The 144,179-nt window shown below is 42.4% G+C and overlaps 6 protein-coding genes across 8 annotated transcripts in view; 2 read left to right on the top strand and 4 right to left on the bottom strand.

Annotated features, from left to right (window-relative positions):
- Window positions 1-22,933: 22,933 nt before the first annotated feature.
- eif3hb (eukaryotic translation initiation factor 3, subunit H, b) lies at window positions 22,934-100,068 on the bottom strand. The gene is made up of 8 exons (XM_072674881.1): window positions 99,965-100,068; window positions 83,527-83,683; window positions 50,341-50,508; window positions 46,474-46,573; window positions 45,432-45,581; window positions 31,387-31,507; window positions 28,021-28,153; window positions 22,934-23,430 (listed from the first exon to the last, which is right to left on the bottom strand). The coding sequence occupies exons 1-8, from the start codon at window positions 100,037-100,039 to the stop codon at window positions 23,333-23,335; spliced, it is 1,002 nt and encodes a 333-aa protein (XP_072530982.1). The 5' UTR covers window positions 100,040-100,068; the 3' UTR covers window positions 22,934-23,332.
- A 242-nt stretch (window positions 100,069-100,310) lies between these two features.
- Window positions 100,311-102,550, top strand: utp23 (UTP23 small subunit processome component). The gene is made up of 3 exons (XM_072674882.1): window positions 100,311-100,748; window positions 101,259-101,433; window positions 101,989-102,550. Exons 1-3 carry the CDS (start codon window positions 100,561-100,563, stop codon window positions 102,388-102,390), a joined length of 765 nt encoding a protein of 254 aa, XP_072530983.1. The 5' UTR covers window positions 100,311-100,560; the 3' UTR covers window positions 102,391-102,550.
- Window positions 102,551-106,163: 3,613 nt separating this feature from the next.
- On the top strand, window positions 106,164-115,144 carry LOC140551452 (uncharacterized). The gene is made up of 2 exons (XM_072674883.1): window positions 106,164-106,580; window positions 112,992-115,144. Exons 1-2 carry the CDS (start codon window positions 106,392-106,394, stop codon window positions 113,280-113,282), a joined length of 480 nt encoding a protein of 159 aa, XP_072530984.1. The 5' UTR covers window positions 106,164-106,391; the 3' UTR covers window positions 113,283-115,144.
- A 4-nt stretch (window positions 115,145-115,148) lies between these two features.
- On the bottom strand, window positions 115,149-118,264 carry aard (alanine and arginine rich domain containing protein). Its single transcript, XM_072674884.1, has 2 exons — window positions 117,724-118,264; window positions 115,149-116,643 (listed from the first exon to the last, which is right to left on the bottom strand). Exons 1-2 carry the CDS (start codon window positions 117,937-117,939, stop codon window positions 116,518-116,520), a joined length of 342 nt encoding a protein of 113 aa, XP_072530985.1. The 5' UTR covers window positions 117,940-118,264; the 3' UTR covers window positions 115,149-116,517.
- Window positions 118,265-124,877: 6,613 nt separating this feature from the next.
- Window positions 124,878-137,471, bottom strand: krit1 (KRIT1 ankyrin repeat containing). Of its 2 annotated transcripts, none has more exons than XM_072676280.1 (17): window positions 137,368-137,471; window positions 136,591-136,737; window positions 133,995-134,142; window positions 133,756-133,848; window positions 132,263-132,392; window positions 131,321-131,564; window positions 130,967-131,082; window positions 130,214-130,357; window positions 129,846-130,002; window positions 129,518-129,625; window positions 128,643-128,799; window positions 128,240-128,391; window positions 127,982-128,148; window positions 127,807-127,894; window positions 127,480-127,686; window positions 125,347-125,463; window positions 124,878-125,259 (listed from the first exon to the last, which is right to left on the bottom strand). In XM_072676280.1, the coding sequence occupies exons 2-17, from the start codon at window positions 136,687-136,689 to the stop codon at window positions 125,170-125,172; spliced, it is 2,217 nt and encodes a 738-aa protein (XP_072532381.1). In that variant the 5' UTR covers window positions 136,690-136,737; window positions 137,368-137,471; the 3' UTR covers window positions 124,878-125,169. The 2 variants fall into 2 exon arrangements, with proteins under 2 accessions (XP_072532381.1, XP_072532380.1); XM_072676279.1 differs by having other exon boundaries at window positions 133,986-134,142.
- Window positions 137,472-141,492: 4,021 nt separating this feature from the next.
- Window positions 141,493-144,179, bottom strand: part of nup153 (nucleoporin 153) — a 17,558-nt gene continuing 14,871 nt past the window's right edge. For both annotated transcript variants that reach the window (XM_072676282.1, XM_072676281.1), the window contains exons 17-21: window positions 143,726-144,179; window positions 143,297-143,644; window positions 142,890-143,153; window positions 142,162-142,342; window positions 141,493-142,056 (exon numbers count right to left, since the gene is read on the bottom strand). The exon at window positions 143,726-144,179 is cut by the window's right edge and continues 476 nt beyond it. In XM_072676282.1, coding sequence (XP_072532383.1) covers window positions 141,966-142,056; window positions 142,162-142,342; window positions 142,890-143,153; window positions 143,297-143,644; window positions 143,726-144,179 — 1,338 coding nt within the window. In that variant the 3' untranslated portion in view covers window positions 141,493-141,965. The remainder of the gene's footprint in view (window positions 142,057-142,161; window positions 142,343-142,889; window positions 143,154-143,296; window positions 143,645-143,725) is intronic.

Here is a 144,179-nt window from a genome sequence, read left to right on the forward strand (position 1 = left end):
ATATGTTTGTGGACACCCATTCTAAAACTGCACCCATTGCTGACACAGATGTGCCAATGCACGCATACACAGCTTGTCTGTACTGGAAATAGAATAGGACTCCCTGGAGCAGATCAGAACATGAACCTATTGGAACCATGCTGCCCAATGCCAGGGTATAAAGCCCCCCAGCATTGAGCTGTGGAGCAGTGGAAGAACTGTGTTCTCTGGAATGATAGTTGGTGCTCCATCCAATATTTGTGGGATGGTTTGGGAAGTAGGGGATGAGATGGAGTGGTGAACATCCAACAGCCTTGAACTCACTACCTCTCTCATCACTGAATGTTAATGTCTCCTCACAAAAGCGTTATCCTGACTTAACCCCTTAACAAACTTAGGCATATTATTCAGTAATTATAGATGTACAGGTACAAACTGGAGGGGTTATTCTCTGGTAATAGAATTTTTTTATACTTTTCTGACTTGTTGGGGGTCCACAGGCTTTTTACGGGGTTAACATAACACAAAGACTCACTTAGGTTAAGTAGAACCATGTTAAGTACCCAAAAACTAAAGTTACCCTTATAAATCTAACCCGACCTGACCCCTTAACGCAGAAAGGCTTATTACTCACGAATGTCTATAACTCAGTAACTACAGGAGCTTCTGTACTAACTGGTGGGGCTGTTCTTTGCTAGTAAAAGTTGCTGTTTAAGGGGTTAAAAATGTGAAATAAGCCAAAATGAATCTTTCAAACAGTTTAAATGGGAAATATAGAAATTTCCTTTTTTCACCCATGTTACTTCAAACTAAAATTACTTCAAATTCAGGCCATAAATCAGCTCTAAACGTGGGTACCTGGCATGGCAAGACTTTCAAGGTCAACCTTCCACTGTGACTCTTTCTGAAGCCTCCAGGTGCAGCGAGTGCGGGGACGTCAGACTGTCTTCAGTAATCACTGTCAGGATCCTGATCAGGACGTGGGGAACATCCTCCGAGTCATCTCAGTCCTAACAGCATTTAAAAAGGCCAATGACAAAAAAAAAATTGACAGAAAAAATACATCAAGTTCTTTTTGATACCATACATAAGGGGCTGGTCAATAGAGGACCCTGAAGACTAAAGGACTATAACTTTTACAGAAACATTTTGTTAACTATCAAGCAAATGCAAAACGACCATTTCCAATTGTGTGGAGCTATGACTGCACTGCATTTACTATAGCAGTGGGGAGGTGTGAGACCCCGTCTCTGACTCCTAAGTTATTATTTTTTTTTATAATAATAATAAAACCTGTTTGCAGATGTACTGTGTATGCCTTTTGGTGGTGAATTCATATTTAAAATGAAATATTTAGTGTTGAAGTTTAAAAATAGTAATTACACTTACAAAACTTAATTTAATTTAGGAGCAGAATGTACTATAGTAATGTACGCAGTAACTCTGCACTATTAAATGTCCATAAATTTTTTTAAATAAGCTATGGCTGGCAAATACAGCTTTACCTCAACCACACTGGTTGCATAACTTCTATACTATAAACTATAAACTATAAACTATTACAAGCATCATTCGTTAAGTTTGCTCTCAAACAAAGCTGCTTGTCTTTGCTGGTTTTCTGTCCTTCCAGCTCATGGTTTATCACAGATGCACATGAGCAATCGACAAGCCCCACCCACAATTCTGTCTTACTCCTGTTTGTAAGTGCAGGCTACTTAAAACAAAGTTTTCTTACATTCATTGAGAAGCCCTGCTGTGTCCCAGTAAAAACGCATGTACAAAACCACTCAGAGACCCCACTGGAACCCACCTAGCCCATGTTCCACCCATGTGAGCCCCACATGAGCGTGCTGGCTGGGTAGAGGGCTTTATAATTAGCTGATGAGCACCAAGAACTTTCAAGAGTTCCTCAGCTCAGGAGTACTACTGCTCTAATAATGGCAAATCAAAAGTCATTTTAAAGTCATATTTGAAAGCAATATCCCACCCAGCTGTTATCTATCATATTCCGTATATCTGCAATGACCAGGTAAATAATGTAGACCAGTGATGTTGAACTGTGAAACCGTTTTTTTAATCATGCTTATCGTGTAAACAGCAGACCAATGAGGCAAACAGAAAAGCTGACATCAGCATAGTTCCAGGAATAAGCACCCCGATGATGGTCTATTGCTTTATTCGACCTTGGCAGGTCAGGCTGGAAAGTTTCTCACTGTTGGGGCAAACTTCTCTGATCCAGCCAGGTCTTTTCATGCTTATGCGTGGGTGTCTTTAAATGCTGCTTTTTAAAATGTTTTCCTGCTTTTCTTGCACTGAAGTCACAAACGTTCCCCAAATCATGGCTTTACTGAGCTGTAGTTTAAAAAAAAAAAATCAGTTAATTCTGATGGGTTTGTTGTACACACACTATATGGACAAAAGTATTGGGACGCCTCCCTCATTGTTTCTTCTGAAATCAAGGGCATTAAACATAATGAAATCAATTTTGTTTCTTTTTTTAGTGCCTTTTACAACTGGCACTGACACAGAATCAGTAATCATTTAGTTTATCCTGCTTTTGTTGGAGTAACCGTCTCTGCTGTCCTGGGTAGAACGCTTTCTGAAGAAGCATTGCTGTGACGAGAGCTTTAGTAAGGTCAGGATGTTGGATGATCACTTACCCACCTCATCCCCAACTCCTCAACTCATCCCAAAAGTATTGGATGGAGCACCATCTATCATTCCAGAGAACACAGTTCCACTGCTCCACAGCTCAATGCTGGGGGGCTTTGTACCCCTCTAGCCTACACTACACGGGTTCGAAGAACCTATAAATGCTTAACACAGAATATATTTATTATAAGCCCTTATGGAGCCCTTATGCTCCATGAATTTGAGTAGTACACTCTAAAGATTGCTAATCAGCAACTACATACAAAGCAATGCAAACTGACTGAGATGTTCCTAAGTTATAACAGTGGCACAAAGCAAGGAATAAGAGGGTCCTAATGAGGTTATAATGAGGTTTATTAATTCAGCAAACTGTTGTTGGACTTATTGCAAACAAATTGACCTCTTGGTCTGAGGTGCAGGTAGATTTGGCATGTTTGCTTTTACACTCCCACAAGCCATTTCCATTCTGTCATAACATAGTTCACATGCAAGCAGCAATCACTCACAGAGGAAATCAACAGAGTAAATGATGAAAAAGCCCAGTAGAAATCCATTTCAGATAAGAAGAAAAGGGCCACATGCCACAGAGCAAATGACCAATCATCTCAGACTGTCCAACGATTTGCCATTTGGTCACAAATCATTGACTACAAAGCAAAAACTGAAAGATAGTGCAGAAGCAAGCCAACACAGATTATTATATTGTAAATTAGCAAGTCATTTAAAAGCTTTAAACCAAATTTCCTCATTTCTGATTTAGTATTACATTATTTTTTTAGGCATGATCACTGCTTGATTCATGAAAGACAGAACAGTTTATTTAGAATGGTCCTTTGCATAGGAATAATAAACAGAGTATTAGTAACACATCAACAGCATATCAAGGCAGTAGATACCTTAAAGATGTGCTTTTGATGAAGTACTGTCATTAAGTAGATTTACTGTTGATCTACTACATCAAGTAGACTTAATCTATTGCTTCCATTAATCAAAACCTGATCCAGCCTTACCCAAACCTTAACCAGCACCCTGGCCTTAACCCTAACCATAACCTTAACCTCAACCCAAAACCTAATCCTAAATCCTAAGAATCACCCTGACCCTAATCCTAACTCTAACCTTAACCCAAATCCCAATCCCAAACATCATCCTGGTCCTAATCCTAACTCTAACCTCAACCCAAACCCCAATCCCAACCATCCTCCTGGCCCTAACCTCAACCCAAAACCTAATCTTAACCATCCTCCTGGCCCTAACCTCAACCCAAAACCTAATCTTAACCATCCTCCTGGCCCTAACCTCAACCCAAAACCTAATCTTAACCATCCTCCTGGTCCTAATCCTAACTCTAACCTCAACCCAACCCCCAATCCCAACCATCCTCCTGGCCCTAATCGGAACTCTAATCTCAACCCAATCTCCAATCCTAACCATCACCCTGGCCCTAATTCTAAATCTAACATTAACCATAACCCAAAACCTAATCTTAACCATCATCCTGGTCCTATTCTTAACTCTAACCTTAACCCAAAGTCTAATTCTAACCATCATTCTTAACTTCAATCCAAAACCTAATCCAAAACCTAATCCTAAACCTCATCATGACCCCTTATTCTCAACCTGTTAATCTCCAGTTCCAGACTGGTGTCAGCAGCAGGTCTATAGCAGCTGGTTGAGGATGTTGAGATGGTCTGTATCAGAGCTGTTAGATGATGTGATTTCTCAGGTGAACGTCTACAGATCTGAACTTGAACTCTCCCAATAAAGCAAAGAACAGCTGGCTTCAGTAAAACAAAATCAGTAAAAGTCTCTCGATAATCTACTGGCTGTTATTCATCTATTACTGAGAGTCTGGTGAGTGCTAGTTTTATCCACAAAAGGACCACTCTAAATACAGGGTCACCAAACATACTGCCCTCAGCAGGTGGTCACACTTCTAGTTCACGACAGTTCCACAGATTGTTTTACAAATGTTTCATTATAGGAACTCATCCTGTCGGTTCCTGTTCCCAAGCTGCTCTCACTCCGTTAGGTGGTTGTACACTGGATATCTCTCGGGGAGGGGGACCATTTTCCATTTGAAGGATTCGGCCACAGAGAATTAGATTAGCTCCAATACAGCTAACAGAGGCTTGTGCTGACCAACATCACACTAGGATTTGGGAGGGGACATCAGTGCCATCAGTCCACTCTTAAAAGAGCTCTCTCAATTGTGCTCTCTCAGATTCCAACTGCTGATGGCAGGCAGCATGACTCAGGATTTGAACCAGTGTTCCTAAGATCATAGTGGCAATGCCTTAGTCCGCTGGACCACTCAGAGCCTGTTGTTCCACGCCCAGAGTTGCAACAATGGTGGCTGTATTCTCTCTAGGATAATCAGTGAAGCTGGAGCTTGAAGCTGCTATTTTAAGCTAGAAATGGTACATAATGATGCTTTAAGACCATGTTAATTTATCCAATTAATTATGTTCCCCTTAAAGAGAAGGGCTATGAAATGGTCACTGTGCAACCACAGTCAGGGATTAGAGCTGTGATCCTTGTCACAGCCCCAAATGTCTAATTATCACATCATGATCACATCATGAGGCAACTTAGTCCTCCATTCTTCCAACTCTCCACAGCAAGGCTGACCTCTGAGCATTTGGCCAGATCACACACAACTAAAACATGCTGGGTTAAGAATGGTAAGCTGAGCAGTCCAAAAGCAAGTAACATTAGAGACAAATTAGCGATATGTTGGGTTCAGTAATAGTCTGTGGCACTGTGACTCTCCACAAAGGCAGGATGACATACAGTAAACCCGAGCACTCATTTTTGCCTGACTGGAAAAATGACAAGAAAGTAGCAGGCATTTAAAGCCTCGTTCCCCAGGGCTAGCATTTCCAGCAGCGCCTGTATCACACTGGATATTTGCACAGGGATAATTACGAGGTTCTGCATTGTCGACAAACACATGAAGGTTTGTTTGAGAGGAAGATTTCTGTATATAATCCCATCCAAGGTTATTAGTTGAGCTCACTCCGACGCAGCAGCTTGTGGGAGATAAAGGGGCAGGGCAGCGCGTGGTGAACCCATAAAGGCATCACCTAAAGGCAGACGGGAACCTACACTGAGAGATTTGCACATGTCTAGTAAGTTACATGAAGGTTATTGGAACTGGATGAACAGTAACATTCGCAGAATTATGGAGGGACGTAGAGTGAAGGAGAGCTGGAGTTCAACCAATTTCAGTAGCAGAGACTCTGAATTTATCCTAGAACTTATCCTGTCTAGCTGTCAAATGGGTTGTTAAAAAGTGGCGTGTTGATGAGGATATACTGTGCACTGGCCTTGGACGGGCCACAAGGAGAAGTAGAGGTGGCAGGTTGGGTCCCAGAACGGGTATATACTCTAGAGGATTCAGGATCACCAGCAAGACTGCACTCCAAGAGACAGCTGCATCCCTCCTCTGGCTGATTGCAGAAGGGGGGTGATTTATTCACACGGTACAATATGATGGTTTATCTATTTATGGGCAAGCTTCATACACAACCTGACTGCCTCATGAAATATGAACTATGTTCTGAGACAGAGGCATCATGTCGAGTTCCTCGCCATGACGTTAGAGGGACATGTTTCACCAGTGGTACAGACAAAGTGCCATTTCGAATTTGCTCAAAATGCACTGGTTAACAGAGCCGCACAGCTGTGCTGTCAACACGCAAGTCAGGAAACAACATAAGCGTTAACACTGTCCAGAAATGGCCCATCTCTGAGAGTGTCTCTTAGTGAAAACAGCCTTTCTCTGCCCTTAAAAAAACTCCCAGCCTGCCCAGGCTCATGGACCGGCGGCCATGCACAACCCTGTCTCTGCCATGCAAATGCAAAGAGGGTTTGCAATCGATCGGAATGGCTGATAAAATATTTTCCGCCGAGACTTGGCACGGGACGGGTCCATTTGGCAAGCCTGACCAGTGTGGAACAAATGTGTATGTATACTGTATGCATACGGATTACGGAGATAAAGACCAGATGTGGGGGGAAAAGTACGGACTGAATTTAGAGAGGCCATGATTGAGATAACGCTCCTCGGAAAGAGCAAGAGAGTGAAGGAGCTCAAAAACACGCTTTTAATGACCTGTTCTAGCTCTGCTCAGGAGGGCTGTGAAAGACCTTGCATCACCCGACCAATCAGACTCTGACATGCTTGACGGAGCTGCCAAAGTCCTTTTCGGCAGCTTCATACCCTGACTTAGATCTGAGACAAATATGCAGAGTACCTCGGCATGCCAGGTTTGGGAGATCTCATCATTCATTAGTGGCATAGTGCTACTCTTTGTGCACTCTTTTTGTGACCTCCTAGGCGCATCGAGTCAAACGCCCACGACCTCCCTGCGCGTGCTGCCATCCTCTGTGTTCCCTCACTGTGCCTCCCTTCCAACACATCAGACCACATGTCCTTTCTCTTCTCTTTCATGGAGGTGGAATCCAATTAGTCCAGATCGAGGAGATAGGAACGCCAGGCGACACCGGGATGTGAAAGCTTCAAAGCCAAAAGGGGGCAACAGAGGAGAGAGGATAATGAGGAGTGCCTCCCTCTCTCTTCCCATGTGACGTGTGGGTGGTTGGTGACAGCCGTGTTCTCAAAGCCACTCTCGCAGCTCTATGGGAGAGGACACACCTCCCTTATGTTCCCCACCTAAAGGCAGTCCTACACGAGCCACATGCACTTACCTTCTTTCTGAATGTGCTCGAGTTTGCATCATCACGCTGGCCTGGTGGGGTTCAGCCTGCTCTTATCACTCAACATTTGCTCCGCTATCTGATTGGCATACCAGGTCCTGGCGGGACGTGCAAGTGTTACAGCAGGGTTCTGTTAATTTGATGGCCTATCGAGTTCAATGAGGACATTTCTATTTTCGGCTCAGCTCCCTTCTGTTCGGCTCTAAGCGGTATCGATGGTCAGCATGCCAAGGATGCGGCAGGTGTTCTGCAAGTTCAAGTCGAACAGGGCCAAAGAGCACAGAAAGTGATGGGGTTTGGCCTCTGATGTGTCATTGCCAATATATCTGCCTTTGAGATTTTATCTCACAACACAGGCGAATATCTGATAACGCTAAGATGTAAGAGGAGGAACTGGTACTTTAACTGTCTGCTACATCAAGCAGAGCCTTTTATGGTCAATAGAAGTTCAAAAACTTGAGGGTGGTGTGAACTGAGGACCTGCACATCTCATTCTTCATGCTGCGATCCGGTGGGTGTTCACGGCCGATTTACATAGCACTCAACAGTAATCTCCTAATCTGTGGACAGTGCTTTAATGATCAGAGCAATTCCCTATGCATTTCGCCCTGGTGCTGGTGTGGTCTCTAACCTTGAGTACACACATTTAGCCTTAGCATGCACACGCACGCCTTTTCCCTCAGCCCATTAGATCATCGGCGGTTCTCCAGTCCAGCGATCAATAATTTGCAGGTTTGGGGATATTTACAGGGTGAGGTTTGAGGGTGCTGGTTTCACATCATTCAGTGCAGAGCCTTCAAAGCTATGAGTTTTTTCAGTTTCCATGGTAATGCAAGGAAGAGTGAGAGCAATAGAATGAAAGAGCTGTGTGGAAAGAGCTATGTTTGTGTGAGAGACAGAAAGAGAGAGCGAGAAAGAAGGTGAGAGAGAAATAAAGGAAAGCAAAGCAAGGAGAGGAGAAAAAAGCAGCTGAGTGTGCAGGTGGAAGTGAGGAGGTCATGTCAGACCCAGAGCGGCCTCATAGTATCACATCCAGTGAAAAGTCCCTCTCGCTTACCCTCTTCCTCAGACTGCAGTGGATCTCTGATATCTACTGCGGCCCCTCTGAGGGACATGTCTGAAGTTGCTGAGCTTCCACAATGCCATTGTTGGACGAGGAGTATTCATTTACATACAAATCTCATGGAAATGTTCACACGCCAACTCGCAGGAGATCCGTGCCATTGATTCCGACCTCCTCGTTCATCTCGTCCTATTACAACAAATGGCCCAGGCTTATTCCAACGTCCTGCACTCACAGCAGAATTAAGAACGTCTCTGGGTGTGTTCACACATAAGTAGGGTCTTGCGAGTGAGGGGTCAGCCAGGCCTTTTTCTTTGCCCCTGGCTCAGAATTTACGACCTGCTGGCTAATTCTGCATCAAGGTTATCAGGCCCTCGGTCTTAGGTGGAATTGATTTGAAGTAATGCTTCTTCACCTCGCCACATAAGTCTTCATTAGCCAATCCCCCTGACCTGCACTAAACCCCATGTCATTACCCCCCAAGCCATCATCAATATCCTGCCCTGTCCCCAAGGCAGGGTCCAGTTCTTCGCCTCTCAGCCTAGCCTTAATCTCGCCTCTGTCACAAGGCATAAACATGGGCCAAACTCAATGCCACTCAGCACACCGAATACTGCTCCTCCCTGATGGGCCCAAATGCAATCCATTAAAGAAGTGTCCAACTCAAAACACACAAAATGTAAAGGACAGGTTGAGAAGTAAACAAGGGAAAATAGGAAGAAGGTAAGAAATGAGGAAGGATGTAATGAAGGAAGTAATTAGGAAGGTAAGCAAAGAGATAAAAGGGAATGAAGGAGGTAAGAAAGGAAGGAAGTCATTAAGGAGGTAAAGCACAGAAAGGAAGAAGGGAGGAGGAAAGGGATTTAATTAAAAAGGTGAAGTAAATACAAAGAAGTTCAGAACCTTTCTTAACATTTCTGAAGGAGGCAAGGAAGAAGAAGGAAATGGAGGAGATAAAGTATGGAAGTGAGGAAGGAAGAAAAGAAATAAGGAGGTAAGGGAATGGTAAGGTATGGAAAGGAAGAAAGTAAAGAAAGAAATGAAAAGAAATAAAAAGAAGAAAATGCAAGAAACAAGAAAAGAAAAAAGATATAAAAATAAGGAGTAAGAAAGAAAACGAAAAAATAAAGAAGGAAAGAAATAAAAAGGAAAGACAGAAATAAAGAAAAAAAAAAGGGACAGAAAGAAAAATGTATATTTATTATTTTAAATTTTATTAAATGTTAATAGCGTCAGCCTAAAGAGCAAGCACACCAAATGACCACTCAAGTTCTCACATACATATTAAAGCAGAGAGGGGGAATAAATAAAGAAATAAAAATGATTTTTAAAAAAATAATAAAATTAATAATAATAATAATAATAATAATAAATACATACAGACAACCTCAACACAACAAAACCTCATCAACATAGGACTACCATAGGACTGTGAGGCCACCAAACCCAGGAACTGTCACGCCCGCGCTGCCGTTCCCGCCCCAGAGGACTCTTTTTTTATGTTGAAAAGGACTCTTGTGTTGACACCCATCGTCGACATCTTTGTTTTAGGTTGTGTTTGTCATGTGACTGTTCATTGTCTGGTTAATGTGTTACACCTGTGGGCTGGTGTATTTAAGTAGGGCTAGGGCCAGCTGCTGGTGGCCGAGGATTACCCTTAGTGCACCAAATGCATCCAGGTTATGGAGTTCACGGTAGAGACTCAGGATTCATCGGTCTAGTCTGTAGAGTCCATCCTTGTACAGAGGACTCTTTTAACCTAGCTAGCTTAGCAGGGAAAGCTAACTAGCTAGGCAGCTCTCGTCTCAGGGTCCATTAGGGAGCTAACTGCTGAAACGAGCTGGAGAGTCGCTCACTCCCGGAGCTCCTGGACCCAAGCTCGCTGAACCTATGAAGCTTGGCGAGAGATCGCCGCAGACCTGCAGTAGCTCCCAAATGGACCCTGAGACGAGAGCTGCCTAGCTAGTTAGCTTTCCCTGCTAAGCTAGCTAGGTTAAAAGAGTCCTCTGTACAAGGATGGACTCTACAGACTAGACCGATGAATCCTGAGTCTCTACCGTGAACTCCATAACCTGGATGCATGTGGTGCACTAAGGGTAATCCTCGGCCACCAGCAGCTGGCCCTAGCCCTACTTAAATACACCAGCCCACAGGTGTAACACATTAACCAGACAATGAACAGTCACATGACAAACACAACCTAAAACAAAGATGTCGACGATGGGTGTCAACACAAGAGTCCTTTTCAACATAAAAGTCCAGGACATAACTAAACATGACATGAACATGACAAGACTTTGAAGGGGGAGTTCTAGATTGCCTGTGAGCCGCGGCCCGAGACCGCTCCTGGGACGGGCACAGCGGCGCGGGCGTGACAGGAACATGGCTAAAACATCCACTGACCTGGCCTAACAAATGAACAAAGACAGAAAGAAGGAGGAAAGAAAAGAAGAGAGAGAGAAAAAAGAAAGTTTCGGGTGAAAAAAGAAAAAACAGAAGAAAGAAGAGAAGAAAGAAAGAGCAAAGAAAAATTGCAAAACGAGAAAGAAAGAAAGAAATGAAATGAAGAAAGAAGATTTATAAAAAGAAAGAACAAGAACAGAAAGAGGAACAAAGACACGTAAAGCTTGTAGTGGTGACATTTGAAATCGAGGTGGCTAAAACTGGTTGCGGACAAAGAGCAAGGAGATCTTTCTTGTATGCAAGTCTGTGCACATTAAAGGTGAGCGGTATTTTGGAATTGACATTTTCATCTAACAGTTGCACCAAACTACAGCTACAGAAGTGTGTAATGAACTTTCAAAGTTATGGAGAGGATCATAAAACTGACCCCAGGAGCACCACACTTATGTAAATCCTTCTAAACTTGCTTTCTTTCATCCTCCAATAGGAAACACTTCAGATATAGCTCTCCTAACTCACAATAGCACGTCAAAACAGCACGTCCAGGAGGGGTCACAAAGCATTTCTATTCGCCTGTGCTCAGAATTTACCACCAGCACTGCAAAGGTATCTAAGAATCATACCGGCTGCTGATAAAGTAACCACTAGATTCTCACAGTGGAGGTCAAAGCATTAAAAGATTTACAGCACAGCCCAGAGTTCGAGGCTGGCACAATATCCACAGGAAACATCAATAAAGGGCATAAACAGCTTTTAAATAAAAATAAAATCCAGCTGGAGCAACTCCATACATCATCACCTGTTCTCCTACATAGGTTCTGCAGATTCTTAACGGAAGTAGAGGAGTTGTTTACAGTTAGACATTCAGTATCCAAAACCATATAAAATTAGAGTAGTGTATTAATAGAATAAGAAAAGACTGGTGATCTTCTCTGTAGCTTGTTTTTATTATAGTGTGAGAGATATGCTTTCAGATTAGATCTAAATGTAGAGAAAGAATTAAACTGTTTGACCAGTGGTGGAAGATGGAGTTCCACAGCAGATCTAGAAAATACTTGGCCACCAAAGCCTTGGAGGTTAGATGGAGCTAGATGGAGTGAGTCCAGCTGAAGCAGACCCGAGAGAGCAAGAGGGTTTGAAGGGAGGAATAAGATCAGGCAGGTAAGATGGAGCTAGACTGTTAAGGGCTTTATAGGTAAGTAGAAGGATTTAGAATTGTATGTGATATTTAACCAGAAGCCAGCGAAGATGCTGGAGAACAGGTGTAATGTGGTGATGTAAGCAGATGTGGGGTGAGGAGACGGGCAGCCAACTGGACCAACTGGATTTTGTAAATGGAGGAAGAGCTGATGCCAGATAGACAGGAGTTACAATAGTCCAAATGTCTAGGAATTAAGGCATGGATACGTTTCAGCAGCAGACTGAGATAGGGATGGTCTGATTTTCGCGATGTTGCGCAGGTGAAAAAATGAAGGTTTAACTAGAGACTTGATATAGACACAGAATGAAAGAGTTGGCCTGAGGATGACACAGATTTTGGACCAATGGGGAAGGAGAGAGCTACGTCATCAGTGTTGGACTGTGTTGTCCAATTCAAACATCTATGGCTGAAAATAAAATTCAAAACATTTGCACATATATTCGAACATTTTATACATATTTTACAATTCACAAGGAGCTCCCGTTCACCCTAACACGCTGTTTTGCCAAATACACACAACCCAGCAAAGTGATGTACTTGAAGAAGAATGGAGAAAACATTGGCACCACAGCGTTCTGCTTTTAAAAAACAATTAATAAATGTAAGCTCTGTAGAAATGCTAGGTTAGGTTAGGTTAGGTAAGAAGTAGGGTTAGGCTAAGGGTTAGGTTAAGTTTAGTCAATGTTTAGGTTAGAATTAGGGTTAGGTGTAGTAGGTTTAGGTAATAAAATCTTACCTATCTTTAGTACACATTATACGAATCCTGAAATGGTCAGATTCCTGTTGATACCAGGCTGTTTAGGCAGTAAACAGCCTTGCAGCAAAACATTCACAAGTCAAACAAGGATTATTAGTGATTTTACTTTAGCTTTAATCGTTTCCATGAAATTTTGCACTTTGCAGGCTCTGTTAGCGATTCATAAACCACATACCCATGTAAAGAAATTCTGCATGGTAAACCTGGTGGTCCCAGGAATTTAGGCATTTGAACTGTCATGATTACCTTCATTATTCTTTCCATCACTACTATGATTATATTAGTTATATTATATTTTGAGCAGAAGAACAGTCTTACGTGGTGGAAGTAGCCCCCACCTTGTGAGGCTTAGTTCCTTCCATGGCTTCTTCCTCCAGCTCTGAGGGTGTTTTTCCTTGCCAGTGTTGCATTTGGCTTGCACATCAGGGGGTTTGTTGCTGCTTTGCGACATCACTTGTAAAAAGTGCTATAGAAATAAATCTGATCTGAAAAGGCCTCGTTCTTGTAAATAGTTAATACTTCCTATCAGCTCACTAGACTACCTGAGCGAAGAGGCAGGGTTCAAAATCAGAATCCGAGATGAAGCTTTTCCTAGCTGAAGTTTGCAGGAGAAACTTTGCCTCAAATAATGAAACGACCTGCATCAATAATGGAGACGGTGAAAGCTCATGTGGAAGCAGGCCTCCTTCCTCTCATCTGCTTGTAAACCAATGGATTGATCAGTTGTACGGATTGTCTCTACAAAAGTTCTTATTAGGCGTTTCGTACCACCCCATCCCAAACTCCAAAGTCTTAAGTCTTAATGCAGGTCTTCTAGTGAATAAGCAGCGAAATGCTTCTCGCTCGTAATAATGACTGAATAAGCATGAGTCATCATGCCTCATTGGATTTGAAGTGCACGGTCATGGTCAAGCTGTTAATGGAATAGTTTGATTTGGCAAATTGAAATTTATAGAGGCACTTCAATCTGGTTACTTTAACTCGGAAATTATTGGATGCTGGGGCCAGTGGACATGCTCAGCCTTTCCCACGAGACCTCTCAAACGGCAGGACAATTCTCAAGGTCTTCATAACATTAATCAGTCACTGTGACCGTCAGCGGGTTGCCTGGGCCGGCGGCTCGGCAGCAGACACGAACACACATTAATATGGTGCACATGGGTTTGAGCTTAGCCCACATGAGGAGCATTCAGCTCACACGCACTGACACTGCGGTGGCGTGAGGCTTACTGAGGAGCCAAGGCCAGACAGAGGGCAAGAAGACAGAGTGGAGAGATCAGTCAGTGGAACGAGAGCGAGAGAGAGTGAGAGAGAGCAGGAGAGGGAGAGAGAAAAATGAACACTGAACACTCCTGTCATTTGAAAAGGATAGCCATGTGGGAGAGAGAGGAGGTGGAGGCATCTCAGAAAGAACGCGGTTCAGTGGAAGACAAGTCGGCAAGGACAGCCATCAAACTGTATGACGGCAAACTTAGGACACATAACAGTGCAAATAAATGATAACACCCCTAGAAAAATGTCACTATGAGCTAAGGTTTCTATAGTGGTGTGTGATTCTTCCTTACCGTGGTACACAGTGGTTTTACCTTGTTTTTTCGGATAATGAACTTTTTACAGCTACAAAATTTATAGTTTAATAGAATTAACTGATTAAGAAATCGTTTTCCAGGATGTCTGGAACAATCTGCTTCAGGGAGATGAATCTTGAGTCTTGCCCTGATGTTTTTTTGACAGCAAGGCTTCCGTAATTTGACATTACCTGTGACAAAAAGCTACCTGTAGGGTCACTGATAACAGTTTTGTTTGATGGTCCTCATCTTGTGGTCCGCTCTTGGGCAGAACTTGCTAGGACATTTTAACCTGGTCATGTTGACCATTGTTTTCAATGTTCTCTACTTGTAGAGAACTGCAAACAGTGAAACAGTGGTTTCTGAGATTAATTAATCTGAGATCTTTTCAAACCCCTTTACAGACACTCTTTCTCAAAGCCTCAGAGAGCTCTTTGGATCTGGCCATAGTGATACCACTCAATTCAACGATCAAGCCCAACCCAAACTAAATGTCTCCTCCAGAATCCTCTCTAACCATGTTCTAATCTTCTGAAGATGATGTTCTGCACCTGATTCTAATTGAAGCCATTTTAAGTAGTGATAAGTTAGGGGTGTCCTAACTTTTTCATCACAAGCAAATTGCATTACTAATTACATTTTACAAATGATTTTAAGTCTATAGTTGTAAGTGTTTAGTTAAATATTAAAAATATAAATATAAAATATAAAACTTCGATCAACCCATCAGAATAAAAACTGATATGCAGTAAATGTCCAAAATATCATTTTCAGACACCCCACTTAAATGAATGCATTCAGCTACTTTCAGTTGCTCCCGTTGCTGACACAGATGTGCAAATGCACACACAGGGCTTTTATAGTTCCTGTAGAGAAGTGCAGGAAAGAAAATAGGAGCAGATAAACCTATTTATGAACCGATTGGCACCATGCCTATGAAGAGAGGGGTATGAAGCCCCCCAGCATTGAGCTGTGGAGCAGTGGAACTATTCTCTGGAATGATGGTGTAGATTACAGTGCAGATTGAGAAGAGAGTATTGTGCAAGGTTACTACTACATTTAATACCATGCTGATTTGGTTTAATGAATTTGTACCAAAAAGTACTTCTGCTTGCCTTATTACACACTGTGACTCTGATTCAGGGCAGCTCAAGTCTATTTTGACACTCAGGAAGGCTCTAGGCATTAACATGCATTAGCTGATTAACATGTCGATTCTGATTGACTGTTTTACTGAGGTGACACGTATAAATGCCTCAACATTAAAAGGGCAGCACTGTGCTGTGGTGTAGTGTAATTACCACCTTTCTGATTCTGGCCCAATGTCATTATACTGCTCAAGACCCCAGCATATCCAGAGTATTATCACAACAGCCTTGATCTAGTGTACTTGCCTTTTTTCCCCACTATGGGTAATCCCAAAAGTGGAGGATAATTCCAGCAGACTCATTTCATTTATATTAACAGAGCCTAGAACTAAGAAATTCTCATTGACTTTCCCAAAGAAATTCAAATGATTGTCAAACCTGCATTTGCACCTTTTTGAGAGTGCAGTCATTTCATGACAGTGTAAGAGTTTGCAATAACCTGCTCAGTGGTCACTGTAATTCTCACTGCTGCTGTGAATAATACTTTCACAGACAATTATGACAGGGCTTAGATCAGTGTGGAATTTACAATTCTGCTTGTTTGTACTGTTTCTTTCTCCAGGTTGTGAAGCTAAATTAATAAAATTGGGGAGTATGAAGGCATGGCCTCCACAAGATCTCTGAAGGCGTCCTGAGGTATCTGGCACTAAGACGTTAGCAGCAGATCCTTTTAGTCCTGTAAATTGTGAGATGGGGCCTCCTTGGATCACATCAATGAGCTTTAGGTGCCTATGATCCTGTTGTTTTTTGTACCACATTTGGTAGGTCCTGTCCACTGCATACCAGAAAACCCCCAACAAGACCTGAAGGATGTTTGGAGATGTTCTGACCCAGTCATTTGGGTCTTGGCAAAGTGGCTCAGATTTTTATACTTGTCCATTTTTCATCACCACTTTATTGCAGAATATATCCATCCCTTGGCCAATGCCCCAGTAGATAAAGATCTGTGTTTTTCACCTAGTACTAATGTTATGGCTGATTGCAACTGAAACTGAGTATTTTCCCTGTTTGAGTCACTCATATTGCCAAAAGTATTCACTCATCCGTCCGAATCATTGAATTCAGGTGTTCCAATGCACCTAGGGCATGCAAACTGCCTCTACAAACATTTGTGAAAGAATGGGTCGCTCTCAGGTGCTCAGTGAATTCCAGCGTGGTACCGTGATAGGATGCCACCTGTGCAACAGGTCCAGTCATGAAATTTCCTTACTACTAAATATTCCACAGTCAACTGTCAGTGGTATTATAACACAGTGGAAGTGATTGGGAACGACAGCAACTTAGCCATTAAGCTGTAGGCCACATATAATGACAGAGTGGGGTCAGTGGATGCTGAGGCGCATCATTGTCAGAGGTCGCCAAATTTCTGCAGTGCCAAAGTCAATGGCTACAGATCTCCAGACTTCATGTGGCCTTCAGACTAGCTCACGAGCAGTGTGTAGAGAGACTGCGAGCCAGGCCTTCTCGTCCAACATCAGCATCTGACCTCACAAATGAGCTTCTGGAAGAATGGTCAGAAACTCCCATGAACACACTCCAAAACCTTGTGGAAAGCCTTCCCAGAAGAGCTGAAGCTGTTATAGCTGCAAAGGGCATCACAATAAACCCTATAGATTAAGAATGGGATGTCACTCAATTTTATATACGTGCACAGTCAGGCGAGCGAATACGTTTGCCAATATAATGTCAGTTGAATCTTGCAGTTGTTCTTTGACAATTAACTTTCTTTTTTTTTTTCTTACAAAAGTAAGAAATCAGTAAATACGTATACCAATCCCAGGTGCAGAGTGCGAGCAGCATTTCTCCCAAATGAACCTGATTTGCCGATCACAGAGAGCGTCCACCATAGCTATCACCATAGCTTCTGTTTCTGAAACCTGACTGCATTGTGGAGTAATTTATATAGACAAGGTAAGAGTCTTTTTTTCCACTAGTATGGATATTTAAGGGGGGGGGTTCTTCACATTGTCTAGTTTTGCAGGACATCATGTTCTGAGGAAAACATTTTTCTCCCATGTCATCTCTGAGATTTTACGGTTGCAACCCCTCACTGTCCTGCAGTCACAATACTAACACTAGGTATTTTATTGCATTGTGTGGCACCTAGAGCACACGTTCCAGGACCTCTTCCCTCCCTGTCCACTTGCTGGATCTTCTCAGCTGTGATGTTTAACAAATTAAGCATCGGATGTGGCAACAAATTGTCATTATTTTAGCTAGATGTTAGCCTCAGAAATACCTCTGATAATCACAAGCTGATGTTTCATTATTCTATGTGTAGTATTTAAAAAAGAAAAGCTCTGAAATTTGCATTACCAGGCCTTTCCTAACGAGCCGTAGCCCTAATAAGCTAATTATGTCTAAGACCTTCTAAAATTCAGAGCTTTTAGCTCATATGTCTTAGGGTCTTTCACAACGAATGTTGTCATAAAGCAGCTTTACAGAAATCCAGGTCCGAGCCTCTTTTGCGTAGGTGGCAACAGTGACAAGGGGAAAAACTCCCTTACAGGTAACCGATAGAGGAACCCACCCTACTTATAGGTTATGTTGCAAATTCCCAGGACAGCAGGTAGAGAACTCCAAAGACCATGAATCCTTGTGAAAGGATAGGGTGGATATAAAGTTTAAAAGGCCACAGTCATTTTCTTAGGCTTTTCCATTGTGCCACAGACATGTGCCCTCAACAACCATACCTCCCTCGTCCATGTACCTTTGTCAAACACCCATCATCCCTAATTTTTCCAGTCTTCTAGCCTTGAATAAACATCAATTGCAAATCTGTTCATCCTCCTGAGTTTTAATGGACACACCATCACGATAGCCAACCTACCACTACCCCACATCTTTTTCATGTTATATGTGTATTTGTATTAAATCTGGAGAATAAAGTTCTATTATATATTGTCCCGTCAGCACCACTGTGTGTATTTTTGCACGCAACCCAAACCATCTAGTCACTTTCGGGAACTTCAGCATCAGCAGTTTTTCTGGATTTTCTGCCCACTGAATAACCCAGTTATATGCCACAGCTACTGCCAAACTAGCAAGCTAACAAGGAGGGACAGGATTACAGCATCAGTTTCTAGCATTTGCAACTGCATTTACATTATATTCCCAAAACCAGCATTTAAACTGAAAGAAAGGTTTAGCACATTTAGAAATGTGTGTAAAGGAACCCAGTGATAAAGAGAGTGTTCCTGACATGTCTATCCATGACCCAGTTAGCCTAAAAAAGGTGATGTGGAAAATTAAGGGAAAGTAATAGGAAAATATGGATGTCCTGTATAGATGATTCAAAGGAAGTGGTGGACAGCACTGGGGTCAGAATAACAGGATATCTAAATGTACAAATTCTCAAGGACCCACTTTATTCTTGGAAAGTATGGACTAACTGAGTGTGTACTGTGGTAACATGCGTCATCAACAGGAAGCAGAGTGGACGGAGTGGTTTCAGAAAAAAAAAAGGCTCATGCCATGAGACCTCTGCTTCCAAGACATTACTTATAATGATGTTGAGGACTGAAATTCAGCCAAAGTAAACGGAGTCCCTGTCCACTACAGCAATGGACAGAGAATTAACAACAGCAAACAGATGAATCTCTTTAGATAGTTTATGTGAGAGAGATGCTTCGGGTCCAGAAGGCAGGGCAGCTCAAAATAGATCTGGTGAAAAGTGACTAATTGCTTTTTAAAAAGACAAGAAACAACAGCCTTTTCTCTGCACTTTCATAAAAGTGCAATACTCTGCTAGAGCGGGAAAGAACTGGACCTTCATCAATAACAGAGGAAAAGCAGGGGCATGTTGATGCTGCCACGCCGAAACAAACACAACGGCCCGGCTCAAAGCGAGGCCTAATGAGTCCGACCTGATACCAGCACCTCTCCAATCAATGTTCTCAGAGTCTCTCTTGTATACGCTCAGATCAATGAGGCTTTGGGGAGAAATTCATTCCTGCATGCTTGTCGACAAAAGCACCAAATCAGAATATCAGCTGTGAGAGCTGCACTATAATGAAGGTCTAAATTAACAGCTGCAGAAGCACACAACTCACCTCTGAGCCATTTCTGCTAAAGGAGCGACAACAAATGATGAGTTTACTTCCTACTGTTGAGGATTTTATACCCAAAATACTCATAAAAGAGGAACAGTGTTTTGTGCCACACACCACAAAGGCCACATGCAAGCTCCTTTTAAAGCATCTCTGGAAGCGAGTCATATTTTTCGTATCATTTTATACTGAAGATTTAAATCTGAAGCAGTAGAGTCTATACGTAATTACACACTGTTTTAGTTCTACACTCCAGAATGAGGTTAATCATTCTCTGAAACGGGTGCCATTTGGGTCTGCAACATAACATGATATATTAGAATAGTATTTCCTAGCGTGAGAGATTTTTAGGGCTCAGAGTGACTCAGCAGTCGAACACGCTACCACTATGGACAGGCTATGCTATGGGGAGCTAAAAGTGGGTGGTTTAATTGGCAGTATCAAATTGGGAGAAAAGGGAAAAAATTTTACAAACAAATATATAAATATATTTTTAACCATTGTTTCATTCATTCATTCAAGTCTGTATGGACCAACATGACACTTACGTCTAAAATAAACACATTGAACTTTATTTTTTTTATTATTATTATTTACATGTTTATGATTGTGTCCCACAACATTAGCACCAAACACTGATTATCTGCATCTACAGTTTCTACAGCATCTAGATATATAAGGCAGCAAGTGAACGGTCAGTTCTTGAGGTGTTAAAAAGTAGGAAAATTAGAAGAGCATTAGAATCTAAACCGCTTTCACAAGAGCCAAATTGTGATGGCTTGACAATTGGGTCAGAACATCTCCCAAACATCAGGCAGGTCTTGTGGGGGTGTTCCCAGTACGCAGTGGTCAATTCAAGGAACTTAAACCATATGGAGAACTGCGGCCAGTTAGGGATTAGAATCAGAATCCCTTTATTTCGCCAAGTATGTTACACATAAAAAATCTTATATAGATCTCATCTTGTATTCAGGTTAGAGGCGGCCCAACACAGCACTAGAGCCTACTTTCGGTTGTACTACCACAGTTTTCCCCAATAAACTCATCCTTTCACTCTAATATTTTTTTCATAAAGTTTCATTAAATTCCAACAACTCCTTCTCTGTATTTATTTTTTTTTGTCAAGTGAGTCAAGCTGTACCAAGAGCACTTCAAGCTTCAAGTGCAGCTCAGCTTGACCCACCATCCTTTAAGATCCACGGAAGACGAGCATCCAGACTTTTTTCTGTCCTGAAACCTAAGAGGTGGTACGAACTTCCCCTGGGTCGCTTCCGGTCTTCAAACGCAGACTGCAGACCCTTCCCTCCCCTCTTTCAAGAGTACTTCGGTAAAGTGTTGTGTGTGATGAGCACTGTGGTGTCCGTCCTGGCATTTGTGCTTAGTAGTATCTAAGCTAAGAGGTATCTTTTGATACAAACAAGCTAAGGATATTTTCAGAGTAACCAGTGAAGCACATTTGAGTGATAGGAGCTTCTGTTAAATGCCTTAAAAAATTGTAAATTAATTTTTTGTAAATATGATGAGGCCACAGATATGTCCCATTTAAGATAAAACATACTTAAAAATTTACATACTTTGTAGTGATGGATTACAAAAATATTTGTTACACTACTGGTATAAATAAATAAACAAACTAGTATAAATAAAAACAATATATCTAGAGGTGCACCTCATTATATACACTTCATACTCCACCTGGTAATTACAGGCTTATGTTGATGGAAATCAGTGCACCAATTCATATTAACAGGTATGCTAATTCATTTGAAGGGATCCTTCAAATCTTCTATGTAAATAAAACAGGGAAAACAAACTTCTTCCACTGGTGGCTGAATTACAGGAATGAATTACTCTTGACCAATTACAGGAGTGTGTGTATATATCATATAAGATGGACCACTCTACAGTTTGGACGAACAAAATCTTGACTTCTTGACTAAATCAGTCATCCTGTAGACCAAATGTGCTTGTGCATGAATTGTCTATAACCCTATAAAGTCAAAAAGTAAAAGAAGAAATAAAAAGTGCACTTTTCCAAATTTCATACCATATTAGATGCTGCAGAACGGTACAAAAGGCAGGAGCAAGATTGTGAAATCTTATGACTTAGAAGTGAAGCACAGGTCTTTTAAAACAGCTCTTGAAGGCAGATAATTGTCCATTTATTTAAAAATTAACAACCCTAAAATGAGGTCGGGTGAACTAAGTTTTAGGGGATGATCAAAAGTTCACACACACACACACATGCTGCCTAAAACGGAGCAGAGGCCACTCAAAGTGAACACAACCATCACCATCACTAAATGCTTTCCTTTTCATCTTTAGAACCATAAAAGCCTCGCAATTTTCTTTCCATCACCACAGGATGTAATGTATAATTACAGGGTTACATGGTCCACACTGTGATTACTGTTCACCTGTGGAGAGTGACAAAGGATGTGACTCCTGGAAAAGGACATTGCCCTCTGGAAAGGTGGGTCTTTTTTTCTTTTTTTTAAGCACTTCATTTATAGGAGGGAGGGGAGTAAAGGCTCAGCACTTCAGGCAGTGTGAAATGCACCCTGCCGCCATCAGGATGGGGAAATGCTCTGAAATCATCTGTCGGGGTGATTAAAGGACGTAAACCATGACAATAAAGCCCTTCAACTTTAATCGATCCTAGTCAGACGGGAATAAATTAAAACCACATTGGAGCTGGGCAAATGGCGAAGGTGCTCGGCTTGTGGGTGGGAAAACCAGTACAAATTCGGTCTTTAACTCTTCTACAGGGAGTGGGCAGAAATGAATTCCCACCGCTACATGTTGGGCTTGACAGGACCAGGAGGGCTCTTTCACAGCAATATACCTTAATTACCAGCGCATCAGCTCTGATTCGAGTGAGTGCCCTTGGTAAACCCTACACAGCAAGCGCCGGAATGCTGTAAATGGCTCCTTTTCCATTTCATGCGATGAGAGTGGGACTTCCAACCAATCAAGGCCAAAGCAGGCGTCACAGATGGGCAAATGTATAACGTCCCTTTCTTCAGGCAGATGGGGTAATTGTAGCTGGCTTAAATCGACACTCGTGAATGAAACGGGATGAAAGTTAACGCCAAAGGGAAAAAAAAAAAAAATGAGAAAAAGGATCAGTAGAACAAGAGCTACAGGCTCACAGAAAAAAAAAAGTCGAAGTGGATTCGTCAAGTACGGCAGGGGTGCAAGTTAAGAAAACGAGTGGAAAATAGCTGCAGGTTAGAAAACAGAGATGCATCCGAGGTTTCTTCCAGACACCTCTTCCTTCTCTTCTCTCCTGCTTACGCTCCTGAGCTGAGGGATGAAGAGACGCACATCTAAACCTCACAGATTTGTCCTGTTCAGGTCAATCAGAAAAATCACACAGCACAACACTCAAGGGTGGGCAAAATCCATTTAATTATCAAATTTTTAACATCCCTTTTATAAAACCTGATAAGAGTAACAGCAGCTTCTCTGATTTCCTCTTAGATCAGCTGGTATGATATTGCTAATACATGTTACTGGTATAAATAAAAACAATATATCTGAATAAGAAGGTGCACCTCATTATATACTTTATACTCCACCTGGTAATTACAGGCTTATGTTGATAGAAATCAGTGCACCAATACATATTAACAGGTATGCTAATTCATTTGAAGGGATCCTTCAAATCTTCTATGTAAATAAAATGGGGAAAACAAACTTCTTCCACCGGTGGCTGGATTACAGGAATGGATTACTCTTGACCAATTACAGGAGTTGCCCCAGGAGAGCCAAGCACGTCTCCTGTCCTTTAGCTGCCGTGGCCTTGGAGAGCCTCTGCCATGAAGAGCTTACCCAGGTTCTGAGCAGTGAACTCTTTCACTGTCTGGCAGTATGTGTTAATTTGCCCTAAGGAAGAAAAAAAAACTCAGATTTAGGTTTTTCTCTAAAACAGAGAGCCATATTTAAAAGCCATTTCTAAAAGAGCCATATTTTGAGAAAGCAGGTAACACTCCACACCTCAATATTGCTACTACATATCCCACCATCGGTCTGATTCATTATTTATTGTAATACTTTATCTTATTTATGATTAAAATAGGTAAACATATATAATTTTTTGTCTCCTTTGTCAATACACTTAAATTATATTTTTTATTATTACTGTTAGACTCTACGGTCTCATTACTGTTTTTGTCATTGTTGTAGTGCTTTAGTAAAACTGTATTCTAGAGAAAGATAGCGAGTGAGTGTGAGCGAGACAGTCAGGTTACCACCTTAGGTATAGTAAGCAGAGACGTTCACTGTTTTAGAGAACAGTTAGAAACAGTAATCTGACCTTCCATCAGTTTGGTCAGTCCCCACAGTCCCCAAAAATGGAAGCCTGGTTTTATGGAAATACTGGAAATAACTGCCCGGCAGTGTTGCAAAGATAGCCAACAAGTGACATGCCTATAAGGGCTTTGTAATAAGTAACAAATGTACCCAACACACCCCTATAAAAAATGTTTGCCCCATCCACTCCCTATAAACCACTGTAAACAAGAATATTTAAAGTAATTATTAGAATAATTTATATCATTTTGATTAATTGCTTTTATTTATTATATACTATATCTCTATAATGTTTATTATTATTTTTGACATTCATCCTAGTTATTTCTTAAGTATTAATATTTGTGCTTTGGTGACACCATTTCAGCCAGTCATGCAAATAAAGCTAGCTTAAATTGTATAGAGAAAGAGCGAGAAAATGAGTAATCGAGGGCTACAGAGAGAGAGCGACAGAGAGAGAGGCAATAAAGGAGAAAGAGAGAAAGACAGACAAAGCCAGAAAGAAAGTGAAAAAGAGAAAAAGGAGACAGAGAGTGCATGACAGAGGGAGAGAGGGATATCGAGAGAGAGAGAAAGAGAGAGAGAGAGAGAGAGAGAGAGAGAGAGAGAGAGAGAAAGAGAAAGAGAGAGTGAGTGTGAGGTGTAGAGGTAGGAGTTATGACAGGGCTGCCTGGTGAAGCGGTTCGGTCTTAATGTCCTCCATTATGTTTTGAGGGCTAGCTGCAGCACTCCTAAGTGATTGGCTTTCTGCTTGGCAGGGCCGGAGGAGAGCACAGTTCTTGCCAGGCCAGGTCTGAGAGTTCTTCTAAAAGCCCTTAAGAGACTAAAGAATGAAGCAGAGAGGGTAAAGGGCCTTGCTCAAGCCCGGGAATCGAACCCACAACCCTGTTATCAATAGTCCGGCGCGCTAACCGCTGAGCGATTAGATGATTAGATGCATGCTCTTTCTACAAACCAATCAATGGCAAGTATAGGGAGATGCTGCACACATAGGTGATGTCGTCAGGATGCAGGTATAATCATGCAGAGCTCTTTAGTGCACTCTCTAAACAGCAGTGTAAAAAACATGAACCCTGGTTTGTACTTTCAGGTGGGAAAAAGGGGAAAAGCCCCCCAAAACTAGGAGAGGTGCCTTAGAAACTTAGAAGACCTTCAGTAGACTTTTCGCATCTGCTGCTGATCTGAAGCACCATGCAAGCTGATCAGGAATAGGCCAGCCCTAAATGAACACAACTGGAAGGCATATGAATATGAATGAATATAATTTATAGCATTTATCAAACTGTTCAAAGACATTTCTTTCTTTGTCATCTCTGTCCTTAAGACTATGATCAACGCAGCTGATGCTTGAGCAGCCCTTTTTAGCTCCGAATCCCCTGATAAACAAGGGCCATGGTTTTCATTATGAATGGAATGCTAACCATCAATAGCCCTGAAGCAGAGTAGAGATGTACACACTGACAGCTCCAAATCCAATTACTCACTACTCAATAACCAAGCTCACACAAAGCCCACGGGCGCTCGTATTCTACTGCAATGGAATTTACAGTAAACCATCAACCGCAGTAAGTCAAACTCCTGCAAACATGCATCACCACTGAAACACAATGGCGAACATGTGGAACTATGGGAGTGGGTGAGGGAGGGGTGAGGGAGGGGTGAGGGAGTGAGCGAAGTGAGGGAGAGGTGGGGGGCGGAGTGAGGGAGAAGTGGGGGGGTGAGGGAAGGAGTGAGGGAATAAGTGAAGGAGTGAGTGAGGCAGGGAGAGGAGTGAGTGTGTGAGTGCAGGGAGACTGAGTGAGTAATTCACAGAGTTTGATAGAGTGAGTATAAGTGAGAGTGGGAGGGAGGGAGTGAGTTTCAGGGTGAGAGAGAACATGTGAGAGTGAGGGATCGTGACAGAGAGAAGGAGTGAGTTTGAGAGTGAGAGAGAACATGTGAGACTGAGGGATTGTGACTGAGTGAGAGAAGGAGTGAGTTTGAGAGTGAGAGAGAACATGTGAGAGTAAAGGAATCGTGACTGAGTAAGGGAAGGCATGAGTTTCAGAGTGTGAGAGAAGGTGAGAGAGTGAGGGATCGTGACTGAGTGACTCAGAGAGTGAACGTGGGAGTGAAAGCAAATGTGAGTAAGAGAGAGTATAAACCGGAGCGGGTGGATGAGTAAGTGAGAGTGCGAGTAAATGTGAGAGTGTGAGAGTAAGTAAGAGTGCAAGTGTGAGAGTGAGCACGTGATCGAGCCTCTTCCACTAATTTGGGGTGGATTTAATTTTGGACAATCAAGATGTGGTGACTGCTAATGCCCCTGTGGTGCCAGCCCTGAGAAACAGTGATGGCTGACTTTGATCGAGTGTGTGTGAGCGTGTTTGTGTGAGTGTGTGTGATTAATCCTCACTGTCGCCACCACGTTGACAGGCAGATGGGGGCTATGAAGACTTTCCTACAGGATTGTAATCAACTCTGGAGCTTCAGCAAGGCCTCAAATGCTATTAGCTACAGCTGTCTCTCACACCTACTCATTAAAAACCACATCAGTCAATTTGCCGTGGAGCACGTCTCTTTTCTTTGGGTCCACATATCGTCAGAAACGTGTATTACCGGGATTAACCACTAGATAAACCCTACACTTTAAAGCAGTAATTCCTCAGATCATCTTGCGTGCTTCGTCCTTCATGGTCACAGCGTGGCAAGCCTGATTAGAAGGCCAAAGATGCTTCCCAGCAGCTGATCTGGAACACTGCGCTTAAATAATCAGCGGGAAAAACAAGGCTTCTAAATCTCTCGGTCTTTCTCGGGCAAGGTCTCCTAAATGTACAACTATAAATTGCTTCTCGTCGCGCCCTTCCCAACACCTCAGCGGGGGGAGAGGGGATCAGTCCAAATCTTTACAAACCCAGATTACTCAGACTAAATAAGGAAATGAATCATTAACACGGCTGAGTTCTCACAGCCTGCTCAACACATTTCGCTCACTGCCCTGAGGGGGGGCTCGTCGAGCATCTTTAACTCAATCAATGAAACCTCCAAGGCACCTTAATGACCATAATACTTAAATCCATTCTAATGTAGTTATATTATAGAAATGTAGGTGATGTAAAAAACAGTAATGGCACTGAACCTGAAACTGCATGACTGATGCAATACATGGCACACTGGTCTCTACGTTGGCTATTTCAGTCAAATTTCAATCCAAATTCCATCATTTCCCCCCCACACTGACCACAAACTCATTTTATTAAAGGAATAAATGGGAAAAACTTTTCTCCTTACCCAAAAGTAGGCAATCACTCAAGAGACATTTGGTGTATGGAATTTGCTTCCTTAGGTTCTCACAGGAGCTACACTATGTCAAATGTTTGTGGACACCCTGTCTAATGAATGCATTCAGCTATGTTGAGTTGCACCCATTGCTGACACTGTTGTGCAAATATACACACGCATGCTCCTTGCCTAGTACCTGTAGTGCTTTTCCATCACTGTGTTCACTAAAACATCTCCAAGTCTCTCTTCATGGGAGTCTAGTGTTACTTAGAGTTCTCCTCCAACACTTGGTTTGGTAAATCAGGGCTTAATGATGGTAAATCAGGTGAACTGCTGCTGCTGCTGCTAATAGAACTGAACACATCCACGCTGAGCTGGCTGGACTGGGGGGTGTCCAGCAGAAACCTGGAAGAACCGAGCTCTGTTCTTCAGACTAGCTCAGACAAGATCTCATCTACTTTCTTCAGAATGAGAAGCTCTTGTTACTTTTACTGGATTTATGTTTACCTGCATCTGTTCTAATGTGATCTGGAGTTTTTACTAAGTATTGCTGGTAGTTTTAAATAATGGGCTGAGGTGCCTAAAACCTGGGACAAATGTCCAGTCCTGTGCAGTCCTTTTGCCTCAAAACTGCATAAAACTGAAAATTGTCTAATATTTTTGTTACAGAACAACGTGCAGTGAGCAGTGGTCACCAACCCTTTCCTTGTAGGTTTAACCTCCAACCTAAATCTAAGCTAATCAAGGACTTTTGAAGGATTATAAATAAACAATTAGATGCATAAGGTGGGTCTGGTTGGGAACGGAGCTAAAGTCTGCAGGTAAGGAGATCTCTATGAGCAGGGTTGGAGGTCACTGCTGTAGATCTGGTCAATGTCAAGTGGCTAAGAAGTTGTCTTAACTGACCGGCGATGAGCAGGGTGTCCATGCGTGGGGGAGGCTGGGGAGGTTTAAAGAGTTTAGTCAGGTCTTCTTCAGGCAGCGGCGGCTCCCCTCGAGTCTGCCTCTGAGCATTCTCCTGCTGACGCCTCTGGGTGTACTGTAGGGACCAGACAAGCGGGCAGACATAGATAGATAGAGAAAGAGAGAGGGGGGGGGGGAGAGAGAGAGAGAGAGATGGGGGGGGGAGAGAATGCAAACAGTTAATGTGAACTTGATATCTACAGCTCCTGTCATTAACCTACGGGTAGCCTGAGCTGATTCAATTATCACCCACAGTGACAGAACCTTTAGGATGGACCTTTCATGCCACGAGGGGTGGAGGACAGAAGGGAGGGAGGGGACGCTCTGTCTGAAACGAAGAGGGGATGACAGGTGGAACAAAAGACTGTAGGTGGTAAGAAAAAGGGAGGGCGAGGTGTCTGACAAAAAAAAGTAAAGACTTAATTTCACTATTTTCAGTGAGAAAGTAACTCATGATATTTGGCATATAAGGGACGTTTTTATTTGATCAAGTACTACAGTAATTACAGTGTTTACACGCCTTTTGTTGTAAAAATGTCATTGTAAATATAAAAATAATAAATTCCCATCGAGCCCCTGCAATTATGTCAACTGAAGTCGTTCAACACCGTGCTACTCACCACCTTCTTCAGTTGGGAGAAACGTTAAGGCTGTGATATGGGGCTGGGGAGGCAGGGCTGTCTAGCCTATAAGCTGCTTCTGCCTGTCCTGACAGTGGCAGAGGCAACTCATTAAGTTTGAATGGTTGCTAAAAGTATTGCCTGCACTGATTAAAAGAGGAGTGAAATGTAAACACTGACACGCTTGGGAAGATATTAAATCACTAACATTAGCGGGTTCATTTCCACCACTCACAGACTACACCCACCTTTCTTCCTGAAACACTGGGTTACATACTGCAGATTTGCCTTTTCTCTACAATCTTTGTTTTCTTTCTTTGCGTTTCTGGTAACCATGTCTTTCTTTTAAACGCAACACGTGCCTCCCCCCCAACTCGCCATGCACTGCCGTTTTGAGGTGGACTGAACCATTGCATGCAAATAGAAGAGGGGAGGCTAAATCAGGCAATGCAGAAGCTCTAGATGTTTACTTTTTGTCAAACAAGAAAATAAATACATAAATAAATAAAATTATATTAAAAATATACATACGCATTCAAACATTTTAAATGAAACTGATTAAAGTGTAATATTTCAATTGGGGGCCCTTAGAATCATCCTAACATCCTGGTTCTTCTGAGGTGGACAACTCAAACCAGATGATTACTGGACAACCCAAACCAAATGATTACGAATGATGTGAGGAAGGACTAAATTGTCCCTGTGAAGAACTGGATCATTAGAGCCTGCAGCAGGTTGAATTTCTATAGCTGCCTCAGGAAGAAAATCCTCTCCTGGCTACATACGCAGTGTTCCCCTTCAACTCCAGGCCCATGGATTTGGTGGTGCCCAGGAACGTGGTTGACTCCACAATTGAAACCACAGAGCCATGGATGTTAAAGAGGGGGTAGAGAGCATGCAGCTGTTGCACAGCCATTTTTCTATTTCCCAGCTATCCACCCAGATGTACCACAAACCCATAACATTAACCACACTGGCAGGTTATGTAAAACCTGCAGTGGCATCTGTCAAGGCTTTGAGTGGGGTTTTTCCTAGTATGCAGCTACCCAAAAGTAAACTGTGAACTGGCGACAGGGTCATGGGCACCTAAGGCTCCTTGATCTGATCCATGAAGGACCTCAAAGATTGCACAGGACGCTTTTAGAGGTTTTGTGCAGTCCATGTTTCAAATGGTCAGATCTGTTGTAGCAGCACAATTAGACAGGTGGTGCTAATGAAAAGACTGGTGGTCTTATCAATTCTGCACTCAACTGGTATTTTCTGCACAAGGCCAGGGGCACCTCTAAAGGAGGAGACACCGCGGTAACTCTTCAATTAGCACATCTGAAAATGCAAACTAGCATCTCCCAACTCCATAGCTGTGAGTCACCTGCATAACGTGGGCCAACATCAAAGAGCTGGGGAGAAAAAGGTGCTACTTCTTATCAGCCACGCAGCCGTGAGAGCACAGAAACACCAGCCACAGCCAGGAAGCGGATGCCTAATTGAATTAGCACTGAGATAAAGTGTGCAAGCTTTTTGAAACGGGTCCACTGATTCATGCCGCGCCTTTAAAAACAAATACTCCAGCCCAGCTAACCTCACCACCCACCCTGCACTCCATCGCGGCAGCTGGGAGAGAGCACCTGAGTGATAATTATTGATTTTCAATCAAACCAGCATGGTGGAGCTCCAGCAAAGAACAGCATTTGAACGTTCAAGAGAAGATTCATTTTTCAGCCAGAACATTGAATTCGTCAGGCGGTGTTCGAGCGAGCAGAAGCTGGAGGGCAGCGCGCCAGGCCGACTCCGACAACAAGAAAAGTCACGAAGAAAGAAAAAAAAAAAAAAAGGACAGTCAGGTGGAACAGCAGGTGGTTAGGTTAGGCTCTGGACTCCAACATGGAAGAGAGAAGATAGGAAGACCTTCATTCTGACCCAGTGATTGGGTTTGGAAACTCTGCGACTTGCCATTCTGCACAGGCTGGGGCGAGCACAGCGAAGGGACCGAGCTCAGGAAGACTTAACTATTAGGATTACAGCATAAGAGGTCAAAAATGGAGAGGAGTAATTCTAAGGGCCACTCACACTCCATTAGCAGTGCTCTCTCATACGGAGCCGAGGTCAGACACAGCAAACAGAATCTGATAAATATTCATTATGCGGTTCATGCTGGATAAATGATGTGGGCCGTTTTTGGCCAACTTTAATAGTACAGACCAAACAAATTAATGGACAAATAGCAGAACACCTACCTCAGCAGTTTTTAGGGTCTTTTATCCCCTATCCCACACAAATAGCACAATAAAATGCCTGGTAAAATGGCCAACCTCCAACAGCACTTCTCTCCTTTTTATGATAACCCTTATAAACATGAGAGCACTTCATTTTTACTTCTCATCCCGTAAAATGTTACAATTACTAAACTGTTAGACAAACACGAACAGGGCAAACTGAGGTTTAAACTAAAGACCCAACATATTCGAGCTACCCTGTTCGAGGTTCAAAGGAAATAGCTAGGTTCAGAAAGACTTGTAGCATGAAATAAGGACTCAAAGAAAGTCTCAATTATCGCCTAAGTGGAGGCAAATGAATCCTACAAATGAGCTTTTAATGCAACTCAAAACGAAAGAGGAATTCCAAAGGAAACGTCTTTCAGCAGCGGTGCATTTCTATAAGCTGCTCCAGTGAGCCGCAGGGGTGGAAGTACCTGGTGTTTTTGCTGCTGCTGCTTGCTCAGGCTGCGACTGTAGTTGTTGTATTTGACGATGTCCTGGCTCATGTCGTCCACTCGGTCCATCAACATCTGCAAGCTCTTCTCCAGATGAGAACTGTGGGGGGGGAAAAGTGGACAGATAGAGCACAGTGCCTTGATTTATGCAGTAATTAGCTCAAAAAATCAATTATTACTGCAGATTTCTCATCATACTCATTAACCACTACAAATGGCTACCATCACTGCGAAGTGAAGAAACTGATCGGGCACGTCCGAATGTCTAAGAGTTCCCTCAAACTTCCAGGGAATTGTAACAATTAGGGCAAATTCACAAATATGGTAACTCCAGCAGCTGCTGCTCGTTTTTATGCAAATATCAGTCAATGCAAACGAAGGAACACACAACATGTAAAAACTACTACTAAATGCATGTAGATTAAATGCATGTAAATTCTGAATTTATCTTAAATAAATATAGGCTATCGGTTTAATATTTCTAGATAAGGGTATGTGTGTTTAACTACAAAATCTGCTGTAGTAAAAATGAAAAAAAGGGGTGTTTATAAAGTCGCTGTCAGGCAAAATCTTTTTAATGTTCAAAATGGCAACTTTAAAGGAACAAAAAAAAATAAGTATGGAGCATTTCTATTGGTCCATTTATCATGAAATGTTGACAATGCAAACTGCCAAATTCACACAGCAATTTTAAAATAAAAATTAATGCAGAAATGGAGATACAAGATTTTCATAGATATACTGCACAATAATGTTATGCGCATTTTAAATAGCTTGTTATTGGAATACCATATGATCAAAGCATCTCAATTACCCAGAAGCTATGATTCGCCCACATAAAGCTTCATAAATAGCTGCCAGCAGGAATATACTGGTAGGAGGAGTTTCATTAGGAATCAAATAAATGATTCATCATATCCAGAATACATCACAAGAAAATCAGCATATTTCATACAATATGCAAATTTTAATTGCAAGCTGCCATTCATAATGGTGGACAGCAAAGTCAAGGACTGAAGTGGTTACAGGGGAATTTCTTCACCGGCGTTTTACAAGTTCCTCCGAAACCCCATGCATGGCCTTTTTATTTCCCCGCACAGCATTAATCTACATTAGCAGACAATTAGCCACAATAGCAAGTTCCATTAATCTTCCAAGAAAATTCCCAAAGTCCGTTGGGAAGACAGATGAGACATGATCTGGGGGTAAGGACAAAATTCGCACACCGATATACACATGCTTGAAGGTTCCTGTTAATAGTGCTGTTCTAAGGCCCTTCTACACAGACAGCAAGGAGAGTCAACACCGCTCAGACAGCAAGGAGACGTCACATGCAGAACAGGCCCCCAATTTATTCTGCTTAAATAAATATAACTGCATCAACCCACAGACACACACAATATATGGACAAAAGTATTGGGGCACCTGCTCATTCATTGAGTATTTATAAAAAAAAATAAAAAGTAACTGAGACAGTGGAGTAACTGTCTCCACTGTCCAGGGAAAGCTTTCTACTGGTACCCTAGTCTACTATTTTGGCGAGCACTGCTGTGAGAATTTGACTGCATTCAGCAACTAGAGCGTTAGTGAGGTCAAGACACTGGATGATCACCTCCCCACCTCATTCCCAACTCCCCAACTTATCCAAGAAGTACTGGATGGAGCACCAACCATCATTCCAGAGAACACAGTTCTTCCACTGCTCCACAGCTAAATACTGGGGGGATATAATAATAATTTATATCCCTCCAGCCCATGCCTGGCATCAGGCATGGTGCCAATAGTTTCATGTTTATCCGCTCCAGAAGGTCCTATTCTATTGGTAATTCCTTTCTACAAAGACAAGCTGAGTGAGCGCACATTTCAACATCAGTCTCAACAATGGGAGCAACTCAAAGTAGCTGAATGCATTCATTTGCCCAGGTGGAACAAGCAGTAATTATGCTTTTTTGCACTGTACAAAAAAGCTCGGGTGAAACGACTGCTAGTGTGTGTCCATGTCTGCCTTGAACAGACTTTAACCAGTCCAAAATACAAAACCACCAGCCTGAACGCTCAAGGTATTTGAGCAAACGTGAGGAACTGCCGGAGATACCTGGTGAAATCCGGATGCTGTGCAGGAGGGAAAAGTATATAACTGATTTTTTTTTCTTTAACTACCCATACTGGGCAAATTACAGAGTTTGCTGGCTCTGCAGGTTTGGCAAAAAAGTAAGCAGGAGTGTGTGTGTGTGTGTGTCTGTGTGTGGCCCTGGAAGGAGTTTTTTAATGTTTCAGAAGAGGCTTTCTGTCGTGGCGCGCCAGCTCTGATGAATGAGGGCAGGGATCCCAATATGACCTCCATCTTTTACCATGCACCTCATTATTCAGCCTCCAATGAGCTTGCAGAACTTCGCTCTCCCACACTATCTGGATCACACACACACTCAACCCTATAGTACATACAGAACAAAATACAATGCACGCAGATTGACTCTGGGTATACACACACGAGAGCTCAGATCACACTGGTTGTTTGTTGCTATTATGCTTCATGTCTCTTCCACATGGTTATTAAAAACATGAATACCAAACATCCTCACTTCTGCTGGGGTTTATGCTCAAGTCACAAACGTGGCATCTATGGCCTGCAGTCCTTTGGGAAAGAGAGTAGTAAGTTTTCCACTATACTCTAAAATAGAGAGCCACAAAAAAGGGTTCTTTGGAGTGATGTAATAAGAGAGCCATTTTTGGTGCCTTAAATAAGCTTTCAATGGGTGGTTCTTTAAAGCCTTTGGGAACCTACATCTGAGTTTCCTTTCTAATGAAGTTAATCTGGCTCATCAGGGCCCCCAGTGTAAATGTACAAATCGTCCCATGAATATCTTCCCGAAGTCTAAGAAATGTCTGCTGTATTTCTCCAGTACTGCTCTCCTTTCAATGTGGAATGGGCAGTCCCAAAAGTGGGTCAGGTTCACATCAGCATACCCATGACCAATCACAAGGCTAACGTGGCTCTACTCAGAGTCTGAGGGACCAGAACAGCTAAAGCTAAACCACGACTGGGGGAGCGGCTGCTTCACGTGCTCGGCCAAAATCTGCAAGTAGATCTTTCCACTTCTAAATATCAGTCTTAAAACTTACAGCTAAACTAATTCCAACATTCAATGATGTTGAGTTCTGGACCCTGGAGTGCTGAGTCCACTGTTGTGACAGCAGCAGAATTCTTTGTTTGATTGGCAGATAGGTCTCCTGCTGTGTACTTAATAGCTGTTCTGACTGGAAACTAAATGAATTAAGGTCTCTGGACTTTTGGACACCCCATGGAAAAGGGCGTCAGTGTTTCACAGGGTACCACATACTACCATTCATTCACACTCTCTCACCCAGGGGCAATTAGCACTGGCAATACAACTACTCTGTGTGTTTTTGGGAGGCAGGAGGAAACTAGAGTACCCAGAAAAAACGTGTACACAGGAAAAACACACCAAACTCTTCCCAGACAGGGGGAGCTGTGCAAAACACACACACACACACACACACACACACACGACATGTGGTGTACTACTGTCTTAAGATCAACAGAAAAGGCTACAAGAATGCAGAAAATCTGTATGAGCTTGCAGTCTGTACATGTTAAATGTATGTCCATGTACTTTTATCAGGTGACTATCAGCAAGTAGATTTTTCCACTTCCAAATACCAGTCTTAAAACTTTTGAACAGTTGAACTAATCCCAACATTCAGTGATGCTAAGGTCTGAAGTGCTGAGTCTGTTCTGTTCTGACAGCAGCAGCATCATCTTTCTTTGACTGGCAGATATGTCTCCTAACTAATGGCTGGTCTGACTGGAAATGAAACAAATGAAGGTCTCTGGACTTTCAGACACCAGTTAAAAATTTCCATCCAAGAGCCATTTAGGAATTGTTGTTTTTAAGAGCATGTGAAGGGAGGACAGCAAGATCATCCAAAAAACAGTTTCTTCTGAAATGACTGAAAGGAAAGTGTGGGCATCATCCTTCTTCCATTTCCGTAACTGAAGCAATTCAATGACGCAGAAACATGGTGTCCCAATAAAACCTGCAGTACCAGAAAAAGGTGACTCATTAAAGACAGCGGTCTATTTTGGTGCTCGACTAATGGAAGGTTTAGGTCATCTTGGAGCACGACGACAGCCTTCACTGACATACACATACCCAGTCTAGCGCAACCAGCCTGCAACAAAGTCAGACATAACCCATGACATACAAGGCAGAAGGCTGGAGAGGCTCAGACGAGAGCTTGGACAAGATAAAGAGGGGGTGCTAGTTGTTGGGGGCAGCAATTATTCTGTAGTGACTGATTTCAGCATAGCCAGCTGAAAGAGGCAGACTGTGAGATAGGCTCCTGGTTCTGCTTTCTCTTCCCCAAACTCGCTCTGTAATGAGAAAAATACATGGTGCACATCTCAAAGTGCATAAGGGGAGAGAAACAGAATAGCATGTCAAGAGCTACAGGAAAACCTGCACTTTACAGGAGCAGCTGGATTAATTTACGCAAGGAAAATCATCGGAACCACCTGCTCAGCAAACAGATCCAGCATTCTACAACAGAAGGCAGCACCTTCGCTAAAGTCAAAGTTAGCCGTTCACTCCTCAGCTTGGAATTAGTCCCTCTGAATTAGAGGGCCAATGAGTCATTAGTGGTTTCAGAATAAGGATGGTAGTGGTAATTCAAATAATTCAGTATTCCAGTAAGACATGCTCTGAATATTCAGAGCCCATCATATATCATCCTGCCAGTTTGAAATAAATTAGAACTGAGAATCCTGCAGAATATTAAGGCATAAGCCGGGTGTTGGATTTCACAATACATGAAATGGGGACATACTGCGTAAGAACAGCTATATGGACATATCTCAAAACAAAAAGATACAGTTGTATTTTTGTAGCAAATGCTAATGCAATCTATCCAGCCTTCCTCACATCTCTTATTCGCTTCTTACTGGTCAGGGTCACGATGGGTCTGGAGCCCACCCAGGATTATTGGGCGCAAGTCTAGAATACCCCCTGGATAGGGAGCCAGACCTACCACGTGTGTTTGAGAGAGGCAGCCTGGAGGAAACCCTGCATACATGGGGAGAACACACCAAGCTCCTTCCAGACAGTGACCGGAGTGAGGATCGAACCAACAACCCTGGCCCCTGGAGCTGTGTGACAGACACAATCTGTGGCACCCTGTGTCTCCAACAGTGTCTCCCTCTTTTATAACAAAAAAGTGTGGCCAGAGTAAAGGTCTGGGCACCATGAGTAAAGGCCAAGATCTCAGCAACCATGGGCTCCTCTAAGCACCTGTCTACAGATCTATAGGAAAGGCTAAGAATGTTAATCAGGGGGGTGGATCCATCATGCTTTGGGGTTGTGTTACTGCCAGTGGAAATCTTGTTTAGCTGGGACGATGCATTTAGATGCATTCCTGGATGCAAATGGCAACATCTGGCTCATGCTGGAAAGAGGATGGTTCCTACAATAGGATAATGATCCAAAATATACATCAATATACAATATATACAACCCACTGTGTACCAGGCTGTTTTCAACACTTCTACACTCAAACACAAAAAATGATGTGTAGAATCAAATTAAATCAAACAAATGATCAGGTACTGACCACATCCTCCCGGCGGCTGCACACAATAAACCAGTATCGGTCATAAAAATATAACCAGAAATAATACAATACACAAATTCTTTTCTACCACACGGCTATAAAAAGTCTGCCAACCAGTACAGAAACGATCGTTTTAGCTTTAAAAACAGACGTTTTTCACCCAATATTCTTTTCCATTTCCAATTCCTACCCACTAGTCAGGACTCAAACTCTCTTGCCTTCTACTGCTTCACAGGAAGAAACACACTGCTAACAACATGATCTCACGCTGTGTGATTGTGTGGTGTTTCATGTTAGTTTTGTTGCAGGAATGGATTAGTACGTTTGCCTTCCCCTCTGATATCGAATACCTCTCTGTTCTGCTAATACGAGCCTGATACTGATATGCAGCAATACAGAAATTCCACCTCTGCTCAAAACATTATAGGAAAGCAATTAGCGGTATACCAATTAACAAGATTTTTCAATATAAAACTTAAAGAACACCCTGCCATGGCGGTGGCAATGATGCTCTAGGCCTGCTTTGTCTCCTCTGGCACTGGAAACCTGCAGCGTGTGGAGGGCAAGATTTACAGGATTTAATCAAGTGTCACAAAACCCTAAGAGAAAACCATCCAACCAGTAAGGCGAGCTAAAGCCTGAGTGTCACTGGACCTTTCAACAGGACAATGATCCCAAGCATACCTCAAAAAACCCCATAGGATTAATTTCATGAAAAGAACACCTTGCCAACTGTTAACCAAGGGGGTGGATCCATCATGCTTTGGTGTTACAACCAGTGGCATCTTATATAGCTGGGAATAAGAATGTATTTAATAAAATACCAGCAAATCCTAATCTAATACTTTGGTGTCTTTGCTTGGGATCACTGCCCTGTTGGAAGGTCCAATGACACTCAGGCTTCAGCTTCCTCACAGAGGGGATGATGTTTTCCCAAAGAATTTTTTGATACTTGATAAAATCAGTCTTCTGGAGTCGCTGTCACACTCCCCTGACTTGAACCCCACAGAAAATCCGGTGGGATTTAAAGGTGGTGGCTGCAGCAGCAAACCCAAGAATATTAGTGAAGTGGAGGCCACTGGCCATGAGAAATGGGCTAAAGTTCTTCAGGACTATATATATATATATATATATATATTTGGACATTTAAACCAAACAGGCCAAATGTGAAACTCATTTAGGCTGTGGTTCGCTCATGCTAGCTGAGGTGACTTCAGATGAGTCAAAGACTACTGTACCAGACTTTGGCAGACCCTACAGCTCCGTTACCAAGAAGACACAATGTATGTCTGTAAAGAAATGGTGAGATTCCCCAGAATTCTGTATTAGGAGCTGCACTGGCTATGGAGCACAAATGCACGAGAAGAAGGAAGACAGAAGGGGCCCAGAACACCAGAACATTACCGGGATGGAGGGAGGAGACGGGATAGAGAAGGAGAGTGGTGGGCCCCTCCAGAGAGGTGAGCTCATTTAAAATTGAGGCTACATTCAACACTACATTCTTTTTTTTGCCAGCCAAACCAGGCTTACAGATACTCCCAGCTCCACCCACTCAACAACCACCACCACCACCACCACCACCACCACCAACCCCCCACTTCAACCCTGTAAAACTCATAATTCTTTTTTCATTCAATGCTGGAAAAAAGGAATTCAATTTAGCCTCCAGATGAAGAGAGCTGATTCGATGTGAACCCTCTGGGAAGAAGGGAGAGAGGGAGGGGGAAGAGAAATAGGGAGGAGGGAGGTGAGAGAAAGACAGGGAGGTATTGTAGTTCGGCTGCAGTGGTCCAGTGTTTGCTTTGGTTTCTAGGGTAACAGCAGACTGCAAAGAGATAACTTAAACAGATGTGGAAAGAGGGGAGAGACGGAGGGAAAGGAACGCCAGAGCAAAGCCACTGATAAATCTGCCATGCATGTGCGCTTTTTTAGTATTCCAGTCATTAGAGATGGAGGCAGCACGGCCAAAGATAGACAGGCGGCGAGAGAGAACGTGTGAGGGAGAGAAAGAGAAAGAAAGAGCGAGTCCGGGGGCGGGCGACTCGTACACTGGCTGCAGAGACACTGTGTGCTTATGATCTTCTAATAAGAGAACTGTGCAGTACAGTACAAAAGTTAGAGGCCAACCTAACCCTTCCTTCACCCAATTTCCAGGCAAAACAGCCTCTATGTGCAGGTTCTTCATTCATAGAGGATGTTTCCAAGATTTTTTTATATATATATATATATATATATATATATATATATATACAAAATAGTCCAAAGACAGAGGGAAGGAAAGAACAGAAAATGGAAGTAGTAAGTTTCCCAAGTTCATAAAATGATTAAAAGCTACAGAAAAAAAAAAACGACCAAAATTTGACACAGAAATCTTGTCTGTAATCTTCCAGCATAGGGACTGCAGATGAAAATTAGCTTATTAGATATCTCTGGCACATTTAGGTAAATGTTGAAACTGAAAAGTTGATGAATCGCCCTTGGTAAATAAATAAATAAATAAAAAATCATAGATAGTCATAATGATAAATAATAATAAATCTCTCCATCTGCCCAACTGCTCACTTGGAGCTCATTTGGGCAGTTAATCGAGCATCCCTTCCCCTCATACTCAGTACGGCAAACCGATCGAGCAAATATCGAGAGATCCTAAAATTCAGTTGGCTATGACCAAATTGGGCTTAGAATTGCAGTGTATGCCTGGCTTAAGAAACATTTTATTAACCATTAGGGGTGCAGTATGAATGCAGTCTTGAAATGCTCGAATTAACTGCATATATATATATAAATACATTAAATACTTTGTCTACTTTTTCGTTCTGCCCCAAGAAAAAGCACCCAATAAAAAAAAGAGCCCAATATTGCAATGACATTAACATGTAAACTTTCACCCACAAGTGAATTAATGCATAGTTTACTCTGAATTGTTGAAAATTGACTATTTTTATCTCAAAAGCCCATAGTGCTCAATTAGGCCGTATGCATTAAAGACCACCCTATTCTCAACGAGTCCATCATTACCTTTTTTTAACAGAGCTGTGTTTCGTTTCCTTCTGAAAATAGAGGCTGTTAAAACCGAACAATGGCTCTGATTTTCAGCTTCATCAGAGTAAAACAACATGATCACAGCAAACTACATAACATCAGACAGGCTAGAACAGAAACGGCCTCACGAAAGAGAAAAATGAGGTTTTCGTGATGTTTCAGAACCATGCAGAGGTGAAGGAGCGTCAGACTCCGTTGTCGGAGTTTGGCACCAAAAACAAAATCTTGCAAAGAATCTTTTTTGTCTAAAATGATCAACAAAACTTTGTGTGAATCACATGAAAGCAAAAAGAGCAGACATTCGCACCATTATCCTGGGAAAGCACAGCCGCTGATCATGAAAAAGAGAAAGCTCTGCGAAGTGGAGAGACACTGCAAGCATGACAAACACAAAACGTCTGGCCATCAGGAGGCTCTATAGCGCACACTTTCATGCCATACAGACGTTTATATATACGTTTATTTTCAAACCTAATTAAACAAAAGACAGGAGACCTAGCTCGTAACATAGAAATGTACTGATATACAGGTAATGAATGAAGTTGACTACGAGGTCTGAGCCAGATCAGTCATCGGGAGGCTCAACCGGGCATAGGCCTTGTGTTTTCAAACCCAAATGCAATGACCGATTGAATGATAGGGGAGCGCTACAGCACAGCTGGCACATGCTTTAGGTCTTATTAGGTCTTTGGGCCTATTACGCTTGGACCTACAATTGCTGCTTGTGGCCATTTATACATATTTATTTATACATAAAACATCTCTAATAACGGTATAATTAATCATCACCCTCTACTAGTCCCTGTAGAGAAGTACTGCCAATAGAATAGGACTCTCTGGAGCATATAAACATGAACCTATTGGCACCAATCCCCCAATGTCAGGTATAAAGCCCCCCAGCATTTAGCTGTGCAGCAGTGGAACTGTGTTCGCTGGAATAACGGTGCTCCATCCAATACTATTGGGACAAGTTGGGGTGGTGATCATCCAGCACCCTGACCTCACTAATGCTCTTGTTGCTGAGTGCAAAAAATAAAATAAAATAAAATAATAATCCTCACAGCAATGCTGCACAATTTAGTAGAAAGCATTCCCTGAACAGTAACTCAACAAAAGCAGGGTATACTCTTTAATAATACAATATGTCCCAATACTTTTGTCCATATGTATACAATTGCATTATGTACGTATTTGGGACACCTGCTTATTCCTTGTTTCTTCTGAAATCAATAGCATAAAAAGTTTATGCAGCTTTTATTAAAGTCTATGTACTACGTAGTAAATGTCTCCACAGTCTAGGAAAGATCAATCTTTCCTGAGAATTTGTTTGCATTTGATTGCATTTAGCAAGTGTTGTCAAGATGTTGGACAATCACCACCCCACCTCATCCCAAACTTATCCCGAAAGACAGCACAGTTCCTCTGCTCCACAGCTCAATGCTGGGGGGTTTCTAAATACATATAGAAAACAGCAATGCCTACAATTTGTCTCACATTAAAAAGGGGTCTTCATCTGATGAGGGATAACTAGGTGTGTTCAACACAGACAATATGTGACCAAGCATTCTCACTTTTGTGATTAACAAGGCTTAAAAGCTTTCAAAGCTAGTAGAGGCCAAACATAACCGCGGTAATTAATTTAGGATCAATTGCATAAAAATGAAATGAATATTATCCAATTTGGCAGTTACAATCAAAATGACCATGGGGGTTGAGGTTGTGCGTGTGTGTTTAGTTGTGTGTGTCCTCACGCCTTTCCTTAGAGAAGGGCAAGTAATTGGCAATGTACTCTTTCAAGTGCTTAACAGTGCTGCCAAAGCGGTGCCTTTCATCCAGTGAAAAACATGTGACAGGTCTGAATTAAGAGAGACAAATTAAAAAGATAAAATTCCCTTTCTTGTCTGTCGGGAGAGACCTTCAAAACCACTTGGACCTTTGACAAAGGGGAGGAAAAAAATAAAATAAAAATAACAGCAAAAATTAATATTTCTGTCAAAAAGCATCACCTCAACCATGGCTGTTCTGAATGTAATTAAGAAAAATTAAAATGCTAATTGGAAACTCAAAAGGTCCCAAAAGAGCATTCCTAAATTCAAATAAAGGGAAAAAATAGATATGAGCAGATTTCTGAATTGATAGCTCTGGATTTAATGATTCACCTGCTCAACAAGATGATGAAGAACAAGAAATTTAGAGGACAATCCAACAGTTGACTGACTGTTTTTGGCAGAGGAAAGGGAAAGAGCAATCACAATGTACCAGAAAAATGGATTTAAATGGTTTGTGAAAAATTTAAAGAATTGAGTCCATTACAAGTAACAACAAACCTAATTTAAAGAGTACAGTAAGAAAAACTTGATTTTCTCAAAGCATCAAGATGTGGACAAAAATGAAAGAGGACAGCAGAGTGGACCACCAGGAGTCATTACTTAACTAGTATATTGTCGCTGTCCAATGAAAAACATGCATCTCCAAAATGGTGACTTTACAGAAAAAAGCAAAAATGGTCTTAACTTTGAATAAACTCGTATTTCTACATTGACTTCCATTCAGAGTCATTTAGACCATTTCCTAATGGTCCATTCATCCAGAATTATCCACACAGTCCACAGAGCAGCTACAGGGTTTAAACCACAGAGAAAACTAGAAATGGACCAAAATGGAGATACAAGGTTTTCACTGGACAGCTGCCACATGCTCTCTTCATCTCCTAGCTGATCCTCAATTCAACAGACCACTGAAGTCGCACATCATTCTGCACATCGTCTAACAGTAGTGTATATTTCAAGCAGCTGGGGTTATTTTAAACAGTAGAGCCCATAAGTATTTGGACTCTGTACCCCACCATAATGGTGTAGACTGTTCAGGAATTACAGCTATAATAGTTACATTAAAGCAGTCCGGTCTTTTATTTTTTATTTTTAACAGTTATAAATATAAGTATTTTTTAACACTTGGACGCAAATCCTTTCCAATCAATGATTGGCTGAAGTCTGAAACCCACAGACATCACCAGATGATTTTCCTCTTTACAAGATTCATTGCCAGACAGAGATTCATCGCCTTCAGCAGCTGCTGCTTGTTTGTGGGTCTTTCTACCTCAGCTTTGTCATCTGTAACTGAAAATCATGACCACGATCAGGACCGACTCAGAATTCACCCTGCTATTTCCATCAGCAGCCACATTATCAATGCACATCAGTGAGCCACTTCCATTAACAGTCATACATGCCCATGCAATAACACTGCCTTGGCCCTTGGGCCATTATTTCTTTCTCTCCATACTCATTTCTTCCCATCATTCTAGTGCAATGTAACCTAGGGTCTATCTGCCTATCTGACCTTACTGTAGAACTGGACTGTTTTTTTTAAAGGAGTTTTTCAAAGCTAATTTCAAAGCCAGGCTTTCTGTTACCAGTGGATTGCATCTGAAGGTAAACCTTGAAGGCATTGCTTGATTGTAGACTTTGACAATGATACGTCCGCATCCCCAGGTGTGTTCTTGACTTGACTGGATGTTGTGAACATTTTTTAATGGTTTTTTTTATTTATTTTTTTTATTCTGCAATCATCCACTTCAGTTGTCTTCAGTCATCTGCAGGCCTAAAGCTGACAAGCTTAAGCTTCAACAACAACTTTGTAGCCTTTTAAGATTCCCCCATGAACAACCAAATGCAAATTCAAGACTTAAAATCAGCTCCAGAACTTTTTATGACCTTAATTCTGAACAAAAGAATGATGTACTTGACTGCTTCTCAGTTTATAGTTCAATTACTTTGAGCCTGTGAAGATGAAGGTCAAATAATGGCTGCAATTCCTAAACAGGTAATGCAGCATTTATATGGCTGAAAGTCCACATATTGACGGCTTCACTGAGGTGAAGAAAAAAAAAAAAATCACTGTCCAAATAATTCTAGGTCCGAATGGAATAGTGTTGAAGTTTAACGTTAATTTAATTTTATGTATCTTCATTATAAAATGCAGGAATGTTAGCCTATTTCTAGGATGGAGCGACAACCTTGTAAGGATCTCATAAGGAACCTGGTACTTGTCAGGAGAAAAGTATACACAGGACAAAGCGTATTTGGTTAGGAACACTACAGGTAGATGGCATGATGCTCGTACAAACATGCAGCTTTAGTGGGATACTGCACAGCAGCAGCAGCAGTACTGTGCCACTAAGCAAATCTAAGTAATCATAATTTAAAGAGCACATCCTCATTTCCAGCTGCTCTCAGTGCTCTCAGCATATCTGAAAGATCCATGCTGGGAAGGTGGAGAACAGATGAGAGTAGGGAGGTTAGACAGGATATTCATCAGCCTTCTCGCTCCACTTTTTACACATACGACAAGGACACTGAGCTGACTTCTTTACGTCCACTGCTCTCCTAAAAAGGCCCGATATTAAATTTATGATATTTCATAATCATTATTACCATTTTATCTGGAATCTCTCACGCCTTAGAGGGGCTGACTGCATTTAGAAGCACACAGGCATTTCAGAAAATGACCTCCTGTGTAGCACACTCAGCAGGTTACTGGTAGAATGAGATAACTTCACACATTCATTTAGTAATATTTAGACTGCTTCAGCAGCTCTGCGCTGTAGCACTGAGAAGAAGCAGAGACAGTTTAGAGTACTGAGAGGGTGCTCATAAATTGTGGCCAGCAATGCTGGCTAATGTTGACAATGGAAGACAATTGTAATGCCACAGATGTGCAGACAGAGACCTTCTGACTGATCACATACAAAGGACAACACAGCTGCAGTCTGAGATCCGCTTTTTTCCCCTCCGTCGTTTTCTAAAAGTGCAGTCAACGCTGTCTGCTACGCGATACGGTTTTGAGACATAATTAACATGACATTAGCATTCTCTCTGTTTACTGACTTAAAGAAATGCCTGCAGTCCTAGGGTTAGCATTTTCTTAAAATGTTCACTAAAAATATATACACTACATTGACAAAAAAGTATTGGGACACAGTTTATCCTGCTTTTGTTGGATTAACTGTCAATACTGTCCAGGGAAGAGGGCTTTACGCTAGATTTTGGAGGAGCCTTGCTGTGAGGATCTGACTGCATTCAGCGATAAAAGCATTAACGAGGTCAGGATGCTGTAATGATCACCACCCCACCTCATCCCAAACTCATCCCAAAAGTATTGAACTGTGCACCGACTATCATTTTAGAGAACACCGTTCCACAGCTCCACAGCTAAATGCTGCCTTATACCTTAATAATAATAATATAACCTTTATAACTGTTAATGCCATTTCCTCCTGGTTGTGTCTACGGTCAGGATCTGCATTCTGCAGTGAGTAAGTGTGGGTGTGTTGTAAGTATATAGCAACTCACCCGCTGGAGAGGTTGAGCAGCTCATGTTTGTCTGCTACAGTAGACTTGTCCTCCAGCTCCCACAGCATCACGTTGATGAGGTGAGAGTTCTTGATGACAATGGGCACCTCCTCAAACATATTCTCATGCCCCACACTGGCCTTCTTCAACCTGAAGAAACACACGGAACAAGATGATGGACAAAGACGCACCCTTTTTTCAAAACTGTCCTCTACAAGGAAAATGCTCGACTCTAAACACTTAACTCCAGTTCAGATACAACTCACGTCTCACTTCCCCAAAGGCAATGGGGCGCGTTCAGTTATCTCTTCTGGCAATGAAGATTTTGTGTGCTCATTATTTGTGCAATATAACATTTTATCGATGATGTTTTTGGTAGATATTACATAAAAAAAAACTTATTCAAACTCTACCAAAACTGAATGAGTCACTGTAACAAGAAGCAACAACCATATTCAGGCCAGACACAGCAACTAAAAAAGGCCTTCAGAGAAGATGGGGTCTGTCTTGTTTTTACAAGGTTTTACACCCGTTCAAAACAAAACAATGTGATCGTATAATGAAGAGGTCAAGTTTGATAGATGGACTTTCAGATAATTTAAGTGCAAGTTGGATGGGTATTAACTTCCATCCATTAACTCTCTCCTCAGGTAAGTAAATCAGAGCATTCTCTTGATATGGAGAGCACAGAGTTACAGGAGGTCAGCACTCATCAAATGCTACGATGCTTTCACATTTCTGCCACCACTAATCTGTCCATTAGTAGGAGCGGTCAAGGTTAAAGTCAACACTTTCCCGGCACGAAATTGGCTGGTGACGCTCTCAGCCGCTCAGTAAAACAGCTTCAAAGCCCAGAGTGGTTTTGATCAGAATTAGTGGCACAAATTCAGAGAATACGGGCAGGACCTCAAACGACAGAGACTAGTAGGGGGCTCGGGAGCTTGGAAGCTGATGAGCTCGGAGTGTGGTATCTATGCATACATGTATGGCCTGTACAAGTCAGTATGTCTTGTTTGCAGTAGTGCAGTATGGTGTGACCTACCCTTCTGCTGAAAAGTCCTTCTCTTTGCAGATCTCCATGAGTTTGGGGGTCAGCCTGTAGGCTTTGAGTGACAGGGAACCCTGGGCTGTTTTGATGGGGTCTGTAGAGAGAGAAAAGGCAATGAAAAGGCATGTCTGTACTTGTTCATAGGTGTTACCATCTAATATCCTACAGGGCATTACTTCAAAATAGCACCATCACCACTTGTAATCCTTTCCACTGGATGGTCCTGACATTACTCAGTTTGACTCGACTCTGCTTTTCTATTGGGCAAATTTGGTACCTGGTTGCAGGTACTTTTTCAATACCTGCTTGGTTGTGGTTCCAAGCATGCAGAGTAGAGACTAAAACACAATATGTAACCCTTGCAGAGCGCCGGATTGGCCAGAGAGAATTGTCACTATAAACAGCGCAATACAGGCATTTCTCGCCGCTTTTTAGTCGGCTAGCTTTTTTCAGTGCTCGCTACTAACAACAAAACCTGTTAGCCTTAAATTTGTATAGAAGCTAGAGCTGGGCAATATGACGATATTTTATCATATCGTGGTGGTGTTATTGTGATGAACAATATGCTTTTCCAAGCATATCAAGGAGACTGTTAGTGCTTAATAAACACTGATCAGCTGCAGGTTTCATTACAGACAGTGTAATTGACTGGTTTAATTAGATGAAGAGCAGCAGATTTTAACTAATTTTTTTAATTCACTGTATTCAGTAGGGGAGAGTATCTGAATAGTAGTTTATAAGAATCTGTCGTTACTGATGTTTTTAGTCTATGATTACATGTACCGTGATAAATATCATGTATCGCGAAAAAAGTCTTAATCTTAATCTTAAAATATTGTGATAATATTTTTACCTAATAGAAGCATTTCTCTGATGCTGGTTTCATGCCTACAGATCAGCTACATTAGCTAGTGCTACTGTTGTGCTAGGACTAACAGACGCCCAACAGACGCCCAACAGACGCTCAATTAATTTTGTTTTTCTTTACAGTATATTTTCTTTATAACATGATATATTCCACTCTATCGGGTGGAGATAGCTGAGACATGGAATATATGTTTTTCTTTGTAATAACAGTGACTTAAAAATAGTAAATAGCACCAAGCCAACCTGGCTAGCTTGACGCTAACATAGCTACCTATTTACCACAAATTCTCCACTTCATTCTCTTTAAAGGTCTGTTTAACAAAACAAACATTTTAAATCTAGATACTGGCTCAAATATTGTCTGTTAGAATCTATAAACCGGAGTGATGGTGTTTTCCAACATCACCAGCTACATTTCCCAATCCAGGTACCAAAAAAGCAGGTAGAGTTGAGTAGTGTAGGCACTGTGCAGTGGAAACAGGTCATTAATCCCCATTAAAACAATACTGTCAGTGTACAGGACCCACAGAGAGGTCAAACTGTCAGACTGCCACCGCACTAAGCGGCTAAATGCGCAATGACAACAACAATAAAACACTACTTCTCTAAACCATGTCAGAGACACCACTGTGCGAAACTTCAATTCTGGGTTATGAGGCCTTCAAAGGTGCTGACTGATGCTAATGTTTGCAGGGAGGAGATTTATAAGCCAGTCGTAGTGGATTAATTCCACCGTCAGCAGGAGGACATCCCGCGTCAGAATGGCTTTATTAGTGTTCCGCTGAGGCTTGCTAAAAGCTGCCAGTCACCTGAACGTTTTGACAGCCAAAAAGAGGATTTGCAAATCTTCAGCACAATTCTGTCCACCTTTCCCTGCATTCTGTCATTCGAGAAAGCAGTCAATTACCTGACTTCTCAGAATGTGGTTCTATTTGGGGAAACCAGAAGACAAAAGTGGCGCACGACAGCAATACAGTAACGAACGAGGGAAAACTGAGGACCTATTCAGACACAAGTGACAAGTGATGTATAGCATGAAAATGAATTAAAGCAGGAGCGGACGAGACGAGACGGCCATCTCAGGAAATTCACAAACGCACGATGACACGTCTCTAGCGTGGAAGCAACATCAAAGTCAAGTTCAGCAGACGTGCAAGTTCATGTGACTATTAAAATACTGCTCTCTCACTACTCTTACCCAGCATCCATAACAACTGTGTCCAGTCATCCCTCTGCGCTCAACCAGAAAGACAGAGGGGAAGAGTCATGAGGTAAAAATAAACCTTCAACCCAGACCAAACAAAAAGTGAGGAGCCAAAGAACACAGCCGAGCAGAGGCCCAGCCTCCAGGTTTAATCCGTGTCCAGGTCTCTATTATTGATGGGGAGAATACAGAGCAATCAGATCCTCAGACAGGCCAGGGATGATCCATGGCTCCAGGGTCAGTGACTCAGAATGTCCCAAATCAACCTGCCAATCTCAACCTATATGACAGCTCGGATATAAGGACAGACACACCCTGCCCTGACCCTTAATAAACAGTGTCCAGGCAGAAAAGAGAGAGATACTGATGGTTAAGATGACCAGAATCTGAGCTTCAATTGAATTATATATAATGTAGCAATAAACTGAAGACACCATAGTGGATGACCCGGATAAAGAATACAACACGTCTGCCTGCCCTCTTATACCCCACTTGTTATTCATGGGATAAGCAGTGTTAATGACACCATAAGCTGCACAACTGGGAAATCAAGCATACAGACCCAAAACATATAAGATATGGGCCTTTAAAGACATATACTTAGTGGCTATAGTCCTCTCTCATGTCGGCAGCCTTCATGCCAGTCTGCACCTTAGGTGGGGCACCCTCAGCCACACTGAATGGCTCGATTGTTCATGTGGAGTGGGTTCAGGGCGGGGGTCCTGGCAGCTGCTAGGTGTCTAATCTAGAATAGTGTTGTGGACCTGCCTTTTGGAGAACGAGGCAGCATTCTGATAGGGAGCCACATCTGGCGTGAGGGAACGGCCGAGGAAACTTACTGACAGCAAGTGGACCGAGAGGGAGTGTGCTGAGAACACTTGGAGTTTTGTGCTCGACTCCCCTTTACCTCCCCCAAGCAACTGCACCCCCACCCTAACAGACCTCCCCGCCTGCAGCCGCTCCATTCAATCACTGCTGTAATCAGAGACCCAGGATGGCAGGGGCAGGCTCAGCTGAGTGAGAGTGTGTAGAGTGTTGGGTCTGTCATAAAAGCAGTTACACACACACACACACACACACACACACACGCACGCACGCACACACGCACGCACACACGCACCTCCCCACCCCCCCGAACCCTTTCCAGCCATCACCACATGGCCATCTGGTGCAGATCGGTGGTGTGCTGTACTGGATAGACTGGTACTGAAGAGGTGGGGCTGGGAGGGAGAAGGGGGGGTGTCCAGTGAGCCAAAGCCCTCCAGCATTCCTAAAGGTCCACATCAGCGCTCCGATAGCAGGCAAAACAAACACAGAGGAGGAAACCCTGTCTAGACGGAGCTGCTGTCGGCCCACTACGCACACCAAGCCACTATTTACACAAGGGGGGGCTGCTGTCCACAGCCAGAGGAGAGAGAGTGAGCGTATAAAAGAGTGAGATAGGAGAAGTTAAAGGGTGAAAAAAAGCATATGTGTGAGTGAATGAGCGACAAAGACACACAAGGAAAGACAGAGACAGATTGAGAGATAGACAGAGAGACACACAAGTGAGGAAGACCGAGGTAAGGCAAGGCCAAATGAGGGAGGTGTTAGCACAGAGAAAGCAAGAATACTCCTGGCCAGCTGGTGCATGGGGAATACAGACAGAGGCATAGAGAGGCAGAGAATATCAGCGTAGGAAGAGTGAGCAAACAGAGATGAGGACAAACCCAGACCTGAACGACTCTTATTAACTCTGGTGAAAAGAGTAGAGAGAGACAGTGAAAGGAACGGAAAGATGGGGATCTTACCATAGATGAGCACCACAGACTCCTCGATGGCGTGCTGGTAGCTGAACTGAGAGTCCAGCAGCGCTCGGCTCACGAAGGAGCCATAGAAGGTGGACTGATACCAGCCCACATGCAGATGATCGATGTTCACATGACGAAGACTCCTCATCATCTCCATCTGATACTGAACTGTGAGAAGAGAAAGAAGTTTCATTAAAACATTGACAAACACTCTAGGGGGGGGTACTAACATAATGTTGTGTCTTTGCAATACTGTATACATTTTTTGGGGGTAAAATCTTTCCCTTTTACTTCCAATCCGGTACAGCCAACTAACCCAGCCATATGTAGCTCCCTCTAGCACTAGCAATGCTCCCGACACAAGGAGGACTTTACACACGTCTCCTCCAAATCATGCAAAGCCAGCCACTGCCTCTTTTCAAACTGCTGTTGATGTAGCATCATCAGGCAGCCGTTATGCCTTGAGGAAAGCGCCGGGTCCTCGGCTCCACTACACATCAGCTAACAGATGCATGTGCCGGCCAACATCATTTTTAAGAATGATGAAGGGAGAGCCCTCTCGTGGACTCCGGCCACTGATCACAGTATTAATTTTTAAAAGGACAGGATACATGTAAAGACGGGTGGAGAACAGTGGTTCATTTTGTGTTGTGATTAAACCCCCGACCACTAGATAGCAGTGTTGTACTCTGTCTTCAGAACCCACTGCTCTGACTGCATTAAGTGTTTCTTAAGTTACGTAAATACTTTTCTTTAAATGAGATTTGATCTATATGATGGTCTTCCTGAAATTTGGTTGTCCCTGAAGGGGTGTATATTTCTGTATTGCTTTTGTGTTTAAATGGATCAAACTGATCAAGTTAGTTTGGCAGTTGCAGCCGAACACAGTCATGACAACAAACATGAGTTTCGTGTAATTAGCCGGCCTAAGAGGCTAGCTAACAGTATCAGCTGTTAAAACTGCTGCTGCTTGTGCCGGCATGTATTTTTCTTTGTTAGCCTGCTGTTGCTGTGGTCTATGTAGCTAAACCCTCTATTTCTTCTGTTGACGCTCCTGTGGTTGGTGTGGCGCAACAGATAACACCACGACTCGATTCCCAGCCTGGGTGCGCTATACCAATACGAGTCCTTGGGCAAGACTCCCAACACTACATTGGTCCATCTCTGTAATACGAGCAACCTTGTAAGTCACTCTGGATAAGAGCTTCAGCTAAATGCCATAAATGTAAATGTAATGTAAATGTGTGTTTGACACAGTGAGGGAAGCAAAGGATGAAAAGGTGTATAGCAGGTAGGAAAGATTCTCTGTGAAGTTGCAGAGCTTCTACTGAACAGGATGTCCAGAGAGTGAAGCATCAAGTAGAATACATGCAGCACAAATCTGGACAGGCTGTGGTCCATGTATGCTGATATCTGGGGGGGAAAAACAACCGGGAGGGCTTTACAGTCTAGAACTCGGAGTGTCTCAGAGACTTTCTCACAGTATTTTGTAAAAGGTAAAAAGCAGAGCAGAAGGCAATAAAGTAATGAGACAATCAAGAGTGGTTCTTTACAAATGAATAATGATAACAGTACTGGGTGACCATTTACAGGTGTGTATTTGCGACAAATTAAGAGGATTCTAATGCAAACGATTCAGAAGTTGTGTCCTAAAAGACCTCTGAATTTATGCATCATGCCCATACTAGGACCTCCAGGTCTACTGCAGATTTGTCGGTGGCAGAAACAAGCTGCAACTATTGCACCCTGTTTTTTCTACAACTACAAGCAAGGCAACACTTTAGGGGTAAATCCTCTATACAACTTTGAAACCAAAAAGAAAACACTATCACATGAAACCACCAGCTACCTAAAATCTACTACTGCCAAAGAAACACAACCAATCGTATTTAACAAAATGCACATGTTTTATTTTAGGGTATTTTAATGAGTTTGCCTTCTGTATATATGGCTGCTGCAGCATAGTGTGCAACAATGAAGTCGTCCCTGTGGTAAACTGTGGTTTAACTCCCCAGCTGACCAAACAAACCGCACTATACCAATAAGGGCATTTTCACACCTGCACTTTTCAGTCCTGTTAAATCTGAATTCTTTAGCTTGCTTTTGGTCTTCGTTTGGGCAGGTGTGAATACAGTAATCGTACATTCATGAGGACCAAAACAACTGCACCAAGACCCTTGAGAGGTGGTGGTCTCAGTCTGGTCCCAAATAAACTCTGAAGCGGTTTGTTTGTGGAGAGAATGTGATCTGACCTCGCCCCGATTATCAAGCGTACTCAGCATGTTTGAGCTAAATGACTCCCATAGCCAGGTGTTAACCTGGTACACTGCCCATCTCTGCTGCTGCTCCATGATAAACTGCAGAAATCGGCACTGGTCCAAAAACACTGGACCACCTCCTTGTATTTACTTTCTTGCTCCCAGCCCAGACAGGTCTGAGCAATAAGCAGAGAGAACGTTCACACGTGGTTTACTGTGACGCATTCGGGTGTGTTGGATTTGTCCCAGTGTGAAAACCAAGGTGGAAACCAAACAAAGGTGAAAATACTGATCGTTTTTGTTACTTTTTAACTGATTTGGACCAGAGCAAACAAACTATAGGTGTGAAAACACCTTGGGTAAAAGTCTCCTTATGCTACGATTGCCTAATTGAAAAATAACATGATTTAACCAAGTCAGTCTAGAGAACATCCAATGCTAATGTCTTATGGTGTCAGATCAGAGCACAGTCAGCTAAATTTCATACTTTGACTCATTTCTGAGCTTAAAAGTCAGAGGATCTAGTGACATTCGGGAGGAAAAACATACACAGGACTAAACATAAATGGTTTGGAACTGCAGGGCATAAATTACAGGTCTAATCTGGATTTCTGTATGAGTGAAATTAATGGGATTTTTCAAAACTGCTACAATGACGACAACTACAGATAGGATTTCAAATAGTCTACAGGCCAGAACACGTTGGCACAATAAAACCCAACTCGTGTTCTCCCTCCACTTTCCCTCCACCCTCACACCACTTTATTTGGCTCATCAGTCTCCTTTTTGAGTTCAAAACATTTGAAAACAGTGAAGATGTCTGTTTGTTGGGTAACTGGCCTTGAGCCAGAGAAGCAACCAGAGAGAGAGAGCGAGCGAGCGAGAGAGAGTGCAAGGGAGAGCAAGAGAAAGGCTTTTGAGGACAGCTTTGATTTGCTTTATCACCATTGCTGCCCCACAGCAGCTGAGCTTACCAGCAGATTAAGAGTCTGACAGAAGGGTGCAACGGCTAGCGTATGTGTGTACATGTGTGTGTGTGTGTGTGTCGTCATAGATGGTTAGTAAAAAAAACGCAGTAGGCAGTGCAGAAAGTCTCTTTTTCAGAGGGCAGGTGCAAAGTGGAAGCGTGAAAACTTGGCTTCCAGCTCAGTCCCTCTGTAAACAATTACCACCGAGCAGAGAGGAGCATGTGCTGAGGATAGGAGTGTGTGCGCGCGTTCGTGTGCATGTTCACGCATCAGAAAATCAAGTACCCAGTCTAAACAGTGTGTGCAAGACAATCCCATTGACTGCTGTTTAAGTGTGTGTCTGTACGTGCTAATGAGAGCATGTACATAATGGCTATTGTTTTTTTAGGTGTGTAGGGCAATCGGGCTGAGGCTACAGTGTGTGTGTGTGTGTGTGTGTGCGCTCAGAATAGGACAGTTATTTTGGGAGTGTGGTCTCATCCCACTTTCAGACGTTACGCTTTACCGTAGCGCTGACAACACTACCACAAATGTCCCTGCAGACAGCAACCACAACACACACACACACACACACACACACACACACACACACACACACACACACACCTCGCCACGCTGATGTCCAGTCCTGGAAACTCACAAGTCCCTGAATTTCCTCTCTCTGACAGCTCCGGCTCAGCAGGAATATGTGATGGGAGAGCAATATCAGAGCTGAAATTACAGTTTGCATGTCAAACTGAAGCCCTGCTAGAGGCCCTGCCTTCATTTCGGGAGCCAAGGCTGCTCTGTTTGCTCACCTAATTTCAATTTACTGGCGACAGCAAAACACCTCGTTTCAGAGAGTGCTGTTTTTAACGAAACCTGAGGAGCAAACAGCATCTTAAAGCAGACTCTTGCAGAGGGAGAAGGCCTCGGGCTTTCTTCAGAAACGACGGCAGATCGAATCTGGTAGGAAAGAACCGTGAAGCAGACCGCTCGCCCCTCCTCTGAGGCACCCTCGCAGCTCGTCGCAGCCTAATGCTCAACTTTAAGGGAAGTCTGTGCAGAGGCCGGGCCTGCAAAAGGCAAAACAATGTGGCTTTCAGAGAGAATACACGCCGACTTCAAAAGCAGCACTCTCCAAAACGCTGCACAGATTTTAACCGCAAGTCGGATTTGTCTCGGACGAACAGAACGTGCCCGGCTTAAACTGAAGAAATAAATAAATAAATAAATGAATAGGGTCGAGGACAGGGGGAAAAAAAAAAAAAAAAAAAAAAAAGAGAGAAAGAGCGAGAGAGAGAGAGAAAGAAAAAGAAAAGAAACAAACAACTCCAACCCCAAACCCACCAAAGCATTTGAAACAACAACACAAAAAACAAGATAATGAGAGTCTTACCGATGCTGTCCTGTAATTAACGGCCTTTTCGGCGGGCAGAAACACCACCCGGAGAAACATAAAAGCAGGGCCAAAGCCACCAGATCAGAGCATGAAAGAAAGCTGGCTTTTCTGTAGAAAATTACAAATACGATCTGAGGCCTCTCTTAACTTTTAAACTTGTAATGCGGACACTTAAAAATGTGACGGTTTAAGAGAAAGGAGAAAAAGAAAAAAAGAAAAAACCCTTAACAGGCAGAATCGCACCACAAACCCAGCCTGCATGCATTCAATCAGATCCGTCACACCGACAAGCGTCCGAAAACGACACAAATGTACTGTGCTCGCTTACAAATTTCAAATGAGCTCCTTGGTTATAGGGCGGTTTTACATAAAGTAATTGAAAGCCAGAATATACCGCTGTCCCCTTCCATCACAGCAGCAGGTCAGGCTGAACTGGGCTAAGTGGCTACAGCAGAATTTAAAAAGAGCAGTTTGGAAGTGTCTCAAGACCCGACAACAAGGTTGCGCTGTGTTCACAAGGCTGCTTACGGTGCAAGGCAGCAAGAAACCGAATTCTGTTTCATCACACACATCTTATATTTACTCATGTGCCCCAAGAAGCGTCAGAGCTGGCAAAGTTGACCAACCACATGATAAGCCAATCGGTCATGTCCACTGATAAATCTCCACAGCTGAAAGGCCAGGTTTACAGTTACCTGAAAAGTACTTGGACACATAAGATGAAGATTAACATGCATCAGGGAGACGGAATTTGGAAAGTATGGAGGGAAATAATGATGCTTGGCTTGACTTTATCTTTATTGCCCAGATCCAATCAAACGCCTCAAAATTGAGGACTTTATTATGCAGAAGAAGAGTGAATCCAAGCATGCAACTAAAGCAGAGGTTTCACCATGTGATTTTCACCCCGATTTTAGCCCTGGCTGAGTCTGTGCCGGTTGGCCCCAATTTGCAGATTTTTCATCAGTCGGAGTTAACAGTTGGAGAGAAAATTGAGTAGTGTGTGAGGGACGCAGACTCAGATTTCTGGCCTCCCAATCACATTTCAGTCCATTTGACCTGATATAATCTAGTAGTATATACACCGATCAGGGGTCAATTTCTTATTTTAATTTTATATTCCACCTTAAATGACGCAGCAGCTACATTCTGGGGTTAGAACATGTCCAATACCGCAGTTCTATTTCTCGTTCTGCAGCGCAGAATCCATGGCATGAATCCGCATCTCCTATGTTTTGAGACATGTTCAGTTCAGCAACAGGTTGAAGTCATGTAATCCATCACCTCTAGCCAACTAGCATTTTTCCAGTTGCCATAAAAATCAGTGTACGATGTCAAGGTTGGGAAGTGTGAGATACCAGGTTTTTATTATAACCTGCTTCAGATTAAGGCTCAGGGCAGAATGCTCTTTGCAAGGTCACTTGACCAAAACACCTCAATAATCAATAAGTAAAAATGCTGCATTATAAGCCTGGCAGAGCTTTACCATGGAAAACACACAGCTTCTACTGATCTCTGGGCTCACAGAATTTAAGTAAGCTAGGCTTGGGCACCTCCCTAAAGTATACGGACAACAATCTCATTTCCACTACATCCAGCTTGTCTTTCTAACCTTCTATTGTTACAAGTCTATGAAGGCACAGTGTTAATGACACGTTAGCAGTGTAATGATTCATAGTTGATCCGTAATCGGTACGGATCGACCCTCACGGCTCGGCACGCACGCAAACACACTACGGAATAATGGTCAGTGTTTAACCAGAATGGTGTTGAGTACAGTTTTATTGTACAGCTGTTACTTTTAAAGTAGTAACAGAGCTTTGCGGTGTGTAAACACCACAAAAAGTTGGTGAAACTGCACTCATTGAGAATATTCTTTAAGAATGTACTAATTTTAGTAAAAAAAAAAAAAAAAAAAAAAAAAAAGTTATAAATATAAAAAAAAAAAAATAACAAATATACTCAAACATATTGTAAAAAAATGATTTTGGACTGTAAAACTTGCTCTAGAGTTCCTCCAGAAAAACGTGACTTGAATTGTACATTGTTTAATTTATTTAGTTAGATTATTTGTGCTGTACTTTGTTTTACTTGAATTATTTTGTGTGGTTGAGATTTTATGTTTGACTGTAAAGCTGTTTTTATCTGTTAAGTTCAAGAAAAGACAATATATAATAAAATAAAAATGTAAATATTAAAGAATACAAAAAAATATTTTTCTTCATTATTTTGGATTATTTTCCTAACACACTCACATCAGAGTAAACTAAAAAATGTTGTTAGATTAATCAGCGAATCTGGAAAAAAGAAATTAAGATTAATCGATAAAAATGAATCGTTAAAAGGATAAAGGATAAAGGATGCACTTATTCGTCACTGTACAGTGTGGACTGTACAGCGAAATGTGTCCTCCGCATTTAACCCATCTGGTAGTGAACACACACTCACACACACACACGTGTTAGGGGCAGTGAGTACACACACACACCCAGAGCGGTGGGCAGCCAACTCCAGCGCCCGGGGAGCAGAGAGGGTAAAGGGCCTTGCTCAAGGGCCCAACAGTGGCAGCTTGCCGAGCCCGGGAATCGAACCCACAACCCTGTTATCGATATCTCGGCGCTCTAACCGCTGAGCTGAGGTGAAGTCCTACTCACTGACTCGATGGAAATACGAACCTCACGTCCAGCTGCGGAGACCTCACTGCAAAGCTAAGCTACGTGCCTCCCTTTTCTGCTGATCTGAAAAATTATGCAATCTGTGACTCAAAATCAATGATCCAATCTGAACTCATTAACAGAATGAACCAAGTATGAAAATGACTGATTACACTTCTGTTTACCTGGAATAAAAGGAAACGTTAAAGCTACAGCTGGAGTACAGAGCCAAAGCAAGACAACTTTGGGGCTCGTCAAGTCATCTACAAACTACAGCACTCTTCTTATTCTTTATATGCCTTCAATCCCTCTCTCGTCCGCTCACCTATTCTGCACGGAGACGTACGGTGAGGCTGCAGGACTGACATTTCACATCATAAACACAAAAAAAAAGAAAAGAAAAAAAGCTTAAAGGCTCAAACACACTCTCCTATTCACCGCCTGCCTTTGTCTTGGGTATGCTGACGTTTGTTGCTGAGAGATGGGCTTTGGTGTGTGATCATCCACTCTATGGTCTCTGACCACCCATCCCCCCGGAAGGAATAAAAGATGCAGATTCTCAAGTATTATGGAAAGCACCAACAGGAGAATACACTATAGTTAAGACATATCCCAGCAGAGGAGCCGGGAGGAGCGCACAATGGCGATTAGAAGGCAGAAAACGCTGCGCTCCAGCAGAATAGTCCTGGAGTTCATTACATCGCAAACACTGCCATTCACAGACAGAGAGACATCATTCCGCCGTGCTGTGCCATGCTCATGTAAATAGAAGAGTGTATATATTAAAAAAGGCTGGTATTTGGGCTTATCAGCTCATTGGAGCTGTGCCTGCTGCATTGTCAGGCCATTATTTAGAGCGAGGGCTTGGGGATTTACGCAGAAGGGGGATGGAGAAGCGGATTTGCACTCTAGCACATGCAGTTAGCAATAGATACCTCCACGAGGAAGAGCAGGGAGTTATCCTTCGCTCAGCCAAGGAAAAGGGGGAGAAATAAATAAATAAATAAATAACCAAAGAAGTCAAGTCAATGGCACCCAATTGTGTCAGCTTCTGTAGGTTGTGTTAGATGTTGAAAACAGCTTGCAGGAACCATTGTTTGGTGCAAGGCCGAGAAGTGAAGGTGAAGTGTCTTCTGACAATAACCATTGCGCCCCCATACCCCCCCCCCCTCCACACCTCCTCGACTTCCACCCTTCCATGTGCCATCTTTCTATGTGAAGCATAGGTAGAGGCAAGGCTAGCTAATGTCAATTGCTTCTTGCAGCTCTTAGGAGCTTGCTAAAACCTGGAGAGGCTGTGCCACATATAGGCGCCGAAAGAGGTAATAAGAACCTGTCTCACTTTCTCTGCCCATCTAGGCTTATTTTCTCTTTCTGAATCCCCTCCATATCTCTCCCTCTCGCTCTCTCTCTCAGAGCTCACAGTCCTACAGACTTGTTAAGAGACATATTTGGCCACTGACAGCTTGTTAGGTCCCTGGAATTGGGCACCTCTGCCCTGCCATGGATGTTGACACCCGCACTGCAAAAAGGATAGACATATACATTCATCCTTTTCTACTCCATTTCAGCTAAAATCAAAGCAGAATGTGCAACAGACCCAATTATCTCGGAGCTATGAGCCTCAGAAACTGATGTGCAGGATTAGAAGAGATATACTACATCATAAATAATTGATCAGACATGCATTTAATCATTGCAAATATGCTTGCTTCAATCTGCAGCACCATATCCCTGGAAGAAAATGAAGCTCGCAGACTAGCAGGTCTGCATTTTAGCACATTTTCATAACATTCGCCAAAGTCCACCGCTCACCGAGGGCCTTTATATGTGGGCATTAACCTGCTGCTGTTAAGTGTAAGACGGGTAAGAATACGGGTGAACAGAGCACTAACATGAGAGAAACAGGCAGGAATCTGAAATGTGCTACGCCATTTCAGGCTCTACTAATCAAGCACATCAATGCACGCATTCCCACGTCTGAACCCACCCCCACACAGGCAAAGAGAAAGAGAAAGAGGCTGAGGGTTAAAGCCCCTCTGCTCACTGTCATCTGCCTGTTCTAAATAAGTTCACCGACACCACAGAAGGAAGGAACCTGCTCCAGCCCACAGTCTGGCCGAACTGAAGAGTTACAGCTCCACCTAGTGAGCTTTTTTCTACTGCTTCTCAAGAAAGTCGAAGAAAATGGGCACAAACAACAACAGGCATGCAGCCTTACGCACCCTAATTCAAACTTCTCCGTTTCTGAAGACCTTTTCATCACAGGGACGTTTCCAAGGACTAAGGGTGCCTTCAAATTTGGCCTGCTCGGTGTGGAGCAACTGTTTCGGCCTGTTTGGGAAGGTGTAAAAGCTCCAACTGAACTGTGGTCCGGCAAAAAACGCAGGTCTAAGCGAATCCTTGGTTAGCTGAGCGCATGCAGGACTGAATTTTTATATGTTATGCCACATTAAACAAGGGAATTACATAAGAGAATGCTTTCCTCAGGACATGCCAGCACTGTCTGCGTAATCTGCCTGTTTGACATTTGACTTAACACACTCCTATAGGTTCAGCTACAGAAACTGCTACTGCCTATAATAGCAGCAAATCAGCAATAAAATAGTGTAAATGCACTTAACGTTCCTCATGTGGAGCACAGAACGGTTTAATTGGTTTGTTGATGATCAGAGTGAAGGAGAGATTAATTAAGGTTCATTTTATTTCCCTGACTGGGAAAGACATTATGCAGCTCTTTAGTTATGACTAAAGATCTTATCATGAATATAACCAACGCAGTCATGCCAAAACAATGCATTACCAAAATGGAAACTTTTAAAGGGAGCATTTTGGAGCGTTTCTATTGGTCCATTCGTTATAACATTTTGACACAATGTAAAGAGAAACTGTCTAATTCTTATTATGTCAAACAGTTATTTAAAAATGGGAGATGCAGGGTTTGTGCATAAATGGAAAGGTCTCTCACACCACAGCTTAGAATAAATACTGAAGTAACAGAGCGCATGCATCCCTTCGAAATCTCCAATCAATCACATTAGCAGACAACAGGTAGCCTCCTATGGGAGCAGGCAACTTGTAGCTGCAATTCAGCAACAAGCGGCAAGTGACTCAGTGACACGCTCCGAGCCAGAAGCCGAGGCAGAAACTCTCAATTTTATGCAAACAAATGATGATGCGATGAAGCAGCAAACTAAATGATCAGCTCCAACAAATTCCTTGGGCCAAGAGACGAAGGCACAGGAGAGACTGGAGTTCACGTTTGCCAGCATGCCTCTGTGCTAGCACCCGTTGGTCCCACCATAGCAACGGCAATCACATTACCTTATGCAGTTTTTTGTACACACACACACACACACACACACACACACAAACACACAAACACACACACACACACACACACACACACACACACACACACACACACACACACACAATATATGTATGTAAGCATTATAAGCATTTTATAAGTAGTGAGATAATAAGCTAAGGTCATGATTGACACAATGTGTTCTTTTACCCTCAAGTTCAGACTGGACACAGAGGACAGCAACACTATCCGCTATGACTCTGGAAAAATGTCTTGCTACTTGTGTCTAGGCCAGGCTATGCTATAAGGCTAAGGGTCGTCATGATTATGCAAACCAGCCAATAAAAGCAGAGCCCGGATAAGTCTTTGCAACAAAAAAAAAACAAAAAAAAAATCCACAAACGTCAGCATAGAGAACTCTTTCTGGAATCGTTACTTTTTATACTGCAGTACAGCACCTGTCAGACTCGGCGCTCAAGCACCAGCCAAAAAAAAAAAAAAAAAAAAAATGAGCCGACGTGCAAGAAGTTGTAGCTGTCGCTGAGGCCTCGTCTCTAGACGGAGCACAGCGGTCCCTCCGACTGCGATGAAACAGGGAGCCCAATCAGTATGTCTACACCTCTTAATAGCAGTTCGTCCTGAGGCACAAGGCTCAAGCCCTGCACCCTCGACTCTATGGTCGGCAGGCCGGGCTAAGCTGCTGGAACACGGAGGGCAGGGAGGGCTCTAAGCCAGGCATGTGCCAGGCCCCAGGGAGGGACGAGGGGCATTTCTTCCTAGCCTCCTCCATGCTCTCTGCCTCCTAATTACAACTGAGAAAATCATCTTCGGCACATCACAAACCCCTGCCCGCCTGTCAATCAGCTCTCTGCCAAGCAGCGGGCCATGTCTTCTGCCTCCAGGAGGAAACAAGAGGAGGAGGGGAGGATCCATACCTCCCCTGGTGGCGTCTGGGAGCTTGTTGGTAAAAAAAAGAAAAAGGTGTGTGTGTGTGTGTGTGTGGAAAGCACTGTAGTACTCCAGCACTTGCTATGCTGAGGCATCCGCTGCTGCGGAAACCCAGAAGTACCTTCATCCTTTTCTTTTCTTCTCTTTTTTCAGAGGCAAGAATCCTTGATGTTTCCATTGGATGCTGAATCACATTTGTTTTACTTGCTTAAATTTAACCCTAAGGTAACATGAATTTCTCATTTGAAGAAAGGAGTTGAGATCTTGAGCTAGTTTGAAGAGCAAGGACGTGGACGTGTTCCATTCCATCAACAGCTAACCTGATTTAACAGCATTAGAAACTGATTCACTAAACTAACTAAACTAAGGTGTGAGATGATGACTATAAATAACCCTAGACTCCATGAGAAAAACTGATGTTTTACTGAGGTAATGGATGAGTTTAGTATTTTTCCCATCCACTGTTTTTAAATAAGAAAACTAGTTACAAACAAAATGCTTGTTAATGAAATATGAGCAGAGAGCTAAACAGCTAACAGCTGACCAGCTCTGGAGTTAATTACACATCCATATATCTGTCTAACAGTAACCCCTTTACACCAATCAGACGCAACATGAGCGCCACTGGTGTGTGAAGTGAAAAACACTGATTATCTGCATCTACAGCGACATCCGTCAAGGGCTGGATAATATTAGGCAGCAAGTGAACAGTTGGTTCTTGAAGGCGAGCAAAAATGGGCAAGCATAAGAATCTGAGCCACTTTGACAAGGGTCAAATTGTGATGGCCAGACAAATGGGTCAGATCATCAGGCAGGTCTTGTGGGGGTTTACCTGGTATGCAGTGGTTAATGACTACCAAAAGTGCTTCATCAAAAACAAACAAAAAAAGCAACAGGGTCATGGACACCTGAGGCTCAGTGTTGCGATCCTTGGGAGGCCCCACTTCAGAACCTCCAGGACTTAAAGGATCTGCCTAGATGCCACAAGATGACTTCAAGATGAGGTCTTGTGAAGTCCATACTTGATCAGATCTGTTGTGGCGGCACAAGGGGGACCTATTTAATATTCGGCGGTCCCAAGGCACAAGCAGAAATACAGGATTTGTTTTTTAAAGCACTATTCGTTCTGTCATGAAGACAGAAAAGTCTGACAGGTACATTTTCACCCTAACCAAAAAAAAAAGTGTGAAGAAATATGTGATTGCTGTTGCTACAAGAGAACCGATTGATGCTAGCACAGGCAGGCTTCACTTGCCCAAAACATTCTTATTCATCACAGCAATTGAGCAATACTTATTGTTGGTCTCTGGAGAGCATCTACAGTGGACAGGTAGAAAACAAGTGAGAAAACCAGGAGTATGCTGCCTTTAGGGGATGGTTTAAAAAAGAACTGCACCAGGGAAAGAGAGAACAAAAAGGATAACAAAATCTAAAGTGAGAATTAGAGGGAACAAAAATGACCAAGATATATAAACGTCAGAGCCCCAGGGTTGGCGAGCTGACCTGAAGCTGCCATCTTGCCGAGTCTAACCCAAGCAGGCCTGAATAAACAGCTTATATCCGTCATCAAGCTCTGCTTTCTGTCAGGCTCAGAGAGCAACGCCCTATTTTATGACACACGGGGCCCCCTGAAAATAAAACACGCCACGATAATGTTCCAGCGCGCTCTGTTTGTGGTGAAGGAGGAGGAGGAGGAGGAGGCCAGGGAAGGGCTTGGTTGGCGATAAGCATGGTTTCTGGGAAGTCCATCCAGTCAGCCCTTTCAGAATGAGCGCCACAGTGGAGACTGGACCTGAAGTCTAAGAAAATACCACTCAAGTACTGAGCCAAGTTGGACACGGAAAGCGCCCCAGAAAGAGAGAGTGAGGGACCACAGAAAACCTAATAGTGATTTCTCATGAGAACAAGGCGTCCACAGACCAAGATCTGGGACGGCTGCGTGAGGATTACGTTTATATGCTTGAAGGTGGAGTCATTTCAGTAACATCAGCATTTGACAAGCCTTTCAGCTACTCAATTCTGAGCTACCAAGGAACTTTGAGACTCCTGAGACTCCAGAGGTGGAAACAACAAGGTCTTGAGGGTGGCCAAGATGGTTTAAGATCAAGAGCACACAGGGATGGAAGAACAAAATTCTGCACAGTCCCCGGCTCCAGTCGAGCATCTAGGTCCCTATACACCAAGCAGAGGCTGGGTTGGTCTTTGTTCTGGCTGCTTTAACACCAGTAAGTCTCCAATAGAAACATGGACCTATACAAGTAAATCCACATTCCATACAAACAAGCCCCAGGTGGCACATCACAGATCAACGGCTCTGTACCAATCACCACTTACGTTACGAATACGAAGCACATGGACATTGTGAATATGTTTATATGAGATTAAGATCTCTACTGGACCTTAAGGTTCCGGGTTTGCAGATTATCAATAGCTCATTAGCAGACCATTAGCTGGTAATTAGAGGGTAAAAAAAAAATGAAGGAAAACAGCATTCGCAAATCATCTCCGTTCTAGCTCACAGTGCAGTCATAAACACTACTGTAGTGTGAGCACTAATTTGATTCTCTGATAGTTCAGTTTTCACTACAAGAAAGGCTGCCTGACTGCTGCCACACCGGTCTCTGTATTTACTCATAACTCTACCAGCTCTAGGGACGAACACCCACTTTGGCAAGAATCACCGCTTGCGAACACAACTCCAAAGCATGATGGATCCATCCCCATGCTTCACAGTTGGCAGGTGTGGGGCCTGTACTGGTAGCCCAAATAGAAACCAATTTTGTCCACGGGTTCCATGTTGGCCCCACATATGGATGCACACCAGGGTCAGGGATTGGCCCAGAGGAGGGGTTAAGCATGGGCAATATTCGTCTTGTACACTTCACATTGGGGCCTAGATGAGACCTGAGTAAGATCTGTAATGGAAGGCTATAATGATGGGTCCCATTTAGAAAGCCCAACTGTGTCCTAGGACAACACATACAAACCCACTCAGAGCCCATGCCCACCAAGAACCCACATAGCCCATGTTAGCTCCACAGAGGTAAGCCCCACATGATCGTGTTTGCTGGGTTCTTATCTGCATACAAGCAATTCTCCTTGAGTTTTCTTGGTCTTCTATTGTCATAGCACATCTCGACCTCCACAGTTCTCTTAAACTACCATGTGTTAATAACATCCCGCACAGCAGTCAAGCAGTCAAGTTCTTTAAACCTTGGAAAGGTTCTTCACACTCACACATCTTTAACAACAGTGTTTCATCTATGGCAAAGCGCAAAAAACCCACTGTAGCACCTTAACTTTTTAATAAAGCAGAGGTGGTGGGGCACAGGTGGCAGCAGCCCGGAAAGCCTGTCATTAGCCGCATTAGCCTTTTCATCCTCTTTGTCATCGCTGTGCAAAACAAACCCTTTTAAGAGGCCTTCCACGCTGCCTCCTACCTCAGCGGCAGGCATTCCAGCACAGCGCTCAGCTGAGGAACCCGCCTGAGCGATGGGGACGGCTCGGTGCGTGCCGCACGCAGATAAGTTTATCGCCCGACACAGACACGCAAACACACTCAAAGGACTCGAGTCCAAAGCATGCCAAGCAACCTCGGCCTCTCGCAAGCCGCTCAGCCCCCGACTAAAACCCCTTCAAAGCGGAGAGGTGCCATGACAATTAAACAAGTGCATGAATGATGCATGAGAAAGATTCCAAATCTGGGCCAGGACACACACTGAGTGCTGAGAAGTCTTCCAACAATGCAAGAGCAGACAGAGCTGACACTAGGGATCTACTTCCGCAGATCTGATCTAAGCCTCGGGGCTCCCGAGGAAAGCACGAGTAATTTCTCTGATGGCATTCATCTATTCAAAATAAATCAGAGGAAATAAACACAGATCAATGAATAATTCCACCCTAATGCGAGGCTCCGATATGCAAGCGGAGGAGCTGAAGAGTGTCACAGTCTTTTGATTTAGCAACTGAATAAAATGGAAGTAGTGTAAAAAATAAATAAATAAGTAAAAATAAAAAAGAGCACACTATCATATTCAACCCCCAGCAACGCAATCATTAGTCATAGCTGGTAAGCAAGCACATACACCTTTGATATACAGCCACAGACAGTCCTGCACTTTTTCTTCCGGCCCTGGCCTTCTTCCGGCCCTGGCCTTCCAACCAGTGAGACGGCTCGGAAACATTGGCCTTCTGGGCACTCATTACCAACCCAGAACCACCCTCCAGGCTAGACAGCGCGCGAAAAAAGGCAAGGTAGCACAAGGAAGGAAAACAGCCTGGAGGTGGATGCGACAAGGGGAGGCGGAAAAAGTTGTTACGCCGCAGACAAGCAGGAGAGCAACACATTTCAAAGCTAATATTTCTGGGCTGTGGTCACAGAAGAAGCCGGAATGCTGAACGGCCCCAGGGGCCGGCGCTCGGCTGATCTGATCTAACCGGAGATTAAGTGTGGCTCTAATCCGCGCCGCGAGCCACAGCAGGAGGAGGACCACCGTTCAAAGGGCAAGCAAAAAAGCCACGTGCCAGCATTCTGTTGAGCAACAACTCATTAGCCATTCCTTCGCTTCACAACACCGCATTTCATTTCCTCAGGTCACTGCTTTACAAGACATTTACCCTTCCAGCCCTGGAATGCATGCGTTAGCTCGTCTCCATCGGAAATCCTATGGTGACCAGAATAGCTTCCAGATACGGTTTGCTCCTAAGAGGGTGGAGAGAGGATGAGGAGTGTGTTTGATGGAGAATCGGGCAAGGAATTTCTTAGAACCCACTTTTGACCTCTCAGAAGTGGTATGAGGTCCACAGTGGCACTGTGAAAGAGCCAGAAGGGTTAGAGAGAAACAGGAACACAGTACTGAAGGACTGCAGCAACACATCGCTTAAACCTGGCAGCTGTGTGCAAAAATGCAGGATGGACAACAAGGTTAAGAAGGGCTTTTGAAGATGTAAGGCTTCTACGCCAAAGTAACGATATAAGCCAGTGCTTCTATAATTAAAAAAAATAAAAGATAGTGGCACACAGAGTAGCACCAGAAGTCCCAACTCCACATACATATCCATTAAATTATGCTAGTGCAGACATGCACACAGCCCAACAACTCTGGTGAGTAGGGGTAAATAATGAGCTAAATGGGACAGAGCCAATATTAGTAACACTATACTATACTATACACTATTATGTCCAGTACGAGACTCTAAATATTTGCAAATGCACAGCTACTGAACAAAATACACAGACTGAAACAAAAAAGGAATTTTCTAAATCACAAGAAGCAAAAAGGGACCGGCAATTGCTGACCATGTGTTTCTACAAAAATAAGTAAGTAAGTAACACCCAACAAATGTTGTCATTTGAAACAAGAGCCAATAATAGATCACAAATGCATAAACAAGCACAGGCCTTAAACTAATATTTACCCCAATTTCAGCCCTGATTCTCATCCTGGCTGAGCCCGTGCTGGTTGGCTTTAATTTGCAGATTTTTCGCCAGTTGAAGTCGACAGTTGGAGAGAGAATCGAGCAATGTGTGAAGGGTGCTGATTTTTTTATAACCTGAATGGGAGTTTAGTCTAGTAGCGTATGCTAGTCCTTATCTAAATCTGAAACATGTCCCATCATTAGCCAATGAAAATTGAGCATGAAAAGTGCAGCTATTCAGCAGTTTTAATGATTATTTTTTTTTATTTATTTTAATTTTACATTCCAACTGTTGGTGCTATTAAATGCCCGATACTGTAGCATGGATGGAATTTTGTATAAGAAGCCAACATCTGCCTTGTACGTAGGGCAGCCTCTAATATGTGCTGTGCTACTCCAACTCCCTTTGCAGTCCGTACAGACCACGCCGACTCAGTCTTCCCACCCACGTCCTCACCCAAAGACGTGTAGTGTATGATCCCTAGCTGTTTAGTGTGCAACGGACATTTTATTCTCAATTTTTTCCAATCGCCATGAAAATCAGCAAAACCCAGTAGGGCAGTAAGAGATAAGCAGTAAGTTTTGATAATTTGCTACAACTTTCAAAGTTGTGTAGCGTACCCAGAGCGTTAGAAGCACCGGTTGGCCCAACAACATGAACTTATAACCAAAAACAATGAATTACACATTTGGGCAAGTTATGGACTAGTTGTACTGTTAATGTATTGTTCATGCTGGCACCATTTAATTCCCCCTGGTATAACTGGTACGAATACTACAGGTATGGTATTGAAGAGTACATGAACTTGGGGGGAGGGGGGGGGGGTAATATGTTAGCTTGTGACTAGCACATTACTGTAAGGCACCACAGCTTTATCATTAAAATCAATATAACTACAACTGAAGACATGAGCATAAGACAGGACTTCACACACTCCTCCATTTGATAAATTTTTTAAAAAGTAACAAGACACCACAATCATACCGAATCATGACTCGTTACACCCATTCAATGCTTGTTGTGGTGACACATAACCAGTACATGCCACTGAGCTACCGCACAATGGCTCCCAAACTGGGGTTTGATTCCCGGACAGGAACTGACTATGGGTGACTATGCTGCGCTACACCAATAAGAGTGCTTGGGCAAGACTGCATTGGCCCAGCTCTGTAATATAAGTAACCTTGTAAGTCGCTCTGGATAAGAGCATCAGCTAAATGCCAGAAATGTAAATTTAAATAAATATAGATCAATAAATCAAGGTCACCAGCACAACAGGAAGGCATGAACGCCTCAACATGCAAGATTTCTTTCATTTTTCCTAGACTGTGCTTCAAGGTGACCACACCTGCTGACCTTAATCAGATTACAAGCTCAAATTAGCCGTTTCATGAGTAATCACGGTAGAGCTGAACAAGGTTTGTAATGTGTTGGTGACATTACCTTTTGGAGCAGACTCACACAATCTATTCATATTCACAACTGCACAAGCAAAGATTACACTACTCCTAAAAATAAAAAAATAAAAATAAAATCCTTCACAACAACAATTTTACCACAAGGCAGATCCAGCCCCAATCAGGAGTACAGGCAAAGCAGTCCAAGGCCAGTTCTGATGCATGTGGGAGAGGCAAAATAAGAAATGGAAATGAAACTTCTATTTGGTATTTGGAGAAGGAACAGGGGAATAAAAAAAAAACTTCAGGACAGGTTGTTCAGATGTAGACAAGAGAGGCTTTAGCGGCTTGTGCCCGAGGCGGCGGCCGTTCTTCATTGTTTAACAGCAGGTGCTACACAGCACGTGTCCTTTGAGAATGGCCTGTTCCCACTTAAAACCATTTGTCTCTGCGGTTCAAGATGCATGGTGACCTGCCCGCCGTCAGGTCCCGCCAGGTCCCGCCAGGTCCCTGGGGGCCTGCCTCTCCTCAGACGAGCAGTCTCACTCGTTCCGGATTCTGACTACAGCTGATGGGAAATTGAGGGGCCGGGTTGGGCTGTTATGGGCTGGGCGAAGCTGAACGCGTAGCAGCCTTCACTACAAACAGACTGATCAATCACTGCATTTAAATAATCAATAAGACAAGAGGGAAGCCATGAGGCCTGAGGACAGAAAGACTCCTAAATCAGGAGGCAGCTCCTACCATCTGTCAAGTCCCCACCTGAGGCAAAGTTATGTCTATAATGGACGTGCTGTAGATCACAGACATGCCACTCGAGAAAGCGTGTCCATTTTCCCCCTCGTCATGACGCTGTTAACCAGCATGGCTTTTTTCTTCCCCCTCTCCCGGTCCCCAGCAAGAATGCGAAATCACCCAGCAAATCTATCACCCACGCGACAGCAGCGAAGACATAATGCTCTCCTTGTCAGCCCAACACAAACTAACAAACAGCTTAAATGAACAATCCATTCCCAGCACACCTTCAGCTGAGCCAGTGTTAATCATGGAGATCATTTACACAATGAATACTCAAATTTGATGCCAGGAAATATGGGCCTCGGCTCATTTCCGGCAGCAGGAAGCTGCGATCTTTAAATCAGACGCACTTGTATTTATGTGTTTATCAGAAAACCAGCACACCCGTCGTCACTTTCCGCTGTCCCCCTAGATGGGTATTAGATGATCTCCAGGATGCTCCCACACTGCCACCTGCTGGAGGACTGCAGGACTCTCCCGGCCTGCCAAATCAACTCGTAGCCCCAGCATCAGAGCAGACGCACACTTCAGCCGACTGAAGGCTTTCATTTTTTGCCTCAGTTATCGCTCAGTGCTCGCTTTCCCCGGCACTCCTTCTAAAGCAAGATCCCAGCAGTGAGGCAGCATCCGTTCTTACGCTCTCCTCTGATTACAGACATCCAAACAGGGCCTGGTGCATGCGACCGTGTTTGTCAATCACTGAAATTAATAACAGAGGCCTGACATCAACCCCCCCCTCCCACCCCACACCCCCAACATGACACAAACCTCATTCATGCAGCTGCCTCCCACCCTCTTTTTTGTAAGCACCAACAACAAACCTATTACAAAAGCTGCTAATTAAGTTCTCATGAGCGAACAGCATTAATGCGTGATCTTTTCCATCGAGCCTGCACTGAGAGCGTCTGGGGCTTAAGAGCGTACTATAATTACTACTGCCGATAAATCCAGCTAATGAAAAAGACCCGGGCCAGAAGCCCAGGGGAGAGGCAGCACAGTGGAGCTCTACAGCTGGCAGCGGCGGAGGGAGACGGGCCAGCTTCCAAGTGCTAGGACTGCTGTATCATGATGATGCAGTCAAGTAGCACAGGAGCAGGGATGTATGGAGGTTACCGTGACTTTAGTTCTTTCTCGCCCAGACATTAAAGGGCTCACATTTAATTCATCACTTTTTTATTTCTCAATTATTGTCCACTTATGTTTTTGTGGATGTATGAAAATGACCATTTTCCAGCCTCTATCTTCCTCTCGGTTTGCAAGCGAGCCTTTAGGACAGATCTCTGCTCAGACTGGCTGCCCTGTATTGTGCCACTGTATGGGAAATACTGTGTACATCGCTTAGGAGACGCCACTCCAGGATGCATCCACAGCAGGGCTGCCACAGTTGGTCAAAGCAATTAAGGACATTAAATGGGGTTGGGTGGCATCAACCTTTTCATACCGTTATACTGTCTCAATCATACCGCGGTATACAGTATTATTAGAGGACAGAAGGCATTAATACAGCATTAAGTTTGCTCGCAGGATGACCAATAAATGTTAAACCATCTGACCACTACAAATCTTAAACTGCTCTGAATCAGGAAAGAAGCTGGTTAGCATTAGCACAGTTAGTCGATAATGACTCGAGCAGCTGGTGAATAGTGATCAAGCTGCTGCTGTTGGAAGAACAGAAAAGCTTATTTTCCTCCTGTGGTTTTGGATCTGTAACTCGCTCTCTAAGCTGGCCTTTGCTTAGCTAGCTTGGCTACAGCTCCACCGAGTATCAGACAGCCCAGTTGAGCTGCTGTGGACTGACTGCTGAGCACCAACACGCAAGTGTTGACCATAAAAGCTCATGTCTGAGAAAGCGAAGCTCAGCGACTGGTGTTGGAAATTACAGTAATGAGAAACGAGAGGCCGGATTTGTGACATCCTATCCCCCAAGACACCGCCAATCCCCTCTGAGGTCATCTCACAGAAGGACCATTGAGGACCCAAAGCAACTGCTTACAGCACGGTCAAGAAAAGAACAGTAATACAAATATATATTTCCATTTATTTCATTTGCAAATGGGCAATCAATCACATGGACAATTTCGCCCAATGGAACAGTCAGGAGAGATGACGTGTCAGGGGGAGAGGATATACATAACTGTTGCTATAACACGTTAACGGAACTAGCTCGACAGCGGATAGCAAGTGTGCAATAGCTAGCTTTCCCTGTTGGTATCAGCGTCATATACCAGCTTAGCAACAACAATTTATCAAGCTAAAAACTTCAGTAAATATCTTTCGATTAATTTTAATCTGGCATAAGTTATGTCGGCCGCATGAAGATGAGCAATTAATCATGTGGACGATTTTAACCAATGGAACCGTCAGGGGGGATAGGATGTGTCAAGGCTTAGAAAGGTTAGCTAGCAGGCTATACACCACAGCACAGACTGTGTTCCAGCTAAGGGATCCCTGAATCACACACGTGAGAGGGTAATCATATCCGAGAGCACAGAGTGAACAGTCTTAGGAGTGGTTTTAGGCATGTTTAGTTGACTGGTTCATCCAAGTTTGCTTGCCTGGCCTTTCAGCCCTCACCACTGGCTCTCTTAAATGCAAAAGGGGGAGGATCTTATTTGGCCATGCACTAGACAAACACAGAACCAACATGTGACATCAGACACGTCACAATTTTAAAACGCAGTCCTCGTTTTAAGATGGTCAACATTTTAAAATACGGTTAGCCACGGTTGTCCCGCCCTGTAGAGAAGTACTGGCAAACAGAGTAGCCGCAGATAAACATAAACCTACTGGCATCATGCCTAATGCCAGGTGTGGGCTAGAGGGATATAAAGCCCCCCAGCATTGAGCTGTGGAGCAGTGGAACTGTGTTCTCTGGAATGATGGTTGGCGCTCCATCCAAGACTTTTGGGAGGAGTTTGGGATGAGGTGGGCTGGTAATCATCCAACATCTTGACTTCACTCATCTTCAACCAAAAGCAGAATAGTATCCTTGATTTCAGAAGAAACAAATAAGCAGGTGTCCCAATACTTATACAAGAGGGGAATAAACAAGACCCTGGATTAGAGTTGCACTACTGACTTTAATAAATGCCTTCTTTTAGTTATCATGCTGGACTTGCCAGTTTAAACCTACAATTTTACACTTTAATATGTGAACCTTTGTCAGAACACGTTTGCTGTTGTCAGATAAAAGGAAATTAATTTGCGCATAAATTAGCCATTTACTTTAATCAACTAATGAATAAAATACTCAACAGATAATCACTACCAAAAAAAAAGAACCTGTAGCAGCCCTAATCCATAGGAAGTACCCAATCCAAATGTGTCAGGAAAGTGCTCAATAAGCTACCATTAAGTGATGTTTCTGTGTTCAGGTCTAGATGGCTGTAGGACCGAGACAATCGGAGAGAGGGGTTAGAGGCCGAAGAAACCAAACTACTCTGTCCCATGCTGCTCACATCAGCCTAAAAAAACGGCAGCTGCTCAGGTGGACACCTGGGAGCTAGACAAGAGGCAGCAGGATTATGAAAATATTAGCCATCATATCTCCTACCTACCCTGAACAGCACCACCACAGGAGGGAGCGGAAGAGGGACACAAAAAGAGTGAGAGAGACAGACGGACAGCAAGAGAGAGAAACTGATGTGTGAAATAGTGGTGGGGGAGAAAGAAAGAAACGGAGAATGTGAGAGAGAGAGAGAGAGAGAGAGAGAGAGAGAGAGAGAGAGAGAGAGAGAGAGATGTAGACAGCTGGAAGCAGGTGCTGGCCAGGCTGGCCTGTGTAGGGATCCTGGCTGATGGCACGAGCCGTAATTAGACACAGCAGTGCAGTAAACAGCCAGCATCAGTGAGGCAGACGAGAGTGAAAATGGTCCAGACGGCCAAGCAGCAGCACAGCGTGCAGATTCTGCTGAAACGGTGGAATCCACCATTGAAAAAGCTCAATCGCAACACTGATTCATACGCCACCACCTTCTGTTCTCAGTGTCAAAATGCATATGTCCTTAAATGTGGGGTTTCGGTTGCTTTGGTTTACGTGCATTTCCATCAGACTCAAACTTTTGGTGAGCATTTTTTTTTTTTAAGTCAGAAATTGTCCAACATCGTCCGTGTTAATATTAAAAATAATAATACTTCTTTACATAAATTTGCTTTTAGCTTTCATTAAAATGAGACCTGAAGACACCCAGAGCACCATGTAAAGGTATGGGTCAACCTTGGAAAACCCACTCAATTTTAGAAATTCTCCATATTTCCTGTAAAAGCATCGCCTCACCCATGAGGAGGATTCGTTTCGGTGCTTGAAATGGGTTTACCAGAGTCTAAGTTTCACACAAAACATAGACGGACACTCAAATCCAACAATTACAGAAACTACAAATTTCACGCCTCCACGAAATGTGAGAGAACTGATATTTCTGGCTCTTGGGCTCCCCTAACTTTTAAACCACTGCCAAAAAAAAAAAAAACGATGTGTTCCCAGTCATAGACAGCTGTACACTGATGAATATTACATTGGTTAACGTGTGAAATCTGGTGTGATCTAATGGAGACTAGGTGTACCAGGAATGCAGACACTCTGGAGATAATAATAGCCTAGAGGTTAAAGGGTCAGAAGTTTCAGGGTCAGTCAGATATGGCCTGCTGGAACTGTCTAGATCGTAAAAGTCCTAAAGATTGACCGTCTGTTTAAACAATACACATTGATGCCCCTTCCCTAAAGCTGTGAACCAGCTATAAAGCTCTCCAGCCTCCAGCTCGGGTACACAACAGCACGTACATTTGTTGACAGGCAAAGAGATACAGAACAGCCATCTGAGGGTAAAGAAGCACATGAACTGAGGCGGTTTTACATGAATAGGAGTCCGGTTCTGCAGCGTTACGCAGCTCTGGAGAGAGGTCTTATGCAGTTCACCGAAGTTGCATAGTAACATTGTCTGCAGGCCTGGAGTGGGAATGACCGACATTATCATCCCCATTACAGTCAGCAGAGCATCAGCATGAGGTGAGGAAAAACTGCTACTATAAATATTGATTTCTTTTAACTGCATTTATTATTCATTAATTATTTCTTAAACAATGTCAAATCTATGGATCAAAACTGCAGCAACTTAGGTGCTGTTGCTCAGCACCTGCAGGCTGACTGCAATCCTTCTTTTAAGTCGCTTACCAGGCTCCACAGAACCCCAGTTAGTCTCTTCCCCGAAGCGCTGACGCCCCCACGGGTGAAACGCGGTCAGGAGAAGAAAGCTCGAAACGAAAACGTTTGTTGAGTGAAGAGACGGGGTGAAGGAGGAGACGCGACACGGTGTTAATAAACAGGCTTACTTTTAGGTAAATACGGCGATATAGCCTGGTGGGAGGGAAAAAGGCTTGTCTGCTCATTAGAGAGTGAATTTAGTACTTTTTGCAGCCCATATTGTTCAAGGCCTCTCTCGCTCTCTCACTCTGCGTATGAGAGCCGTTTAAGCAGTCATTAGGCTCCCATCATTTGTCCAGTTATAGCAAAGGTTTAGGAGGTGTAGACAGCCGGCCCTGAGAGCCCCCTCATTTTCATTAAACCATCATCATTAATTAACATTTCATTAACTCTCACAAGAAGTACCCACACCCACACCCGCACATACACACATCTTGCTGCAGAGCAGGCAGGTGTGCACACCATGGAGATACATGAAGCTGTTGCATAATCTAATGATGAGGCTGTGGCTGGGAGGCAAGGGGAGTGTGGTGCATAGGATGGTACTGGTTGCTGCTTGTTTGCAAATAAACAAATGGTGTTCAAACAATGCAACTGTATTAGAGATCACAATTAATAAAAGACACACGGTCACACTGTGGCATTGCAAGATCAAATTTTGATGCACCCTGGCCTTAATATGCATGCATTATATAACATTTACATTTACTGCATTAAGCAGACGCTCTTATCCAGAGCGACTTACAAAAGTGCTTTGCTATTTTCCCAAGAAAACCTTAGCTAGTTAGAACAGACTAATAACATGCATTGTATTACAAAAATAATATTACATTTCAAGCAGGGCAGACAATTAGTGTTAATATTAAAAAAAAGGCTGGGAGATGAATTATTTGGTTATAAATTTTTATAATTTTTTTTAAGAGCCACCTTTTAATAACTTCATTAACATTAGGTAAAAAGTGAATTAAACAGTCTGTTCTGTTCTGTACTGTGCTATAAATGGCTGTGTCTTAACGGATTTGGGTTGAGCTTCCCAAAAATGCTCACTTTCAATTAATATTCGTAATGTTTTTAGAATGTTTGTTTTTTTCATGTTAATTGGTTCAAAAAACAAAAGCAAAAAAGACAGTTCTGAGTTCTGAGCTTCAAAAGCTGAAATGTGAAAAATGAGCACCACTGACGACTCGTCCCACAAAACAGGGTGCACAGTTTACCCTCAAACTTCACTAACAAGACCATTGCAAATATTTATTTTCCACCCCCCCCCCCCCCCCAGTTTTAGCGGATAGTGCTGATATCCTGTCCTGCAACATGCAAGTACCTACCAAAAGAGACGGTAAATTCAAACGGTAAAGCCTAGTCTAGCACGGACACCATTTGCTACCGTGGCTTTTGCTTCCCTTACACCTCACTTTTGACTGCCCCTTCCCCGGATCAGGCCTGTAGCCTGTAGGCCTGGTTCATGTAGTAATTCTTTTCACAATATCTAACGAGAGTCTGGCAGTGATGTGCCACTCTCCAGTGTTCCTCCAGTGTTTAAATGACCAACAATGCCCCCTGAAATGGCCATTGCGCTTTACCATGTGGCAGCATTAACGAGAGCCTTAAAGAGAGCATTAGCCAGAGGACTGGGCGTATGTACATTTTTAAGGGTGTAAATATTAGAGTGTTAAACAGTGTTTGAGGTTCACAGTATGTCGCTTCCATGTACCAAAACTCTCATCATTCAGCAGGTTTTCCATTTACGGTTTACTATTCTAGGCAACCTTTCATTTCCATATATGAACTGAGGACTGAATGACATTCAATAATGAACTTCTGGACTCTTTGACCTAAAGTTCATCCTTTAATAAAAAGCAATCCAGTCATTCTGAAGCAATCCTGGACATCACATCCTGAGCACACGGGCATCAGCTTGGCAACTTTTACTCATCACCTTCTCTCCCTCTCTCCCTCTCTCTTTCGCTCGCCGCTCCTCTGTCCCTCAGCGGCAGCGTCTATTACATTTTCAATAATGCCTGGTCGCCTCGCTCTCTCCCACCTGATGCACTCCCTGTTTCCCTGGCTACACCTGCACACTCACAGACCATAAAATCCAAGCAAACAGCACACACTCGCGCTCCCCTCCTCTCGTAACAAGCCCGATCTCCCCCTCGCCTCTCTGTCGAGCGAGCTGATGAGGCGCTGCTCTCTGGAGGAACTCAATAAAAGCGCAGCTCCCGAACCCACACTCCAATACGGGGTTCGGCTGAATTACACCGCAATTTACCACGCCTTTTACAGGCCGGCCTTATTGACAATGACATTTTTCTCCTTTAGTGATCATTGAGGAGCTGGCAGGCGGTAAACTTGGGAATGGAAGACAACGTCGAGTGGGGTGGTAAAACACAAAGGACGCGCTTCTAGAGAGATTAATAAGACCGGCGGCGCACAAGCGGCCAAGGTTTCAACATTGCGCTAAACACAACTTCATGGTTCAAGTGCTCCAGGCAAGGGAAGAAAGTCTGAGCAAACTTCTTTGTACGGAGACTTGAGAGACATCTGGTCTCATGAAGGTCTGGGTAAACATACCTAGGCTTCTCAACCATAACAGCATGGCTAAGAGAAGAATAAGGGCCCAAATAATAAAGGTTGGCCAATATCAGCAGTCGATTCACGAGGACAGTTACATTAAACCAGGCCATAAACCCAATACTCTCCTGAACCTTGCTGAACTTGGACCCCAACATTAAGAATGAATTTTTATACAGCATTTTAGGTTGTTGGTAGATGCATTAACCATGAGCATGTGATTAGCTAGCTGAAGAGATTCGAGCCAGTCAGCTGGGTTACCTTTTAGCCTAGAACCTGCTCAGCCCCTCTCCCTTCTGCCATAGAGCTACCATTTGCTTTGAGCCTTTACAGCCTCTGCATTTCTGCATTTCCTCGGCTACCAATGACCCTACTCCATTCCAAGGTTGACCTAACATCAGCTTTTACCCGTCTATCTCCTGGGAGAGTGCTACAACATAACCCGCCTGGCTTTCCCATGTAAATAGCATTTGCACCAGTTAGCCCTTCTCAGGCTTTTCTTGTTTTAGCCTGTTTTAGCCTTGCTTCAGATTTCTCCTGAAGTAGATGTTGATTTTAACCTCAAAAAGCTTTTTCTAGAGGGCTGGGTGGAGGGCTGGCCAATGAATCAATTCTTGAATAAATGATTCAATAAATTATTTGAAACATATTCAGAACCAGTCAATCAACATATTTTTTTTTTTTTTTTTTTAATTTACTCTCTTAGGACTGGGTGTGTTCATGTACTGTTTCCTATCAAGCCAACTCAAGAAACTCAAGGTAAAATGTTCATTTTAATGTGAATTAATATCAATTATGGTGATACTGATTCGAGGTCATAACGTCTGGCTAGTGCAAATTTTGTGTACATTTTGGAGGCGTAAATAAAATGAGCAAAGACTGTTACCTCACAGTGTTGGGGTTTTGGAATTGGCTCAATTAACAGCTCATTGTTGCTAATGCTGGACTGCCTTTTCAGTGAAGAGACAAACATGTCACGTTCTGCCACTTTCCATGCTAGGGCACCTTTCAGATCATGTGCTGAGGTGTGTCCGAATACAGAAGACACAAAATATGCAGAATCACTGGTTTTATTTATATACACTGACTTGTTTGAAAAGCTGAATGGCATCCTAACTGTTAAACTGTTATACCTTAAAATAGTGAATATGTCTGATACTATTGAAATAAGGTATAAACAAAATGGAAATGCTTTGATTATTATAAGCAGACTATGCTGGACAGTCCCCCAAAAACAAGATAAGTAAAGCTTCTTCTGAGTGGCATCACCCTGTGGCTTACGCTGGAAAGGTCGTCCAGTAGACTAATTAGAGTTAATTTAGAAACCTAGCTCTCTGCTCCTCTTCCAGAACACAAGACAGCAACCATTTAATCCCACAAGAAGAACTGAAGTCTACTAGTACTAGAATTTTGTCTATTTTCAATACATTTATAGAACATATTTCAAATGTATTGGATATGTGCACCATACCGATGTTTAGGTGTTAACGGCCATTTTACCCTTTTCTATTCTTTTAACAACCTGCAGTGTATGGCCAAATCTATTGGAATCTGCATCAGTCATCAAAACATTCAGGTCCTTAAAACTGGCATCAGTCATGTGTCTTTACATCGACTGGGCCTTAATGAGATCTGCCCTTCTCCCTAGCCATGGCAAAACCTCACTCGTTGAGCTGGCAGAGACATTTCTGTCTCGGACTGTGACTCTGCAAACACGTCCAATGCACAAACTCACCGCTGCCAATTTAATTGAGAGCATATGCCAAGCTGTTATGACGGGTCAATACTCCAGTGTGCATGATCCTATCGAGTCTTTATGCCAAGAACAAAGGCAATTATCTTAACCTACCAACAGGAATTGAATAACAGCTCTCACACAGTTCTAAAAATTAAGCGTGAAGGATCTCTCGAACAGCTCTACCCCGCACAGTTTGGAGGTTTCCCTGCTGACAAGCTACTGCTTCAGATCATGGAGGGTTTGTTAATTAGACGAGTGGTTCGATCAGGTATGCAGCCGCAGAAAACGAACAGTGAACTCTGCAGTGCGGTGGGACCCCGGGAACTGATCCGAGAGGCTTCCTGATAAATAAAAGGGATACAACAATTTGCTGACGGCTGAAAACAGCATCAGCTTGCTCTGTACCTCCCTGCGGTCCACCTGATAGCAGCGTATCTCCTCTCTATTTAGAGAGGGCTCTTATTCCCCAGAGAAAGCTCAACACCTCGGACACACTCTCCCACTACAGTGCCGAAAACAAGGGTGTGCTCAGTCTTAGGGTTGGACTGCATTTGTCCTACAACACTGTCTCTCATCAGTTTCCTCAGGTACTGGGTTTCTGATCCTCTGTATGTTTCATCAAACAGCTTTTTTATTTGCTGGTTCAAATCCCAGGACATGCTGCTTGCAATCAGCAGCCACAGAGTCCAAGAGAGCACAATTAGCCTTGTTCCCTCAGGGGTGGGTTGATGGCACTTCTAGTGTGATGTTGGTAAGAACAGGTGTCTGTTAGCTGTTGTGTCGGAGCTGCCTAGCAATGCTGCATCGGGGCAGTGTGAAAGAGAGGGTGGCTGGCTAGTCTTCACCCTCCTAGTGCTGGGCCTTGCTAGTGTTCGGGGGTGTTCAAATGAACAGGGACTGGGTAACTGGCCTTCCAAACTGGGTAGGAAATGGGGAAATCAGAAAAAAAACTGCCTTTTTATATTAATATTTAAATATTGATATTATTGATACAGATTATTCCCATATGTTGTTTGAGGGGGCCTTTATTTACAGGGATGAACAGTCCTAGCGGATTTATGGTCAATTCCATATTCCTCACAGCCTAACCAACTAATGGACAATGTTAAGAAAATGTTAAGAAAAAGGATTTAAAGACTATAACTGTTAACTAAAGTTTCGTATTAAATTAATTTAAGCCTGAATGTATAAATAACATTAAAAACATACAGCATTTCAATGGAAATGCAAAGAAACACTGCCAGATTCACATTGTCAAAAAGTGAAGAAAAGCCAAAATGCAGATACAAGATTTTTGCATAACAGCGACGATCATACATACAATGTATGCAAAATTTGTATCCAAGCTATATTATTAAAAATAATTTACTGAAGGAACTCCAGATCCTTTTAAAACAGTGCAGGTAAACATAAATCCAGTAAAAAGGAGCAAGATCTTCTGATTCTGAAGAAAGTAGTGAGATCTTGTCGGTGAGCTAGTCTGAAGAACAGAGCTCGGTTCCTCCAGGTTTCTCCTGGACGCCCCCCTGTCCAGCCAGCACAGCGTGGAGGATGTGTTCAATTCCATCAGCAGCAGCAGCAGCAGCAGTTCACCTGATTTACCATCATTGAGCCCTGATTTACCACCAAACCAGGTGTTGATATGAGGAGAACTTGAGATGTTCTAATGAACACAGTGATGGAAAACCATGAAATATTAACGTTATTATTATTATTATATTTCATTCTAATATTAATGTTTTACTGAGGAAATAAACTCTTACTGCTTATATAAGGATATTTTCACCTCTAATGTTCACATGTGCTTAAACCTTTGGCACAGTACTGTATACTGTATAATACTTTTTTACATGTTATTTATTTTACTATTGTTCAGTGTCTTAAGGTGTTCACTTCCATTTTAATTTTATTAACTAGGGCTGCAATGACACACTCGACTCACAAATCGATTCCAGTAATGACTGTGTTTATGATTCAATACTCAAAACCTACTGAACCTTTTAATGAAGAAAAATGACGTATCCATACTGTTAACCAATCTACTAATGAGAATGGTGCTGGAGGGCAGGAGGAATGCTGGATTAGTGATCCAGCATATATGAAAAAATATATATACTGTTCCACTTCAGCTTCTAACTATTATCCACATTTTGCTAGAAATGAACACAGTGAGTTGGGTGACCGTTTGTCTGTGTGTGTGTGTGTGTGTGTGTGGTGTGTGTGTGTGTGGTGTATTGCTCTGCCAGAGAAACAGAAGCAAGTTTGAAGGTACAGTCCCTTCCTCCCCCTTTGCCAATGCCTCAGGGTTCCCGAGGGCTTTGAAGTCCTTTCAAAAGTAATCTATCACAAGGGCACCAAGGGATTTCATTTCTCACCCCGCTTGCGTGTGCACGTGTGTGAGTGAGTGTGTGTGTGTGTCCGTTTAGCAGGCCATTTCTCTCTTCTAGGAGGCTTCAGCTTCAGATTACAAGCAGTCTTAATCCCTCTCTCTCTCTCCTTCTCGCAGTCTCCCACTTCCTTTCTTTCCTGCTGTCTGTCTCTAATCAGTCAGCTGATGATGGGGTCCACCTTTTCCCTGCAGCTTAGGCAGCTCACGTGGTAGCTACCGCTTTTCCTGCGCGCGCACGTGATATTTCTTCCCCGCCATCTCACTGTGTGAGGTTTTTATGCTTTGGGTCTGTTATACTGCTTCTCTGCTCTCTTATTCTATTCCACTCATAAGTCACCTTATTTATGAGGTCTGTATTTTGTCAGTCTTGCATTCGCACCTGGTCTGTTTAGTATGTGACATTCATTGAATGGGTTACATATTTTGCAAATCCGGTGATTCGCTGGTTCTGCTTCAGCCCCTTGAAACCTAGACGTATTTCTGAGATTTAAGACCCATTTATTAATCATTATAATTTACTCCGGATCTGTTAGAAATCATTCAGTACCTACTATGAAGTATTCAGTATCTACTATGAATGCCACAATAGAAGTACTCAAGGCCCACTATCAAGAGTTCTTTATCTATTATGTATTATCAAGCAGTTCCTATGCTACTATAACACTACTACTACTATAATACCATCATTACCCACCATAAACTATTCAGTGTCCGCTATAAATTATACTGTATCTACTAGTAATTCATGTGTGTCCACTATGAATTTAAGATCTACTAAGATTAACCACTAATGAAATACTCCATTCATGTAGCTTGTGGATGAGGAGTTTAGGAAGGGAGCAACATACAGGTCTTCAGGTTTGAAGGGATTTAAAAAGAACCAAGCAACTTGAGAGGAAAAGGTGAGGGACAGTGAGAGAGAGACTAAAACCACAGACGTAGACTGATGTACATTCTGATTCCGCATACCAAGTCATCTGTTGTCTCCAAAACGCAGTAAAAATTTTACTAGCTGTCAAATCTGTGAAACACAAATTACTGTGTGTGGTATGAGAAGCAGACACTGGCCCTGTCAGTCATACTTAATTAGAGCTGAACACATCTTAGCGGACTTCTAAAAGTATTCCTTTCACAGCTGTACTCCACCAACGCAGCTATGCTTTATTATTGTACTGTTGCAATTCAAACTGAAAATATGAAATATAAAAATGTCTGAACCTTCTATGAAGCATCTGGGGACAGAATGAAGCCTTACTGCTCACTGCTGATGTTTGTTGGTGATCTCTTCTCTTAATGGGTGACATTTAAAGCAGCATTATGCAAAAACTGGTATTTTTGCACCTTGGCTCCCCCTACAGTTGGTAGGAGTAATTCAAATTCACACTCTTGCTGTAAATGCACACTGCGGTTTGAAGTGCCCCATCATGGGCAGTTGTACATGTGCATTTGCTGACAGGCTGAAGACATCTTTCTTTACCTACAGAAGCTGATCTTTATCTGGGGTCAATAGAGTAATGTTACAGGGTTTCACCCAAATAAGACCCAGTTTGGGCGATCTTGAGATCTTGTGCAGTTCCAACATTGTCCCATAGTGTAGTAGTAGTTTTTTCAGCCCCGGAGAGGCAATGCTAGAGACGCCATTCTCCCTGTAACAGTTACTGAAGCATCAACAGGATTCTGAAAGTGTTATTTTACTGTAAAATTGCTTCATAATGTTGCTTTAAGTCAGCAAAGAAGCCACATTTGACATTAGTCTGAACATACTTACGCCCTCAAAATACTGCATGCAGAACAACGACTGCCTCATTGATTCAAAACTTTGTATCTCCATTTCACATCTACCTAACTCGTAACCATCTTAATTCTGTTTATGATGAACAAGCCAGCAATAACTGTCCATAACTATTTGAAAATCTTCAAGTAATTATTAATTACTTGGATTCATAATTAAATATGGAAATTACTAAACATTCATTTCCATATTTCCATTTTTTTCTGACACTATTTTGAAGACATAATCTTTCCAGTTTTCCAGGACCTTTCCAGGGGGGGGGGGGTGCTTGAGTTCTCTGAAAAAACTGGGCCAGTGTGTTCCCCAGTTCTGTGAACATTGCCCAGTGCCATTCGGTACATGGCTTAGCTTCCCCTCACTCACCCTCATCAAAATCTGCATCGTCCTCAGTGTGCTGCGGGAACGGGAAGCAGTTGGTGATCTCCAGTCGGTCTTCCACCACCAGTCCCAGCAGGACACCCTGCACCACTTCACTGCCCTGGCCCTCCTCCTGGTAGTGTTTGATGATCTTCAACACCACCTGCAAGGTTGACCACAGCAAACCTTTACACAACTATAAAACACATTGTATTCTCCCCAAAAGCAGCAAACACACACAAACACACACACAGACAAATGTCATGCACAGGTTTTGGCACAAAAATATGCATATTTATAAAGGTAGTAATTAGCATAACCAACAGAACAATCAACACTTAACTTTAACTTCTCTTAAGAGCATCTGCTTTAATGGCAGGTGAAATCCAGGCTCAAAGATAGTCAAAACAGAGTTGAATTTTTTACCCTCAAGAATTTGGGGAGGATGCTGGCAGAGCACGATTCACGATTAAGCAGCTTAAAACCTGCTCGTCTTCTGCTTGTTGACAAGAGTGACGTAAAAAAAAGAAATTTCTGAAGATGATGTTAAATTTGCAGAAGACGACTGGCGTTAGGTCTGGAGCCAACAGGTTCATGTTTACCTGCTCCAGATAGTCCTATTCTATTAGCAGTACTTCTCTACAGGGACTAGACAAGCTGTATGTGCATTTGCACATCTGTGTCAGCAATGGGTGCCACTCGAAGTAACTGAATGCATTCATTAGAAGGGGGTGTCCACATACATTTGGACATATTATATAAAAGTAAAATCAGAGAAATCATAAATCATTCAGCTGCCTAATAATAATCATCATAATCCATCATCAGTTTTAAAATAAAGCAGGAACCACACTGTGAAAGGCAGCGACAGCGCTACACTAGACATCGAGTCCACTGCAATAAAGTCTACACCCACCACTAATAAACTCTGCACAGAAGAGCTTTGATTAAGACAAAATAATAAAATGACCCTTCTGTCAGAGAGAGACAGCTGTAATTAAAAGAGGGTAAGCAGAAAGGGACAGACACTGCATTTAAGAGGAAGGCTGCAACCCGTAGTACTCTACATAAGACTTTTAGTGATTGTAGAGGATTAAAGAGCCCAGCCTCACGGGTAGGTATCCCTCACTGTGGTGATAAGAATGGCGGCAGAGCAAGGCTTTGCTCTTTTTTTTTTTCTAGAAAAATCTAATTCATCTCCGGTAAACAGGAGCAGAGCCTCCATCCTGCCAACAAAGCACTATCGATCTCCTGTGTCCGGGAGGCCTGCACCCGCTGCCGTAATAGATTTTCAAATGCGACCACCACATACAACCTCATTTAAATCTTAATAAAAAATAGGCCCGAGGAATACATTTTCTGATGAGACAAAACAGGAGCCGGTGTGCAGAGATAGTGAGCAGCACCGTAGCTCACATTTACTAGACTACAGTCAGGTCAGAAGGGCCAGGAGCGTAAAAAACATGGTTTAAAAGATTCTGGTTCAAAGACCTTCGACATGGGCCCATGCCCACGGCTCCAAGAGGTTGACCAGGATTAGGGGCCCACCAGGGTTGGGAGGAATGAAGAAGCAGAAAAAAAGTTGGGGGTGGGAGGGGGGTGGGGGAATAGCAAAAAAAAAAAAAAAAAAAAAAAAAAAATCAATACCACACGTACAATACATTAATCTACCACCCTCCTCTTCACCTTGGGCCTGTACTTAGAGGCCATTTCTCAGAGTCCAATGGGTTCTCTCAGAAGTAGCATCAAGAGCAATCTACAATACAAGGCCAACACATCAGCAGCTCTTGGGCAGTATTTACCTTTGGACATGAAGCCTTGGTGGAAGTAACGAATTCTAGGTTTGACAACTCCAGATCTGCAGACTCCAGCGGTGGCTCGTCTCCAAAAGACGTTCAAAAAGCAAGTAAAGACCAAATCGGCGAATGTTATGGAAGGAATGAGAAACAGAATGAGCGTCTCTTCACAGGCAGGAGATAGGATTAAATCAGGATCCTCTGAGAATCATTTCACAAGTCATCCCAAACGCTGAACTGTAATAAGCCCCATTTTCAGGTTAGCTATATTGCAGCCATTATGGAGAATAATGAAGAGCCATGGGGTTGAAACAGGCCCAGACATAAATCCCTGCCCATAGGTAGTACTTCAGACTTTACCAAAATGAGGAAAGAAGCACAGCCACTAAGGAGGGCCAAGGATTTTAGATGAAATGTAGAAGAAGGCACAGCTAGTATTTCAGCTGACAAAGTCATAAACATACTATACTGTAAGGATCTATGTTTTTGCACTTTTGGTCAAACTAAAGTATAGCAAGCCTTCCATCAGGTGACTGGGAACCAGGTTAGCTTCCAGCTCAGAGCCAAGAGGTCCATACGGACAAATTAGACCTATTCATCCCTCCATGGAAAGCTTGGCAAGCCTCAATAAGCTGACAAATCCATCCTATTAACTCCCGAAAATACCATTTCATTTATTAATCAACGTGTTCAATGCCTCCTTATTTCCAACGTGTGGGACGTGTAGACAGTAAATAACGATCACAACCTCAGGGAGTCGAGCACAGGCCATTCATGCCCAGAAAGAGCGGCGAAGGCTCAACTTGACTCCAAGCTGGCAGCTGCTTCATTCTCTCAGCTCCGGGTGAACTGGACGCTTGCCATCTGATTATCAATAACACTGACAGGCCCTAAAAAAGAGGCACAGGGGCCATTAGGCAAGGCTCCATGAGACTGAAGGACTAGCACGAGCTACAGTCAAACACTAGGCCTCATGTGACCTTGTGGACCAAGGCTTCACCCAGCTATATACACACCATCGGCACCCACCGGCTAGAGCTCTGTACAGAGACAGCAATGTCCTCAGTCCTCATGGCAGAATCAATTACACAGAAATGTAACCCCACTTTTTCTACACGAGAAGAAAAATGTACTATACATCAAAAATAAAAAAAAACATGATGTAGGAGAGACCGAGGTGAGGTGCCATCCTCTAGGTCTCTTGCAGTTTATTCTGCAGCTCTTTCGTCATGGCCTCTTTCTGCACGCTTACTCACAGTGGAGAGAATCTGCTTTGAAAGCTTAGAGGGGAAAAAAACTAATAAAAAAAAAATGGGGTCACCTCCCTGATGCTGTGACGGGGCCCTACTGTGAGACATGGACGGGGAGCATGTTTGCAGTCCCCAGGAGGCCTGTTTACACAGGTAATTAGCAGCGAGGTGACACCACAGAATCTCAGAATTAATGCCACACAGCAGAGAGCCTAGAGTCTCCCTGCCCCAGGCCACGGAAGAGCCAACAGCTACAGCTACATACAAATACACATTCATATAAAGGTGAAAAATAACACTCTGCCAAGGCAGCTTGTAGCATGTGTAGTGTATTAGCAAACCAGTCAGGCCTGGCTAACTCTGGGTGCACCCAGTTAAACTAACGATTAAATGATTCTAGCTGCACAGACAACCATGAGCCTGTAATATAATGAAGCAAGCAAGGCACACAGCAACACAGAGGCGAAGTCAGACATCTCTGATGCTCTCCCAGTGATTAACATTAACACATAAGGTCCTAAATCCGGTTTGAACCAATGACTGATGATTGAAAACATGGACAGCGCAACGTCTCTCAAAAGTAAAGCAACCACAGGTCTAGCGCTTCCGCTGGCCGGTTGCAGTATGATGTGTAGTTCCACCCATCCTCATAGGTTTCGACGACAAAACAGCCCATTTTCCACTTCAATTATCTCCTCTACACCATCTTTCTATCTCCAGCGTTTTGTTCTCAGCGTGAAGAAAGCGGCTTGTGGTGAGCAAAAAGGTTGTAGTTAATGCAGCTTTAAGTGGGAACTGGTATTTTTGTCTTGCTCCTGGGCTCCCCCTACAGTTGCAGAGTGCAATTCACTTTTACACCACTGCTGTAAATACAAATCACGCTTTGAGCACCCCCTCACGGACAGCTGTACACAGATGTGCATTTGTGAACAAGCTAAGAGATACAGAATCTGAAGGATTTTACACTAATATGACTCTGGTTACAAAGTATTACCCAGTTCTGGAGAGAGGTCTCGTTCAGCTCCTCTATAGTGCAGTATAGTGGGAATGACGGAGACCCCTTTGCCCCTTTTACAGTCAGTGGAGCATCAACACGATTCTAGAGCTGCTATTTTAAGGTACAGCTCCTACATAACGTTGCTTTAATCTATTATGTCTCCCAAACTACCACGGGATTACTTTACTGATTCTCTAGAAAAAGTCCCACAACTCATTACTTAACTTCTGAATTACTTTCCAAAACCCACACAAATCTGAAAGCAAGCCAATCTCAGTAAACATCATTTAAAAGGCCCATCACTGTCTCTGCCCTTGCTCTGAACACACAGCCGGTTAAGCTAATTAAAAATGATAAAAGGCTAATTATATTTGAGCCAGAAGTTCAAAAACAGCTGCATCAAAATAAAACAGCTATGAATAAGAACGAAAACAGAGTCTGGCTTGTTGAAGTGAGGTCGAGGGTCTCTTTTTCAGCAGGGAATTTTATGCAGCAGTTAAGTTTGATACTAGCGTGATTAGAAGCTTGGGCAGATTGCTTGCATGGGAAAGATTTACTTACGGAAGCTCTGCACTGCTTATACTCACAATCAAAGCTGTGCAGTTAGCAGGTCTCACACACTTCCATTATGTACATACTCAGGTATAAATACATATAGACGCTTAAGTTTTAAATACGATGTGTACAACTTTACACAACAGCATACACCCAGACCCTGATGATGAGAAAAGAAGCCTTACTTGCATCTCAGGGCTACTTAAACTAAGTCAAGTCCTCAGTCAAATGAGACCATGGGGGCAATAAAAAGCAGCAGAGCTTGGATGAGGGGAAACAGAGGGCCAGGGTCCAGTACAGTTTGCTAATTTCCCAGCTCCAACACACCAAATAAAGCTGGCAAATAACAGGTGAGATGACCAGAGTCCTCCACAACTGTGATGGAGCCTGCTTCCAATCCAGTGTTAGCAATACGGAACATTTTTCAGAGCCCGTGTTAATTGGCTTTAGCACTTATGCAGATCATGGCAATGTGCCACAGGATAGTCCCAGAAGAGGACAGGAATAATACCCATTTTAGCCTTTAAAAAAAAAAACTGAACACTCCCTCGTCAATGTAATCGACATCATTAACGCCATCATTTAAGGAAACACAAGGATTTGCATAACGCTGCAGAACACACGCCCACTGAACACACAGATCTATACGGATTTCTCTGGATTTCTTTTTCTTCTGCAGCTAAAACTCCATCGCTATCTAAAATGTGGGAGGGTTTTGGACAGAGACCCAGCAGTGTGGTGCTCTGTAAGCTTTTTTAAAAAGAAGAATCTGCTATGAACGAGCACTTGAGGTGAAAGCAACTCGCTTTGTCAAAACCTCAGCATAACAGCACTGCGGGTGCTGTCTCTTGTTCGCCCCCAAATCAAAAGTAAAAGTAGTTATGCTAAAGTAACGCTGCAGTGTGCATTATCCAACACTGTAATTCAGCCGTTTTGGTTTGCTTAATGGCCGTGTACGAGCGAGAGAATAGCTTAAATTAGCATTACAGCTTGTTGCTACAGCCTGTAAATCCTTTTAATTATTTTTCTCGTGCTACATTGATACAAAAACACATTTGCCAGTGATCACCTCAATTATACATGAACCCAGTGATTAATTAATTCCAAGTTTTCCAAGTACACCATTTTTAATTTTAAGTGTAATGTAGTTTAAGTAACAGACACAGACACTCCATTTCAGGTAAAGGGTTGCTGTGCATAAAGCAGGTTTATTATTATATTTTTTGTTTTGTAAAATAACGCCCTGAAGTGTTATACTGTGTCTAAGGGAAGATGATTAAAGAAAATATTGAAATATAGAGAAATATTCTTTTTTCCATTATTATGGCTACAATTATCACACAAACACATAATAATAATCAATTATTGTTTTAGATTAACTGACTAATTAATTAATAAAATAATAATCGCTAGATGCAGACCCAACTAAAACATGCAGTGCTAGACACACTACTTCAGGTAGAAGATCTGTTGCAGCTGGCCAGAGAGCATGAGCTGTAGCAGCCATGCTGCCGCATCACTCATGACCTCTTCAAACAGGTCTCAGAGAGAACTAGCCCATATCCCTACCCATGTAGATTCCAATGTAAGCCAATATAAGCCTAAACCATTGGTTCCCAACCCTGATCCCAGAGGCCCGCCTACAACTCAGGAAGGACTTATTAATTAGCCGATTAGCTGGATCAGATGTGCAAGGAGACGGTTGAACACTAAATATGCAGGGCAGGAGATCTGCGAGGACCATGGCGGGGAACCAATGCCCCAAGCTGATTAACCTCTAAAGCAGTATGTATGTATTTATTTATGTATTTATTTATTTATTTATTTATTTATTTTTAATAACCCCCCCCCCACACCAATCAACATGTTTGGCGAGACAGGTGGTGTTGGACAGCTGTATCAGCCAGTTAGAATTTTAGATGGGTAACAGGCACATACGGTATGAGCATTACTGATCCGTACATCTGGTGGGCTTGCAAATGCAGCTGTTAACTTTAATCATGATGGGCTCCTTGTGTTCACAAGACAAACCTGTGCTGGCTTCAGACTTGACACACTCCACATGGGAGAGGTCTCTACTCAGGTACTCCCATTCAACAAAAGATGTGAGGAAACATGTCAACAACTCTCCGCTCCTGGAGACGCCCAGCCACGGATCAGACCTGCGAGCCAGTCCATCATCCTCCTGGGGCTGAGCCTCCACAAAGCCAAGGTCACAGGTAGGCAGTCAGCACAGATCCAGACCGAGAGTGGAGCGGAGTGCTGAGTGCAGATCCCACATGGCCCTCTGTCAGGCACACTAAGCTTCCGAGACCCACAAGGGAAGAGGTGTCTTAGCGCGGAGCTGAGCCCAGGAAACCTGACCTTACCAAGCTGTCCAATGACTGATGTAACCCAGTAGGTCTACAAATCACTGTATTGCTTTTGACAATTAGAACTAAATTGAGGAGTAATTAAAAGGATCAAATCTCTAATTAAAGGGCCATAGATTGTATCCTGAGTAATCCCTTATACCCTAAAGTAATGATTCAGTTATTAATCCTGAAGGAAAAACTACTGTACAGCCTTTTAGGTTACCTGATTTTGTGGAGTGCCACAGGGTTCTATGCCATACAGCATCTATGAAAGAGATGTAAATTATAATAGTAATAAATTGTGGGCCTACATTCAGGGTTTAAAGGGTGGCAGGGTTAAGAGTTTATTTTATATAAACACTTTCGCATCCACACTCCTTGTAGCACTTCTGCAGAACAAGTGATTTATCCAACAATAACCATATTATTCTGATTCATTATATTTTTGTGGCAACATCCTGGCTAGCGCTTCCCCAAGAGGTCAGGGATTCCAGTTATAAAGGGTCCACAACTCCACCTAAACTGATGATGAAATGGAGAGGATATTTCCCTCTATTCTGTAGCGGTGGGCAGCGATTAGCAGGTATGAGATTTTCTCTAATTTCCACTTCTGATTCTTTTTCTTCTTCTTCTTATTATTATTATTATTATTACACGTTAACCCTTAAACTAAAAAAAAAAAAATAATTAAATTAAAGCTACTTATAAGGTCAGGCTCTTTTTCCACTGAATAATTATTTTAATATGGATTAATCTGCTGATTATGTTCTCCATTAACCAATTGATCGATTGGTACCTGTCGATCGAGTCTTAAATTAGTAAGAAATTTGGTGGGACGCATTATTTTTCAGGAACAATATTAAGCAAATGTACATGTGTATGACAACCGTCAATTTTCATACCGTGGTTCACCTAATCTTACATACCCGCTGCAGCCCTAACCAAATGCTGACACTCCCGTTAGTCGCCACAGTGGCGCGATAAAGAAAAGCCTCCGACTGTCACCGCTTTTCCCTCCACTCTCTTCACTAAGCTCACCCTTCACATACTCCTTATCGACCCTCTACCATCCACCGTCCATCCTGCCTTTGTTGAAGTAAGTCTCTACAGTTCAGAGAAGGATTTCTACTTTATTGTGGAGCACTGCAGTGAGGATTTGATAGCATTCAGCAACAAGCGTATTAGTGGGGTCAAGATGTTGGATGAACACCACCCCAACTCATCCCCAACTCAACCCAAACGTAGTGGATGGAGCATCATCCATCATTCCAGACAACACAGTTCTACTGCTCCACAGCTCAGTTCGGGGGGCTTTATACCCCCCTAGCCCACGCCTGGCATTAGGCATCATGACGCCAGTAGGTTCAAGTTCATCTGCTCCAGAGAGTCTTATTCTATTGGCAGTACTTCTCCACTGGGACTAGACAAGCTGTGTGTGCGCATTTGTACATCTGTGTCAGTAACGGATGCAAGAAGGGGTGTCCACAAACATTTGGACATATTTTATGTTCCAGGAGAATTTGCTCCACTGTGAAAACAACAATAAAAGCCTCTTGGCTCAACGTATTATCTTGCAGTTTAAAGGTTTAAGCAGTTAAAATAATGAAGCTATTATGATGGTCTGTTGTCTACCACATTAAGCTTGATGATTTTGATTCTGACCCACCAGCCATAATTATACAACAGGGTTTTTTTTATGAGGCCTCTTACTCAGTGGCCTCTGTTGCTGGTTCTGGTCACTCCTCACATCCGTGGAGACGCCGTGGCAGGCAGCCATCTGAGCACGCTCAAGGACACTGAGCCTGGCTCCTGCTTTATTTCCTGCTCTCCTCTCCTCGCGCTCGCCTGCCTCTTTTTTTTTTTTGCACCCTTTGCCGCAACACAGCCATCAATCTCTTTTACTCCTGCTTCAGAAGTGCTGGGAGCTTACAGCGAATCAAGCCCTGCTCCGGCACTATTAATCCACGCTCCGGAGCAGAGCGCTGCTGTTCTCCCGCTCCCCAGGAAGCCATCAGGGCAATCTTTCAGCCACACTCGCACTCACCTCCTGCCACTTTTCCACATCTGCCGAAGAATTATTGCAACTTCTGAACATACCAAAGCATCCTGCACACATGGGCCGTGCTGGATGTCACTAATGGAGCTCGTATCGCCCATCTGGATAACAAAAATCATAAGCACATGCGCACAAACAAAAAAAGCTCTCTAGAGTAAGGCCTCAAACTTTAACCCCCTCCGCCCTTCAGCCGCTAACCCAGGCCAGTAACACAATGACTTTCGGATCTCTTCAGTTAGCTCCCATTGATCACTCTGCTAATGGACAGGGCACCAGTTTTAAAAGCAAGCAGATGCTCCTCCTGAACCACCTGTCACTCTTCATGAAGTCTGCCATCCGGTTCAATTAATACAGAGCAAAAAAAAAATATTTAAAACTGGCAAACTCTTGCGGGACGTTCATTAACGGCAGAATGGGAGTTAATCAAGGGGGGAATTCAACCGCACTATTTAGCATCCGATTGACCCAGAAGAGACAGAGCTCCTCCTCTCTGCTCATCGGTACAACCCCCCAGCAGCTCTGGTGCAGTCAACACGCTGCCTCTAGAGGTCTGGAGAAAAACACAAACAGCTGGCTCTGTAATGAGCTAAAGAGTGACCGCCCTCCACCTCTGTCGGCCTGCGCTGTGCTGTCTGTCGAATGGCTAATCCATTCCACTCCGAGACCTGCTCGGCTCATACTCCTCTCTGGCCACTCAGAGATCTGCCACAACCTCCCAGATGAAGGCCTTTTTCCTTCCATTAAAACGGCTACAGTGGAAGAAAACCAATTGCTAGTGGTGTCTCTAAAATAGCATTACAACAGCGCTCACAGTTCACCGTGTTTCAGGCAGTTTGACATCTAATCCTGCTGTTTGAAATGATAGGCTACAAGGTAATGTGTGGACAAATCTCAAACACTTCCAGGCTTTCGGTGGACCAACTCTGCCCCCAGCTGGCCATCTGCACCAACTGCAGAAGTTCAAGCCTACTGCTTTTAAATGAAATGCATTGAATGATGGGACTCAAATCCTGTGAGGAGAAACAAGAAACAAGGCAATCAGACTGGTAATTAGACTTCTTGCCCGCTAATGTGATGTGTGTAATGCATGTTCCCACACAAAACCCTCCAGACCTACCAAAAACACTGCCTGCTTTTGACACAAGAGCCTTCAAACCTCATTGACTTGGGATTGTCGCTGCTTACCCAAGAGGTCAAAAAGTGAAAAAGTTTCAGATAGCAAAAAGGTAAGGCAGAAGAGAGGCAAAACGTGTGCTAGCGAGGATTTGTAGGGCTCTCCATGTAAGCTGCTTACCTGCCACGATGCAGCTGTGGCTAATCCACCTGCATTATGTGTCGAGGCTATTTGTAGTCATCAAACAACTAGGGAGCATCTGCAAAGTGGAGCGGGGTCTTTAACAATGAGAAACACTGAGGAGCGAATGAGGGGAAATACTACAAAGCACAGGCCTCCATAAATCTCATTTCACTGTCTAGGTGGTTTTAGGAATTGTAAGCTATGGAAAATGGGTTCACAACTTAACGGCTAATACAGAACCAACACGAATCCCAATCTGAACCTGACTAGCCCCATCAAACCTCCCAAACAATACTGTTGTCAATCAAGAGCCTTGTACAGCCATTAGTACCTTTAGATTGGAGACAAGCACAGCTATAGACAGTGCTTTGTCTAGGGGTTAGCAGAGGGAGGGAGTCACTCCTCTCACTGGATGCCAGCACCCCTTAATAAAACAGGGCCCAATAGTTAACAGAGGCAGACACTTGAGGGAAGTGGGTGTTGAGGGAATACACAGCTGCTGAGCTCACAGCACCACAAACAGCATGGCTAACACTCACCAAAAGTAGAACCAACATATGGCAGTCACTGCTGATCATAAGAAGGCCTCAATGCTAATTATGAGGTTATAAAAGAGTCGCAGAAAAAACGACAAGCCAGGCTGCTCAGAAATCACGACAGTTATCTGACAAAGTAACAGAAGCTCAGCGCTATCATCCACTGGAAAAGAAAGACCAGGCCGGTTTAGTGTCGTTTAAGATTTACGGAAGAACTGAAGCAATGCTTTTCTCTACAAATCAGAGCAGTTTTGGTCTGTGCAGGACGTGCAGCCTCCGGTAACTTCTGCTTAGGCTCTGACTCAACTGAGCTTGAGTTAATTCCCAGTAATGCCGCCAGTAGCCATGGTCAATGGTACAGGTGGGGAGGGTAAAAAAAATAAAATTAAAATAAATAAATAAATAAATAAAAAAAGGCCTAATTTCTCCCTGCCTGCCAAGTATAGAGTGATGCCAGACCAAAACATGGATATGTGCCGGGCTGTAAAAAACAAAACAGAGACGTCAGCACCAGCAGCACAATGACTCATTAACAAAGAATCAATAACTGCTACTAAAAGAAGTGTTTATCAGATGGTTAAGTTAAGCAAACTTTAGAACATTAGACTGAGGCTCCGAAAAGTACAAGAGAATCGGACACCGTCTTTCTGGAGGACTCTAAATAGAAGGTCGGGGTTTGGTGCCTCAGGAGCGCTACAGCATTTCCTCCAAACCTGAACAGAAAGTAGACTCCTATTAAGTCACTAAACCAAACTGCACTTTTTCATCTTCACAATACTGTCCAACGTTAGCCCTTACATGGGGCAGTGGTGGCTCAGGGGTTAGAGAGCCGGGCTATTGATGACAGAGTTGTAGGTTCGGCAAGCTGCCACTGTTGGGCCCTTGAGCAAGGCCCTTCACCCTCTCTGCTCCCCAGGCGCTGGAGTTGGCTGCCCACCGCTCTGGCGTGTGTGTGTGTGTGCTCACTGCCCCCACAGACGGGTAAAATGTGGAGGACATATTTGGCTGTACATAGACAACATACAGTGACAAGTACTTGCACATTTTACTCACTACTAGTGATGCAAATCAGTTCATCAGAAACTCTGCAGCAGGAACGTTCACTTACACCCTAAAAACTGGACACTTCACTGTCGTTCTTAGTGAGCTGCACTGCTTACTAGTAACAACATGCATTTTTATCTGAATTAACAGCTTTAGTATCATTGTTATGCTCCACTGAGGACAGCACTGCCGTCCCTGCTACTCCAGGCTTGGCACGCTACTAACCGCAGTGAGTGACTTTGGAAAAGCAGGCAGGACAATGCATGTGAGATCGGCATAACCAGTCAGATCTGTGTAAAATCCTATACTATTAGTCTACCGCCTCAGTCCACATGCTTCTTTTACTTCTAAGGACTGCTCTGTGTCTCTCAGCTCAACGCCTTTTAGGAGGGGGTCAAAGCTTGAATTCCACCTCCCGACTGTAGGGGGGGGGCACTTTTCTATTGTGTTGCTATAAGTAGAATAGTCTGCATGGTCTGGCCCTTGTATGCCCTGAGGAACTCCTCGATCCCTACAGTCCCACTCATGCCCTCAGGTCATCAGCAGTCTACTCACCTTCTTCTACAGTACAGTCTCCTCCATGGGTGGCAGATTTTCAGTGCTGCAGTCATGCGGAATCCCTACTCCAAACTTTAAGACTAGACTTCTGTTGCTTCTATCAAGTCTTATCTGATTACTTTCATGTTTCTTCTGTCCTTCCTCTGCTGGTCTTTGTAGTATTATTATTATGAACCTTATTATTATGCTCGTTCAGTGGTTTGAGTTCATACAGCAGCCTTTAGACAGACAGCTCAGCTTGCAATACCAACCACTTCACCTCACAACAGAAAGACCGCAATTCTCTCCCTGCATTTTTGAGGACAACAAACTGGGCAGCTCCCATCACCAAACAATGAGATCAATACGGCGATCACACCAATGAAAAGCACAAACCATGATCACCAGCTGATATTCTGCACACCCCATACAGAAGCAAGGCATAAATCAGGATGTTTTATTATTGCTGAATACTGAGAGGGTGACATTAACAGCGATAAATTATGATTACAATATTGCATCTCTAACACTATTAATTAGTATAAAATAATACAGTAAATGAGTATAATGAGGTAATTTTATTTACCTATAGACAGAGGTCTACTTTTAGAGGTATACTTTTATTTTTATGTGGTCCTACAGCAATGAATACCTGAGGTGATTCAAGGTTTGTCGTGACAGTAATTTGGTGCAATCATGGTAGCCTTCAAGGTGACGGACGTTGGATACATGGAAGTGACAAACCACAAACACAGTTGTGTCTTCACTAAAACAAATCCAGCATAACCAAAACAATAATCCTAAAAACGTTGCTTTCTGCTCCCAGAAGGTATTTACACCCAGCTAGGACAGGCCAATATATCATAAATATCACAAAATTCATAACTGACCAATGACAACAATGCCGCCCCCACCACCACCAACCCCCTACCCCCCAGAGTCCACGATGCAAGTTGATAGTACGCATGTGATTTTGCTCAGATGCCTATTTCCATATCAAACACCTCAGAACATTCAATAAATGCATTCTTTGGCAACTTAAGGACACTTCATCATGGAAGTTAATCTTTACAATAAAAAAAATGTTTAAGTGTACCCAAGATTACAGCAGTAAAAAGGCCAAACAGACAGCAACCCTAAGCATCAACCAGTAAAACTGTTGGGAGTATAGAGGCAGGCTAACTAAGGCTGAACACGTGCCGTTTAAACCAGGGTGTGAACAGAAACGTGGTTAGAACCCACTCAAACACCTCCAGGCAGGGAGGCACACAGGGATTAGCCTCCTCGCTGAAGGCTGGAAACAGGCAGCCATTGGAAATCAATGAGCTCTGCAATGGCAACTTCACTTCACTCTTCTTAAGCAACAGCCTAAAACAAAATGTGCTACCTTGAGCATGAAAGTAAACAAACAGAAAGTGCCTGTGAGTCTAAAGCTTTGGCTGAGTGTTTCCTCAAAAGCCCAGACGGGTGCAGGAAAAAAACTGCGTATAAAGCTTCCAGTCCATAAATATAGATTAGGGGGGAAAAGGTCAGAATAAACCTTAAAAGTTGTGGCTCCACACTGATGTCCAGAATCTTGTTTTTCCATAGTGAAGAGCTCTTTGATGCAGCACTTCCAGTTCATCTGTTATTCTGCCAACAGGCTTTTTATGATCAAGCTTTCATAGGACTTACTGCCTTTTATTTTCTCCTCCTAAATCATATTCAATACGCAATAAGATCATGCTGAAGAACACACTGCCTTCAGGGGTCTGTACATTAGTCTATTACAGCTCATTTACAGCCACTGATCGCACCCGCACCAACTGAGAATTTGTTTACACCTGGCATTGGCATGTGCGTTCGGTGATCGGATCACATTCGGATTTCACTTGTCCGCATTCGGAGATAATCAGTCAGGCAAGCGGAAGTACATCTGACCGTTGCCCTGAACTGTTCACAGTCTCCCAGAGAAGGAGGGTTTGATAAGAAACCTTTGTTTACAGGAATTAAAACAAACGTGTTGGTGTGATTTTTACACAGGACAGTAAAATCGGGTATCATCTGGATACGCTGAGGATGCATTTTAGTGGAGTCTAATTAATAAATTATAAAAGATTTTCTGGCATATTGTGATAGACACACCCTAATATGTATTTTTACAGATGGATTTGATGGATACAAACTACATCCATAGTTTAATGCCCATCAAACAGCCATACAGATTGACTTTGGCACTGTAGCGCAGTTTTAGGATACCATTTAACATAGTATCCAGGCCCTGGCAGGTGAACAAAGCAATGTATGGAAATCTCTAGGTGCTTTTAATTGTTCTAAATAACACCATGTCCTGAAACTACAGCTTCTTATGGTGCACCCAAAGAGTGCATGTCCTACGTAGTGCACTACGTACGCACTACAGATGGAGTCCTTCACATACTAATAATGCTCTACTATTCAATACTAATGAATACACTTTTAACTGCGGTGGTGAGCAATTCTGACCTACTATTTTGCAGCAAACTCTCATTACTCAGCTATGCCGAGGTAAATTCAGTGACCCTAACGCTTCCTCTGGGAGAGAGGCTACACGGCACTAGGTGGACGCAGCTTCAGTCTTGGCTTAAGTCCTAAGCTTTATTTCTGTCTGTCTATCTATACATCCTCCATCCATCTGTCTGTCTGTCTGTCTGTCTGTCTGTCTGTCTGTCTGTGTATCTCTCCAGCCATCAGAATGTCTCTCTGTCTCAGTCTATTAGTCTATTTATCTCTCCCTCTCTCCATCCATCCATTTTTCTTCATCTATCCATTTGTCTGTCTTTCCATGTCTGTCTACCTATCAATCAGTGTGTCTCCCCCTCTCTCTCTAGCCTTTAGCCTGTATGTCTGCCTGTCTTTCTCTGTCTATTTGTCTCAGCCTCACTCTCTCTATCCACCAGCCTGTTTGTTTCTGTCTATTTGTCCTAGTCTCTGTCTGTCTGTCTCTCTCTCTCTCTCTGTTATGTCTCTCTTTATCTCTCCATCCTTTGGCCTGCCTGTCTCTCCTTCTCTATCTGCCCATGTCTCCTTTTCCTTCTCAGCCTGTGTTTCTCGTTCTCTGTCTGTCTATCCATCTTTCTTCATCTATCTGTCTCTGAATCTCTCCATCCTTTGGCCTGCCTGTCTCTGAGTCCCTGTCTCTTTATCCCTCCATCCTTTGGCCTGCCTGTCTCTGAGTCCCTGTCTCTTTATCTCTCCATCCTTTGGCCTGCCTGTCTCTGAGTCCCTGTCTCTGAGTCTCTCCATCCTTTGGCCTGCCTGTCTCTTTATCTCTCCATCCTTTGGCCTGCCTGTCTCTGAGTCTCTCCATCCTTTGGCCTGCCTGTCTCTGAGTCTCTCCATCCTTTGGCCTGCCTGTCTCTGAGTCCCTGTCTCTTTATCTCTCCATCCTTTGGCCTGCCTGTCTCTGAGTCCCTGTCTCTGAGTCTCTCCATCCTTTGGCCTGCCTGTCTCTGAGTCCCTGTCTCTTTATCTCTCCATCCTTTGGCCTGCCTGTCTCTGAGTCTCTCCATCCTTTGGCCTCCCTGCCTCTTTATCCCTCCATCCTTTGGCCTGCCTGTCTCTCTCTCTCTCAGCTCTCTCTCTCTCAGCTCTCTCTCTCTCTCTCTCTCTCTCTCAGCGCTCTCTCTCTCTCTCTCTCTCTCTCTCTCTCTCTCTCTCTCTCAGCTCTCTCTCAGCTCTCTCTCTCTCTCTCTCTCTCTCTCTCTCTCTCTCAGCTCTCTCTCAGCTCTCTCTCTCTCTCTCTCTCTCTCTCTCAGCGCTCTCTCTCTCTCTCTCTCTCTCTCTCTCTCTCTCTCTCTCTCAGCTCTCTCTCAGCTCTCTCTCTCTCTCTCTCTCTCTCTCTCTCTCTCTCAGCTCTCTCTCAGCTCTCTCTCTCTCTCTCTCTCTCTCTCTCTCTGCTCTCCGTTGCTCTTTCTGCTCTTTATCACGCTTCAAACGACCCAAAACACACTCGGCCCATCAGTGGACATTCCGCTAAAACCCAAAGAAGTGGAGGATCTTACCAAGCCTTCGATCTGGATCTGTTTAACAGGTGAATCCAGGCTGTTTTCAGACGCGGTGTCTCTGCGGAGCGCCATCTTTACAAGCACGCGGAGAGCAAGAGCGGGGCTCGGACCTTCCGGCTAAAAAGAGAACAAACAATCGGTCCTACCCTGAGTCGCCCCTACATACCCTGTGCAGGAGTTCCAACAGCAGAACCCAATGTTAAATAAACACACTTAATCATTTTTTATTATCGGGTAAACTGTCCTCCTAGACCCCTAGACTGTACTTACACGTTGGTGTGATGTTTATTACTTTACGAACGTTCCGTGTTTCTGCACGGTCGGATTTGACAGTAACTGCGGGAGTACCATGCTGGTTGTATTTTGAGGATCTCTCTCTCTCTCTCTCTCTCTGTCTCTCTCTCTCTCTCTGTCTCTCTCTCTCTCTGTGTCTCTCTCTCTCTCTGTGTCTCTCTCTCTCTCTCTCTCTCTGGTGACAGTTTATACTCTTTTATATCTAGTTGTACTCCACTGCAGTAATCGTACTGGTATACTGGTCGCTGGGGTCAGTAACAGTGTTATAGCTCCGGCAGCAGCAGAGCAGCTTCGGTACAATGAAGATAAAACGCCAAAAACAAGCCAAGAAAAACATCAGCTTTTATAAATACAACTTTGGTTTTCGGGAACCTTTTCAGATATTAATCGATGGCACATTCTGTCAAGCAGCGCTGAAGAATAAAATCCAAATCAGAGAGCAAATGCCAAAGTATTTCATGGGAGAAGTTCAACTCTGCACCACAAAGTGAGTCAACATAGATTTACTACTTTTACTATAATCTATATGATCAATTACCAGAATGTGTAACATGTCTGATCACTGAATACATCAGTATTGCGTTTAAACTGGGACTTAACTCTTAACTCTAATCACTTATTACAGCATTGATCATATCTGCCTTACATCAGCCAACATCCTCACGTATCCATCTACCTCTCTAACTGATTATTATTAGTTTTAGCTGTTATGCCCATGTAAATGTTGTTGTCACTTGTATTTTAACACATTTAGCTGCTCTGACCATTTAATTTCCCTCTGATAAATCTGACCACCCCTAGAGTCAGTTTAGGGATCCTTAAAATTCTCCACACTAGATATGTCAGAATAATACTGATGATTATAACAAAAATAATATTTACCCTTTGACTAAATATATGCCCAAGCATACATCTGTGATCTGTGTGTAAATATATATATATATATATATATATATATATATATATATTCATTATCAATTTTCTCTCTATTATACAGCTGTGCACTGAAGGAACTTGAGAGCCTTTCTGACGACCTGTACGGAGCTAAACTCATCTTGCAGAGATACCAGATTCGGAAATGTAAACACAGCAAGGAGCCTGTCCCTGCATCCCAGTGCCTGCTGTCAATGCTTGAGAAGACAAATCCACATCACTTCTTTGTAGCAACACAAGTAATGCCGGCTATTCAGACTATGGTGTTTGGAAATATTAACTAAATGGAGTATGAAATTAAATATAAATTCCCAGACTTTGTCATTTACAATGCTTATTATTAAATAATTACATGGGAAAAATGCAAACTGAGTAATATTGAGTTATTCTTAAGTTGTAGCAATTAGGACTAGAAGTTTGGAACCATGAGCAGGACCTGGTCAAAGTTTTATTAATAATAGGCCAAATCTTTCTTCTGCTCTAGACTAGCAAACAGTTGCTGTAACCATCATATGTCTCTTATTTCCAAACACTGGCAGTTCACATGTTTCAAATGTTTCAGATGTTTTCTATTTTCTTATGAAAGGCTACAGTACTTCTGCTGTGTTTGGTATTGCTTCCTGCATAATCTATAAAATGAGTTATTCTTAAGTGAGCTGTGGAGGCCTGGACCTGTTCTTTAATTAAAGCAGTCAAACTAGCACCTTGCATAATGCAGTAATCAGACTCACAGCGTTTAGCTCAATGTATATGAGAGAAATTCAATTTTTGCATTATGTGATCTTCATTTGTAGGACAGAGATTTGACCACAGGCGTGATGGGGATTCCTGGCGTGCCTCTGCTGTATATTATCCAAAACACCATGGTGTTGGACAAGCCCTCCGCCTGTTCACTGAAGCACGTGGAGGCGGCACAGCTGGGTGAGCTGGTGAGCCCGACCGAGCAGCAGAGCATCCAGAACCTAAAAGCTGAGCAGGGCCTCAGCAAAGATGGGGTGGAGCAGCAAGGCAAAAAACACAAGAGGAAATCTGGCAACCCCAACCCCCTGAGCTGTCTGAAAAAGAAGAAGAAGCCGATGCCACAACAACCTAAAAAGACGGACGGAGAGAAAAGAAAGAGGAGCAGGCACAGGAAACGGAAACCTGCTGATCTGACCAGCAGTGTCCACCCGAAGCCCTCCGGTGCTCAGTCCTGACCTGCATTCTGTATATCAGCCCTGTACAATTGCTGTGATGTGATGTGATGTGATAGACTGAAAGAAAAAGAAAATCTATGTTTTCTGTGATCACCAGCTTTTCTTTTAAACCGTTAACTGTTAAGGTCTGATGTCTAATAAACAGCCGTCTGTTGTAGAAGGTGGCTCATACTTTTTTTATGATCAGGAAAGCTGCTATATTTACTGGTTCAAGATTAAAAGTAGCTTTATTGGTATGACTTTAAAAAGCACAATATTAGCAAAGCATTAATAACTACACTAATGACAATAATAGCAACTATATATTTATTGTATTCCATTCAGTTTCTCTGAAGCAAACTTCAGCAGCAAACTGTTTTATATGGCAAAACTATGTTTTTTATATATATATATATATATATATATATATATATATATATATATATATTATGACCTGCTGCAAACAAGTCAGTTGTTTAAAATGTGTTTCTTTGGGACTCCTCATTTGGTGCATCCAGAAATGTAGGGCTCTTATGTATGTTTAACATCGGGGGAAACTCCTCTGCATGCACTGGTTTGGGATTTTAAAAAAATCACACTGTGTCCCTGTCATATTAACCAAATAAGCAAAAAAAAATGAATATTAATTTAATATAATGAATGTTAGGAGAATTTGTTTGGTAGTACATGTGAAATGTTGCCTTCAGCAGTAAGCTTTTGCTGTGGAGAGCTAAACTGTTGTGGTCCATGACCCTTTAAATGTCCTCCACTACCACAAGAGGGAGGTAAAGGGTTTTTTTCATGCTTTTTACAAGAAAGAGTTTTGTTATTATGTCATAGAACAGGACTGTCCTTTAATTTGATGCAGTAGTGACAGTTGAGTGACCATGTTTCAATAGATTAATTGTTTTAAACAATTATATAAATCCAACCGTACGACCACTCTGTTCAAGATATGTAAGCTAGACTGTATGTGGAACTGTTCTGTTGGAGTTGTCAATGCTCTTACCCAGTGGTCTGGGTATTCCTCATTAGAGGCGTAAATGCAGGATCAGTGGGATGGCTATTGGCTGAGAATCAGTAGACTCCCATAAATCAACCTTAAGAGTGTCTTGATGTCTGTGGCGTCAGAGAAGCTGAAAGCTCTTTGTTGGACTGATCTAAGTGGCTGAATCATTCAGGTTTAAATATAGCTCTGCTTGTGTTGTGGCTATTTTTGTCCCATGCTAGGTATTATTCATTTTGAATGGGTTGCTAGAAGCAACGCCAAGAGGATACAATGTCATGTAGTGGGTTGAGCCAGTCAGATAGGAATAAGCTCTAGATCGATTTTAAAACCAAGAAAATCATTCAAAACATTCTGATTATTGGTTTTTACACTAATCACAATACAAATACATTTCACATAGATATGAATAGCAATAGCATTGTCCCAGATTACCACTGTTCACGATAACAACACAATATGCTGTATTTTGTCCATCCAAAAACCATGGAAACATGTCCACAGGTAGAAGTTGGACAGTACAGCGTGTATGACCGATTTACTGAGACACAAATGGATAAAGTGTGAATAAGCTGTATAACACCACGCTGCTTTTATTACTGCTGATGCTTTTGTGTGGCCATCTTGGATTTGAACTCCAAGTTGGTGTTGGTGAGGCTCTCCGGACTTTCCTGAAAAGAAATCCATCTTGTGGGACGTTCTAGTTGAAATTTCCTATTTGGAACTAAGCAATTCCAACATGCCAGAAGAAACAGAAGGCAGCATTATCACACCATTTCCTCTTGTGGGAATACCACAGTGCAGTCCCATTTTTTTGTCAGCAGAAGGGAAGTTGACTGTATGCCCTTTTAACAGATGGTTAATATTTCTATACTATTTGATTTGATGTTAGCTTGCTGGGTAAGTGCAATAAGTTTGCATGGGTAGCTAATAAGCACACATTACGGCTAATGTAGCTGAGAGTGAAAGCATTCATGTTGAAAATGGCTATTTGAGTGGCATGTAAGATGAACTGCTGACCACACCAGTGACATATATATATTATTATTATTATTAACGTATCTTTTATGTCATTTTGTCAACGCAGTGGTTTGATTTGGGACAGCACATGTCAGATGCTATCTTCACATTGGGCTGTGTGGTTGGTGTGGCGCAACAGATAACACCACTGAGCTACCACACCATGTGGGAGACAGGAGTTCGATTCCTGGTCTGGGTGACTATGCTGTTGCCGCACCAATAATCCTTGGGTGCTTGGGTAAGACTCCTAACACTACACTGACCCACCTCTGTAAGTAACTCTGGATAAGGGTGTCTGCTAAATGCCGTAAATTTAAGTGCTGTCTTCTTACCTGTTTCGAGTCATTCTTACACTACATATCATTTTTATTTGTGGTTTACTTTATTATTTCTTTATAATTTTTACTTTTTACTTTGTTTGTTTTTTACAAATAGCATTTAAAACCATTTTTAGGTCATTTCTATGCCCGCCAGCTTCCTCTAATCGGCCCTTCTCTTTTCTCCAGTTGACCTCGTTGGCGTTTGGCATGTTAAGCCTTGCTTCCATATTCTCCTGAAGTAGCCCCAAAAGACTTTCATTAGTGGGCTGAGTGTGTGCTAATGTTGGGGGCGTAAATATAACAAATCAAGACTGTTACATAACAGTTGTGGGGTTTTGGAATTGGTTCGTTTTACAGCTCTACAGGAGGAACAGCAGGTTCACCTCCAAGCACCGAACTCTCATTCTTCAACCATGCTAAGATAAATGCAGTTTTCTATTCTAGACATATGTGCTGCAGATCAAAGATTCAGGTCCGGAAAGTAAAAATCGGCCCCAGGATTATGTTCCAACTGCCTGGGCAGCTCTGCTGCAGCTAAGCTAACATAGGCTCACCACCGTAACCGAAGACACAGGTAGACATGTACACTTTAACACAGCTCCTTCCAGCACTGTGCATAAACAGAGCTAGTCCAGCTAAGGCTTTTGCTATGCCTGATTAGGCTGTCTAATGTTGCTCTCTGAACTGATTAAAATGACTAAAGATTTGTGCAAAATGAATTACCAGGTAACAGAGAGCGGATAGTAACAGGTCAGAAGGTTGTTCGGAAAGGGTATATAGACATCATGCTACACTGTGCAAGTAGTGGGCCTTGGTCTCTTCTGAGAGTCTTGCATTTCTATTATTTCATGGAAATTACTGTCGATAATAAATGCTAAGAGGTCTGTGTGCATCCAGTCATAGTGAAGACGGTGAGGTGGGATGGGGGTGGGGCTTATGGGGCTATGCAAACCAAAAAATACTGAATAAAAAATCTAATCTTGACCTCAGAACTGAAATTCGTTATAGTGTATCGTTACACATCAATTCTGTTTTGTCTTCAGAGCAGGACTACCTTATCCAACTCCTGCATAGCTTGACCACAGAGCGGGTAGCCGGTCTTCTTTGTGCAAATTCCATGCAATGTGTGTTTGTGTGTGAACTCACACAGTCCTTAAACAAACATAAAAAAGAAGTCCCCCTCCATCTTAGCTCTTTTGTTGCTTACTGTGTCTTCAGCCTCTGCCAAGGACATTCCTCAGACTGCCCAGTTGTCCTGAGCGGCACTGCTCAGATAACCATGGCAACTCCATGTCCACATGTTCTCAGCAAGGGAGGAACCATATGTGTGTGTGTGTGTGTGTGTGTGTGTGTGTAAGACATGGTACATGGTAAACACAAACGTCACTGGGTCACACAATAGACAAGAGCTGACGTCCCTCTTTCTGCGTCACTCCCGCACACAAACACACGTTGCTACTCCCAATAAGTTGTAGAGGAGAAAGAGGGTCCGCCACACTTTCCTTTCCAGTGGAGACCAGCTCAGTTCTCTTAGCAAGAGTAGGCAGGTAGAGCTGTCAAAGTAACAAAAACTTCAAAGCTTGGAAGACAAAGCTGTCCTCATTACAGCTGAGAAAGCACTGCAGACAAAACAGCAATAATCGAGACATACGTCTTCAGAAGCCAGTCCTGACAGAATGGAAGTGGTCCTGACCAGACTCAGAGATTTCTCCTGTAAGGAGGCTACCTTTGATGACTGCAAAGCAGCAGTGATGTTCAGAGAGCGACCAGCAGCAGAGAACTTGTGCAGGACGGAGAGCATGGCCCGTGACCGCACTGGACGGCTGGACATCGAGAGTGCTCTGGCCTGGCTGAGACGAGAGCTGGTAAGACCTGATAAGCGGTTTTCTTAACTTCTCAATAGACTACATAGAGAGGTCCCTTGCATGTTGTTCTGTCTCTCTCAGTCCTGGATGAACATTGTGTTGAATATTCACTGGATAAATATTTTACTCATATAAAATCTATAACTCATTATGATATGATTGTAAGTTATTACTTTTATCCAGGGAATATTAAGCAGGTTTGTGTTTCTTTATTCTATTGATTATTGATCTATTGATCATTTTGCATCATTTTTTTATATAAAATAATGCCTAAAACAAGTGATATTATCTTCCATTACATCAAATTTTAATTGAAAAAGCTGCTTACGTGAGCAGTAAGTCTTTATTTCCTCAGTAAAATGCTAACATTAGAGTTCTCCTCATGGAGTCTAGTGTTATTTAGAGTTCTCCTCATATCAACACCTGGTTTGAGGGTAAATCAGTGTTTAATGATGGTAAATTAGGTGAACTGCTGCTGCTGCTGCTGATGGAGTTGAACACTTCTACGCTGTGCTGGCTGGACTGGGGGGCATCCAGGAGATCAGGAGAATCTGGAGTTAATACATAAAAACTCTCTTATAGCTGAGAGACATGCTTTTAAATAATGGGCTTTGCTACCTAAACCTTCTACGCAGTACAGTATATTGATAAATTGTCCTGCTGTGGTTTTCTCACTCTCCTTTTATGCTTATTTTTCGATAATCTATCCTGTTTGTGCTCATAATTCTTTTTTAATTCAAGTCCAGTACTGAAATGGTTCACAGATTTGATTTGTACTGCTTCCTGAAAAGCAAAGCTGCTTTTTTCCCATGGATGGTCTGTAAAAGCTCAGGGGTGGTCTCTACGAACGCCACATAGCACCAGTCTAAATTTATAGTCACTTTAGGCTCAGGTCAAGTCTAACAACAGCAGAGGCCATCCAGCTTGTTTGAGAAGTTCCTGCCAGACAGTAAAATCTTAGTGTGTCTGTGTCATTGACATGCAGGGGTCACCATTACAACAGCCCACACCCAGCATTCCCATGGGCAAGGGCAGATAAATCACCTGGCATTTACAGCCTTCATCCTTACCCTGAACTGCGGCCAGCAAAAGTCTCGGATGTCCCGACACCACAAGCTGAGAAAAACGAGCTGTAGAGTGGAGTGGTAGTTTAGTAGACAGGGGGTTTTCATGTACCTTGACTTTGCTAAATTAGGGGTTTGAATATATATTTTGGAACATATATTTTGTCTTTATTGCTAGTAACATTAATATGTTATTAATATACAGTCATATGAGAATATTATGACCACCTACCTAATAGTGGGAATAACCAGCCTTGGCTCAGATGGCACTGGCCAGGCATCATGTCAGGCACTGTATTAAGTGATGGAAAGTGTTCACTGTAGAGGTTCAGTGGGGCGCCACTGTTATACCATTGGAAGGCACTCAATGGACGAGAAGTCTACTCTCGGTAGACCTTCACTACGACGGCTCTAGATCATCCCACAAAGTTAGCAGTTTCTGAGATGCTACCACGCAAAACCCTTTTAGCCAAACTGCTACAAGTGACCAGTGTGCTTGCTTATTTATAGGTGCAGCAAATCCTGTCAGGTGGCATCTGTGATGCCCCAGGCTGAGTTAACTCCAAATTTGATCTAGTCTGATATGACCGTGGTAGCGGGACAAGGGAGGTAGCGTCTCAGAAACCCCTAACCTTATGAGATGTTCTAGAGTCATCGTAATGAAGGTGTACCGAGTATGGACTTCTCGCACATTGAGTGCCTCCCCACGGCCAGTGGTGGGACAGTGGTGTCCCATGGGTAATTGATGCCTGAGAGGAACAACGACTCTGTAAAGCTGCAAATAGTTGGTTAGTAGAACGTTATGTGAATTTGAATTATTATACCATTTTGGTTTTTGGTATATCTGTTTCCTGATATCTGATATCTGTTTCCTGGACGCTCCTACAATTTTTTTTATTTAGCTTTATTTGATTTTACCTTTATTCATTTATTATCACATAGGTAGGTATATTTCAAAAAGAATTGACCCAAAGTTCATCATTAGAAGTTTTTTATGATCAGTGTTTAAATTTTTAAGTTTGGGAAATGTTTAATGGCACGTTATTTAAATATTATTTATCAATGTGACATCAGTGTATTTATGTATCAGTTTTATCAATGGGGATGTTTGCATAATGAGAGGCTGTGACCGAAATGGATCCCTATTCTCAATTTAGAGCACTGATAATCTGTGAATGTCTGAATCGTAAGGTGAAATTCAAACATGATTTTGAGGGTACTATAATCTCCCACAATGCACTCATAATTTACAAATGATACATATACACCAATCAGCCATAACCTTAGCACCACCTGCCTGAGTAGGCCCCTTTTATACCGCCACAGCAGATCTGAACATTCGAGGCATGGACGCCATAATACCTCTAAAGACGTCCTGTGGTATCTGGCACCAAGACTTTAGCAGCAGATCCTGTACGTTGTGAGGTGAGGCCTCCATGGATTACGTCAATGAGTCTTAGATGCCCATGACCCTGTCGCTGGTTCAACGGTCGTAATTTCTTAGAGCACTTTTAGTAGGTACTGTACTTACCACTGCATAGCAGAGAAACCCAGCAGACCTGTCTGATGTTTTGGAGATGGTCTGACCCAGTCGTCTAGCCATCACAGTGGCTCAGGTCCTTATTCTTGCCCATTTTTTCTGCTTTTAACACCAAGATTAACTTCAAGAACTGACTGTTCACTTGCTGCCAAGTATGCAGATCCCACCCCTTGACAAATGCCACTGTAGATGAAGATAATCAATGTTTCTTACTTCACCCGTCAGTGGTGATGTTATATATCATGGCTGATCTGTTTATATAGAGTACGACAAAGCAAATAAACTCATGTAGAATTATTCAGATTAATATGAATGAAACCATGAATGAAAACCATGGTTACATTGGTTGCATGGTGACAGTGACAGATACCACTTCTGTTATTAATTGAATGAAGCAAAAACAAACAAAAATACAAATGTTATTCACATTTTATATGAATCATTAGTAAGTTAAAATGATTACAGTATCATTATGGAGCCCATTTGTCATCTCAACACATGTTAAAGAAGTACTTGAAACAGAAATGTGTCACGGTTTGTCACAAGACAGAGAGACATACTCACTGGATATTTTAATGAAAGAAAAGAAAACACAACAAACAGAAACCAAACAAGCACAAAGCTTACTAAACAAACACCACAAGAATCAACACAAGAATAAACAGGCCAAGTCAACAAACCACAAACTACATGAACACACACCAACATGGACATGCACAAGCACACATGCACAAGACCAGACGAAGGAAGGCTGAAACAAAGGGGTACTTATACAAAGACTAACAAGGGACTTACGAGGAACACCTGGGACTAACAAGGGGGCGTGGCTACAAAGGAGACACTGGTGGAAACACTAATGGACAGGCATGCAGGAGCACATGGCAACATAAAACAAAGGCAGACATGTCAACAGCGGCAGGCATGACAAAATGACACCCGCCACTCATTACGATCACTTCCAGTCAAGTCTCATGGTCAGCTTTTGAGCAGTGGACATAATAATAGCAAAAGTGAAAACACCGGGCAGACTGATCTTTGCTTTCTGCTTCTTAATAGAACATTAGTCACAGTTCAGTCTACTACAATGGCTGAAACAAAAAACCCAAGGAAGCACAGAAACATGTAGGAGTGTGGGGACTTTTTCCCTAGCAAGTTCAGGAAGATCTCCAGCACCAACAAGCTTTAGAAGAAAGTTCCTTTCCTTTTCTTACATTCTCTACAAAGCAATCCCAACACAAGTGTCTTTCAGAGCAAAGCCCCAAACACATTTATAACAAAGCAATTAGTGTAGAAAAGAATGATTTTGGCGGGAACATTATTTGTTCCCTCCATTCCTCAGCTTGGGACCGGCTCAGTAGTGGAATGTGCTGGAATTTAGGATTTTATTTGCTCACAATGAAGGCAATTAGACTGCCTCAGCTCCTCATAAAGCCAAAGACGAATAGGACATTAGCATTTGAAAGAGACATTGTTAGGTTTGAAATAGTTTAAACATTCGCTCCGCTGAAGGAATGAGAAGAAACTCAGTCAACACACTGATACCTTAACCTTGGACCGGCACCATGGCGCTCCTTTGGACTAGCTTGTGTTTCTCTCCAGTTTACACTTCAACCTGAAAGGGTAGATGAGGCGACACTGCACAACACTTGTATCCTCACCCTAAAACTAGCTGTAAAACAAAGAATAAGCGAACTGACTTCGGTGTACCAATCTTATTTATAGTTTCTATGAGAGGAGTATGAAACAACACGACACTTATTAAAAAAAGACACTTATTTGATTGGTCAGTGCTATCTCAGAGGAGGGGAGCTTAAATACTAACCTATGTATAAAAAAAAAAGTCACATGACCTGCAGGGGTCCATTTTGCGTCCTCTTTCAGCACATGTGAAAACACACATCACACAGTTCCATATTTTATTTAATGGAAAGTGCATTTTTAGCATGTTAATATTTTGACAAACTTTCAAAAATTGCATGTTTCCCTGAAGCAGCATTGTACCATAATGGAAGCACATAAGGCCACACCAGGCACACTAGGTTGGAATACAAGCAATATATAAAGAATAATGATATAGTATGTAAATATGTAATTCCTGATTAAATGCATATATAAATAAAGCACACATAAGAATAACTTCATATAAATGTATATATTTATTATATATATATAATTAATATTATATATTCATTATTATTCAATAATTTACATTTTCAAACAAATCTTGCCCATCAGTACTAAATGCGTTCATGCTATAATGCCACACTTTTTAAAACAAACATACTTTTGCAACCAGAAAAAATATATATTAATTTTACAGGGGATAAATCAATCCAAGCTGGGTGCAAAATTAGCATTCAGTTCATAAGTTAATTTAATTTGTAATGAGAAGAGTTACTTACTTATTAGCCACTAATACGACTGTAATGTGTTAATAAGAATATGTAATTCACATGCTGTGTATACCCACATATTATGATTTAATTAAGGAGATGAATCAGCATTTTTTTAAAGGCACTTCAAAAAGGTGTAAAGGGAAATGAAGTCATAGTAACAGTCCAGCAAAGAGAGAGTGAGAGTGAGGAATGGGTGATGAGGCCGGAAATGAGGATAGAGATGAAGATGAGGATGATGACAGAAGTATCAGATCAGGATAAGGTTAGAGTGACTTTTAATGTTTTTACCTTAAAACAACATTAAATGTAAAGTTTTGAGATGATCACTTGTGTAACAGGTGTCTTTGTCTTACCCTTGTGTTTTCCCTTCCTGGTCTGAGTCTCTGTTTTGCCCTGCCATGTACACATCAACACATGACTCTGTTTATATAGTTTATGTTTCTTGTCTCCGCCCTATAGCCCTGCCTTGTCCTTAGTGTTCCCACCTGTGTCTCCTTTGTAGCCCCGCCCTCTTGTTAGTCTCAGGTGTTCTTTGTTGGTCTGGTGTATAAATAGTCCGCTCTGTGGGCTGCGAGCATTGTCATCTAGGAGGATAGAGTTTCTCCTGGGGGAACCTGGGGGTACTATATGCACAAAACAAGTACCAATAGCAACAGCAAAATAAGCTGTTTGGCAGAGAGTTGGCAAAATGGATGCAACCCACATACTCAGCTCTGCTGCTCATCCCACAAATGCATGTTCCTTACAAATGTGGCACCATTTAAAATGGAAATTAGCTGGCTTTCCAACTGTCTAAGATTTATTGCCAAGAAGGATTGTTACAACAAAGAAATTGTGTAGCATTACGATTTGGTATTTGTTACTTCTGCTCCCCCTACGGCCACCCCTGAGGGACACGCTTTTAGGACTTTCTGGACAAATACACATAGAGAGAGTAATATTACAAGATTTTACACAAATATGACTATGATTAATAATATGATTATGCAGCATTATGCAGTTCTTATGAGTGCTGTCCTGCGAGCTTCACCAGAGTTACATAGTGCAGTTAGCAGCACTCCAAGGTGCATTCTCTCTTTTACAGTCTGCGGAGCATCACTGTGGAAAAAGGCATTAGGACATGACCCCTCTGTGTGGATATGCTTAGACCAGACTTATCTTCGCCTACTGGTTGCCAAGGCTCACCCCTGACCTTAGCAACACCAACAAGAGGCCAGTGACTGGCAGACTGACAGGGGGCTGCAACCAAAAGTGATTAAGTAAAAGAGTTGTACTGTGTGTGGCTGGAAGGAGTGAGAGAGATTCACGGTTGGGGAGCTATTGTTCAAAGACATAGCTGTTACCTCAAGGTTTGTCATAGGTTTAATCACTGTTTTGAAGAACCCATTAAAAGGTGTCTGATGTGTTTCAGATGGAGATGCGATCTCAGGACCAGGCTCTTGTCCGGCAGCTGATGGACCTCCATGCAGGCATCCAGGAGCTGAAACAGGAGTGTGCTGTGGAATATGACGAGGAGGATGAGCAGGAGGATGACGAAGAGCCATGCTGGGACTCAGGAAGCGAGACAGGGGGGAGCAGTGCCTCTTCTTATTCAGGAGAGATGTGTTTTTACCCCTCAATCTACTCCCCCTTCCGCACCAGTCCAGTTCCCGTAGGCTGTATACCGAAGAGGGCCTTCTGTCGGCGCAGCTCAGTACCTTAGAGAGCTCCTGCACATCATCTGAACATTCTTCAAACCTGCAGTGCTCCAACATTTCATTTACAGCTTACTGACGTATCAGCTTACTGATGTATCAGCTTACTGACGTATCAACTTACTGACGTATCAGCTTACTGACGTATCAACTTACTGACGTATCAGCTTACTGACGTATCAACTTACTGATGTATCACTACCTGCATTTAGCAGGAAATCATAGTACCTTTTACATGGCTAGGGTAGAGGTGGGTGAGGTAACGATATGGTATCATTATCATGACAAATCACATCACAATAATCATTTAGAAGGATATTGTGGGTAGTGTGAGTTAGTATTTCCACTAGGGATGTCCCGATCAGGTTATTTGCCCCCTGATCCAGAAGTCTTTTAATGCTGAGTATCAGCCGATTCCATCCAATCTGTTCATCTGCTCCAGAGAGTCCTATTCTATTGGTAATACTTCACTACAGGGACTAGCCAAGCTGTGTGTGTGCATTTGCACATCTGTGTTAGCAATTGGTGCTACTTAAATTAGCTGAATGACCCCAAATCAACCCCAAGACAGATCAATAGTGTGGGTCATCTGAGGGGCCCTGAGGACTGGATGAAAATCACTGCTTCAGCCACAGGGTGAACGTCTATAAATATTGTGATGTATTTTTGCCATATTACCCACTCCTACACTAGGGTAAGGATTGCATTTGGGAAAAGTGCGTGACCTGGGATTCAATAGCAGCAATTGATAAGATGAGAGTAGGCCGGAATGCTGTGTGGATGTGGATTGTGATCGTTATCACAGCTCTACATCAGACAAGGTCTCGGAAGAACAGAGGCTGCTGTTCTCTATTGCCTATGCCCCAAATGTGTTAACTGACCGACTCTCTTGAAGAGCTCTGTAGATGTAGATGTTTGAGTGTGTGTGAGAATGTGTGGGCAAGAGCATGTGTATGTTGCTGCTTGCTTGGACGCATATGTGCCTTATACCTCACAGACTGTAGGCTACAGTTAGCAGTGTTATCCTGCATGGCTCACTGCACATACGACCACAATAGAATACACAATATGGGCAAAAGTATTGGGACACTTCTCTTAATCATTGCATTCAGGCGTTTAAAATCAAGCACCTAGCCATGCAGTCTGCTTTTACACACATTAGTGAAAGAATGGGTCCTTCCCTCCCTAATGCCGGGATGGGACACCTACACATTACACCTGCAGGAGCTTTTATGACATCCCAGTCTAAATCCTAAGGCATTAATATTGAGTTGCGCTGGGTATGTGTGCAAAACTGCAACTGTGATTGCAGTGGGTGCGTCCTGACGTAGCTAGTCATTAATTAAAAGAGGTGTTGATACTTTTGGCTGTATAGTGTATATTAATTTCATTTGTGAGTAGCCCAGTGTTTAACCAACAGAATGGCGATGTTAGTTGTTAAATTGAGCTAGACATGAGTTGAAAAAGAGAGAAGAATGAGATCCATCCAAAGCCTTATTGGCCTTGTAGGTTTGTGGTGCCACCATAGGCTTAATGAAACTCCATAATTGTCCACATTCTCTTGCATTTGATCAATACTGATTTTAACTTGCGTATAAACCACCAATCCTATTACCCAGCCCTGACTGGGATGCACATTTTAACCCAAAGTTATCAAAACCCAGATGAGACAACCCTGTTGCTGGATTGAATGTACTAGATGAATAATACAGACATTTACAGTGAAGCTTGTGTTGTACTGTAGTGACGACAATATTGTGACGACACTTTTTTGAGTGTGAAGATGGGAATACTTGTGGACGCTATGAATGTAACTTCTCTGGGACAGATATCACACACTGTATGTCATGATTAAACACTCAAACATTCATTGGTATGGCAGATTCTTTTATTTAGCAACACTGCCTTACGAAATAGCATGCTCTATAAACAAGCATATTGGAAACAGTCCGAACAAAAACTCCAAAAATGGAGAAACAATTTATAGGAGAAAGAAAAACGTGTGCTTATGCTTAGCTTCCAATCCAAGTTAACTCTTTAAACTCTTCACAGAGACCCACACTTCAGTTCTTCACCCTAATAACTGCAGTTTCATAAACCCTAGAATAGAACCCTGTGGGACTTCACACATATGCTAAACTTTTTCTGAATTAGTGTTAAAGTAGAATAACAAATCTAGGGATCACAGTTGCGCAATTAGTGTGTGTTGGGCTGGTACGAGTAGATCACACACAGCAGTGCTGCTGGAGTTCTTAAACACAGTGTCTGTCCACACAGTGTCCACTCTATTAGACACTCACAACAGTTGCTTCCCCTTGTAGATGTAAAGTCAGAGACCGAAGCTTTGATCAGTTGCTGCACAGTTTATGTTGGTCATTGGTGGAGTTATCAGACCAGAAGTGATGCTGAGGTGTTTAAGAACTCCAGCATCACTGCTGCGTCTTATTCACTTGTACCACAGCGCAACACACTACCATGTCAGTCAGTGTCACTGCAGTGCTGAAAATGACCCACCACCCAAATACTACCTGCTCTGTTGTGGTCTTGTGGGGTTCTGACCGTTGAAGAACAGGGTGAGAGGAGGCTAACAAGGAATGCAGAGAAATCAAGTGCTCCTATATGGTAAGGGGAGCTGATTTAATGGACATGGCTTGTGATGAGAATTGGACATTTGACAAACATGCACACACTGTAATACATCTAAACAAGTGCAGACCTTTTTTGTGGATAAAGAAACGTCCACATTCAAACTGCTTTCCATTGCATTCATCATTCTTTTTCTTTTGTTTACAAAATAAAGCATGCTTAATATGTTTCATACGCAAGATTATATCATGAGCATGAATGAAATTCTTACTTCAAAGAGCAAAAGATGCAGATTTTGACATTTGCAACTCAAGTACACTCTTAAATAAAGGTACCAAAAAGGGTTCATTGGACTGATGCCATAGAAGGGGCACTTTCAGCTCCCTTAAAAAAAACTCTCAATGGAGGATTCTTTCAAGAGTCATTTTTGTAAATGAGTGCGAAACTGACCAACCTTTTCAACGTGTAAAGAACCTCCACATAATGTAAAGGTTTTAGACCAATGACGTATTTGCAGAGAGCTGTACACCCGACCCAAGAACCCTTTAGGAACCTTTACGTTTGCAATATCTTCCAGAAAGCAGACAGGATGCATTGTGGAGACAGCACTGAACCACTGTCAGTTTGTCCACCGGAAGGGATTTCTGTTGTGCGTGGTCATTGCTGACCACCACTGTTAGTGTCCAGTAGAACTGGGTCGCTCTCCCGTCGCAGTCTCTGGATCTCAGTGTTAAGTCCGAGCAGTGTCTGAGCCAGCTGCCGGTCCTGTGAGCGCATCTCCAGCTGCATGTTAAAGACAGGACTACACGTGAGCATTTTCAACACTGTGAGCATTCAGTCAAGCCAGGTCAGGACTCAACAGTGTCTGCCCTGTTATGCAGCACAAGAAGCATTCTTTAGCAGCATGAGTTACCCATATACACGTTCTGTGGGTCTAAACCTCAGTTCCTCACTTTAATTACTATTAATTTCAGTTCAAAAATTAATTGCTGTATTATATATCATTAGACATGGTTATTGATATAGATAGTGGTATAGATATACTGTAGTTTTTGCATAACACTAACATGACAGTAACTTGACATGATACATGAGCCGATACTACAAGCACTACACCAACTGTATCTATTAATAACTAAATAGAAACCCATCAGATCAGATCAGCCATAACATTAAAACCACTGACAGGTAAAGTGAATCACATTGATTATCTGGTTACAGTGGCATCTGTCAAGAAGTGGGATCTACATATTAAGCAGCAAGTAAACAGTGAATTTACGAAAGTGGTGAAGGTGTTAAAAGCAGGAAAATGCTCAAGCATAAAAATCTGAGACACTTTGACAAGAACCAAATTGTGAGGTTCTAGACGACAGGGTCAGAACATCTCCAAACATCAGGCAGGTCTTGTGGGGGGTTTTCTGGTAACAAAAGTGCACCAAGGAAGGACAACTGGTGAACACACAACCGGGTAATCAGCACCTAAGGCTCATTGGTGTGATCCATGGAGGTCCCACCTCACAACTTACAGGATTTAAAGGAGTATATCCCACCCCTTGACAGATGCTACTGTAGATAAAGATAATCAGTGTTTTTTCACCTCACCTGTCAGTGGTATATATTAATATGTATACTTTATATATATATATATATATATATATATATATATATATATATTTTTTTTTTTTTTTTTTTTATAAAACATAAAATGCATTAAGTAAGAAACATCTTGCACTTTGAACAGCAGAGGGAGAAGATGCTCCACATCCAGACCAGTTAATAACTAAGAGTTTCGACATTATTTTTCATTGACTATCTACAGACCTCAAAAAGCTCACCAATGCTGAAGATATGCCACCAACTCACCAGCTCTGACCGTAGCCAGCTAATCGCTCCATCTATCTTGGCTCTGCGAAGTTCTTCATTAGCCTGGAGACTTCTGCTGGTGCTGAAGGGATCTGCGCTGCTCTCTGGAGAGGTTCTTGGCTCTGCTGTTGTTCTGAAGGCATGCAGAAGTTTGTTCTTGATGTTCTCCAGAACCATAATGGACACAGAGTCCTCGTACTGAGTCTCCGGGTTCATCCTGATGTCCACAAGACTGAGAACGCTTAACAAGGGTGTGTGAGAACACTGTGTGAAGATGCCCTGATGAGCCCTCCTCAGGGGACTGACCACTTTTACACTACTCACACACACACATCTTAGGTCCAGGCTTTTTTTTTTAACCCTCTCCTGTTCTTCTCCTGTCTTGCAGCTCTTGTACCTCCTGTCCACGTTCCTTTGACCCTGACTCCCCTCTCTTCCTCTTCTCCTGTACGCCCTTTATCGTTTATTCATCCACACACACACACACACACACACACAGGATCTGTCAGTGGTAAGGAGCAAGTGTTTAAGCTCCTCTCTCGTCTTCTCGGCTGGCTTGTTTTGTCACTGTTACTATGGAGAAGCAGCCCCACCACGTCCCCTCCCACCAGGAACCCCAAAAAGAATGGAGGGACATTGTAGACAAAGGCCATTGTTGTGTCCGAAAGAAGTAAAAAAAAAAGGTGCAGGGGGGCTTGCTCTCTCTCTCTCTCTCTCTCAATCTCTTTCTCTCACTCTCTCTTTCACACACCCCCAACTACGAGCCCATTCAGCCTTTGTGTGAGAAATGGGCTGTGAGAGAGATCTCAGTCGACTCTTTGTGATGGAGTACAGTGTCTCGACAGCTAGTTTTCTCCTGACCTTTAGGCGGGGTTTGCAGCCTGAAAAGGCCCCGCTCGTCACTACTGTGCGTCAGACAAGTCGGCAGTTAAGAAGCCGGAGTCCTGCACTTTTCAATAGGAAACACTGTGAAGCTCGCTGCGGGGAAACAGAATTAGCACTACTGGGTATAAAGTAAGCCTCCTCTCCCAGGGGCAATGAATCTACAGCCTTCTGGCAGCCTTGACACCAGCCTTTCGTTCCCTCTGTGGGGACAGAAACAGTAGCCTAGTGTACTCTTCCTCATCCTTACTGTCAGCTACACGCAGCGGTCCCTGCAAGAAAAGCAGCCTAGAGCGGGGCGTGAGACTCCAGGTCTGACCAAAATCGGCCAACTCCCAGTTGATATCTTTCTCAGATGTTCTGCTGGCACCCATTGCTGACACAGATGCTTGTCTAGTCCCTGTGGAGAAGTATTGCCAGTAAAATAGGACCTGTTGGCACCATGCCTAATGCCTGGCATGGGCTAGATAGAGTTTTAAGCCCCCTCATACACCCCCAGCATTGAGTGTGAAGCAGTGGAACTGTGTTCTCTGGAATGATGGATGGTGCTGCATCCAGTACTTCTGGGATGAGTGGAGGTGAGTGGTGATCATCCATCATCCTGACTTCACTTATGCTCGTGTCACTGAATGCAATTAAATCCTCACAAGGATAAACTCTTCTTAAAACCCTTGATCTCGGAGGAAAAAATAAATGAGCAGGTGTCCCAATACTTTTCTCCACATTTATTTGTACAATAAATGAGCAGGTGTCCCAATACTTTTATCCATCTTTATTTGTACAATAAATGAGCAGGTGTCCCAATACTTTTCTCCACATTTATTTGTACAATAAATGAGCAGGTGTCCCAATACTTTCCTCCATCTTTATTTGTAAAATAAATGAGCAGGTGTCCCAATACTTTTCTCCACATTTATTTGTACAATAAATGAGCAGGTGTCCCAATACTTTCCTCCATCTTTATTTGTACAATAAATGAGCAGGTGTCCCAATACTTTCCTCCATCTTTATTTGTAAAATAAATGAGCAGGTGTCCCAATACTTTTCTCCACATTTATTTGTACAATAAATGAGCAGGTGTCCCAATACTTTTATCCATCTTTATTTGTACAATAAATGAGCAGGTGTCCCAATACTTTCCTCCACATTTATTTGTACAATAAATGAGCAGGTGTCCCAATACTTTCCTCCATCTTTATTTGTAAAATAAATGAGCAGGTGTCCCAATACTTTTATCCATCTTTATTTGTACAATAAATGAGCAGGTGTCCCAATACTTTTCTCCATCTTTATTTGTAAAATAAATGAGCAGGTGTCCCAATACTTTTGTCCACCTCTATTTGTACAATAAATGAGCAGGTGTCCCAATACTTTTCTCCATCCTTATTTGTACAATAAATGAGCAGGTGTCCCAATACTTTTGTCCACCCCTATTTGTACAATAAATGAGCAGGTGTCCCAATACTTTTGCAGGCAAGCGTGAGAACCAGAGCTACAAAGAGAGAGACAGGAAGACAGAGAGACATAAAGATAAAGAACGAGAGAGAGAGAGAGAGAGAGAGAGAGAGAGAGAGAGAGAGAGAGATTTAGCTGCTGTGGGATACTGTGACATTTGCACTGAGGTCACTGGTGCATGTGCTAATGTGAGATTAAGCCTTAAGGTCAATCAGCAGAGCAGAACATGGCAGTATAACAGAGGACGAATGACCAACCGTTAAACTCGCAGTGACAGAAAGAAGACCTTCACCGTCCGCAGGACTGCCTCCATTTCCACGGCCCAGTGTGAGCGCCCGTGCTGCTCCACGGCTTCACCCACAGCCGGTCAGCAGTGCTTTGATTAGTGTGTGACCGGCAGTGGAGTCAGTACATAGCAGAGCCGTCAATCAACAACTCTGACAGTTGACAAAAGTATTGGGACACCTGCTCATTCATTGTTTCTTCCATAATTAATGGCATTTAAAAATGAGTAATTGTCTCTGCTGTCTAAAGAAGGCCTTCTAATAGATTTTGGAGGAGAATTGCTGTGAGGATTTGATTGTATTCAGTGCCTAAGAGTGTTAGTAATGTCAGGATGTTGGATGATCACCACCCTACCTCATCCCCTACTCCCCAACTCCTCCCAAAAGTATTAGTATTAGCCATAATCCAGTACAGACACTAAACAAGCTGTGCATTTGTGTGCATTTGCACATCTGTGTCAGCAATGGGTGCATGTTTTGGCAGCACAGGCTAACACTGGCAGCTAATCTTAGCTAATATGATTAATTCAGGCTAACACAGGCAGCTAATCTTAGCTAATATGATTAATTCAGGCTAACACAGGCAGCTAATCTTAGCTAATATGATTAATTCAGGCTAACACAGGCAGCTAAGCTTAGCTAATATGATTAATTCAGGCTAACACTGGCAGCTAATCTTAGCTAATATGATTAATTCAGGCTAACACAGGCAGCTAATCTTAGCTAACAGGTCTAACACAGGCTAACACTGGAAGCTAATCTTAGCTAATATGATTAATTCAGGCTAACACAGGCAGCTAATCTTAGCTAACAGGTCTAACACAGGCTAACACTGGAAGCTAATCTTAGCTAACAGGATTAATCCAGGCTAACACAGGCAGCTAGTCTTAGTTAACATGATTAACTCAGGCTAACACAGGCAGCTAGTCTTAGTTAACATGATTAACTCAGGCTAACACAGGCAGCTAATCTTAGCTAACAGGTCTAACACAGGCTAACACAGGCAGCTAATCTTAGCTAATATGATTAACTCAGGCTAACACAGGCAGCTAATCTTAGCTAATATGATTAATTCAGGCTAACACAGGCAGCTAATCTTAGCTAATATGATTAATTCAGGCTAACACAGGCAGCTAATCTTAGCTAATATGATTAATTCAGGCTAACACAGGCAGCTAATCTTAGCTAATATGATTAATTCAGGCTAACACACACAGCTAATCTTAGCTAATATGATTAATTCAGGCTAACACAGGCAGCTAAGCTTAGCTAATATGATTAATTCAGGCTAACACTGGCAGCTAATCTTAGCTAATATGATTAATTCAGGCTAACACAGGCAGCTAATCTTAGCTAACAGGTCTAACACAGGCTAACACTGGAAGCTAATCTTAGCTAATATGATTAATTCAGGCTAACACAGGCAGCTAATCTTAGCTAACAGGTCTAACACAGGCTAACACTGGAAGCTAATCTTAGCTAACAGGATTAATCCAGGCTAACACAGGCAGCTAGTCTTAGTTAACATGATTAACTCAGGCTAACACAGGCAGCTAGTCTTAGTTAACATGATTAACTCAGGCTAACACAGGCAGCTAATCTTAGCTAACAGGTCTAACACAGGCTAACACAGGCAGCTAATCTTAGCTAATATGATTAACTCAGGCTAACACAGGCAGCTAATCTTAGCTAATATGATTAATTCAGGCTAACACAGGCAGCTAATCTTAGCTAATATGATTAATTCAGGCTAACACAGGCAGCTAATCTTAGCTAATATGATTAATTCAGGCTAACACAGGCAGCTAATCTTAGCTAATATGATTAATTCAGGCTAACACAGGCAGCTAATCTTAGCTAATATGATTAATTCAGGCTAACACAGGCAGCTAATCTTAGCTAATATGATTAATTCAGGCTAACACAGGCAGCTAATCTTAGCTAATATGATTAATTCAGGCTAACACAGGCAGCTAATCTTAGCTAATATGATTAATTCAGGCTAACACAGGCAGCTAATCTTAGCTAACAGGTCTAACACAGGCTAACACAGGCAGCTAATCTTAGCTAACAGGTCTAACACAGGCTAACACTGGAAGCTAATCTTAGCTAAAAGGTGTAATCCAGGCTAACACAGGCAGCTAATCGTAGCTAACAGGATGAATCCAGGCTAACACTGGCAGCTAATCTTAGCTAACAGGTCTAACACAGGCTAACACACGCAGCTAATCTTAGCTAATATGATTAATTCAGGCTAACACAGGCAGCTAATCTTAGCTAACAGGTCTAACACAGGCTAACACAGGCAGCTAATCTTAGCTAACAGGATTAATCCAGGCTAACACACGCAGCTAATCTTAGCTAATATGATTAATTCAGGCTAACACAGGCAGCTAATCTTAGCTAATATGATTAATTCAGGCTAACACACGCAGCTAATCTTAGCTAATATGATTAATTCAGGCTAACACAGGCAGCTAATCTTAGCTAATATGATTAATTCAGGCTAACACACGCAGCTAATCTTAGCTAATATGATTAATTCAGGCTAACACAGGCAGCTAATCTTAGCTAATATGATTAATTCAGGCTAACACAGGCAGCTAGTCTTAGCTAACAGGATTAATTCAGGCTAACACACACAGCTAATCTTAGCTAACAGGATTAATTCAGGCTAACACAGGCAGCTAATCTTAAATAACAGGATTAACTCAGGCTACCACAGGCAGCTAATCTTAGCTAATATGATTAACTCAGGCTAACACAGGCAGCTAATCTTAGCTAATATGATTAATTCAGGCTAACACAGGCAGCTAATCTTAGCTAATATGATTAATTCAGGCTAACACTGGCAGCTAATCTTAGCTAACAGGTGTAATTCAGGCTAACACAGGCAGCTAATCTTAGCTAACAGGTGTAATTCAGGCTAACACAGGCAGCTAATCTTAGCTAATATGATTAATCCAGGCTAACACAGGCAGCTAATCTTAGCTAACAGGTGTAATTCAGGCTAACACAGGCAGCTAATCTTAGCAAAAATAGCTGATTGTCTTCATCTACAGTAGATGAGTATGAAATATTAGCCAGTAAGTGAACAGTCAGGTGTTGTGGGGTTTTTCTGGTATGCAGTGGTCAGTGTGAACTAGTGAACCAGTGAGAGGGTCATGGGCACCTAAGACTCCTTGACACTCATGGATGCCCCACCTCACAATTTACAGGACTTGAAGGATCTGCTGCTGATGTTTTGGTGGCAGATACCTCAGGACACCTTTTAGAGGTCTTATGGAGTCAAAGCCTTGATGGGTTATGAACAGTGTTGCCAATTCCTCAGTATTGGCAGAAAAGGAGGCTAGATTTGTTGCTTGCCGCTTAAAAAAGTCGCTAGAGGAGTCTGAAAAGTCGCTAAATATAGCAACAAAGTGGCCAAAATGGCAACGCTGGTTATGAAGCTGTTTGCGGGTCTACATAGGTCTACATAACATAAGCAGTAATACTGTAATAATAAAAAATAATACATAAAACAACGCTATGTCCGTGTTTATGTGCACTTTGAGCAAAGCAGATCTGCTTCTCTTTGTTGTGAAAACCACCCCCAGCTTTATAGCCCAAGCACTTATAGCGCCCCCTTATGGACAATCTTGCTAAAGGTGAGTCACTGAGTTACAAGACCGGTCCATGATGTGCTGCATATCTAATAAAACAGCCCATGCATCTCAAAGAGTTAAAACTAACATCACTACCACACACCTTATACGCATACCATAAAAAAAGCAACAACTACATCTTACTAAAATGTAGTGCTCTGAGAACAGAAGATATATTTCCTAATTTATTTTATTTATATATATTTTTTTATTTGACATATAATGCTAATCTAACAAAAGCTAAAATAAATAAATGAAAATGAAGATTGTGATTTTATGGTGCTGAGGACAATGCTCTAATTTTTAAGGTGCCATTATTTTTTTGCCTTTTCAGATTTCAAGCTTTTTTAGGTCTTACAAATGACTCTTGCGTACAGTTCTGGCATGAATAAAAATAGAAATATGTGATTATTGAAGCTTATTAAACCTTATTTTCCAGTTAGGTACTGCATAACTTTCAAAATCCTACATCTTACCTAAGCCTTAAATGGATTTATGAATATACGCCTGCCTGTGCATTTCATTCATCACACTCCCCTCTACTCTCTTTTAAATCCAAACTTAAAACTTAAACTTAACTTTTACAAATGACTCTTGCGTACAGTTCTGGCATGAATAAAAATAGAAATATGTGATTATTGAAGCTTATTATTAAACCTTATTTTCTGTACTTGTTTACCTACATGAAAAATCTCTGACTGGGGGCTGACTGACAGTTCAAGGTCCCCCCCCAGAGGCTTGTGAGCATCCTGCCTCTTACTGGTGGTGAGGGGTCAATACAACTGGTTGAAGCTTAAAAAGACACTGAATATTCTGTAATGTCACTCATTTGGGCTTTGATTTGGACTCATTAAGTACATTAACAAAAACAACCAAAACATGTCCTCTGTGATATATTATTCATTTTATTAAAATGCACCCAAATAATATAAATATTTACAAGTAACGGTGGTCAATTCAAATGAACTGTTATGAAATTATAAAACGTATTCCAAACAGCATATCGCGTACAGTATGAAAATATGTCAAAAATAGATTACTTTCAAAATGATACGCAATGTTACGTCATCTTGGTAAAAACACTTCTTTGTCATTCAAAGTAATAAAAACACAAAAGCAAAACAACTCAACAAGGCAAGGCACTCCCACAGGCGTTCTGAGCCAGCTCACGGTGCTGGGAGTTAGCCATACGCGTACTTGTCTGATGCTGCTCGGTCGTTGGGAGTCATCTGGCCACTCAGCTTCATCAGCAGCTTTACGATAAGGCCAGCCTGTGCAGAAAACACCCATTTCACCATCATACAGTAAGTGCACTACAGTGGAAGGTTACTTTTAGGATGACAGCAGGTCTGTCGTACCTGTTTGGTGTGCACTACGAAGTTCTTCTTGTTCTCCAGACTGTGGATTTGGACGTACTGGTCAGCCTGTCCCAGTTGCCAGATAAAGTTTCCATATTCAAGACTGAGATGGAGCACCTGGAGCATAGTAAATCAGAGCTGTATGAAGCACAAACAGCTTTACACCACTTAAACCGAAAGAAGCAGGACCTTAACAGATGGTATCTCTCTCCACTTCACTTGCGGGACATAGTAGCTCAGTCAAAATGACTGTAATTGGAATGAATCATTTTGGGATGAATTTAAAGCACAGGAGAGGTTTGTCTTAAGTGATGGTGGTCGTCAGGGGGGTTATCTAACATCTAAAGAGCATACACTGAGTTTCTGCACCAACAGATACGCACAGCCCAACCTGGCACCAACTCAGTCCAGGCTGACTGATTAAGCTCAATATGCTGCTATTAAACCTTACTGCCTGTACAGGAACCTTTTTGGCCTCAGGCAAAACATATTTACCCTCCTTTCTCTTAATCTCTTTTTTTAAACATATGTAACTAGGGTTATTGATCCTGGTCCCACTGGTGTCATTTTATTTAAAGCTTAAAGCCAAACAAAGAGAAACACAGGTCACTAAGCAATGGTTTAGTGTTTCATCACAGTCAGAAACCATTTGTCACCCTTTTACATCATTTAAATTTGGTAGTTGCTCTTTACATTGTTCTTGCACTGAAAATTCATTAAGAATGGACCAATAGAAATGCTCCAAAATGACATAGCATAGATCAAATCTTTCTACATTAATTTCCATTAAAATAATAGAAGGTTTATACAAGGTAGATACAAAGATACAAGGTTTTGCCTTAATATGGGTTTCCTTTTCTTTTAGTAAGCAGGTTTATGCAAACAGAAATCAGCAAAGGCCTTTCTGCTTTCATCAGGATGTGATGTCATTTTTAAGTAAGTGAATTTAATGTGTATCGCTAAGAAATCAGGTACGTAGTCATTTATGTTTGTGTAAGAGCATGTCAACCAAAATGTTTGTACTTGGGATACTAGTATGTTAATGTGTTTGAGCCATAGTATCACACCCCAGCAAAATAAAGCAAAACATGTCCTATTTATATCACTGCAATACTTTCCAATACTAATATGTTTTCTAAATTCTGCAGCCATGGTATTGATGAGATACAGTCATTACTCCCGTTCTTTTTAATCTCCAGGTTTCCAGTTAGGTACTGCATAACTTTCAAAATCCTACATCTTACCTAAGCCTTAAATGGATTTATGAATATACGCCTGCCTGTGCATTTCATTCATCACACTCCCCTCTACTCTCTTTTAAATCCAAACTTAAAACTTAAACTTAACTTTTCATTGAGGCCTATCTTATCACCTTGTCCATTAAGGAATAGAGGGTGGCCATCTTTGTTTATTTTGTGTAGAGCGTCCGGTGCAACAGCAAATCCGTTGATATTAATCATAATCACACTGGTAATAAATATACAATATGAGCAGTATAATATGCTCTGTTAGAGGGTCTCACAATAATTGGTAGAGGAAGAGAATTCCGCCTGTACAACAGTGTTACAAACACAACACAAAGGATCAGAGTGTTGTGGAGCACCATTTAACATGTCCAATCATTTAACATGATTGACGGCGATACATTTAAAACTCTGACTCAAGCATCCATACATCTGCTCTTACTGTTTTATGGAGGGGAAACCAACACCAGATTATCCTTACCCAGAGAAATGGCTCGGTTATAAAGCCCTGGTAAAGCGAACGGTCAGCGTCAGGTGTTTGTGAGGCGCATAACCAAGCCATTTCTATAGGTAAGGATGCTCTGGTGCTGGCGTCCCTTCCACAAAATGTTAAGAGCAGAAGCATGGATATTTTTAATTAAGTACCTTCAACCAAAGGCACAGGTCCTCTTCTTCGGATAAGGTTCTCTGATATTTTGTGCTGAGTTGGAAAACTAGTTTGCTCGGCTCTAAATAGCATTAAATAGACTGTCTGAAAGTTGAGTTAGCACAGTGAGCTACTTTATGATCAGTGTCCACAGCAGTAGCTATATCAGACCGAGTTCACGTTGAATACCATGCGACCATAAACCACTTGGTACAAAATGTTATTATGATGTTGTTTCCACACCTTAGTTTCCATGTTCATGAGGTGCAGGCCTTTGGTGTTGACCCCAACATAGACACGGATCACTTTGTGGGTGCTGGAGCTGGCCTTGGTAAAAACCTGACCGGTGAAGAAGGCGGCTCCATAGGTGGGGATGTCCCAGCAGTTCTGCAGGAAAAGCCTCTGGAGGTGGTGCATCTCCTTACTCACCCCCTCACTGGTGCTCAGACTCTAAATAAAAAACATTTAGATTAGCATTCAGTATCGGGTGAACATTAAAAACACTATGGTAAGATGCTCTAGAACACCATGGCAAGTCTGCTGTCAATAAAATGTGAAATTCAAACCAACCTTATACTCATGAAGTATCCTATTCGTCCAGTGATGTGCTTTACTCTTCACTTTGGATATCGGAACTATGGACTTCAGGTTTTCCTCACTATTGAAAACACACTCAGTAAAAAACATACTTTCACTGAGAAATGCAGAGTCAAGCACAGCTCAATAAACTGCCACTGATACTTACTTCAGAAAGCCCTGTTTGTGCTTCTTGCTGTCATAGTTGCCATATATGATCTGCAGAAGAAGGCTGGCTAGAGTAATGAGTTTGCTGTCTGGTGAGGAGAAGAAGCCTTTGAGAAGGAAGTGGCGCGCCTCATCAAACAAGATAAGGATTGACAGTGGGTCCTCAACCTGAAGGAGATACGCATTATAAAAAAGTCACATGGCTTTGTTGTCTTCATTTTTTTAGCTATGTTTCATTATTTTAAAAAATGCACAATACCTTCTTTTCAATGTCTAGAGGCAGGCGGACGTCTCTGCGTAGGAACAGCTGGGGGTTTTCTCTCTGGGGGTCCAGTGCGGTAAGGTCTGTGACAATCTCAGGCCAGATGCGTAGGTGTTGTAAAGGTTTGTGATAGGGCTTCAGTTGCAGACCTTAAGGATGATGACAATGGCTTGATTGCACGATGCTCTGAAATTACTCATCTATATAGTTACTAGTATTTATATTCTATTTTGTTTTGTCTATTTTTGTTGGGCAGTACAAAATATATCTAAAATGTGGGTTAAAACAGTAAAACCAAAATTTTTCATAGGTGCAGCAGCCTGATACAATTTCTAAATGTACCCTGCAGGTGACTTTGTAGGGGTAGCTTGTGAGAGTGCATTGCTACTATGGGACTCACTCAGGTTCTCAGAACAGATCCAGATGGTGAAGTACTGCTGGGTCTCCTGCGAGAGCCGCATACCCTCCATGATCTGCTGCACGGTGGTGTTGTTCCCATGCTTCAGCTCCACTGAGCGGTACGAGCCATCCATGCGGTAGATCCTCACCTTTTCATACTGACACAACACAGACAGACAACTCAGTATCAATGCAAGTTAAGGTTAAGGCACTTACAAACAAAAAGCCATGCCTGTACACTCTCATACATGTGAACCTCCCAAACAGATGTTTGCATGCATGGGTTAAGTATGTACAAATATCTTAAAGAGGTTGTGGAAAGTTTGGTACATGGAAGTGACATACTGGGATCCTCAAACATTGTCGTTCCTCCTTCAAAAGGAAATCCGGCACAACCAAAACTTAGCTATAAAATTGACCGAATTCCAAAACTCACAGACTGTTCCTTAACTGTCCCCTCAAAGTTTATATAAACCCAGTCCACAAACGAAAGCTGGAGGGAGGAAACAGGGATCTGTGCTAGCTATTACTATTTTTTTTCTCCATGGCTCCTTCGAAAACAAATTGGACAAATTAGCAGGTAATTTTTACCTGTAAGAGAGTAAAATAAATGGCCAAACTCTGGGAAGCAAGTCACAATGTCTTCAGCTTGCTAACAGTACATTGCAAGTTATAATAATATAACATAATATAATAAGCAGCTTTTGTGAGCCGATGCCATAAAACAGCAAAAAAACAGATTTTCTTTCCACTAGCACTCCCTAAACGGAAAATCAGCATATTTTATTCTGAGGCAAAATAATATGGTTGTAAATAGGCTTGGTAAATGACATGCATTTTTCACCTTTAAACTGTACAGCCTGGAATCATACTTACTGGTTGGCTGCTGGCTTGTTTGAGGAGTTTCACAGCCTCCTCCCAGTTGTTCTGTTTGTTCTCCTCACAGATTTGAAGGGGTGAGCGTTTCTGCTGATCCTCAATGTGCTTTACATGAGACAAAAGAAAAACAAACTATAATTGGAAACTGTCTTAAAGAGGAGGAAAACTGGGAATCCAGTTATGGAAATACATGTTTGGTTTATTACAAACTTGAGGTGTGGCTGCATGTAACAGCATTGTAACAGTTATAATATAAAATATAAACACCTTAAATTTAACATCTCCTACTCCCAACCAATGCAAGAGCTGTAACAGGTGAACTCACCCTGTCTATCTCAGGGTGTTTCAAGAGGAGCTCTACAATCTCAGAGTGGCCGCCACCAGCCGCAAAGTGCAAGGGGGAGCTGAGCTGTCCATTGAGCAGGTTGGGGTTGCAGTTCCCTTTCTCCAGCAAAAGCTTTGTGGCCTCCACCTTCCCATGCCTGCAAGAGCACAACATTCACAATCTTCAATCACAGTCACAAAACAAAATAAGCGCTCAAAATGGGCCGCAAACGTTTTATGATAATCACTCTGCTAATAAAGGCACACAATATGACATAGACATAATCGGCTGAATGATGAAAGAGCTACCCCTGTTATTACACCTCCTAGCAAGACAGACCAGATAAAACAGTGAGGGACAGAACGTACCAGCATGCATAATGAATTGGGGCCCAGTGGTCACTGTCTAGCTGTTTGACAGAGAAGCCACTGTCCAGCAACTTGGACAGAAGCTCTGTGTCTCCCTCGCAAGCACTGCGGTGCAGGGGGAAGTCGTCCACCCACTGGCGCTCCCTACAGGACAGAGAGAGCAATAAAGCATGAGCACTGCTGCCTTTTAACACAGTATTTCCAGCACCTCCTACAATAAAAATCTATTTAAGGGAAGTATTTTGGATTTAGTGCTGCAACAAAACACCAATGTTTTGGACATGTTCTGACCCAGTCATCTAGCCATCACAACTTGGTTCTTCTCAAAATGGCTCAGACTCTTAAGCTTACACATGTTTCCTGCTTTTAACACACGTAACCTTCAAGATCTGAAGTTAGTTAGTCATAGTCCCAAAAAGTCTTTACTTATTACTTATGCTTATTTTCCGCCAGCTTCTACACTGCATCCGTGTGTTTTTATGTGTGTGTGTTTGTGCGTGTGACAGTTAAGTGACAGGCAATCAAGAAAAAGAGATGCACAGGTGAGATTCTCCATTCACTTGCACTGCTTTTCAATACTAGTAATAAGCAAATATACACTGTATGATAACCAGCAGTTTTTTTTCCATGGCATACTGAGAAACTGGTTACAGCCACAATCCTATATCTGAAAAGGGGGCAACAGAAGGGGGCAACAGAACTATTTTATTATCACAATCTCTAGCAATGCTGTAGTTACATTAATTTACTCACTTGTCCTCAGTTACACTGGTCATGCTGTGTTGCCACTTCTCTCTCTTTGGAATCTGGATTTTGGAATAATCTGGAGCTCCCAAACCAAAGTATGGATTAATGATGACCTTATCCACCTACACACACCATCACAAAACAGGTCAAGGTAAAGTGGGGTTGTGGACACACAGGCACAAGCCCTAAAAAAGGTTGTTAAAATGCCAGCTCTTAAGAAGGAAAAAATGATAATAAACAGTCTGTTAATGTTACTTATTAGAACTGATTTTTTAAATATTTATTATTTTATTTTTCTCTTATGTTATATATTATATTATCTTAATATATGTCAGAAAAATTGACTGCACTCAAACTCACCCGGTTGGTGTACTGCAGGTCTGATCCATACAGCGGATTCTCAATGCACATGTCGGCCTTCTCCAGGGACATCATTTTGCTCTTGATCTCCAGCGCAGTGTAGCCCATGTGGAGCGGCCCGTCACTCTGCTTGCTCTCCGTTGTGTAGGCTGGGTTGCTCACGTTGGTCTTCACTCGCTCTATAGGAGCAGGTCTGAAGAGTGCAGGGATTGCATGCGGCACACTGTGCTGCTCCGCTAACCACCTGTGGACAGTAGAGACAGAGAATGGCTTAGCTACTGGTTGTCTCCACTCCAGCTGTCATGGGTTATGTATGCAAATGGAACATGTTTGGCTGAATGCCTGTGTGAGAATTGTGGAGCATGTGATTGGTAACACCTATCTGCCATAACATTAACACCACAGGTGAAGTGAAAAACAAATCGGTATCTGTCAAGGGGTGGGATCTACTAGGCAGTAAGTAAACAGTTAGTTCTTGAAGGTGATGATGTGTTAGAAGCAGGACAAATGTGCAAGCAGATCGGGATGGCTAGACGACTGGGTCAGAACATCTCTGAAACATCAGGCAGGTCTTGTGGGTTTTTTCTAGTATGCAGTAGTCATGAAAGGACATTCAGGAAAGGAGAGCTGGTGAAAAGGGTCATGGGCATCTAAGGCTTACTGATGCAATCCAAGGAGGCTCCACCTCACAACCTACAGGACAAAAAATCTCCTACTCACATCTTGGGATCAGATACCACAGGACACCTTCAGAGGTCTTGTGGAGTCCATTTCTAGAATGGCCAGATCTGTTGTGGCGGCACAAGAGGGGCCTACTCAATATCAGGCAGGTGATGCTGCTGACCTGTGTGTAATGTACTCTGCAAGGCTGATACAAGCATGGAAAGCATTTGCATGTCTCTACATGAGGATGAGGTGTGTTGATGTGAAGTAGAGACCTACTTGTCTAGGCCAAGCAACATCTTTGAGGTGATAGAGGAGAAATGGGCACTGGTTTCACTGCACACACGCATGATGTCTTGAAGACAGTAAAAACTAGGACTTCCGGGGTGATAGACAGGCTTGCTGTTGTCTGTAATGCAGAGGAAAACATGGCTTTCAAGTTTAACAAGCTGAAAGTATTAGTTCTTCAACTGAAACATACGGATAAATCTGTAGTCCTGTGTGACCAGTGTGATGGTCTGGGTGGTGTTTTGTAAGGCTGATCACACACAGTACCGTGTAGCCATTTTAAGATACCTAAGCCTATTATTTAAAAGCATGTCTCTCAGCAATAACAGAGTTTATAGATCACATTAAAACAGTGCAGGTAACCATAAATACAGTAAAAAGGAGCAAGAGTTTCTCATTCTGGAGAAAGTAGTGAGATCTGAAGAACAGAGCTTGGTTCCAGGTTTCTCCCAGCACAGCGTGGATGTGTTCAACTCTATCAGAAGCAGAAGCAACAGCAGTTCACCTGATTTACCATCATTAAGCCCTGATTTACCAAACCAGGTGTTGGAGGAGGACCCATGAGGAGAACATTGTTGATTTATATTTACATTTATGGCATTTAGCTGACGCTCGTATCCAGAGCGATTTACAAGGTTACTCATATTACAGGCGAGGGCCAGTGTAGTGTTAGGAGTCTTACCTAAGGACTCTTATTGGTGTAGCACAGCACAGTCACCCAGCCCGGGAATCAAACCCCAGTGTTCCACGTGGTGTGGTAGCTCACTGGCAGGTAGTGGTGTTATCTGTTGCACCACACCACCCATGATGGAGATGTTTTTATGAACACAGTGATGTAAAACCATGACTTTTTATAGGAATGTTATTATTATTTATTCTAAAATTTGTGTTTTACTGAGAAAATAAACAATTACTGCCCACAGAAGGAGCTTTTTCACAGGTGCACAGTGCTGCTCCAGTGTGACAAAGTTTGAAACAACTTTATAGAAACAGCTTTGATGCTCGTCTGTCTCATCATAAGGCCTGTACTGGAAGAGTTTAACTGCTGTAGTTTAATATCGCTGTTGTCCCATGAAAAACATGTATCTCCACTTTTGTCCATTTTCAGTTTTCTTCATCGTTTGGACCCAGTAGCTGTCTAGTACACTGTGTAAATAATTCTGGATGAATGAACCAATAGAAATGTCCCAAAATTATATTTTTACATTTCCTCCTCCTGTAAAGTTGCTGTTTTGGAGATACATGTTTTTCACTGGACAGCAACTATTTGCTTTGTGTATGGTCAAATATTTCACACAGCAACAACCCAACGGCTTCTGTGTTGGGAATCAATGGGCTTTCAGTTATTTTCTGGGATCTGAGCTCACGGATAAGCTTTAAAATTATTGTCAGTGGTCCAGTATGGATGTGGCAGATGGGGATTAAGTTAAAAAACATACTCCCATAATGCACTGTCAATAAACACACACACAACATTGTTTTACCTTTAACATTAATTGGCACAATAAATAGAGAGGCTTCTTTTCCCTCATTCTCCCCATCCAGAGGAAACTTCTTCATGTGCACGACACGTTTCCCTGTAACAGGATTCAAACAGAGAGTCTAATCAATTCCTAAATGAAAATGTTTGACGTAGATTAAATGATTACACTGTAAACCTTCACTATGTGACTATGGAATTTTGTACATGTTAAACCAGAGAGATGATACTGACCTATTATACCTTGGTTATTTGATATGGGCTTAGTTGCTTCGTCCACATATTCAAGAATTGACTTCGTTTTGTCACTGTCTGCCTGAACTTTGGTCCCTAGAAGAACTTTCTTCCTTTTCTTCTCTTTACCCTCCAAAGGAACTTCAATCAACAGAATCTAAGGACACATGAAGCATGAAAACATGCATGAAAACATGAAGAAAACAGTGTTTAGAACAACATTTAAGCATTTTGGTCTATTAACCAGAGCAACTTCTAACAAAACAAGGAACAAATACTGTTCTACAGTGAACAGAAGTCATTCAGCTACTTTAACAAGCCTCTATCAGGGAAAACATAGTGTCCTTCTTTTGTTTTTGCTTTAACCCTTAGAATTAAACTGCTTTTTTCTCTGCCTTTAAGCCTGATACACTATATGGACAGAAGTATTGGGACACATCTCTTAATAATTTAATAATTCAGGTATTTCATTCAGTCTCATCAGCACCAGTGTACCGAGTCATGCTCCTAGCCATGCAGTCTGCCTTTCCACACATTAGTGAAAGAACGGGTCGCTCTAAGGAGCTGACCGAATTCCAGCGTGGTTCTGTAGGAGGAACCACCGCTGCTAATTTCTTCCCTCCTAGATTTTCCACCATCAACTGTGAGTGATATTATTGAACAGTGGAAGCGTTTAGTGTTAAAGTTACAGAGCAGAGTCAGGGCTGAGTGTTGATCTCAGATTATAGTGTTAAAAAAATCTCCAACGCTCTGCTGACTCAATAACTGCAGAGCTCCAGACCTGCTGCTGTTAGAGCTGCAAAGGGTGGCTAACTTCATATTAATGCCTACGGATTTAGAATAGGATGTCATAAAAGCTCCTGTAGGTGTAATGTGTAGGTGTCCCAAAACTTTTGTCCAAATAGTTTATGTAAATGATCTCTGTTGTGATTGGCTGCCCTGTTTGGCACTTTATTCAAAAAGCAGTCTGGGCTGAAACATCCCTTAATAATCCTTAGCTAGCAATGTTAATGTGTCCGAGTGTACCATTTACATCCCAGTCCTGTAAAAACAGATCTATCAACCTAAACAAGTATTTTGCAGTGTTTCAGCCCATACTGCTTTTTCAACAAGCTCAATACAGGGTAGCCAATCAGAAGAGAGGCAATTTACATATATCATTTGTAAAAAAAATAATAAATGCAAATAACAAAAATCAAGAGAAGCATAAGAGGTGGGTTGGTGTGGCGAGGTGTGTGCCCTAGAATTCCCATGGCAGACCGAAATGGTTCCCTACTCCCTCAATAGCATCAGTAGCGCTTCATAGAGAAGGACTATATCGTTCCTTAAGTAGTCGTAGAAACACAGATAAATTGGGACACCTCCTCATCATTAACATGTGTTGAATTAACAAACACACGAGTGCCTGTGCATTGCGCTGTTCATGCAATAATAGTTAAACATCATGAGGCTGAGCAACCTAGGCCCACAGTTAACCAACTACATGGGAAAACTGAAATCTGAAATGAACAGCATCCAGTGGCTTGTAATGATCACTTTCCTGTACAAGCAAACGCTGTCAGCTCCATTTCGTCTGTCCACTGTCTGTTGCTTTGTAACAAATAAGAGACTCGCAATGTATTCTGCTCCACATTTTACAAGAAATTGCCAGTGCACTGTCAGAAATTGTATCACACTGAAAATCCAGATGAATGACTTTATGACTTTCCGATTCGGACACATTCGGCCTTGGGTTAAATTCCCCAGCCAGGACAATATACCACATCATTTACATTTACATTTAAGGCATTTAGCAGACGCTCTATCCAGAGCGACAGTGGTCAGTGTGGGGCAGTGGTGGCTCAGCGGTTAGAGCGCCGGGATATCGATAACAGGGTTGTGGGTTCGATTCCCGGGCTCGGCAAGCTGCCACTGTTGGGCCCTTGAGCAAGGCCCTTTACCCTCTCTGCTCCCCGGGCGCTGGAGTTGGCTGCCCACCGCTCTGGGTGTGTGTGTGTACTCACTGCCCCTAACACGTGTGTGTGTGTGTGAGTGTGTGTTCACTACCAGATGGGTTAAATGCGGAGGACACATTTCGCTGTACAGTCCACACTGTACAGTGACGAATACGTGCACCTTTATCCTTTTTAAAAGTGCTTTGCTATAAAACCTCAGCTACTTTGAATAGAATAATAATTCAAAGATACCTCTAAGTTTAGACATTACTAAACACAAGTCAGTAAGGTGACCACTCTGCTATTCGCACAAGTATTCTCAGAAGAGGAGGGTCTTCAGTCTGCGTTTGAAGACAGCGAGCGACTCTGCTGTTCGGACACTCTGGGGAAAGCTCGTTCCACCACTTTGGTGCCAGGATAGAAAAGAGCCTGGACGCTTCTCTTCCGTGGATTTTGGGGATGGCGGGTCGAGCCGAGCCGTACTTGAAGCTCGAAGGGGTCTTGGTGTGGATCAGCACACCAATAAGAGACCTTGGGGAAGACTCCTAACTACACTCACATACCTGCCCAACATTATTTAGAGCCAACGTGAATGGCTCTACATAAGACCTTCAACAAAAGTCCATAAAAGACCATTAATAACTGTTTCTGTTAGTCTGTGCTTCACTTACCTCATAGGCTTTAGCTCGGTACTCCTTCGAGCTGAGGCTGGCTGTGTTTTTTGGACGAATAACAGCTACAAAAACATCTTCCAGGTCCTGATTGCCCATCCTGCTGTGCTCTAGCTTCTTCTGGAGGCCACTGTTTCAACACCATGCCTGGAACAAAAAGGTGAAGGTAGTAGCTAGCTAAAAACATCCAATCATTTACACATTTATCACTGTAAGGACTTTTAAGTTGACGTGTATTATTATTATTAAAGCACTGTAAAAATAAATAAAAGGGTATACAGGGTTATACATCGATAATAAATATGTAATAACATATATTATAAATTTTAAAAGTTTTATCCAACGAAAGTTACTAAGTTACACAAAAACACGGGTTGGTAAAACTACTTTTAGCACAGTATGATTAATAATACGACAAAAAAAACATTGCAGTCGGTACTGTTGTGACAGAGCTACGGAAACGCGACACCCACCATCGGCCAACTCCTTGCTAACTGTTTAGCGACGGTGGAGAGTCCCGATCCATGGAGTATGGATCCGCTCCGGGGTTTTGTTCCAACTGCCTGGTCAGCAGTGCTGCAGCGCCGCTGCAGCACTGCTGACCAGGCAGTTGGAACAAAACCCCGGAGCGGATCCATACTCCATGGATCAGGAGTCTCCACCTCCGCTGCTTACCTACTGGCTAACGTTCTCATAACAAAGCTACGCAAGCTGAATAGAGGTGGTTGTGCGTCTTATTAACAGCTTATAACACCACACACAGCCACGGCACCGTACCTGGAAGGTCTTTCTCTCGTATTTGGGTATTCCGGACTGAGGAGGGGAGCTAGCTGAGCTCCAGCAGATCATCTTCCGCTGGCTGTGAACTCTCAGAGAATGGAGAGAGGGGGAGCGTGTAGTTGTTTCCACACCCGTTTTCAGGTCGATCTCCGCCCCGCCGACTTACAATAGGCTGCTGGTCAGAAGCTGAGGGGCGAGTTAGTCAGTAAAAGTCCAGAGGACGCACTAAAGCATCAGGAAAATATTTCTTTTTAACTCACACATACACTCACATACAGATAAATATGTACATATATATATATATATATATATGTACATATATATATATATATATACACACACACACACACAGACACGCACTATTTCATCTCTGTATATATATTTGTATATTTGTATTCTGTATTTTTTTTGCTTATATTTCTATATTTTCATATTTTTATATTTTATTCTTTAACTTAAATGTAACTTATTCTATTTTTATTTTCTTCATTTTTATTTTATTTATTTATTTTTTCTTTTGCACTTTTGCACTTTACTTCATTAAGTTAAGGTTTAGTTAAGTTTAAATGTAGATTTTTTATTGTATAGCTTGATGTGGGCAGACTGTCATAAAAGCATTTCACTGCAAGTTATACTGTGTATGACTATGTATGTGACAAATAAAAAATTTGATTTGGATACAAGTTATTAAATAATATTTAGGGACATAAACCAGTCCTTTAATTTAATAAATTGTTCCCAAATTGTTCCATTAAACCGAGGCAATGGTTTATTACATGAAGTCATTGATTAATTAAAGCATGGAAATTATTTATTACATTTACTACAAAAATAAATACATTGAGGAAATTATTAAAGCAAAGATATTATTTATTAAATTGAGAGAAGGATTTTTAAATCAAGGGAAAAATTTATTAAATTGAAGTAGATTTTTTTTATCTAAAAATATTTATTAAACTAAGGAAAATATTAAATTAAAGCAACAATTTTTTAACTATGGGAAAGATTTATTAAATTGAATAAAGTACTAAATCGAGGTTATTATTTATTAAATTGAGGAAACGAATTTTAAATCAAGGGAACAATTTATTACATTGAGAAAACGATTTTAAAAAAGTAAAAAAAAGCATTTCACTGCAAGTTATACTGTGTATTACTATGTATGTGACAAATAAAATTTGATTTGATTTATTAAATTGAAGTAGATTTTTTTATCTAGAAAATATTTATTAAACTGAGTAAAATATAAAATTAAAGCAACATTTTTTAAACTATGGGAAATATTTATTAAATCGAGGAAAGTATTAAATTGAGGATATTATTAAATTTATTAAAAACAATTTTTAAATCTGAGGGAACGATTTATTAAATTGAAGTGGCGATTTAAAAAAAAATTATATATATATATATATATATATATATATAGAGAGAGAGAGAGAGAGAGAGAGAGAGGAAATTATGAAATGAAGGATATACTTTATTAAATTGAGAAAACTTTTAAATTTTTAAATAAAGGGAACAATTTATTACATTGAGGAAACAATTTATTAAATTGAAGTAGAATTTTTTTTATCTAGAAAATATTTATTAAACTGAAGAAAATATTAAATGAAAGCAACATTTTTTAAACTATGGGAAAGATTGATTAAATCGAGGATATTTATAAAATGTATTAAAAACAATTTTTAAATCTGAGGGATCAATTTATTACATTGAGCCCACCTTTCAAGCCCTTCTTTCAGTTTAGAACATGTAAAGTATAAATATATACTAAAACCCACTGGTTACAGTGAACATAAAACCTACAGAGCCTACAGGGGTATGTCATAGTTTGGCCTCTCCACTCAAAACGTCAGATGAGTTAGGAGAGTAAAGCGAGCAGAAGATGAACTGACCTTCAAAAGGCACAAAGTTCAAGATGAAACCTCTGCAAGCAAGGTGGCTCCTCAAACCTTTCCCCAACAGTCAGCAGCTGCCCGGCTCTCTGACTATTAAAGCAATCGTCAAAAGTTTATGCATCAAGGCCTGCTGTGTAGGCTTAAGACAGCCAAATATCCCAGAATGCTTTACGCACTGAGCTGCTGTTCCAAATGCTAAATTACTGTACAGCATCCTCCCATCCTCGAGAGTCGAACTTGCCAAGTCAGCACTACCAACTACAACAGTCCGAGCTTGGCGTACTTTGTTTGAGAATCCCCCCGGTCACTAACATGACCTTCATGAAAGATTCCTCAGAAGAAAACCTTTCCAGGACGGTTACCACAAAATCCAGAGTCAGCCGTTATATTCGCTAAATATTTGGGAAAAGCAAAAAGGGGCAGAATTTCATTAGAACACCACCTCTCCAACTGTTAAGCACATGTTTTGGGCTTGTGCTGCAGCCAGTGGCACAGGGAACATTTCAAAGGGAGAGGGATTCGATTAAGTACCAGAAACATCTGGAAGCAAACAAACATCCCTACATCTACAAATAAAAGCTGAAACCGGAAAGAGGACTCCTACAGTAGGATAATGAGGACATGTGGACTGCCAGAAAGTACAGTAATATCACAAATATGGGGCTCCGCTGTGTTACGCAGGTCTCGTGAACATGACCCTAACCCTTCTCCCAAGTTAAATAGTGCAGTTAGCCGCGTGCAGAGCTCAGAGTAGCAACAACAGCACTGCTCTTCTCTCCATTACAGTCAGTAGAGCAGCAACAGGATTTTAAAGCGATTATTTTAAGGTAAAAATACCAATATTATAACCTGGCCTTTCTGTTAAGTGTTGAGAGTAGTTTACTTCTGGAAGTAAACCCTCAGTATTTATGAAGACATCTCAATTTAGATGTTCAAGCTTTCTTGACAATCAAGGCAGGAATTCTGCAAGGGTCAACATTAGTTGTCTTCCATGGTCTCCCAGAGCTCGTCCCACATATACATATATACTTTATATATACACATATACATATACATTATATAAATAAATATATAAATATTCCCACTTTAAGCATATTTGCTATATTTGCATTAAACCCACTGAATTTAAACCAAGTCTACACTTCATTAACATTAATGGCCTCATTGGTTTCAAATCCATCAAGTTATGAGTACAGAAATTGACCAAAGTTACCCAATTAAATATGAAAAACCACCACTCAAACTAAATATATAAAAGTACCTGATGGTATTCTACACTTTGAGACAAGACGGACAAGAGCAGACATGCAAACAACCTTCCTCTTCGTTAAAATGATATTTTAACATGAAACACTACTTAATTGTGAATAATGCGCAGCTGCCCGTTTCACATAAGAGAAGGAACACATTGGTCTATTTCATAATTTTATTGATGGCAATTACCCATGGTTTTATTTATCACTCGTCCAGTAATAATTATCATGGCTTTAAAATTAAAGTAGACGTCCTTATTATCCAAAGTCACCCTAGTCCATTTAAACAAGCAATAGAAAAATATATACTTAATACTTTTTACAACACTGCTTTTGGTCCAAACAAAAGTGGATCAGAAATGCCAATATACCTTTAGTCTTCAAAGGATCCCCAATTTGCATTTAAGGTTCATTTTTAAATGGATTTGGGCAACTTTGAATTAAGGGCTTTACATAATAAATTCTAAAAGACAAATTCTGAACGAAAAAGAAAAAAGTTGGTTTAACACACAAAACCTTCACAGATTAAAAAAAGTTACTATTTACAATTTTAATAATATTCAAAGGCCAATTCAGAGTGTGTGAGAATGAGAGAAAGGTAGGTCGAGAGCGCAAGAGAGAGAGACAGAACATAAGACTGGGAAAGGTCAGAATAAAGGAGAGGAGATCAGGGACAGAGAGAGGGTACTAAAAGGGCTTAGAAGTTGAAGGAAATGTAGATTTACAAAGGACCTCTGCAGAAGAGCTCCAGGGTTACTTTCTGTTTCACCCATCAGTCTCCACAGTGCACGGGTGTGGCCCACACCACCCTGCCCTTTCCTTAAACACATTCATTTGCCTCTCATGTCAAGACATCAACCAGCACAGTTTAGCATGTACAAAGAAACCACATACACACAATCTGTGCACAAAAAGAAAAAAACAAAACAAAAAAAACCCCCAAAAACAAAGAAAAAAAAAAAAAAAAAAAAAAAAAAAAAAAAAAAAAAAAAAACACACATCTGAACGCTTCAGCTTTATAGAAACACTCGCCTCAGAACATACAGCAACGAGTCCTCTTTAACCCGATCACCCCAGGCAAACCTACCGTCAACTCCCTAAAGTTTTTGCATGTTTTTCCTTTACAAAAAGTCATGCGCAAATCCTGCCAAGAATGCAGATGTTGAAAATATATATATATATACACATACACACACACACACACACACACACACATACACACCTTTCCTGTTGAAGGTAAGGTTTTTGCTTGATTGTATTATTTTGCATTTTTGAGTCTTGGTTAGATTTTGTCAGTGAACCGGGACTCCAGTCTACTACGGACCCTCAACTGCAAATGAAACCTCCTGCAAAACTGAGCCATCAGAGTGCCATGCTCACAATACTAAGTACTTCAGTGTTTGTTCAGAGATGAGACGAGACAGCTTGACAGTAATTTCCAGCTTTACTTCCTACGTCGGACGGCGGTTTTAATCTTGCGGCCAGCGATGGCGTGCGGTCCAGAGGGGGTCACATTTTGAGCATTCTTTGTTGACCTGGGAAGAAAGAAACACTACATCAGTCGATATGCTCGAACTGGGAAAATCTCACTTTTTTTTAAAAGTATACCCGCAAGAGCACCAGGTGGTGCTGTTTATTACCCAATATTAAAGGATGGGGGCTGCGAAAAGCTGAAGCCTCCACCAGTTGCGACGGGCTGGGCAGACATGGCTGGTGAGGGTGCAGAATTGGCTGCATTCCCTGACCCTCCTCCAAAAGTAAACACAGCACTGTTCCTGTTAGGTGTCCCAAAAGCGCTGGCTCCTCCAAACTGAAATCCTCCTAGACAACAACAATGGAGAGATGATAGATGACAAGTATTTTATTCAAGCGTCCTGATTGTGGGTTTTGTTTGATAATGTTCTGCCTATTCAAAGTGTTACTCAACTTCTAGCTTTTATACATCTTTTAAAAGCATTGTGTATTTGAGTCATTTAAAGCTATATTTCTGAGCTTATGCTTGCCTTTCTAGCACAGCGGTTTCTCAATGATACAATCAGTTTTACCAGCCTGAGTGCACGCTCAATGTATTAAAACATAATCCTATAAAATAGTCATATGAAAAGGGCCATCTACAACAAGAAATGTCCCGACCACCACATTATATAAATTGTTCACTAAAAATGAAATAGTAGCTCATTGCACCTAAACTATGTGGCCGTATTATTTATACAAACACAAGAGCAGATCTGAAACAGTATTTATGTACTAGGATCGGATTGGGAAGACCTTTCTAATAATAATAATAATAATAATAATAATAATAATAAATGTGTTTACATAGTACTTAGCTCCATGATTAGTGATGAAGTTATAACAGTTTCTTTACCTTGGCCAGCAGAGGGAGCAGAGGATCCAAAAACAGGAGTAGAGTTAGGCTGTTGCCCAAAGACAGGAGCAGCATTGGGCTTGGCTCCAAACGCAGGAGCTGCAGAGGGTGTTGCTGAGAATGAAGGAGCAGGTGACCCAAATGCTGGAGCAGTGGCCTGGGACGAGCCTTGTCCAAAAGCAGGGGCCTGACCAGATCCAAAGCCAGGGGATGAAGTGGCAGAGGTGAACACAAATGGAGAGGGTGTAGCTGAGGGTGCAGGAGCTGAAGGGAGAAGGAAACAGGTGAATTTCACATTGGAAATAAAAATGAGTAATAAAAATGCAGCACTGACCTCGTAAATCTTTAGTTTGCCTAATACCATGCCTGCATACATTTGGCAATAAAAAGTACAGCACAAAACTAACCTGCAGATGCTGGTGTAGCAGTCGCTCCCGCACCAAAAGCAAAGGCGGTCGAGTTGGCAGTCGAGCCAAAGAGGAAGGGCTGCGCTGGGGCAGGAGCAGGAGCAGCAGCAGGAGCAGGGGCTGCAGAGGCCGGCTGGCTGTCCTGTTGCTGTCCAAACATGAAGGTCTTGGCAGGAGGAGCCTCAGAAGAGGAGTTCTGCCCAAAGATAAACGTGCTCGATGGCGCAGGGGTGGGTGCCTGGGTTGAGCTACTCTGCGCCCCAAAGAGGCTCGGCGCAGGGCTGGAGGAAGCTGGGGTGCTGGTCGAATTGCCCATGAAGCCAAAAGCAGGCTTTGGCGCAGCGGTATCTGAATAAAAGAAATAGAGCCAGTGATAAACAATTCAAACAATAACCACTTGGGGAAGGGTGGTGGTGGAAGTTCACTCACCTGTTGCATTTTGCCCAAATCCAAAGGCCGGTTTAGTGGCTTCTGCTGGCTCAGCAGGTTTTCCAAAAGTAAATGCAGGCTTGGGGAGTTCTTTTGGGGGCTCCGGTTTGCCAAAAGAAAAGCCTAAAGACGGTGCCGGTTTGTCAGCCTCCTTTGAGGTGTTAAACATGAATCCAGTTGAGGGCAGTGCAGGATCTTTCTTCTCCTCTGGTTTACCAAAGGCGAACGTGGAGGTTGCCAATGCAGGCTCTTTTGCAGCCGGTTCACCAAACGACGGTGCAGCGGCTTTGGGTTCAGCCACTGGTGCCTTTCCGAATACAGAGATGGTGTTGGTAACTACTGTGGAGGATGCAGAAACCCCTGTTGAAGGGGGATCATCTTTCTCAATCTTGGCTTTGGCTGGTGAGCAATCAAAGTCCACATTTACTGTGTAGGCCATTTTTGGTTTTGACTG

This window comes from Salminus brasiliensis, chromosome 3 (genome assembly GCF_030463535.1).
Source record: "Salminus brasiliensis chromosome 3, fSalBra1.hap2, whole genome shotgun sequence".
Classification (NCBI taxonomy): domain Eukaryota; kingdom Metazoa; phylum Chordata; class Actinopteri; order Characiformes; family Bryconidae; genus Salminus; species Salminus brasiliensis.

Coding starts and splice junctions, on each gene's coding strand:
- krit1 (XM_072676279.1), bottom strand. CDS start 136,689: ATGGGCAATCAGGACCTGGAAGATGTTTTTGTAGCTGTTATTCGTCCA. Junction 134,143..136,590: donor ACCGAGCTAAAGCCTATGAG/GTAAGTGAAGCA, acceptor ATGTGTCCTTAG/ATTCTGTTGATTGAAGTTCC. Junction 127,895..127,981: donor CACAAACAGGGCTTTCTGAA/GTAAGTATCAGT, acceptor TGTTTTCAATAG/TGAGGAAAACCTGAAGTCCA.
- LOC140551452 (XM_072674883.1), top strand. CDS start 106,392: ATGGAAGTGGTCCTGACCAGACTCAGAGATTTCTCCTGTAAGGAGGCT. Junction 106,581..112,991: donor CCTGGCTGAGACGAGAGCTG/GTAAGACCTGAT, acceptor GATGTGTTTCAG/ATGGAGATGCGATCTCAGGA.
- utp23 (XM_072674882.1), top strand. CDS start 100,561: ATGAAGATAAAACGCCAAAAACAAGCCAAGAAAAACATCAGCTTTTAT. Junction 100,749..101,258: donor GTTCAACTCTGCACCACAAA/GTGAGTCAACAT, acceptor TCTATTATACAG/CTGTGCACTGAAGGAACTTG. Junction 101,434..101,988: donor ACTTCTTTGTAGCAACACAA/GTAATGCCGGCT, acceptor CTTCATTTGTAG/GACAGAGATTTGACCACAGG.
- aard (XM_072674884.1), bottom strand. CDS start 117,939: ATGAACCCGGAGACTCAGTACGAGGACTCTGTGTCCATTATGGTTCTG. Junction 116,644..117,723: donor GCTGGCTACGGTCAGAGCTG/GTGAGTTGGTGG, acceptor TTTAACATGCAG/CTGGAGATGCGCTCACAGGA.
- eif3hb (XM_072674881.1), bottom strand. CDS start 100,039: ATGGCGCTCCGCAGAGACACCGCGTCTGAAAACAGCCTGGATTCACCT. Junction 83,684..99,964: donor AGATCCAGATCGAAGGCTTG/GTAAGATCCTCC, acceptor TCAACCTTGCAG/GTGGTGTTGAAGATCATCAA. Junction 46,574..50,340: donor GTCTGTGGTGCTCATCTATG/GTAAGATCCCCA, acceptor CTCTCTCTACAG/ACCCCATCAAAACAGCCCAG.